Consider the following 144,179-nt stretch of genomic DNA (forward strand, 5'->3'; position numbering starts at 1 on the left):
ATCTTATTTTGTGATTCCTATTTGCTTTCTCTGCTTCTCTCCTACCTGTTTAATGCCTTGCAGTCATGGTTACGAGCATGGCGTCTAGAGAGAGCCTATCTGGGCTTGGTTCCCTCACCTGCTAACCGTGCGGTCTTTACCAGGAGACCTAATCTCTTTGAGACTCACATTCCTCATATACAAAGAGGGATACTGTCCACCTCAGAGTTTGTGAGCATTAAGTGATAAAACAGGTAAAGAACTTAGAACAGTGACTGGCCTATTCTGCATGATTCACTTTGACTTCTGTATTTTTAGTCTCTTTTTAAACAATTATTTTAGAGATTACTCTTGAAGTTTAATGAACCATACTAGATATTAAAGGTTAAAATGTTGTTTAACCCACCCATTGAATTTTATATGCCAAATGTTATGTATTTTATTTCCGTAAGTTCTGTTTAGTTCTTTAAAAAATTGATGTTTTATTTTTCATGATGTCCTGATTTTTTTCATTATGTTTTCTGTAATTTATTTTTTTAATGATTCAGTCATACTTATTTTATGCTCTCTTAGATTGTTTCATAATTTTAGGCTCTGGAATATTAATCATCCTGGGTTTTAGGGTTAACTATTTCTTCCCCGTGGCCAATCATTTCTTTCTGCTTTTAGTTGTCTGTGTGTAAGCTTCTCTTCAGCAAGTACAATTTTTTCCTTATATCCTGGATTTAAAGTCTCCCTAGAAAACAGTTTTGTGTTGCTTATCCTAAGGCCCCAAGTGATTTGATCAACCTGGAATTGTTACATTTTTTGTTTGGAAATTCCTGAATCATAAGTGGAGCATCAATTTGGATTCCGCATTCATATGAAGCAGGGGCTTGGAGTTTAGATTTTTTAAGAGAGACTTTGTTCTTTCCTGAAGAACCAGCTTCTTCACCCCTTTCCTGTACGTGCATGTGGAGAACTTCGAGTCTTCCTTTCAGTCAAGAGGCAATTCTTCCAATAGACTTTATGTGTGGGGTTTCTGTAAAGGAAGACTCTTCTATGTCTGGTATGAAGCTTTTTTTTCTAAATGGACCTTACAGCCCTATTCATGTGCAGAGTAAAACCCCTTCCCTCCAGGGTGCTGTGGCGTCAGCTCACAGGATTACCATTCTGGTTCTAAGTTTCTTCTTTATATGGTCGCCTGGGAACGTCTCTCTCCATAGTTAGCTCTATGTTATTTTTGTTGTTGTATTTTATCCAGCATTACTAAAAGTTTTACTTAAAATGGATCCTATTCACCTGTTTCCAGAACTGAAAGCTTCACTTCTAGAGTATCTTGTTTGATGTTTCTTAAAAATATATCCCAGTGTGTTTCTCTGGTGAGAATTTTTATCCTATTATCTTTGGTCCCAGCATTGCCTTTATTTTCTTGAATACATTAAAGTAATTAGTTTATTGTCTTTGTTGTTAACTCTAACACCCACATCACCTGTGGGTTTGCATCTATTGTCTAATGTTTGGGAGAATGTCATATCCTTAGAGATAGCAATGGTATGTTTGGCTGCCTGAGCAGCAGTATCTTAATTCACTCCTGCAATATTTCCAGTGGCTCCCTCTTTCCTCCTCCAGCCCTCCACCGGAGGAACTGCAGTTATGCCCTTTGAAAGCCAGTCGTTTCTCAGGAAGTTTTGTGTGAAATATAATCATGTCCTTCTTATGGGGACATTCAGTCCAGGGATCTGACAGCAGGGGAAAATGTTTAGTCTGCTTTTTGTAGAGCCTAAACTGTTCCATACTTATTAGGAGCAAATACAGTGAGGAAATTGTTTTGGCGCCTAACAAATTAGCAGCATGACCGTGTGGTTAGGGAAATCAGCTTTCCCGTCACACTCAGGCGTTGTGTTGATGTGACACTCACATTGGCTAATGTTTTCTCCTGTGAGCAACGTCAGGTTCAAGACACTGTGAATAGCTTTTTGTTTTTCTTCCTTAGTCTTTCCACATTCATTACGTCTGGTGAGATTATATGAATCCTGTTTATCTGCAGCCCAGCACTAATTTTTTTAAAAGGATCACGTGTTTGAAAGGCTAATGGACAATTTGTTAGAAGTTAGAAATACTCTTAGATTTTTCTCCTGAAGTCGAATCTTGGTTAGTGGTGAATGAAAATTCTTGTGAAAACTTTAAATTCAGTGATATAAAAATTTAAACATAATTAAATATTAGTCGATTTCATTAAATACTATAGCAGTTATTTACCTTTAAGCCTGTTTCTGTGGCAATTTTGCAGTGACTCCCTCTTTTTTTTTTTTTTTGATTCCCTCTTTATTAGAGTCCTAGAGAGGCCCCTGTCATCATTGTCAATGTCATCATGGAATGTGGAATGGATTCCTCTAGAAGATTCTAGAAAAATAAAGAGATGGCTAGGGGATGTGTGTATGTGAGTGTGTGCATATACACTGAGAACAATGATCAGACATTAGATGCAGAATAAATGTTCCATTTAGAGAAGAATGTGGCCATGAAATCCTGATGTGGTGAACAAAGAAAGTGGTGGGAATGGGATGGTCAATGGAAAGGAGGAGGAAGTGAGCAAAGTCGGGGGCATAGATCCTCGGTTAGAAGATCAGCACGTTGGTGTGAATGAGGGGAGTGTGGTGGGCAGAATAATGTCCCTTCCTCCCCCTCAGGGTAGCCTTCTGTGAAATGCTACTGTACATGGCAAAAGGGACGGCAGATATTTTAGGACAAAAAAATCTGAGGATTTCTATCTTCTAAATTGTCCATTAGCCTTTTAAACACATGATTCATTATTAAAGATTAGTGCTGGGTTACAAATAACAGGATTCATACAGTCTCACCAGACGTAATGAGTGTGGAGAGGCTAAGGAAGAAAAACAAAAATTATTCATAAGTGTCTTGAACCTTAAATTGCTCATGAGAGGAAATGTTACCCAAGGTGAGTGTCACAGCTACATAATGCCTGAGTGGGATGGGAAAAGAGGGTCCTGAGATGAGGCAATGGGGCAAGTGGCCTGGATTGTCCAGGTGGGCCCAGTCTAATCACAGGGGTCCTTAAAAGCAGAGAACACGTCCCAGCTGAGTTTAGAGTCAGAGGGAGGTGTAGCCATTCAGAAAGGTTGCTGGCCAAGAAGATGGAGGAAGTTGTGGGGCAGAAGCTAAGGAAGGTGGGTGGCCTCTGGGAACTGGAAAAAAACAAGGAAACATTCTCTTCTAGAGACTCCAGAAAGAATACACTCTGCTGGTACCTTGAATTTAGCCCCATGAGAACTGCGTTGGATCTCTGACCTCCAGAGCCATCAGGTGATAAACCCGTGCTGGTTTAAGCCATTAAATTTATGGAAATTTGTTACAGTAGTCATAGAAAACTAACATAGGGAGGGGTTGTGTACGGGATTAAAGGTCTGGGATGGGGTGTGGAGAGGGTTCTGACACTTACACCTAAGGAACAACCGGATGAAGTGGGAAGGTGGTATCCTCAAGCCGAGTTTTGGGAAGAACTACCTGGCAGGGCTGTTGAGCAGACTATTCGGAGTGAGGAGAACATTGGAGTAGAGGAATCAACTAAACCTCTACCAGAAACATGAGGAGTGAAATGTAACAGGGCTTCAGTGGTAGTGGATGTAGGAATGGAAATAGGCAGATAGAGATAAGCATTATTTTGAAGAAATTAGCTACAGGCTTGACGACTCCACGTTGGGGAGAGTTAGTCGCTGTGTGGACTGAATGTTTGCGTCCCTTTGAAATTCACGTTGAAACCCTCTCTCCCAGTGTGATGGTATTAGGAGGCGGGGCCTTTGGGAGGTGATTAGGATAAAATGAGGTCATGAGAGTAGAGCCCTCATGAATGGGATTAGTGCCCTTATAAGGGGCCCAAGAGAGCTTGCTTCTCTCTGCTCTCTGCCCCATGAAGATAGAGGGAAGACAGCCATCTTCAACCAGGAAGCGAATCCTCTCCCAGATACCTTGATCTTGAATGTCTCAGCCTCCAAAACTTGAGGAATATGCTGGTTGTCTAAGCCACCCAACCCATGGTAGTTTGTTATAGCATCCCAGACTGACGAAGACAGTGGAGAACGCTTCAGTTTGGAATTGATTGACAGGAGAATGTTGAAACCCAGGGAAGCGAGCAGCTGGATTCAGGGAGAAAAGTAAGGAGCTGGTTTCAAACACGTTGACTTTTTATGAGAACAGTGGTAATTCTGGCAGGAATTGGTTAATAGGTCTGGCACTCAGGAGTGAGGAAAGGTAGAGATGCAGATCCAGCATGATCCTGTTCTCCTGCTGGTGTGGTAGCTGTGCCGTGAGTGTGAGCAAAGATGTGATCTCCAGGGACTGGAGGGAGGACAGGGCTGTATGTAGGTGGTGGTCAAAGGACAACAGAAGGTGATGCATTTCTTAAGCCCCTGCCACGTGTGAGGAATGAGGCTGCCGTGAAGGCTCTGGCCTCAAGCTGGGTGGGTGAACACTTGCCTGCTCTCATTAGGGCTCTTTGCACGTGGCCATGATAGTGAGCAAGACCTGGGCTTGCAACTATCTTTGATTACTGACACTGCCTGCCTGGAGCTGGTGGGAGAAAAAAGGTGCTTCGTTCCACTCAAGATTCTCCAATGAGGCTCAGTTTAACACTTTTATAAACATTCTTTCTCTCATGACTTCACTTTTCCTACTTCACACATCCTTCCCCCAAATCCCTTGCAGACCTTTCTCCAAGGACTTACACAGACTATTTGCAATTCTATTATCCGCCCTTTGCATCGGGACTTTCTCACTGTAATAGCAATACCCTGAGGTGGGTGGGGACCATTGGCAGGTGACCAGGAGGCATTCAAATGCAGGGCAGGTTTACAGAGACTGGCCCCACTGGGTCACTCCTGCTGTGTTCTTGCCTCTTCACTTCTGTGCTCCAAGGATGCACATCCGGTACAATTACCCCCTCCCTCCCCCTTTTTTTTGGCCTGGTTCTCCAGTCTAGTCTCATTGCTGAATTTACTAACAACTCGTTTTATTCTACGAATGAAATTTGATGCCTCTTCCTCTCCTCCTGTAGATTTCCCCTCTGATTAATACTTCCTTTCAAACTTAAATTTCTTGCAACAATCCTATAAAGTAGGTATCAGTGGGAAAGAATGTTTCCTCCTATTTGCTCTATTTAGGTGGTTGTGATTGAAGCTGTTGGCAAACCTGGAGAGAAAAATGGACCTACTGTGGTTTGGAGGGGAGGAAATACGTTAATTAGGGCTGGGACCTAATCCTTTACCAAGCTGGGCAGGTGCTGAGAAGGAATACATGTGCTTTTCATTAAAGACTCATAGAAACCAAAAGGGAAGGCTATAATTAATGGGTTCAAATGTTTAAAATAGAATTATCAGTAACCTGGATTAGAACTCTCAAACTTCATTCTTCCCACCATTCATCACTAAGAAGCTCTTCAAAACAGGGTGGCCATTGAACAGCTGCATAACTGCAGTGTCTAAGATAACCTGTTACACAATGTGCCTGTAGAGTTTAGACCTACCTAATTAGAGCTCTGAGTAGCTGTGGGCGGGAAAGAGGAATGTTTCCGTCTTTTTTGGCATTCAGTCACAAGTTTAGGATTCTTGCAGTATGGAATGGGACCCTAATACTAAAGCCTGGATTTCTGTGGGCTGATGGGTAGACAGATACTAGTTATAGAACACGGTGGGCTCACACGTGACAGATCCGATCAGAAACCTCTCTGCACAAAAGCAGTGGTGTGAGCAGCAACCATGGATCTTAATATGGTTCCTAAAGGGAAGTCCTGTGGATGCAGGTGTCTTAATGCCACAGTGAGGGGGATGGCACCGGTAGAAGTTCTGGTTTTAGAAGAAGAAATTTCTGGAGTTGAAATCTTCATCGAAGATTTCCTTTTCAAGACAGCCTAAACGTGTCTACCTTCTGTGTTCTCATCGCAGACCCATAGTGCAGTAACTAAGGAAGAGGGCTTGGTCCCCAAGGGTTTTAGTTGTAGCTGATAGTTCTGATAGTACTTATGGATCTTTAATCTGTAGATAAAATTGAGTCTGCCATGTACACAGCTTATGTACAGAATATGGACTCCTCATTAAAATAGGATGTGCTTTCTCTGTAAGTGATGCTCTATTGGATGTCTGTACTACCTGTGTTTCAGAATCAGTCATGTTTGTGCTTGGAACAAATGGCCCAGAGAGAGTCAAAAGGGCGAAGGGTGGGAGGGTATAGCTATAAATCAACAGGCTTGCAGATAAAAAATATACAAAGCACACTCATAATAACCAAAAGTTTATAACTTATAAAATTCTTTCACATAAAAAATGGCAAACTATAATTAATGCTTTCTACCCTCTTAGGAAAAGGACATTAAAAAAATGAACATTAAGACATTAATTGCATTCCTGTATTTAATCTCCACATTTCACATTTGCTACCTGTAATTTCACCAGTATCCATTTCATCTATCCTCTATAAAGTATTTCACTCTGTAAAGATTATTCTAGAATTGCACTTGCTGGCATGTGGTTATCGAGCACTTGGAATGTGGCTGGTCCAAACTGAGATGTGCTGTAGAACTTACTAGATTTTGGAGACTTAGTATGAAAAAAAATATAAAAACCCAATTTTTATATTATTTTAGATATATTACATAAATTACCAAAATTAATTTCATTTGTTTATCTTTTTAAAAATGGCTATAAGAAAATTTACAATTCCCTGTGGCTCACACTGTACTTCTATAGGACAGCACCAGGCTAGAACATTTAAAAACAAAGTAGCTAGAACTTGAACTTATCAGTATCTCATATGCCCACTCTCTGCTTTTGGAAATGGAATTGTAAAATAAAGTAGCTATCTGGCTTTTATGTATGCTTTTAATTTTTTTTCCTAATGAGCATACATTACTTTTTAAATGGAGGAAGTAAAAATGTCACATTTTGTTTATATTCTTAGTTACAAAAAAAAGGGGCTGGAATTTAAGACATGTAGCATAAAAGATTAAAACAATGAATAAATCAAATTCTCCTGTTACTTGGGAAATATACTTTGCACCTTACATCAGGTGCAAAATGAGGCACCTAGAGTAGGATTGGAATCTGGGAGAACAAGAGTTTGCTGTCTACTTGTACAGAAGTTACAATTCTCCTCACAGTAAAATCACGGAAGCGCCACCACTCAGGTGACTGTGACTTTCCAAGCCACGGTGCTCACTTTCCTCCTGTGTTTCATGAGAAAGGGGAGCTGTTTTTCAGGCACTGAGAATTAAGAATACACACTTAGTCAATGATGGCAAAGTATGTGCAATTTCGGCTTTCCATATCTAGTATGTAAATGAGAACTTTTACAATAAATCTTACTAGTTCTAATCTTCTGATATAAAAGGACTTGTCCACAAATTATTTAAAATGTGACCAGTTCATGATTTTTCAGTAACATAGACCATTTGTGCTGCTCTTTTTTTCTAATTGGTTAAGGGTAATTTATTTTGAAATGTTGCTTTTGTGTTGTTTGCATTCTGGCAAGATACTGGAACACTTTTTTTTTCAAAGCCTCCTTCTGGCAGGGACCCCATCCACTGTACATCTTCAGGCCTTTCTGTGAGGTCCCGTGAAACGCGAGTGTCTAGCAATGCTCTCGTGCGTTCACTTCATCTGCTAAAGCAACCGGCACAACCACGCCCTGCCGCTGCAGCTCTCGGAGAACATCTAGTATTGAGTCTAATTCTGTGCGGAACTTGTCCAGCTCACGATTCTTCAGCTGTGCAAGTCTTTTCCATTTCTCGATTTCTTTGTTTTGCTCGGTTTCTACTACTTGGTGTGTCTGCTGTATTATCTGCAAATTAAAAAAAAGCCATGTTATTGTTAAGTTCGTAGTGGGGGTGAAGACCATCTAACAACCTCGAAGAGCTCAAGTGGGGCAGTGGTAAACTGGTGACCTAAATATCGCGGAGGGAGGGGAGCTTTACCTAACAGCCTCCACAGCGTCAATAAATAGGCTTGCAAGTGAAGAGAGTAAGTGGGAAATTTAACTTCCTAATTCCGATAGGGAGTTAAAAAGAGAAAAAGACTTTAACGTCCTTAAGTAGGGGAAAAGGGTACCATTTAAAGCATCACATTTCTAATACCTTGGAATGAATCCAAACATCCCCAAAATGAGCTTGAGATACAATCAAGACAGTTTTAATGCAACCCCTGTCATTAATGAACCACACACTGTAGCAGTAGGAATTAAGAGAAAAGCACACACATCTATCCTGTGCCAGGCTTGGTTTTAAGCATTTTACATATGTTAACTCACTTAATCCTATCAACACACTAGGAGATAGAGTCTACATATTGCCCCCTCCCCATTTAACAGGTAGGGAAACAGAGGCACAGATGTGTAAAAAAGATTCACCTGCTGGGCAGAGTGAGAATTTACACCCAGGCAGGCTGGCCCCAGAGCCCCTGCTCTTAACTACCAAATCAGATCGCCTTGCTTATGTGAATCCGTTTTTCAAGATTGTTTTTGATGCTACCATAAATGGGATTGTTCTTCAGATAATTTGTTGTTAGTATATAGAAACATTACTGATCTTTGTACACTGATTTTGATATCCTGCAACTTTGATGAATTTGTTGGCTAACCAGCAGTTTTTTGGTGGAGTTTTTAGGGTTTTCTGTATATAAAATCATGTCATTCACAAATGGAAACAATTTTACTCCCTTCTAATTCTGATGCCTTTGTTTCTTTTTCTTGTCTGACTGCTCTGGCTAAGACTTCCTGTACTATGTTGAATAGGAGTGATAAGAGTGAGCACCTTTATCTCGTTCCTGATCTTAGTGGAAAAGCTTCCAACCTCACTGTTGAATGTGATGTTAGCTGTAGTCTTCTTATTTATGACCTTTATTATGTTGACGTACATTCTTTTTATACCTAATTTGTTGAGTTTTTTTCTTTATCATGAAAGGGTCAATTCATGAATTCTGTCAATTCTGAATTTTGTCAAATGCTCTTTCTACATCTATTGAGAGGATCATGATTTTTATTTTTCATTCAATTTATTGATCTGCATATGCTGAACCATCTTTACATCCCAGGGATGAGCCCCACTTGATAATGGTGTGTGGTCAATGGTGTATAATGTGCTGTTGAATTCGGTTTGCTAATAATTTGTAATTTTTTTTGGAGAATTTTTGCATCTGTATTCATCAGGGAAATCAGTCTGTAGTTTTCTCTTCTTGTTGTGTCCTTAACTGGCTTTGTTATCTGGATAATGCCGGTCTTGTAAAATGAATTTGAGAGTGTTCCCTCCTCTTCTACTTTTTGGAAATGTTTGAGAAGGACTGGCATAAATTCTTTAAAAATCTGGAATTCACCGGTGAAGACATCTGTTCTGCAATTTTCTTTCTTGGGAGATTTTTGATTACTAATTAAATCTCCTTTCTAGCATAGCCTTTTCAAGATTTTCTATTTCTTAATGACCCAGTCTTGGTAGGCTGTGTGTTTCTAGCATTTCCTCTAAGTTGTTCATAGTAGTCTCCTCTGACCGTTGTCCTGTGGTATCAGCTGTAATGTCTCTGCTTTCATTCATAATTTTGAGTCCTCTCACTTTTTTTCTTGGTTAGTCTAGCTAAAGCTTTGTGAATTTTGCTTATCCTTTTTAAAGAATCAACCCTTTGTTTTGTTAATCTTTTCTATTTCCCTGTTCTCTATTTCATTTATTTCTGCTCTAATCTTTATTTCCTTCCTTCTGTTAACTTTGGGCTTAGTTTGTTCTTTTTTTTAGTTCCTTGAGGTATAAAGCTAGGTTTTTTTTTTATTTGATATCTTTCTTTTTCTTGATATATGCATTTATCACTATAACCTTCCCTCTTAGAAATGTTTTTGCTGCATTCCATTAGTTTTAGTATGTTGTGTTTCAAGTTTCATTTATGTCAAGATATTTCTTAATTTTCCTTTCAATTTCTTCTTTGGTCCATTGGTTATTTAGGAGTATGCAGTTTAATTTCCATGCGTTTGTCAAATTTCCAGTTTTCCTCCTGTTGATTTCTAGTTTCATATCATTGTGGTCAGAAAAGATACTCGCTATGATTTCAGTCTTCTTAAGTTTGCTAAGACTTGTTTGGAGGCATTAACACAGGCTCTACCTTAGAAAATGTTCCTTGTATGCTTGATAAAAATGCATATTTTGCTGTTGTTAGGGGGAAGGTATTGTATGTATCTCTTAGATCCATTTTTCTCTAGTATCATTTGAATTCTGCTGCTTCCTATTGATTCTCTGGATGAAATGTTCACTGTTGAGAGCGGGGTATTAAAGTCCCCAATTATTACTGTATTACTATTTATTTCTCCTTTTAGTTCTGTTAGCATTTGTTTTATATATTTAGGTGCTCTGATGTTGGTTGCATAAATATTTATGTGTTATATCTTACTGAAGGATAGAGTCCTTTATCACTATATAATTACCTTGTCTTTTTTGACGATTTTTTGCTTAAAATCTGTTTTGTCTGATGTACCTGTAGTTACTCCTGCTTTCTTTTGGTTACCATTTGCTTGAAGTATCTTTTTCCATCCCATTCACTCTCAGTCTATGTGTGTTTTTAAAGCTAAAGTGAGCCTCTTTTTGGTAGCTTATTGTTTGGATCCTGTTTTTTATCTCTTCAGCAATTCATTATTTTGAATGGAGAATTTAAACTTTATATTTAAGGTAATTATTGATAGATAAGAACTTAATATTGCCATTTTGTTATTTTCTGTTTTGTAGATCCTTGCTTCTTACATTTCTAGGGTTCTTTTGATGACTTTTTTATAGTGGTTACCATGAGGCTTACATAAAATGTGATACATTTATAACATCCTATTTTAAGATGATAAAAACTTCAATAGCATACCTAAACTTGACACTTTTGCTTCTTTCCACCTCAATTTTAGGTTACTGATATTACAATTTATGTATTTTTAATATTATGTGTCCAATAACAAATATAATTATGATTTTTAATGTTTGCTTTTTAAATTTTAAACTAAGTTTTAAGTGAATTATGCACCACCATTACAAGATTATAGAATCTGACTTTGATCATATATTTACTAATACCAATGAGTTTTACACCTACATTCATATTTTTTATGATGTTTATTAGCATCCTTTTATTTCCACTTGATGAATTCCCTTTAGTATTTCTTGTAAGGCAGGGCGAGTGGTGATGCATTCCCTTGGCTTCCCCGCTCCCCTCATCCCCAATTTTTTTTGACCCTTTATTTTTTTCCTGAAGGACAGCTTTGCCAGGTTTTGTATTCTTGGCTGACAGTCTTTCAATATTTTGAATTTATCAATCCATTGCCTCCTGGCCTATAAATTCTCCGTAGAGAAATATGCACATGGTCTTATGGGGGGTTCCCTTGTATGTAACATGCTGTTTTCCTCTTGCTGTTTTAAAAATTCTTTGTCTTTGACTTGTTTCTTGATATAGGCATTTATTGCAATGAACTTCCCTCTCTGAACTGCTTTACTGCATCCCACAAGTTTTGGTATATATTGTGTTTCCATTTTCCATTGTCTCAAGATATTTTTAAATTTATTTTTTGATTTGTTCTTTAACCCACTGGTTGCTTGGGAGCACGTGGTTTTACTCCACATGTTTGCGAATTTTCTAGTTCTTTTCTTGTAAATGATTTCCATTTTCATTCCATTGTGGTCAGGAAAGATGCCTGATATGATTTCAATCTTCCTAAATTTATTAAGACTTGTTCTGTGATCTCTTAGATGATCTATACTAGAGAATTGTCCATATGTGTCTGAGAAGAAAGCGTATGTTGTTTTTGGATGGAATACCCTCTATATGTTAAGTGCATCTGGTCTAAGACTGTTTAAGGTCATTATTTCCTTACAGATTTTCTGTCTGCATGATATATCCATTGATGAAAGTAGGGTATTAAAGTCTCCTACCATTATTGTATTGCTATATCTTTCTCCTTTTAGGCTTGTTAATACTTACTTTCTATATTAGGTGCTCTTATGTTGGGTGCTCATATTTGCTGATATTGTATATTCTTGTAGGATTGACCCTTTACATGATGTAATAACCCTCTTTGTCTTATTAAAGTCAATTTTGTTTAATTTAAGTGTAGCTACCCACGCTTTCTTTTGGTTTCTGTTTGCATGAAATTTTTCCACCCCTTCACTTTCAGTCTGTGTCCCTACGTCTGAAGTGAGTCTCAAGTAGGCAGCATATAGATGGGTCTTGTTTTTTAACCATTCAAATAATCTGTCTTTTCAAGGGAAAAGTTAGCCCATTTACGTTTAAAGTAATTACTGATGGATATGTACTTATTGTCATTTTGTTAATTATTTCCTGGGTGTTTTGTAGTTCTTTTGTTCCTTTCTTGTGCTTTTCCTTTGTCACCTGATGATTTTCTTAGTGGTATGCTTAGATTCCATTTTTCTTTTGAAAATATTTGCTTTGTGGTTACTGTGTCATACATAAGACAACTTATATTTTTAACAGTTTATTTTAAGGTGATAATTTAAGTTTGAACACATCCTACAGCTCTACATTTTTACTCCTTCTTGTCATGTTTTATGTTTTTGATGTTACAATTTATATCTTTTTATGTGGTGTATCCCTGAAATTAGTGTAGTTGTATTTTGACTACCATCTGCATTCTAACCTTCATTTTTATAAGTGATTAACTCACCACCCTTCTAACACTAGATGGTTCTGAATATTACCATACATTTACCTTTACCAGTGAGATTTATGCTTTCACACATTGTCTTGTTACTAATTAGTGCCCTTTGTTTTAGCTTAAAGATGCCCTTTTAACATCCTTTAAGGCTGGCCTAGTAGTGCTCAACTCCTTTAGCTTTTTATTGTCTAGAAAACCCTTTATCTTTCCTTTAAGTCTGCATGACAGCTTTGATGGGTAGAGTATTCTTGGTTGGAAGATTTTTCCCTTTAGCACTTTGACTATCAGGCCACTCCCTTGTGGCCTGCAAAGTTTCTGCTGAAAAATCGGCAGATAGTCTTATGGGGGTTCCTTTTATGGAATAAGTTGCTTTTCACTTGCTGCTTTTAAGATTTTCCACTTGTCTTTAGTTTTTCATAATTTAATTATAATGTGTCTTGATATAGATCTCTTTGGGTTCATCTTATTTAGGACTTTTGGGGCATCCTAGATCTGGATTCTGTTTCCTTCCACAAGTTATTAAGTTTTCAGCCATTACTCTGTCAAATAGTTTTCTGCCCCTTTCTCTCTTCTCTTTCTGGGAACCCTATAATGTGAATGTTGGTCTATCTGATGGTGTTCCATAAGTCCCTTAACCTATATTCAATTATTTTTTCATTCATTTTTTCCCTTTGCTGCTCTGTGTTTTTAAGAAAAGTCCACAAAAGTCTCAGAGTGAATGAGAAATCAGTTAATCTCTTTGTCCTCCATGTCACATTTTGTAGTTTCTATGATGATAAAGAACTAGAATCTTGATGTGATTAAACAGTGCTAGGGTTTCTTTGTGGAATTTGGGTCAACCATAATGCAGGTATGTGATATTTGTCGTTTTCAAAGAGTATATAAATTTATACTGTTTTAGACTGAATGCACACACAGAGAAAAGGTAATCTGTAAGCCAGAAAGAGCTCTCACTAGAAACCGGATCAGCTGTAACCTTGATCTTAGACTTTCAGCCTCCAGATCTGTGAAAAAACTAATTTGTTTTTAAGCCACTCAGTTTATATTTTTCTGTGGCAGCCCAAGCAGACCAATACACTGTTCAAGCAAATCTCAGGACAAAGGCTAGTAACTAAAAACACACCATGCCCTTATGCCATTTTAATTTCTATTAATTTATCTACTTGCAATTATGCGTAGTAATCCTAATGTTACTAGTGTTAGGCATATAATATTTTAAATTATCATTTTTAAAAATATAAACCTGTTTTTACAAATATTTATTGAAATTACTTAAATATGGAACATGGTTTCTAAGAGCCCTGTTCCCAGGGTAGAATGCCTAACTTTTAGGCATCCATCAGAAATTAAAAACATGATACAAAAGTTGTTTCTCATTTGTCTAGATTTAAGGCAAATCAATCTTCAGGTATTTGAGAAAGTCTTAATTTCTCTTAAAAGCTATACATTTATTTTTAATACAATCAATATACAATGGAAACACTTTAAGAAGTGATTGCTAAGGATGACCACACCATTGCAAACTGGAGGTACTTGACCGTGAAGAACTATACAAATATAAATGTGATTTACTACTTCACCTGCTGAAGCTCCTGCTCTCTCTGCTCATGTCTCATTTCCATCTGTTTAATTTTCTTTTCTAAGACCATGAAATGTTTCATCTCTGGTGTATGGTTTTCTTTGGCTTCTCGCAATTCTTCTAAGAGTTTTGTTATCTAAAATTGAGATATGAAATAAGTGGAAAATTATGATAATAAGGAAATAACTCATTTTCAACAGGCAGTCATAAGAAGTAAGAACATTCACTGCATCTTCTTTGTATAAAATTTCTCTAGATAAGAGGCTTCTTGTTAACAATAAAGGTATCTGGGGTTGTTAAAATAGTTAATACTTTTCATTCCCTGGGTCCAGAAAGTAAAGGCTCATCCTAGCTCTGAACTGACCTCACATTCCAAAAGGTTCCAGATAACTGGACCACTTTCTCCCTCCCACGTAGCTAGGCTGGTTGTGATGCTCAAACAGAAGTTGGATACTTTCTTTGATGTATTCAGCCTTGCTACAAGGCATGTGTTAATAGGATGATTATTTTAAGGATTATATAATATATTTAAAGCACCTAACACAGAAAAAGAGTTCAATAAATATGGATCTTCTTTGTCAGCTCACTATAATTCTATTTGTAATTCTCTTCTGAGTTTTATAATTTTATAATTATAATAATTCTTTCCACTAGTAAATGTATTCATGTAAAATAGAGATAAGGAAGTGCTGAACTCTTTCTGTGCTGGCTGCTGTCTTAGGTCCTGAGGATGCAGAGATGTAAGAAAGACATAGGTACTCCCTGTGCTCACGGAGGTGATGGTCTAGTGCAGTACCTCCTTTTTCATACCATGGCACAAAGAAAAAATGGTACTATTTTTATGGCACCAGAGAGTGAAATGGAGGGAATGTGAGGACTCTATACTGGGCTTGATAAAACAATTAACTGCATTTTCTCTACACCATATAATTATGATAACTTGCTAATTGTTAACATCAAAAGGGAAAATAATAAGCAAATGAAAATGGGTAAAATTAACAAATTCAATCATGTTTTACATGGAAATACCCAGTATCTAATAACACTGGTAACACTAAAAAAAAAGAAAAAAGAACTGATATATTCTTCTTAATTTATCTGGAAATTAAATCAGAGGCAAGCCGAAATATTTTAAAAGTGGGATATCCTTGATATCATCAGTGACCAAAGAAATAAGCAGGCTTTAATTGGGATGATTTGCAGAAAGATCAGGGAGAGAGGCCTTATATACCATGCTGTGGTGATGGATGCTGGGCATAAAAATCTTGTATGTCTAAACAATGATCAGTACAAAATTGTAAATAACAAACAAAAAAACCCCCAAAACAAAAAACAATGATTATTGACCTAAGAAAGCTCAGAGGCACTGTCAGACATGGAATGGTCAAATATCACTTCAACTTCTATAAACTTTTAATGATGGAGAATGACTCTGAGCTTCTCAGTAGACCACCTTTCCAGCTGTCACTATCTTGTGACCACGGGTAACCCATTCTGGGTACACCAGCTGGGAAGTTCTGGTCTAGTGGAAGAAGCAGTTGGGTGAATGAGAATTCTATCATGACGTGCTATGACGGAGTGATGCCCAAGAAGTAGTGAGGTGCTAAGTGAGGACACCTTACTCGAAGCAGAGATGGGCTGCAGGATTCTTAACCTGGGGCAGCTGTGTCTGAACTGACTCTTAAAGGACAGACAAGCAGTAGTGAGCACTGTCATGTGCTAGGTGCTATGCTGAGTACTTTCTGGATGTTGTTTCAGTTAATCTTATTTATCAAAATATACATTTGTTTATTGGCTGATTCCCCAAATAAAATGTAAGCTCCATGAGAGCAGGGATTTTGTCTGCTTTGTTCTCCTCAGTATTCCTAGCACCTAGAGCTGTGCACAGCAGAGAGCAGGCGTTCAATAATTATCCATGAATAAATCAATGGATTTGCCTTTCAAAGCTTAAAAATTCAGTTGTAAACTACATAAATTCAGAAATCTGGTTCTAGACAGAGTAAACTTCCCTTCAATTGTACATACGTAAAAGCATCTTTAAGAGTATAGTTACGGTTGAGCGTTTATTTTTTAAAAATCCTTCTATTTTAGTGAATTTATCCATTGGAAGCAACTGGATAGGTAAGCAAAGATGCATGAAAAAATGCTTCCTGCTACTTGGAATACTATTGAGAAAACTGGTGACAACCTGAATGTCCAGCAACAGGGGACTGGTATAACAATTCTGAGCCTGGGACCTGGGGCCAGAGGCCCTGGGTTCTAATGCTGGCACTGCCGCTTGGTAACCTCAGGCAAGTTATTTCATTTTTCTTAGCATCAATTTCTCATCTATAAAATGAGAATAATAGTACCTGCTCTTTTGGGTCATTGTGAGAACCACATAGAGCCATTTAACACAGTGCCTAGCATACCATAAACACTTAATAAATAGTAACTATCATTCTTACTATTTTGACTCCTCTATTAGAAAATGTAGGTTCAAGTAAACATTTAGAGTCATGAGGTGATCCTAGGTCACACTTGATACTCTGGATAAAGGCCAGGAAACAGACTCACTTAGGCAGGGGACTGAACCAGAAATCCTGCCCAACTGTCCTGAGTAAGCGGCGTTCCTCTCCCCCCAGCCTCAGAGCCTGGGCAGTGGCCTTGCCCCAAAACACAACCTAACAGCAGGCCCCACCTATGCAGCAGACACATCCAGAAACGCAAACTGAGCTGACTGGCGAAGAGCTGCCTCTGCCAAAGCAAACCTGCAAAGTCTGGAAGAGGACACCATTTACTCAGATGCAAGGGATCAAGGGTCAGACACACACACACACACACACACAAATCAGCCAAAGGAACACCGCCAAAGGAACCTAAAAAGCTCCAACAACAGACTTGAACTATGTTGAAACATTTGAAATCCCTCCGTTTTCTTAGAGGTCTATAAAATTAAAAACAAGCAGTCAAAACCACAGAACAGAATTTATCACTGTTTAAACATGTACAGTGTGCTTTTCACCAGCGGCCACAATGGAATAAGAGACAGGGCTCTACCTTCTTTCCTTAAACAACTGAAAAACCAGACAACACATGAGATGACTGTCCCTGGACACTGGCTAACAGCACTGCAGGGCCGGGGTTCACGGGAGAGGGAAGCAAACAAGACGGGCTGCCGCGTTGTTTGCTGCCCGGACGCAGTTTCGAAGCTGGAGGAAGCAGTCTGAAGGACTCCTGGGCTCACACAGGCTTGGGGTGGCTCGTATTCCCACGGGCTTGAGAGGGAATGCCTCACAGCATGGGGCACCAGAGAGGGCCCTCGGGGGTGAGCAGTAGTGGGAATAAATCCGCCCTGTTAAACCAGCTGTTATAAACACGCTCCACAGCGAAAGGCAGGCCGTCACTAGTTTTATTCAAGGACAGACTGCTTTACTTAGTTTTCCCGTAAACAGCTTTAAAAATCCTGCGTCACAGCTTTTCTATTTTCAAAATACTTAGCTATTCTCAAACTCAGAACACTGTAACCTGACCAAAATTGACCCTGTTCTTTATCTTGCAAACATGAACATGAACACATACTTCCTTTTACTGCTTTCTTAAAAACTTTACTCCAGGTCTGTGAGGGTCTGTAAATTCACTGCTTACACAACAAAGTTTACGTACCTCTTAGACACTGAAAAGAATACACAATGCTGGATGACAGCCTTTCAACTACTAGAACAAGATTTTTAAAACAGAGTTGCATAATTGTGGAGTATTTTTACATTAATCTTTTCATGATGCAATTTAGCTGGATGGTTTTGCTTATACCATGTGATTTAATAAATCTTTGAATAATAAAAAAATAATGTATATGTTCCAAAGAATAGAATGCATAGCTTATCTGGTTTTTCATACTTTCTAGAATCAAAAGGATCTTAGAGTAATAAAAATGGTGAGTTTTCAGAAAGACCTATTTCTTGTAGTGATATTGTTCTTGGTGAACCAGCCTCACTGTCATAATTTCTTTACCTATTTCTTAACCAAATTAGTCTTAGTACTTAATGCAGAAATGGCCTTAACCATCCAATTTTACCCCTTAAAAATTCAAACAAAAGAACCAAACCAACCCCACGCCATTTCCCCACTGCCAAGAAAATCCCAGTAACAAATACAAACATACAAATAACTTAATATGTGAGTGTCGTCTGGGGTAAGGAGATTTTTATTAATATTTTATTGACATGATAGGTATCTTTGGGTTATGTCTATGTGTACCTTTAAGTTAAAAAATTTATACAGAAATACAAATATGTCTGAAATGAGTAAGAAAAGCTTATGTTAACCCAATATTTTGGTTATTTCTTACCTCCTTCTGTAGGATTTCTTCTCGAACTTGAGAAACTACAAGAGATTCTTGTTTTCCCTGTAGCTCATTAACTTGATTTTGGAAATGTTTTATAAGTACCTAGGAAATTATGTTAGAAGTACTGTGTTAAAACAGCTTTTTAAGAAAATGAACTAATGAATTTTGTTTGTACTAAAAAATAAAAAGGATCCTATTTTAAAATTGCCAAAATCTAACACAAATAAATTGCCACTGAAATTAAGTTCATGGAATGAATTAAACTCAAATAAATTCATTATTCTGTTTCAACATTTTATACATAATACTATGCATTATAAATTAATCACTATGTAACTACTTGGCTTCTTTATCTCTAGTACTTTTCTTCTGAAGGCCTGAAAAATAGCATTTAAAATAAACCTCTCTAAAGTCTAAACATTGTGAAGAAAGTGGCCAATATTATCACTGTACTTTGTAATTAAGATAGTAGCTTTTATCAAAGAGTTATTGACTAAAAAAAGATAAAACCTAGTATCTGTGAAATGTCTCATATTTTTAGACAAAGAAACTGAGGTACATAAATACTTCCATCAAAAAAACTGTAAAAACTTAGGAAAACCTCATCTCTTATCTCTAATGATTTACTTCACTGTTTTTACAATCAGACTATGCTGATGTCATTTAACTCCCAATTTACAATATCACACTTAGACGTCTGGGAAAATAACATATTTATGGCACTGTGGCAAAATGTCACTACTTTTCCCATCCCTCAGACCTCTCCTTATGATATAATCACTCGACACAGTGCTTACACAGCCCACTGACACCCAGCTCCTTCGGGTAAAAAAGCTACAGAAGCAATCTGCAAGGCTGTATAATGGTTACTTTTGAAAAGCACTTTAAATCTTTTTCATTGGAGCATTAAAACGAAGTTCTTTGTTTCTAAGCAATCTGAAATTAAATTACAGACCTCACTGTATCTCATCCTTAGAGACCCCACACACCTCAACATGCATCTCCTTATAATAAGGACATTTTCTCACAAAACCAAAATAACATTTTTATACCTAAGAAAATTTACAATAATTATAATCTCTCTCATATCCTGTCCATATTCAAACTTCCCCAATTTATGGATTTGTTTTCAATTAAGATACTATTCAACAATTACAGGTGGGAGAAGTGGTGATGAGATAATTCTTGAAATTTTTTCTCCCTCAGCTTAGTTTTTAGAATGAAAACCTACAGAAAAGATGAAGAACACGATGAACATTCATATAATCTTCAACCTGAATTACCAGCTGCTAACATCTCTGCTTTCTTCTTTTTTTCTTGGATATACTATTTCAAAGTAAGTTGCAAGTAATGCTGTTTTTTCAACCTGCAAACACCACAGAAGATAGGCCACGCAGTAGATATTCATAAATATTCCAAGTAGACATACATGCTATCCAAGAAGACACACTTGAGGACATGCAGATGAGCTGTCACCACACCCTGTCATAGTTCTCAGAAGTCTGTGCTTCATAATGGCTACAGCTGTGTACCTGCCTCATTATTTTATCCCCAGTGCCTGACTGTCTGTAGACCACAAATCATTTAACGACTGAAAGGTAAGGGGGAAAGAAGAATGACTAGAATAACTACTTGTCAGCTGGGACTTAGGGTGGAGGGAGCTGGTTCAACATTCAGGTTTAAGGTCCCAGGACTAAGGTCCCAGTCCCACTGGATGTGCCCCTCGGCCATCTGTTACAACCTATTTAGGGGAAGAGCTATTTGAGAAATGGTGGGGCCACAATTGCAAAAACGCTTATTCAGAGGTATAACTGCAAAGTAGAATAGTTAGACACATATATGGTAGTGGCATCATCTCCTATTAAAAGAAATCAAGGCAACAATAATTTCCCGCTTCTATCACCAACCTGAAGTTAAAATATTTACAAAACAAATCTTCTGTCAACAGTCCTGAAAACACAATCATATTCCAGTCAAAGAAAGTTCATTAAAGTCTTTTACCTCTTGAGTTGCTATTTTACGATTTAGTTCAGCTACTTTGGAAGAAGAATTTTCTACTGCATTTTGGCAAAGGAGTTTCTCTACTTCCCTCTGATGAGATGCTTTGAGAGATGTGATGTGCGCTGCAGTATCTTCCTTGAACCTTTAGAGCAAATGAAAGAAAACCACACATAAAAGTGGCTCTTCAACCTCCAATTCAGAGTTCGCACAAAAATAGCATAAGAAGCCTGGAAATTAGAGAAGCAAAGGGAGAGAAGTCACCAATATCTACTGCACTGTGCTTAGTGCATTACTGCCATGAGTTCTTACAACCACTCCCTGGGCTCACTCTTATTTATTCCATTTTGTAAGGGCAAACATTGAGTTTAGGAATTGAGTGGTAAGTCTAGGGTCTCAGATCAGTAAGCTACAGAGCTGGTACTCAAAGCAGGTATTTTTCTCAAAGCAGATATTTAGTAAATTTGATAGTTATTAATATGGCAATTCCCAAACTACAAACAAATATATCAGTTGCTTATTTGACAATATGAATAATTCTTCACTGAAACAGTGTGATTAGGGTCCTAGGAAAAGCATAAAAATCTAAAGCATCCATGAGATAACTGAACCATGTAAAAAGCAGCCTAAATCTGGGACTAGGAAAAGTTACTTTTCACTTCTCAGGTCCAGAGCTGTCTGAAAATCGATTAAGGATACTAAAAAATTATAAATTCTGTATAGGAAAATTTATAGGAAAAACCTACATTTTAAATTATTTCTAGGAAAGAACATTTTCAAATAGGAAGATATTTCCAAATAGCTTCATGACTACTATCACAATCAGGACTAAAGAAACAAGGTTTCAAACTGGAAGCAATATGGCTGCCATGACGACTCAATCAAGAGTGGCTGCCAATCAACCAATAAGCATTTGCTAGGTGCTTCCTACAGCTCATGCTCTGGTAGGAGCCCTGCTTTCTGCCAGGTTCTGCCTCTTCCTTCAGGTACTTGTTACGTATTCTGATGTTTCCAACTCTAGGTTCCTTATGTCGGTCACATGTATTGAAATCCTAATGTTTGAAGGGCATACGGTTATATATATTGTCAATATATGTTGTAGGATTCCATAATACGTTACTTGATAAACATTAAACTACATGTGTTTTTGTACAGCCCAAAGCTTATTTTAAACCTCATAATCACACCTATTATTTTCTATAGATTGCAAAAGAGGTATAATCTGACATCAGTTCTCAAGGAGCTATTAAGTGGTGTATGACTCGTGCTTTCTTATGTAAGTTACCCAGGAGCTGGAGGGAGGAGCAGGAAGTTTCTAGGAAGCCTGAGGTAAGATTTTTCCTAGAAAATGAAACACAAACAGGCAAAAAGCAATGAAGACATTTGGCAAGTAATCTACTCTAATATAGCAGGATTAGAATGGTGATGGGACTTGAGGCGACAGAGAGAAATTCAGTCCTGATACTTCAAGAAGTTGGGAGTCACTGGAGGGCTGAGTGACTCAAACACAGGAACATTTAAAGAATATTCACGGTTTTTAAGCAAGATGGCTGGGGAGATGAGGGTGAGGAAACTGCCTAGTAAACCAGGAAAACCACACTACAGGAGGAAGAAAGCAAAATAAATACTTACAAGGAAGCACCCCAGAGACTGTGAACCCAAGGAATGAAGGAGGTAAAAGCTGGGCCTGGCAATCGAAAATACATGGTCATAGACAGATGGGGAAATTGGGAGGGGGAGCTAGTTTACAGGTAAGAGAGACAGTTTGAGATACTACTGATTCCAAGAGAAACAATCCAAAAATTCTTAGACTTAAACATCTGAACTCAGGGAAGAGAACAAGCCTTGAAGAGTAAATCTAGGAGTCGTGGTTCACAGAAGTTGTAAGAATGGATGAGTGCGGCCATGGAGAAGGACAGAAAGCCAAGATCTGGACTTTGGCAGAAAGTCAGATTTTGGAGGAGGGAGGATGGAAGAGTCAGGAGTCAGTTAAAAGGAGCAGAAAAGATGCTTTGGTCAGAGCTGCCAAGTCATGGAGGTTAAGGGAGGAAACCACTGCGGGAAAGGGAGTGTGGTCAACAAGGTCCCGGAAAATGAGGATGGAGACCACTCCACTGGCCGAGAAAGACCAGCTGCTGAGAGGCCAGGTTCAAAAGAGTGAGGCGGAGAGCCGTGTTTAGAGGAAGTGAGGTGGGACCAAAAGGAGGCTACTTGTGGGAAAATGGAAAGAAAAGGCAGAAAGAGGCCTAGAACTTGGTTTGATCGGGTGAAAGACATCTGAGTAAATCAACCATACTTCAGTAAAAAAAACAATAAATGATGTTAAAAAAAGTTAATCTGAGCATGTGAAAGGGCTCAGAGCAGAGACAGGAGGGAGTACTTGCAGATTCTGAGAAGGAAAGTTAAACAAAGTTCAACAAAGGCATGAATAGATGTGATCATGATTAATTTGCAAAGAGTTATTCCGGAAAAGAGGACATTTCCTCTTATAACGTCAACTAGTTTTAGTACGCTGTCCTCTGACAGCCATCTGCCTGCGGCAATAATAAAGGATGATACTCAATTTGCAGGAAGGCCCAACGGGCCAGCTTACTGACACCATTGGGACGCATGCAGAAAGATAAGACTGGTCTGTGCAAGGATCGGGTTGACATGGAGATTCAAGTTCATCAGAACCTGGGCTTCCAACAGGGAGAGGATCCAACTGAACCAGATCGCTGCTTAGCAATGTAATAGTTTCCTCGACTCTAGTTATGAATTTAGTTCAGGATCAAACTAATACCTAGGAGAAATGTATCTTACAACCTTTACATTTTTATCTTTTTATGTCCCCCTACGTTGACACGTTCATTCTTACCTTTTCATGGAGTTTTCATATTGGCTCACTGCTACGTCAGATTTCATCTTCAGCTCATTCCTCTCCTCAATTAATCTCTCCAGTTCATTTTTCAATCTGCAGTTTTCTTGTAAAACCTCTGAAACACGGGAATCAGTGAAAGTCTGTGGTTGGTAAAGCTTGTCCTCTAGGGCCCCAGGGAGGGAGGCAGCGTTTCCTTTACCTGGGTGCAGAGCATCTCTCTTCACCCTTTTTGCAGTTATCTCCTCTCTACCCTTAGAGTTCTGATTACAGAGCATGGTTCTTCTCTCTCTCTGAAGCCTCTCCACCGTTTTCGAAAGGTCCTGTATCTCTCTCCCCTTGGCCGCCAGCTCCTCATTGAGTCTGGCCAGTTTAGCTTTAGAATGAGCCTGCTCCACCTGGAATTCTATAGACTGGAAATCTTTACCATCCTTAGCATTTTTCTTGCGTTCTAATTCAGCATTCTGATGTTTAAGAGCATCGATTTCGGCTTCAAGGTTTCTCACGGTGATCTGATGGGCTTCCTTAATGTCGTCGAGTTCCTTCTCTAGTGCTTGAACCCTGGAGGAGTTGTCATGTTGGTTCTGGGCTGCCTCCTTCAATTTGCAGGCAAGTAGCTGCTCCTGCTCCTCCAGTCTCTGTTCATACTGAATCTGAAGAAAAGACTGCACGTAATGCCAGACCACTGCTAAATGCCTCATTAGTTACCCACGCCCCGCGTCCTCCCAGGGCCTGCCTCTTCCTTCCCTCAGGCACTCACCACGTATTTTGACCTCCCCAATTCCATGTTCCTCGAGTCGGTCAAATATGCTTAAGTCCTAATCTTGAAGGGCATACATACTGTTATATATTCTCAGTGTATGTTATATAATTTCATAATTATCTGGTGCTTTGTAAACATTAGATGACACATTTTTGTATACTGAAACTTATTTCAAACCTCACAAGCAAACCTATTATCGTGTACCTTTCTCTATGCAAACTGACAAACCATACTCCTCGAGGATAAATAAGGAAAGCAACTGGGATTACTGATGTCTGTAAGAAACAGTACATTTCCAACTTTCTAACATCAATTTAGGAATCTCATACGGAGTAAGTCAGCTCAGAATTTGCATACTGGAGCTTTAGTATTTATAAGTGAAATAACCTAACAGTGTACTCCATGAGGGAAGTGTGACAGAGTTCTGTTTGTCCATTCAGTGAGTATGTACTGAGCTGTAACTGCATGCCAGGCACTGTGTCGGACTCTGGAGACACACTCAGCTCTGCCTGCACACACTTCACGGCCTGGGGAGAGCACGTCATGGCAACCATTTCAATGCCCTCTGACAACGGTGATGACAGGCCAGGAACATGGCGCAGAGGGGACAAGGCACCTGAGTGTGTCTGGAGGCCCGAGGGAATGTGGGAAGACAGGGTGAAGAGAGCACACTCAAGTTCAGCCTTGAGGGGTGAGTGTGAATCTGGGGTGAGTGAAAGCAGGGACATTTTGGAAGCAGGAAGAGCACATGCAAAGGCATCTGAATGCTCAGTGTGTCCTGGGAACCAGACGTGAAAGGAGGAAGTGGCAAAAGTGAGCAGGGGCAGGAGGGGGAGTAGGGTAGGACTGGGAAAAGGGAAAAGGTAGGTAGGTGTAGATAGATAAAAAGGGGGGTTTGGAATTCATTCCTTTATTGGTCAGTGAAATAGTACTAGTAATTGTAATTATTATAATTGTTTACTGAGTGTTTGCTACACTTCAGGCATGGTACCAGGGCTCTGCATGTACTCAGCCTCAATCCTATGAGTTAGAGATGATTCTGCTCAGTGATGGAATCAAACAGTGAGTGAAAGCAGAACAGTCCCAGCCATCAAGAAGTGCAGAAGCTGGGTGGGGAGAGATCAATGAAAACGGCCGGACATGTGGAGACTGCAGTGGAGGAGAGGCGCATGGGGCCATCTGCTTACCGGGGAGGCCAGGGGTTTTCTGGGGAAGCAACACCTGGGTTGAGAGCCAAAGCTAGGAAGGCCCTCACTGTGGAAGAGGGGGGCAGGGGACATTGGGCAGAGGCTGCAGAGCACACTCATTTTTGTGGCCATAGGAAACATGGCAAATAGGAGAGACAGGTCAGTGGACTGGACAGAGGAAGCCTGGTGTGAGGAAACACTGGAGAGAAAGGAGGGGCCTGGCTGTTCATGGGTTTATGGGCTATTTCTTTATCCTAAGTTATTTGAGGGGTATAAACAAAGATGTGTGTGTGTGTAAGACAGATAGAGATGAAAATTCTGACTTCAGTGTCAAAAGCTGATGAGTGGACGGGATGAAGTGGATAGGTCAGGAGGTTATGACAGTAATTCAGGCCATGTGGTATTAATGATGGCAGTAGAGTGACACGGTGATTAAGAGGAACAGAGGAATTGAAAGAAATTTAGGAGTAAAAGTGGCGTAACTGGCAATCAATCAGCTACTATCTCTCTCACATATGAGGAGACTGTGGCTCAGAGAGGTTAATTCGTGGAAAGTCATGGAGCTATAAATGGTGAAACTAGGCCTGGACTGAAGTGTCTGTAATACAGGGTAAAATATCTATTTCTCATGGGTGATTGGAAGGAGTACACAGGATGAACAAGAATTTCTGAGAAAGCGTCTAGCATGAATTACTGCAGAAACTGTGCACTCAATACATTTTTTTAAGTAAATTAAATATAATGCCCTGTTTCATATTTGGTCACACCAGCATCTGTATTTTCTGATTCACTCCTGATCAAGGATCAGAAAACTCATACAGGAAGACAGTTTCAGCAGACACTGCCCTGCTCCCTGCTCTGCCCTAGAAACACAGTCTTCTGTCTCGTCTCGTTCCCTCTTGTCTGGGTGAACTGCAGAAAAGTATTTTCAACCATAGTACTTAAAAAATTATATTTAATGCACATTAGCGGTGTTTTACTCTGCCCTTTCATGACTTAATTTCCACTAAGTCTAATATCATTGAGAGGGGCTTATGTAAAGATTATCCTATGCCTGATTATTATGTGTTTAAAACAGAAGTCACCGAAGGAAGACAGAAAGACAGGAGGGCTCTAGGCTTCTTTTTCATCTATTGACACTTGTGGTAAAGGTTTTGCGGGAAAAGCTATTTAGAGCTATTTGTTAAAATGAGATCTAAGAAGCCCCCAACCCCCACGGTGCACCTCTGAGCCCCACCTCCAAGGCTACCAGGCGCTCACCTTCATTTTCTGAAACTGCTGTTCCATGGTACGAAGACTTTTCTTTGCTTCTTCATCTCTGCCCTCCAGATCAGCTTCTAGCTTTTTTACCCTTTTTTCCATAAATTCCACTGTGTTTCTATCCACTGTATCACCAGCGGCTGATGCAGCCAGTATTAAAGCAGGTAAGGAATTGGGATATCTTCTCTTTAGAATTCCTTCCATTTCTTTAACCTATTAAAATATTTTTGTATACAGGTAAGGTCACTAATATTTTAAAATTAAGCAGTTTAATATATAAACTTAGATTATGCTGTAGTCAGGTCTAGATTTCAAAGAGATGTTTACATCACATCTCAAGACTGAATCAAATGCACAGTAGCCCAAATTAATTTCAGGTTTCATATCCTAGATTATCTGATCAAACAACACTATAGCATGAAATCTAATTTAATACTGGTTAATTTATAGAAATCTTCTTATATTTATGTGAAATAGATCTTATTATACTAGTATTAACCAGTTTTTTTGAGGACAAAGCTCTTTCCCCTCTCTTTCTTCCACAGACCCCTCTCAGATAATAGTGTTTATCTATTGACTGAAAAATTACTTATATGCACATGGATGTGCACAATTTTTGTAATAAACGTGTAGCTTCCTAAGCACCTGCTCCTACCTGCAACAATCCTCCCATCCCAACCCTCCTCCAAATAAAGTTTAATCTACTTTAAAATGCCTTCTTTCAATTAGGAAGCAAAGAGGATTAAATGACATTAAATGAAGTCTTCATAAAAACTGCTTTTCATTTAGTCTATTAAACAATAACATATTACATGATCTTTCTGTAATTCCATTCCACATGATTCTCTTAAAATCATCTAGTGGAGAAATAGTCCCTTTGGGGTTTTCTCTCTTGCAATTCTGGATGGCTTCTTCTACGTGGGCTAATTTGAGCCTTAAGCACTGAAAAAGAAGCCAGGCAATCCTGGACTATAGTTATTTTGGAATATTTCTAGCTCTTCAAACCACCTTTGTTCTGTTCCTTTCCTGGCCACTGAACCAAACTACCAAATCACACCTTTTAATATAACAGGTCCTGTAATAACAAAGCTAATTTTTTGCTTAGTTTTCCTTCTTCTCATAAAACTGGGATAATATTCAGCCCACTGATGACCTCACAGTTCTAGGTGTGTGACGGAATAATAGCGGTGTGTTTCAGCGTCACGACGTGACTACAGCATTGTGTTCCTTTATGAAGGGCTGGAAATTCTAATTTTGTTTCAGTATTTAGTTATGAATACAAACACTACATTATACAAGGTTTCAACAACATAAGGAAAAAGTTAATTAATAGTCCAGCCTACAAAACAACTATTTTAATGAAAAAAAACTTTATCTTAATTTATAAGCATCACCATATGGTTTTTTAAAAGGTCCTCCAGCCACACTGGCAATGAAATGAGTATTTCTAAGCCTAAACGGTGAGCAATAGCTCAAAGTTATGGCCGGCTCTCTGGGAGGCTGGCTGTTCTGTTTCCAGAGTGTCCTGCAAGATTTCCCCAGTGCTACTAACAAGTTCCCAACCTGAGGATCTCCTTTCCTGTCCTGCTCTCTCACCTACCCTTTGTCAGGAGAAGGAATCCTAGCTCTACACCAGAGTTTTCAAGTTCTCTTTCCTTTTTCCTGGATGTCAAATAAGCTGGGATGCAAAATAACCTTTCTTCAGTAGGTCTACCATCTAATGAGACACATTACTCTAAAAATTCCTCATGCATCAAGCCATAGATTATATAAAATGATGTTGTTTACTGCTTTTATTAATGTTCCTTTAAATAATGTGTATCAGGCATATTTAAAGTAGGTATCATTCTATATTAAAATGAATAAATAAAAACAAGAATTTCCAGGTTGACTATATCCTGTAGGAACTCCTGAAACAAAAGAGAAAACAAAAATGCACTGTATATGAAATACCTTAATGAAAATTTATTCTGAACACATACTTGTCGTTCTAGATCCTGAATTTTTTTGGCATCAGCTGCTTTTTCTTTTAAACGAATCTTCTGCTGAATGGATGGATTTCCAGATTCGGCTTTCAGTTTCTCAACCTATTAATAAGTAAAGACCTTGTTAAGAAGCTTACTTATGTTATTTTCTTATTGAAGTATAGTTGATTTATAATGTGTTAGTTTTAGGTGCACAGCAAAGTGACTCAATTATACATGTACATATATATGTGCTTACATATATATACATTCTTTTTCAGATGCTTTTCCATTATAGGTTATTACAAGATATTGAATATAAGTCCCTGTGCTATATAATAGGTCCTTGTTGTTTATCTATTTTATACATAGTAGTTGTATATGTTAATCCCAAACTCTTAATTTATCCCTCCAAGAAGCTTATTTTGATTTGCTGACACTAACTACTATACATAGCATAGGCAATCAGTAAGTCTTTACTATACAGTACAGGGAACTGTATTCAGTATCTTGTAGTCACCTATAATGAAAAAGAATATGAAAAGGAATATATGTATGTATCAGTATGACTGAACTATTATGCTGTATACCAGAAATTGACACAACACTGTAAACTGACTATATTTCAATTAAAAAAAAAGAATTAAAACATAGCAGAGGAACAACAGGAGGGACACAAAATGGCAGTTTATTCATTCACTTATTTACTGCTTCCCAGAGAGGGCGCTGTGCTGCAGATACAGAGGAAAACAAGCCAGATCCCTGCTTTCATGGTGTTTATGCTCTAATGGAAGGAGACAGTTGAGAAGCTAAAAAAGTAAATAATATCAGAGAGTGACAAGTACCATGAAGAAAATAGGTGAAGGAATGAGAAGAGTCAGAGAGGGCGAGAGTGGTTGCTACATGAGATAAAGAGATCAGGAAAGACCTTTCTTAGAAGTAGAAATCTGAGCTGAGACTTGAACAAGGAGGGAGACATGGGCCAAGGCAACAAGTGGGGTGAGCTTGCCTGTTCAAGAACCAGAGGGCGGTCTGGCGTGGCTGGAGGAGTGACTAGGGGAGTGCGGTACAGGCAGGATTCAGACCACGTGGGGACCTGACAGGCTGTGATATAAGGAGCCTGGACTTACAGTCATCCCTCGATAACCATGGGGCAGGACTCCCCTCAGATGCCAACGTCCATGGATGTCAAGCCTCTTGTATAAAACGGCATAATACTTGCACGGAACTTATTCACATCCTCCCATATACTTTAAATCATCACTCGATTACTCATGATATCTAATGCAATGTGAATGCTATGTAAATATTTGCCAGCGTGTGGCAAATTCAAGTTTTGCCTTTTGGAACTTTGTTTTTTTCCAAGTATTTTCAATCCACAGTTGGTTGAATCTGCTGGATAGGGAACCCCTGGATATGGAGAGCTGACTGTATTCTCAGTTTAAAATAGACTACACAAATAAAAGCAAACTAAAACCAAATCAGCTGTTTTAATTAACAGAATTTAGAGTACTGATTCAATGACACAAGGCTAAGAACTGACTGTTAAACATAACAGAGTTCATCTACAGAAACACATTCTGAAGTGATTTATTACCTCAAGTTTGAGCTTCTCAATTTCTTCATTTGCTTCTTTAAGTCGAACAGCATCTTTGTCCAGAAGTTCCTGATTTTCAGCATACCACTGTAATCTTTTCTGCAGGCGACTGATTTCTTGTTTATGTGTTTCTTCTAAAATTTTTATTTCATATAACTTTTCACCTATAAGATACAGTAACTCAATAACCCGACCGTAATTTTTCAAAATATGGAAATAACTAAAAGATTTTACAAGAAAACCAATGCCTAACTAATGAAAGCATTATGAAAAAATAAGAGGCAAAAAAACAACTGAGGTATATACAAGGTTGTGTCTAGTCTAGTGTGTTAGTGAAAGGAGACTGTGTTCATAGTCCCAGTCCTCAAAGTTCGTATGATTTTATTTAACACAACAAATACATGATGGGAAGGATTATTATTATTCTATTTTGCAGACAAGGAAAGCAAATTTCTTACAAACAGGTAAGTGGATTTTACTGTACATCTTACACTGAAGATCATAAAATCACAGAGGAAAGATCCTTACTTCGGCAAACAAGGGCTCCTCTGATGGACCTTTCCAGCCCTGTGTTCTGCCCATCCACGCTCCACAATAGGTGCGATCAGTAACATGCCCATGAAACACACCTGAGCGGCCTCCCCCCACTCCTTTACCCCTGAGCCCCTCCACCTGTCAGGACCCAGCTCAAATGCCCCTCCTCCCTGAAACTCTTACTAGCACCCTCCTGTTTATTTCTAATTTTTTTAATATTAAACTTTTCCGCATACTTATCTTACTTCTCCTTTGTCTTTCCCGGTGGGGAAGGCCATGTCCACCCTCGGGTTACGAGGATAAAGGCAGCTGCTGCAGCGCCGTGAGTTACCTGTGACGTAAGCAATCTGCTCTTTGGCTTGGTCCCTCTCTTTCTTCATTTTCTCCACGTCTACTTCGAGAGCTTGCTTGTCTTGCTTCAGTCTTTTGAGGTCTTCCAATAAACTGGTTTTTTCTTTCTTGACATTCATAGAAATACAGAAACAAATGACTTCTAACCATAACAGATTGTGGTATAGGCTCTCTTTCATTCAATTCATCATAAATACTGCTGCTCATTATTTTTCCTAAATTTAAGCTCTGATTTTATCACTGCCCCCTCCGAATGATTACGAGCTTCCCAGAGCCTACCAGAATCAGTTCTAGTCACGTAACTCAACACAGCTTCAAAGCCCTTCCAATCTACCATTCTGACTTCTGGATTACTACGGCCTCCTAACCAGTCTGCCTCTTCCACTCCCGGCACTACAGTCTGTCCTCCGCACAGGAAGCAGACCAATTGTTCTGAAGAGTCAGTATCATTCCTCCATTTGAAACTCTCTGGTGGCTCCCTCTCTCTTAGGGTAAACCCAAAGTCCTTCCCATGACCTTCGGTGTTGCATAACCCAGTCTTGCCCGCTCCTCTGATGCATCTCCCACAATTCTTCCCCCTCCTGCTCCACTCCAGCCGCAGAGACTTCTTGGCTGTTCTTTGAACACACCTGGCACATTCCTACCGCAGGGTGTTCGCACTTACTGTTTCCTCTGCCTATAGCTCTGCCCCCACAGAGCCAGGTGTCTCACTCCACTCTTTCTCAGGATTTCTGCTCAGGTGAGGCCCCAGGAAGGCCTTCCCTGATCCCTCTTCCTAGAACAGCAGCCCCCATCCTGGCCCCAGTGTGTTGCTTTATTTTCTTCTCAAAATACTCATCAGCACCTGACACAGAACATGTTTACTTGAAAGCAGAACTTGATTTTGCTCATCCTTCTATCACAAATGCAAAAAAAAAAAAAAAAAAAAAAAAGCCTGGCACATTAGAAAAAAATAAAGTGGAAATCTCAATGTGCCCAACATTCCACACAACCCTCAATAGCCTCCTTCCTCTGTTTGACACAGTCACTTCTCATCCTTCCAAGCTTAGTTCAAATGCAGCCTTTCCTGATAACCCCCCCTCCCCCGGCACTGCCACAAACTTCCCATGTACCTCTAGCACAGCATTCAGTGTTTTGTTTCATATGACGCTGACTTGTGCACAGGCCTTTTCTCTTTAATAAGCTGAAAGCTCTTTGGGGACCGAGACTGATGTCACTACCTGTTTACTGTGTGGCACTAAGCAGAGGGCAGGTATTCAATAAACTCAACTCGTAACGGCAGAAGAAACTCTTGGATTCATGGCAGTACACTTGGTATAGTTGTTTCAAAATAAAAATTGTTAGAAGTTCCGCATCACACTGCCTTATGATCTAAAATCCAATCTTACAAAGAAAATAAATCCTTCCATAAAGCCCTGGATAATCACAGTTTCCGGCTGCATCATTTCACTGTTGAATCTTCTGTGTGACCTTCTGTGGATGCCTTTTCAGGAGAGCACTGAGGTTCTTCAAGGTTTTACTGTGGAGACACACTCAGGGCTGCGCCTGCCTCTCTGATCTCATCGTCCACCACTCTGGTCCTGACTCATCCACTTCTGCCTCCGAGGCCTCTGCTTCTGGGAGGTACCAAGCCCACTCCTGACTTTCCCCTTGGCTAGAAGGCTCGACAGCTGCATGGTTAGCCGCTGCTTCTCTTCAGCTCCTGACGCAGACACGACTTGCTCAAAGAGCGCCTCCTCGACCACACCCAGTGCTCCTTACACTGCCCTGCCTACTGTTCGTCTGTATTCTCATTATCCTCAAAGAACTTACCTCTGTGAGTAACTCTTGTTTGCTTATTCCTTGTGTTCCCTGGGAGACTGTATGTTCCCAGCGAGCAAGGCCCATGCCTGTCTTGTTACCTGCCGTTCTTCCAACACCAGGATGAGTTCCTGGCTGCCCGACTGAGCCGCGGGCAGCCCGTCCTCCTCCCCATCCCGGGGAGCTAGAAGGAAAGGGCTTAGGCCTTGGCTTTCAGTACGTGTCCACCCGAACTCACATCTTAAGACTGCACTAACTGGTATTCATTTTTAAGGTACAAATTAGACTGTACACGAGTAGGTTTGATATGAATATTACATATTTAGCCAAGTATGAATTTTTGCTCTTAAACTATTTAAACTCAGAATGTCAAAGTGAATGGAAATAAAGGTATATTTGCATTCCATCTTTCAGTATTTGCACAAATCTTCCAAGAATTTCTACTCATTTTTATCTTAAACTTTTCTCCCCTGACTTCTTTTAAGGCTCTCCTTGCCCTTGGTGTTTTCACCAAGATAGGCCCACGTGTAGATTCATACTTACATATACTAAGCAGAACTCACTGTGCTTCCTAAATTCGAGAACTCATCCCTTTTATAATTTCTAGAACATTCTTAGTCATCACCTAAAAATATTTAAATATATGCTATAAGCATCACATTTCTATTTTCCATTTCTCTATTTTTCTGTTTCACTTTAAACTCCTTAGATCTATCTTCTAGTTTACCAATTTCTTATTTGTTTATGATCATCTATTTAACTTTTCTACTTATTTTTTACTTTCCAGGAATATATTTTATTTCCAGAACTGTTTATTTTTTTCTGAATTTTCCTGGTCTATTTTGTTCTTTCCTCACATGTTCCTTATTTATTTTCTATATTTAATCATTTTAAGTCTATTTATTTTATAGTCTATTCAGTAATTCCATTGGGGTTCTAACCCTGCTGTTTATTAAATCACCCCATGCCTGCTCATGGGGGCTTGTTTCTCTGGGTTTTGTAATTAGATTCTGCATTGTGAACGTACGGTCAGCAGGAGTAGGGACACTGTGTGAGCTGGGTTGAAGGCAGACACCTCTAAGAATTGGTTTGCACTTATTTCTTCTGGACACACTAGAGATAACTGACTTAGGACCACAGTTTATGCTATTTTTTTTTTTTTCAGTTTGAGCATAACCAACCCTAACCGGTAGTCATTTCAAATATTAAAACACAAATGAAGGCCGAAGGGATGACATTTAAACTGAACAACCAGTAAAGTACTGAGCAAAGGAGACTTTTGCCTCTTCTCTTTCTAGAGATCAAGTTAAGACAAAAAAGCTTCCTTGACGTCTCAGCCCCTTTTGAAGATGGGTGGATTCTTTCCTAGTCCACTGTTTTACTGAAGGATGTGGCCCTCTGAAGTCCCGGGGCCCCGTGTGCACTTTGCTGTTAGAGCCCAGACCCGCGGTTACTGCACTGGCAGCCTGGGAGCAGATGCTTACCGTTAGGTTGTATGCCTGTCCACTTCTGACCCCCCGAGATTCTCTTTACTTTCTGGAGAGAAGTATGCGTGTGAGTTATGAATTTACATGATGTTTATTATATTTTATCCGGCGTTTTCCAGTGATTTCAGTGGCAGTGTTAGTTTCCTACTTGTCAGAAAAATGTGTTCAAAACAGCACTTTTAAAAGGTCACTAACAACAGCCTTTAAATGAAACTAATCCTATGCTTAAAGCCTTACCGTGTTTTCCCAAGCCTTCATGAACCACAGCAATATTAATTTCTCTTTTAACTCGCTCAGTTTTGAGGCCCACTGATAGGTGAGGGTGCCCAATCATCCATTCTACCTATCTGCCTGGCTATCTAATCATTCAATACATACATGCAGCTGAAGAAACTTCTCTAATGGATTCATATTTGAAGCTGCATTTTATATACTACAAAAATCTGTTAAACGTCAATTATTAAATTATGGCATGTTTAAATTTCTGTGTAACCTAAACTTTATATAATGAATTTCTATTTAAAAAGTGCTATGTAACTGGAATTTTTCTAATTTACATAATCAATCAAATAGATTGAAAAGGCTTTTTAGTTTAGTGCTATGGTTCTTTATGGGAGGGAGTGGAGGCTTAACTGCCTTCCCACAGGGGATGTCTGGAAACGCGGCAGTGGTTCTAAGTGCTACAATGACTGCTGGGTGCTGTGACCATAGTTCCTGGGGACAGGGATGATAAAAATCATGCAATTCATAGAACTGTTCTGCTTAATATAGAATTAACCTGCCCTAAATTTCAGAGCTTCTCTCATTGATAAATACTACTTTAGAAAGTTCTCGGCTATATTCTCTACAACACAAATTAATAAAAATAAAGAAAAAAGTTACACATTTTACCTTTGTGTTAGGCACATCATATACAAGTATTTGCAGCTATAGTCTCTGCCCCCTAGAAGTGCACAGTCCACTTAGGAAGACAGGGAAAAAGCCAATCAACTTTTTAAGCTGAATAGTCATCTTCAGATTATTCTCCCATTTTAGCTGTACATTTCCAATGATGAATTTGAAGTCAGGCATACACCCCCAGATAAGGTTATGTCTCTAATATGCCAGGCATGTGATAAATGCCTGATAAGAGGCTGGATTACAAAGAGGAAGCCATCTAAATCTGGTATTACACTGCTGCCTCTATATTAAGGTCACATGTATGCCAAATGCTCATCTTAGATATTTCTTAATTTTTAAAAGGCATGGAATTTATAAATGGATTTTATTTATTCATAATTACAAAAACATATTTTTTTACACATATGGGGATTTTTATAATAATCTTCACTATCATTAATAGTTAAAATTCTTATGCAACTTACCTGTGCCACCCGTAGTTCTGCTAACAGATCTGTAAAATTCTGGTTTTGGGTGGGTTCTGCACCTTCTACTGCTTGAGAGAGGAAATGGCTTTTGTGCATCTGTTCTCTGATTTATTTTGGAAAAAAAAAATATTTTTTACAAGGTACTCCTTTCAATATAAAATATTCAATTCTTAAAAATTAAAAACTAATGCACAGTGGAACTCTGTGAGTCACTGAAGATAAAAAGTTTATTTACTCTAAAGAATAAAATACTAAAATACTAAAAGAGGAGTATACTTTAAGGGAAATGTTTATGTGTAATCTAAAAGAATGGAAACCCTGAGAGTATTGGTTTATTAGCCTTGGCCCAGGGAGAGGAGCTTTTTTCCCCCCTAATTTACACAGAAGTGCCCTTGCTTGCCAACTTGTGTACTTTCTAGCTTTGTCTGTATATGTGTGCTTTTTTCTATTTTACATGAAAGATCAGTGTGAGCTAACAGCAGCCCTGCCTCTTACGCCCTAAGTTATCTTACAAAAAAATGGAAGAAATATGTGAATAAATGTAACAGACATGACATTCACAGCCAAAGAAGTTTCTTCTGACAGCCGTCCTATTTGAATATTAGGTGAAATGATTAGTTACTTCCTAAAAGACAGGACCCTAACTTGCCCATGTTTGTTGGCTCAGCTCCTTCACTTAACGTATTAAAGATGGATGTAATAACATCCAAAAGACCTTATAGTGTGAAGTATGATTCCTAAGTAGGTGCTGGTGCTCTGCCAGTCTGTCACGGTGAGTGCTGGTTCTCACAACTCACAGGCTCTCCTTCTCTGGAGAAACGCACTTGCCAAACAGCAGCCCCGGCCCCCGCCCAGAGGATACCCGCCACCCACTTCTCGGGGCACACTTCAGCTGGGGACTGACTGGCTGTGGGGCACAAAGGCTTTCCCCCATCTGCCTCAACTGGGGACCAACTCTGGGGTGCAGTCTGTTCTTCTGAGCTTCCTGGTGAGAGAAGAATGAAGCCAGCCTCTGGCTGAGACCATGGTCCTACTCGCCTTCCCCACCCCTACATCTTGCTTCTCCTGCCCCTTCTTCTAAGAGTTATCCTCCAGGAAATCACCTCCACAAGGACCCCCAGATCAGGCTCTACTTATTTGGAACCTGACCTAAGACAGTAAATAATACTGTATATATATATTACTATTATTACTAAAAGCATCATTACTGAGATGCATTACATAAGTATCTCAGGGTTAATGACTGATCACGAGGACTGTTCAATTTCCTAAAACTGAGGTCAAATTCAAATATGAATATGCTGAAAATACTGAAGTGTGTACTAGTCATCTAATGCCAAAAGAAAATCCATTGAAAATTAAAAATATGAAAGCTGTAGAACTGTAAACCAGTGTATAATTTTTAAAATTTCTAGGTATAACTAAATGTATTATTAATATAACAATAAAGTGCTTAGAAAGAATTGATTTGATTTTAATAATTTAAAAAGGACTTACTTTAAGGAAGCTAATTCGCTGAATAAGCTCTGGTTTTCCTTGAACATTCGCTCCTCATTTTTCTTGTTTTGTTCTTGAAGATCTTTCACTTGATTATACAATTTTTCATTTTCCTTTTTATAAATAAAAAATTACATTTTAGTTAAAAGTCAGTAGTACTTATATAATATTAGTGTATGTGCTCATAAAAGATACATCCTTTAAACATTTTAAAAGTCTTTTATTAAATTTCTTCAATTTTTGAGTAAGCCTTCAAATCTTTTTCAAAAATCTTTTGATTATCTTGGAAGAAAATTTGTTAGCTAAAAACAATTCTTTCCAAAATGCTCAAAATGCTTAGTTGAAAAAAAAAGTTGCAAAAATTCCCAAAGCCAAAGAGCCTGTCAGTATAATGTACTCCATTTCACAGGCGTAAGTGGGCGAATGACTGCAGGAGTAACCACATCCCGACTTTGCGTATAAGGGATGGAAAGGCCAGCGGGACTGTACATTCTTTTTTTTTCTGTTTTTGGCCCATCTTTCTGTGGTGAGGTAACTGGAGGGAGCCACAGTGGGTAACCATGCTTGTTTCTGGAACTGTGAGCAGGGAGTTGGAGACTAGGTGTTTCTGGAAGATCAGGGATCAGTCCCACTCTGTGCTTGTTACATGCTCTGGTTTATTGACCTCTTTAAAATTAAGAATCTGATGAAAACCAAAGAACTTTCTGGATCTAATATAAATTCTGAACTGTCTCACTGTGTCTGGCCTAATGCTTGGCAGATAGTCTGTGCTTAATTATCTGCAGAATTCATGAAACCCAGAAAAATATGTACATATGTTGATATACAAATTTTGTGGGATTTTTTGTGTGTGTGGGGGGGGTTGGCATACTTGTGGGTCTGTGAAACCCTCCTTAAAATGCATGCTCTACACGGCAAGCTCTGAATGGCAAGCAGAGGGTCTGAAAGGTTCTCACTAACTCTAGGGCAGAGTGTCCTGCAAAATCAGTACTATTTCCTTTATAGTGAACGCTGTCATCTCTGATGCGGTAATGCCTTTCTCTCTTTACTGTTGTCAAAAGAGAGAAAGGTAATGAGACAGAAGGGGAAGGGGAGAGAAGTTAAAGAAAAAAAGGGGAGTGAGATGAAGATGAAGTCTGATGTTGGCAGATCACCAAACCTGTCCTGCCTGTCAGATCAGTGTCACCAAGATGCCATCACACAGAACAGATGTCTGACTATAGGACACAGACATTTTCTTCCACTTAAGTCAAATATTTTTCAATCTCAGGGCACTGGCAATTGATTTCAGAATTCGTATTTCTGAATATAATATCAAAACTAGCCAATATTATCTACTGAAAAACATAGAAAATGAAAGAAAAATAGGACAGTTTCTAAGGAAATATGGCTATTAAAATTAGTAACAGGCAACATTCATTAACTGGTTACTGTGTGGAAGGCACTAAGGTTGGTCTGCGCTGTCTTGTTTTAATTGCACAACCATCTTCCGAGACAGGTACTGTCATTCTCATTCCCATTTCACAGATGGGGAAACTGGCTTAGAGAGGCTAAATATGATTTGCCTAAGGCTGCACAGCAGGTAGTGAAGCAAAGCCTAAAACCAGATTTTTTGAATCCAGAACCCATGCTCTTAACCACTTTAATTTTGCTCATGAAAAATGTGCAGACCAGCCAAATCATTACTTCCTCACAATGGCAGAATTCCCATTACCTGTTAAATGGACACAAATATTTCTAAATGCCTTATGTTTATAACCAAAGGATCTCATAACAAACTCATTATGTGTTGAAGAACTGTTACCTGTTGATATCCCTGAAGAAGTGTCTCTTGTTCTTCTATTTCTTTTTGGATTTGCTTCAATTTTTCTTCGGTGACAGGATCAGATGTTTCCCCCAAATGCAACCACCTTTGTTTTTTGTTTGATTCTTCAAAGCTATTTAACTTTGAGAAAATGCAGAAATTGTTTTATTTGGGAAAGGAAATGATGAAGTAAGGAAGAACAAAAGAAAACTCAAGGTGCACAGACCTAAAATTGTCTTATAACCACACTGGAATTAAGGTAACACCAGGCACAGTTAAATCATTACAGGATGTTCTGTGCTGATGGTTCTGATGATGGAATTAACTCAGAAATGCTACCCAGTGTCATTCTCTGAAATTAGACCTTCCATAGCAATTTTTCTGAAACTTTGTCTTCCTTGAAGGTCACTGTGAACCAAGGGATTTGTTTTCAAATCGGACTGTTAACAAGAGAACAATCAAAATGAGCCAATTTAAATTCTGATACCCGCCCAGGGGAAGGAGGCACTCTCTGGAAACATGTTGATGTTTGGTTCAGCAAATACAACAAGTCAAAGAGCCGCAGGGACAGAGGATGACAATGCATTTCACGGGAAGTACAAGTTCTTTTTTCATAAATAAAAGGAAAAATAGGACAAGGTGTCTAGTACCTTGGCTTGAAGAATATAATTGTCTTGATTCAGTTTGAAGAGTTCCTTTTCCTGCTGTCTCTTTAGTTCTTCCATCTGATTTTCCAGCTCTCGCTCTTTTTCTGCGAATGTGACTTTGATTTGCTCAATGAGGGCTTGTGCCCCTCTCCATCTTCCCTCTGCTTCCTGAACTCTTTCAAACATAGTCAGTTCTGCTTCCTTGTTCCCACCACCGTATCCTGAAGAATCCTTTTAAGGAAAAGCACTGTTTCATTACGTAGAGTTAACATTAGATTTGCACACAGGTAGTTAGGAAAAAAACCCCACCAAGGATGAAAATGACATGGTTAACAATGTTCTACACAAGAAAATCAATACATGTTCAGTAAGAGTGAGTGATTAGAGTATTACTCAATGCAGAAGAAATTTCATATATTTCATTATTTATACTCTAGTTTCAATATATAATTATAGATCATGAAAACATTCTGAATATTATTTTGAAATTCAATACCTACCTTTGGAAACTGAACACAGGAATCCGTTTCTGCGGGGCCCTCAGACTTCTCAGGGGTAGCCACGCCACGTTCCCTGGGGGAAGATGGGTTACCCACAGCTGCAGGCTTGATGAGTCTTGTTCCAGATAAGATTTCTAAATATTGTAAACAATGGATAAAAGCACCACAAATACAAACTAAGTTGAATGTGTATTCAGCAATTACGTAACCAGAAGTACTAATACACGGGGACACTAAGACAAGCGAGGATCTCAAAACAGGCTGATACACAACAAACAAACACCCTCACACAGCTGTCCCCCCACGCTCAGAACCGCTGCCCGGAATCGGCATTCTACTCCACCTGACACAGAGACCGACTGACCCACGGTCCACGTCAAATGACACGTGGAGCTAAATAAATGTGAGGAGAATGTGGACTGGGGTAATTTCAGCTTTTATCCCTTTTAAATAAATTACTCTTTTAAATGTTCATAGCAATAACAACTAGAAATATCTAAAAGATGAATTAAAGAGAAGCTGATAACTTTATGAAGCATTTTAGTTCAGATTAAGTGTGCTTTCAAAGCACAGTTTTCTATATAATGCATGTCAAGATATAGTGTCAATGGAATCATATAAATTGCATGGAAACTTTATAACAACTAGTTTAAGTTTGATTACAAAATAAATGGTATTACTGCTCTAATACTGTGATATTATACATTACGTTAGAAACAATGTTATTCACATATATATTTTGGTCAACTTTTTAGCTTTTAAGGTACCTCATAAATCCCCAAACAGCATAAATAGTTCTGAGGCCAATAAATTATTCAGTTAATAATACAAAAAAAAAAAAAAAAGCTTATGGGAAATACCTAAAAGAGATCTCAAGGCCCATATTCAAACACTACAGGTTCTGAACTGAACCCCCAGTGAACATTTATCTGATCACCTTAGAGGGAAATGAAGAATTAAAAATTAATATTTTTCATATAATTTCTTTAAGATGTTAGCTTTTTAAACGCAAAGTTTACTTTTTTGTTAAAAGTGAAATACATGGTTCTTGAAGATTTGCAAAATACAGAAAAGTCAGAAGAAGAAACAAGTGCCCCCAGTAGTACTTCACCCAACAGTTCCTTCTAATCTTTCCCAGGTTTTCCTTATAGAGTAGTAACCATATTCAATTGGACAGTTTGATGTAGAAGGTTTTCTAGAGAAATCTCTTATAGCATTCATAAAGGACCTGTTTGAGTCATTGTAAAAGCAGGAATTAATCCTTCCAAGTCACTGGAGGTCCATTAATGTGGCCAGTGAAGGGGTCAGACCTGCCAGCACTGTGATTCTCCCTAGCACAGGGCAGCCAAGAATGTGGCAGGTGGTTCTTGCTCCAGCTGCAGTCAGCCAGTGCTTTTACCCCAGAATTTTCCCACCCTGAGTTCTTAATTTTGACTTCTCTAAGTTGTTATTTTCAGTAACAGTACATGGACAGTATCTTTCCCCTTTATACAGGAAAGAAAAGTTGCTTGGATATAAAATTCAAACATGAGAACACTGAGACTTCTGAACCCTTCTTAAAAAAAAACAATGGATTCAAAAAATTCAGTCAAACAATAAGGCAATCAAAATAATTCCAGAATGGAGAAGTGATGGCTAAGGGATTGGGGAAAAGCATTCGGACTCTGTAATAACCAGAACCAAGATCCACATTCAAAAGCTGAAGGGAATTACAGCTGCTGGAGAGAATATAATAAATATGTTGATTATAAATAATATAATTATATATAAATATAACATGTATAACAGGATATGTAACCCATATCCTATACTATAATATACACTATATTTATTAGAAATAAAGCCAACAAAAATGGGTAGGAGGCATGCGATGGGGGATGTAAGAGTTTTACTACATATTTAATAGAAGGGAAAATTGATAACATATAAAAATTGGAAAATGCAGTTAAAAATAACATGGTTTTGGCAATCTTTCAGGGGTTTTTATAATCTATTTTGTTGAAGGGATCTTTTGGGATGTAACATTCCTCAGGATGAAGTTTCTTTTTCTTCTTAGAGATTTAAGTAGAACAAAATCTAGTATTTTATTTAAAGGAACTGATAAAGTGTGATCTGTTCTTATAAAATGTTTTGTCCATTTTTATTTGTCCACGTATCTGCCTTTCTCCTTCCTTCCAGCTCTCATCCCTGCTTCCTCCCATCTGCATGCGGACCCACACAGGAGAGGCACGGAATGAGGCTCACCAGTATGACACCAGCTGTTTCTGGCTCAATTATTGCTTCCTTTTTACTTTTCTGTATTTTTGAATTTAAATAATGAGCAACTATTCCTTTTGTGACAATAAACTTCCTAATCTAAAAATAAAAACACAAGAGTCGATAGCCAAAGAAAATTAATTTTAGAATAAAAAGGAAAATCACCACATGGCAGACACTGCTAGCTGCCAATCTCCTCTTCCTCCCCACTAAAAGACACCTAATTTTGCCCCGGGCAGCAGTGTGCCAGTTAAAACCACCCATTTCCCTGGACTCCATGCAATTGAGATGGGGGTGGGGGGCAGGGGTACAGGATCAAAGTTCTGACCAATAAGGTGAAAGCAAAAGATTCCAACACAGGGCTTCCAGGAAAGCGACTACCTTTTCTGATTAAGCTGCTGAATTAACTGGCATGCACCTTTGACGTTCCACCTCTCCTCCTCCTGAAAGGCTGGAGGTTGTGTAGCTGTCTGGTGACAAGGAAGACTAAAGTCACAGACTAGGGATTTTGCAGGAGGAAATAAGGAGGTTTGTTTCCTTGCACAGGCGCACCAGCTCAGAACTGACTGGCTCTGCCTTCCTGGTTACGGGAAAAAGAGAAGCCTTTGAAATGCATCAGCCGCAGTCATGGGGGGGGGGGTGCTGCTTCCTCGGAACCAGTTTTGATGCCAAGCACGTTCTCTAGACTTTCTGTACTCTCACCTCCGACTCAGAGGCTGCTTCTCTGACACCCAACCTACGACAGGTAACAACCACCCCCAAGAAATTCCAGTTCTTTGGAATAAAACTAAAATCACTCTGGGCAATTTTCCAACAAAAAGACAGAGATTTAAAAAAAAAAATCCTACTTAACAGAAAGTCTAATGAGAAAAAAGTAGCTCAGTACAAAAACAGACAATCATAGTTTGTCACTGTACTTTAATATGAATTTTAAAAATTCATGTTAATTTTGGCAATCACAAACACTATTAAATTTTGAAATTAGGGAAAACACTCATAAAAATATCGTTGCTTTCATCCATCAACTTCTATGCCATCCCCCTTGTTTCTACCCACTGTGACCTGACTTCTGGCTTCACTCTTAGCAATTTCCAACTACTCACCAGAGATCGTTTCAACTCCCTCCCTGTATGCATCTCTCTGCCCCAGCTGCTCTCCCCCACTGGCTTTCTAGGTCTTTTTCTGTTACCAGTAATGCAATCACTCCTGAATCTCAGTCTCTCTCAGTTCACTGCACTCATTTGGTAAAACCACTTCTCTCGGTAAATCCAACTACACAGCTACCTAACACCTGCAAACATGTGGGAGAAAGTGGCTGTGCACACAGATTAACACACACACCTCCTGCCTGCCTGGTCTCAACTCACATTCATGGTCACAACTTCGAGCAGACTCTTCTTGCTGCTGGGAGTCCAGCCCCCCAGGAGAGCTCTTTAATGTCCGCTCTCCTCCAGCACCCCGGCCCCATTCTCACTGCCACCTCATCACAGCACATTTTACTTCTCAGAGGAAGTGGAGGCAATCAGAGGAACTCACCCCCATCTCTCACCACTTCTACCCCTACCAGTATCCAGACCCACCTCTTCCCTCCTCTCTGCTTTTCCACAGATGAACTGACCACGTTCCCATCTGAAGCCAACTCTCCCAATGTGCACTGGACCCCGTTACAGCCCCTCTACTCGAGGACACTGCTCTACAACTCTCCCCTCTCATCACGCATTGCTTCCTGTCTACTGCATCTTTCCAAAAAGCATAAACATACTGTTATTCACTCATACCGTGATTTCTCTCATTAAAATCAAGACAAAGCAAAAGACTTCCCCTGACTCCACCCTCCTGCCAGCTACTGCCCCATTTTTCCCCCCACCTTTTACACCCTTTCCTCCAGGGGTGTCTGTATCTTAAAGTAGCCAATTCCACTTCTCCTGTTCCCACTCAATTTGCCTTTCACAGTCACCTCCCCACGGAAATTGCTTGTCCAATGCCGATGGCCTTCTTGCTAAACCCAAAGGTCAGCTGTCAGTCCTCATTTTCTCTCTCTCAGCAGCAACAAATAGAGCAGATCAACTCTCTTTTATATGCGCTCTCCCCTTGGCTTCAGGAGTGCACATACTCAGGTTTCCTCCAGCCTTGCTCTGTCCTTGCACGTTACTCCTCTTCCTCCTGACCTCTTTAGGTCAGCACACCCAGGGCTCAGGCCTTGGTTTGCTTTTTCTCTCTGTATATGCTCCCTTGATAATCTTTGTTAGTCTCAGAGAATATTGCATGTAATGAAGTAAGTCAGACGGAGAACGACAAATACTATATATCACTTATCTGTGCTATCTCAAAAATAATACAAATGAATATATATGAAAGCAGAAAGACTCACAGACACAGAAAACAGACCTGTGGTTACCAAGGGGAGGCGGGGGGAAGGACAAATTAAGGGTATGGGATTAATGGATACAAACTACTGTACATAAAATAGACAAGCAACAAGGATTCACTGTACAGCACAGGGAATTCTACCCAATATCTTGCAATAACCTATAACAGAATATAATCTGCAAAAAACCAATTCACTTTTCTGTACTCCTGAAACTAATACAATACTGCAAATCAATTATACTTCAATTAAAAAGAACCCATGGCTTCAAAAATATTCATTTTTAACAACATTTGATACCTACAGTCCACATCTCTCTCTTAACTCTAGACTCTTCTTTCCAACTGCCTCCTTGCCAACTCCATTTGCATGCAGAACAGGCATCTCAAAAACATCATCTCAGCAACTCAACTCCTGGTCTTCTCTCCACCCCCAAAACCACTCTACCTCACCTTCTATCCCAGCTGGAGAGGAACCGCATTCTTTCATTTGCTCAAGCCAAAAACCCTGCCATCATCTGTGACTCCTCCCTCACAACCCCAAACCAATCTTTTAGACTTCTGGCTCCATCTTCTGAATACATCCCCATCCAACTGCTTCTCATTACCACCACTGCCACCACCCTGGGTCGAGCCCCATCACTCCCAGCCCGGATTCTTAAAACCCCCTTTTAACTGGTCTCTGTGCTTCTTCCTGTGCCCTTATGGTGTGGGTCTGTATTTGTATGCATACGGTCAATGACATCAGCCAGAGGAATCTGTCTGAAGGGAAGTCAGATGAAGCCACTCCCATGCTCACAACTTGCCAGGTGCTCGCCTCTCCACACTGAGAGTGAGAGCCCAAGGCTTCTAATGCCCCAGAAAGCCTGCCGTGCCTGTCCCTGTGATGCCCCGATCTCACCTCCTCCTCCTGCCCTCTCTGCTCACTCTGCCCCAGCCACATCGGCTTCTAGGCTGATCCCTGAAATGACAGGCATTCCTCCCTCTTTGGACTTTTGCACTGACTGTTTCATTTTTGGGAAATACGCTTCCCCTGCACAACCACACAGCCAATTCTGATTCTTCCTACAAGTCTTTGTTCAAGGGGCTCTCTCTCACTGAGGACTACTCTATCTTATGTCAAATGGTGACCTGCTGGACTCCACCACTGACACTCTTGCTCTGCTTTCTATTTCTCCTTAGTATATAGCATCATTTACTGATTTATTATGCTTGTTGTCAAATGTCTGTCTCTCATCAGATGACAGCTCCACAAGATGGGGGAGGGGAGGTGTCGCTGCCTTTTTTGTTTACCAATATATCTAGAAGGCCTCCAACACTGCCTAGATCAAGGTCAGTACTCAAAAATATTTGTTAAATGAATGAATTTGGATAAAGCAAACTTCAAAAATGTTGGGGTTTAGTTTATCTAAAATAAATATAATATTAAAAACAAAATTTCATTTTCTTGCCCTCAAAAGTACAGACAGAAAGAATACTCCTAAAACATTAATGAAAAACTTTCACATGCCTCTTGATGATTCTTAAATTTGGGAAACGTTCTGAGTGTTTTTTCTTAACATTAAGCACTAGATCCAATGGATGGTTAGTTATTAATAACAATGAACAGATGACAACAGCACAAGTAGATGTTCCACAAAAAAGTGAGAGGAAATAAGTGAACGAGACACTTCTTAGGGGAAGGGATCAGAGGTCCCTACGTTAAGAACAAGAGGAAAGGATGCTGCTATTAAGCTAACAGAATCTAAGTCCTGTCTGTTCGGAATAACCAGCCCCTCCTGCTGTTCTCTTAAACTCTGATAGAGGTGAGCCCTTCCCATCTGACATGGATAGGCTGCTGCAGGGAACACACAACCACACAGAGAGAAGAGGAGAGTCTCTAATGCTGAAAGAATTTTAATAGAGTCCTGCTCCTGGAATTGACTGCTGTAGGGAAAGGAAAGGGAGACACTTTAAGCTAGAAATGAATTTTCCAATGAGGTTAGTTCTCCTCTATCACAGCAGACAGCAGTGATGGAACTGGTCACCTATTCGATTTAATCACAAAGGAAAGGACAAAACACTTCTGGTTCTACTGGTCTCCTTGCCCCACTGGAGTCTAAAGGCAACAGAAATGTTGGTCTGACTTGAACACTTGTATTTCTCTTAAGAGTGGCATGGGCTTTTACACGGGAAACCACCATTTCCTACCGCCCCAATAATGACTCCACCAGGAAATAACTAAGAGAGGCCCCGTGATGTATAAGTGCACGCATGTGATTTGTAAAACCACCGGACTAGACCGACTCATATCCAGGTATTTCCCTCTGTATCAGCCTTCATTTGTATGTTGCCCTTTGCATTCTAAACTTATAGCTCTTTTCTGGCAAATATTTCAGATATCACAAAGCCAACCAGCTGAGGAAGGGTTTGACTCTCTCCTATCTTATATTCACATCCCATACTTTCTGGGTCTCATTCAGGAAAACCTAGAACTAATGATGAAAAACCTCCTGAGCTGAATCCATCTTTCAGAAATGGAATGTAGTACCTTAAGATTAATTTTTTTCTATGAATAAGGAAAGTTCACAGAAGGAGAGAGGGAAACAGGGAAAGCAGAGAATAAGGAAGATGGAATAATACATCATATGTACAGAATTTTATTATGAAGTGTGTATAATTACCTTTTTTCCTAGCTTGATTTGAGGCAGGGATAGATCTCAAGTTTTTGCTTTTCATAATGTCCTTTGAAGTTTTCTTTTCAAGATTAGAAAATGTCTTGAATGGTGAACTGGGTTTGCCGTAGCCTGAGCTCCTCACTGATGCATATAATCCACTCTGGGGTTTTCTTTTAAATAAAGGAGGGGCACTCCTGGCCTTCTTGTGTTGTAGCTGTGTACCAATCCCAGCCCCTTCTTCTCCGGAACTCAGCTGAGACCTAAGAGTCTGTGTACAAGTATATACTCTTAATACTTAAACAAACTTCAACTACAGTTGTAAGATTTAACAGACTGCAAAACCATAGCGATTATTGAAGAACACAGTTCATAGAAGGCAAGCCATGACATTAAATTAAAGGTCTCCAAGCCTAATTTATCAGAATTTTAGTATTCTGAAGCACATCTTCAAAGTCAGAAGTAAAACAAAGCAAAATAATAAAACAAAATAGGCTTGCCAGAAAGCAAGACATATAATTGCGAGAATGGACGTGGGAAGAACATAGTTTGAAATGACTTAAAATCTTATCTTTTTCTCCAGATTTCTTAAGGTAAAAACTGATCAGAACCCTGCCTTATTCCACAAGGAACTGGAGATAGTTTATGGTAAACATTTAAATCAAAACTGTAAAATAAAAATGGAATACTGGGGCTATGGAACCCATAAACCAGAACAAATCAAGAACACAGAAAAAAGGAACAGTAATGTTAAGTTTCTCAACAGCTGCTGACAGCATTTATATGAAATGCCAACTCACTTCCTTTTGCAGAACACAGATTACTGGTAAGACTGAATAAAAAACACTAGAATGATGAATAAACTTAATTTTCTTATGCTACTCATATTCTGGACTACATTTATTTAAAAAATTAAAAATGCAAGAATGGCTTCTAAAAAAAACTAATGCTACAATGGCATTTTGAAATCTGGGGACTAAGGGTGTTGTAACAGACACTGCTCAGATACCCAGGATCCCTGTGGAGTTAGTCTATAATCAATCCAGCTGGCTTAAGAAGTACATACCTATCAGCAGTATGTATATAACTTCATTTATCAATATGTCAAATGAATTTAAATTATAAAATTTACCTTATTTATTATAAAACTTACCTTATTTATTCTGTCATCCTGAGGTAATCTGTCACCAACAGATATTTTTTTCTTCAAAATATCAAGGTACATTTTATCTATTTGTTCTTCCACAGTATTTACTCTTGGACAATTATTTTCTGTACCTTCATTTGTTATCTTTTGTAAAACTATATTCTCTTCATTTTTGTGCAAAAATTGGTTCACATTTTGTGGTTCCTGAGACATAACATTTGGATTCATCTTCAGGGGTAAAGGGCTAGCCAATTCAGTTTCTTTATTCTCATCCAATTTCTTAAAGCTATAAAATAAAATAGGACACAGAGAATGAACACTATATAACTCCTCAAATATCAGTTTTATTAATATATATGTATACATGTGAGATATATGTAAAAACACATTTATATTATTAATATATATATATACACTATTAAATATATTGAATATCTGTAACTATTAAAATTAGGTCATTAATGTTGAATATATTACTTACCATCCTGGTTAACAGAATACACTCACATAGTGTCACATAACTGTTTTAAATTTCAGATAATAATTTTAATGCAGTATAATATAAGGGATTTCATGCTGACCCGATGACCTACTTCAAAGGAAAGCCAAACCAAGTAAGACTGAGATTGCTTTTGTTTAAGAAAAACAAAAAATGAATTTCTAAATGGATTTTTTGTAATATATCTTTTATCCATATTATAAAGTCAACATATATTTGAGGTAGGAAAAACATTTCATACATTTCCAGTAGAAACTAAACAAGCAACGATAATTTATATCAATGAAACATAAAATACAAGTATTAAAATGCATAAATTCCATCATGTACAGGCAAATCTTAGAACAAAATCAGTAGGATTTTTAGATGAAATTATTTCTGTAGTTTAAAACACTTAAATGCACTGTAACACTTTAGATCATTAAATTTTAAAAGATGAGAAATATCCCTTAAGGAAATGTTATAACTATGGGTGAATATCAGCATATTATGGGAGCTCCAAAAATATGGATATTGTCATTTTCAAATTACTTAACCACAGTCAATTAGGTCATTTAATTTTATGACTTATAAAATAAGATTAAAGGAAAGTTTAAGAGGCTACCATTTTCATGTAAGATAGACTGGTTTCTCAATAATTGCTAGAAATAACTGTTAGAAGTAGCTGGAATCATCAGAAAATACAATAGCTCTTTCTTTATAGCAGCAGAACCTGGCTAGCTGCTCATTAACACTGTTTCCCATGCTTGCTGTGCACCAGCTAAACCACATTCCTCACCACCTTGAATCTAGACGGACCGTCACTAGTTCCTGCCTTTAGAATGTGAGTGCTACAGCAAACAGAACCTAAAATATGCGTCATGGGCTTAGTGGTTGGGTTCTGGGTGGCAAGGAAACTGATATTAGAGGCTGGAGAGGTGGCAAACTCACGTTCTATGTAAAGTGACAAAACATCTGCTAAACTGTCACCTACAGTAGTTTATAAGGCAGACCACTGGCTCCCAAGTCTGGGGTCCTCAGCAGAGCCTGTAAACGGCAGGAGAGGACAGGAAGTCTGTAAATGCTAGCTACTACTGGCTACTTTCGACAAGACACTATGGGAAAAAGATGAGAGCAAGCCAGAACAGGCTGGTTTTTAAAGAAGGAAACAAAGGGAACAGAGTCTAGAAACTCAGGACCTCTCAGGTTCACTCTGTGTCTGGACTTAAACAGTAAGATTCAGCATTGAGAAATTGAGAAAAAGCAAGATTTCATGAGAATTCTTGGTTGAAAAGAGTGACTCAGTTCCTTGGAAAATATCACATTAGAAGTGTCATCTTCAAACTTAAGATTATTGTTCCTCATAATAACCAGAAAGTTGCAATTAAACTGAGAAACCAACAAAAACTAATGTTCTTTAAATGTAATTTCTGGCACACAGAACTGACTGGAACTGACTGGAAATAGATCAAAGCCTAATAAACTTTTTGAAGGAACTGTAAAGACAAAGATGACAAAGAAACCACAACTCTACTTTAAGGGAAAAAAAAAAAGGCTAGAGACTTGCTGGCAGACTTAAAACCTGCAGGCAGAAAGTGCATGGAGAAAAGAGTGCATCCTTGAAGATGGGCATGCCCTCCCCCTGCAGCGCCCACTTCAGCTGAAGCCAGTGGTAAAGAAACAGAAGACTACTGGAACCAGGAGCTCCAAGGAACAATGTATTTATAAAGCAGTTCCTCCTTAAGAGCAGAATAATGGCCTAAATAAGCCCAACTGCCCAATCTGAAGGTAGGGGGTCTTTGTAAGGCCTTTCAGTGGATCTCCAAGCTGCACTACTGATTGCTGTAGCTTCCTCACTCTTTCCCTTTCTGGATAGGAGTGTCCTCACAGTTTCACACCATATATTAGGTGGGGTGAGGAAGTAACTTGTCTTTTAATTCATTGATTAGTAGACAATGAGGAGCTACATTCAAACCTGGCAAAGAGAACTGTGCTTCACCTGGAAAGCCTGGCCTTCCAGATGGATCCAGTTCTGAATGGGACTCTGGGCTGTTTGCTTTGGGGAGGGGCTGAGTAGGTCTTTGTCTGAGGAAGAGTGGAATGGATATTTGGTTGTTAGAAGGGGAGATTCTGGTAGAGACTGGCTAGATGTCTACCAGAAGCATTTACTTTTCCTTCTGGGCACACGAGCAAACCATACTTCCTAGCCCTCTTGGACCTTGTCAGCTAGATGTGATGGTTCTTAACAACAAAATGTGGGCCAAAGTGAGGTAACACTCCTGTGTTTAGGCAGTTAAAAGGAAGTATGCTAACCCTCCTTTTCTTTTCCTTATCGACTGATGAGGCCAGGAGGACCTTAAAACCATGTGTTGATGACAGAAAGACGCCTAGGTCCCTAATGACTATGTGGAGCAGAGTCCCACCCCAACTTCACTGAGACACGTGGAAGTATGATGTGAGCAAGAAATAAACTGTTGATGATGTTAAATTACTAAAATTTCAAGGATTATGTGTTACAGCAGCTAGGATTACTTATCTTATAGTTTAAGAGTTTTGGGATATGTGTACTCAAGTTTCTACTACTGACATTCCTGTAACTATTGTTATGCCTTTAATGTAAGTATACTTGTTTTCAGCTTTTAAACAAAAATGTAAACATCTCTATTTAGAATTGACATTACTAAAATGGTGTCAGCTATGCCAACAAAGACATGAGACGTGTAAAAAAAAATCCCTTTGGTGACACAAGCATACCCCCTAACAGCAATGATATCAGACAGCCTTGTAAAAACACTAACTAGCACTGCAGGTCAGTGGACAATACTAGGCTTAGCGTTCATGTAGATGGGGTTTAGGGTAAGTTACAGTGCATCATTTTCTCTCAACTAGCACAGATAATACAAACAAAGCCAAGAAATCACTGCAAATGGATTTCATGATGAGGATGGGGTTCAAAAACTTGTCCGTTGAAAACACAAATGAACAAATGAATACAAGACTGGATGACAGGCTTTTCACAGAAATATTTTATGGAGATCAAAGACCTGACAATCCAAGTGCATTGCTGGGTTATGGCCATGTGGTCTTGAACAATTTATTTAACCTCTTTAAGCCTGAGTTTCTTACCTATGAAATGCAGGTGATAATGGAATATACCTCATGGGGCTGCTGTAAGATTAAATGAAATTTAGTACGTAAAGAACCCTGTACAATATCAAGACCACAGTAAGCATGTGGTAAAAATGCTAGCTATCATCATCTATTTCTTGTGAGAGCCCCACTAAGTTGGTTGACCTCAGTTTCATCACTTGAATGATGGGGATAAAGATGCCTGACCTACTTATTGTGCACATCTCATGAGATAATGGATGTGACACTTGTCTTACGACAAGGTTACTGTGACATGCTACTCTGTGCTGGTGAATGACAGCAAGGTCCCACAAGCTTCCATTAAAAGGTACTGGAGCTGGAACGTTTTCACAAAGCCCGTTACTCTTGTGATCAAAGAACTCACTCTGGGAGATCACAGATGGTCTGTGACTAATTGCAAAACTAACTGGTTTAAAAAAGAAGCAAATGGATGACTTGTATACAGAATAAAATTCATGTTCCCTCTCACTATTAGAATTGACTGTCCCTGAGCTATTTAAAGCTGAAGGGATTTTATTTTCCAGTGAAAAGCTTTAAGATTACCTGCCTAATGGTATTAACATTTTGGTAGCATCCATTTTTTAAAAAAAAATTTAGCACTAGAAGAATTTTGATAAACAAGTTGATAGAAACTAATATTAAAAGAAGAGAGGAGTATCTCACAGGTAGACTCATACTAGCTACCATTAATCATTCACTAGGGAGGGCTACATAGAACAAATGATGCCACAAGCTTCCAGTGACAAAACAATAAAGAAATAAACACCCTGCACAATCCATTCCAAAAAAGTCATACCTGACAGGTTGTAAATCAAAATCACCGACCTCAAAGGCATCTATTCTGATAGGTTTCATCAGCTCCTCTACAGTGGGCAGGTCTAAGAGGGGACAAAAGTTAAAACATCAACCAAAAAAGTTATGTAAATTGCTTAATTTAATGTCTAATACCAACAAGATTACATTTTCTCTGGTTGACATAGTTAACAAAATGGCACATATAATAATCCCAGTTTCCCAGTATACACCTGTTTGTACAAGAAAATCTTCTTTGATGTTTATATTAGAAATATATACATCTATATATTTTCTCTCCCTCCCCTCATTTATGTACACACATCAAATACATGTGTATGGGTGTACACGACACACACACACACACACACTAAGTAATGTATTTAATCAATCCCCAAATACCATTCCCCATTTAAAAAATAACTTTAGCATATGTTCATGGAAATGTGTAAAAAATGTGAAAATACTTAAGTGATTTCTTAATTTGGGAAGACATATTACAGGAGGAACTGAAATTTTATCCTATGTTCAGCTCTAATTTTATAGTTAAACTGATGATTCCCAGATTCCATTTAAACAAATCCTTTAAATTCACAGACTGAGAAACAATCACTATAGCGAACTGTATTTAAATTACACCATAATGGAAACTGTTCAGAGAGGGTCTCAAACAAAGAAGCTTTTACCAGATTCCGTAGTAGAGATGTTTTTAGAGGACCCTTCATTTTCTTGAAGATGATCTTTCACTGAGCTCTTGGTATTTCCCCCTGCGTCACTCTCAGTTCTTTGTTCATCTGCATCTTCCAAAGAATGGGCTACGTGACAATAAGCCTGACGTAGAGCTTCAATGTCACTGCTGCTCTGTCCGTAAGAAACACCTGTTGAAATAAATGTAATCTCTAGTATGACCACATGAACACATGAAAACAACATTAATGTCATCCCTTAATCTACCAGGAATGGTGAACAAGGCTGTGGGACAACATGACGTGATAAAGACAGAGTGAAATAGAAACCTTGGTAGTATGTGGCACAGCCCACCAGAATGAAACCACGGCGGGCTCAGTAACCCCTGTCAGCAGGCGGAGGTGTGTCTGACATGGTCGTTGTAGAATCTCACTCCGCTAGTTACTGTCTCTTCCTACCATCCGTAATCTGTCTCTGCACTGGATAAAACTACTCCGAAATTTCTCAAACTGACACAACTTTTCAAGGATTCTGTCTCTCCTCTGCCTCTCTTTTTGGCTCTCTGTCTCCGATGCCACCACGCATCTCATCGTCTTCTGCATGTCTTCCACTGAAATTCAATCCTCTAACTTTGCAATCCAGTATGTGTTCCAATATTCTGTTAATGCTGCTATAACAAAAAAGTAATCTCCTAGTGGCCAAATTCAGCCTTTAAATTTCTTCCACCGTTTTAATTTTCTTCACCCTGTGAGACATCAGACACCCCCTTTCCCTGGGAATTGTTTCTTCCCTACAGCACCTTCTTCTCCCGATCACCCTGACGGATACTTCTCCATCTTTTATGGTACACTGTTCATCTCAGGACTCTATCTTTAGCCCTCTTTTTAAAACCTCTCTTTTTTGGGGGGAGGGCTGGTTAATTTCATCAAGACCCTTAGCTTAATTATTACCTGTATGCATGTGACTTGCAAATCTATGTCTTTTGTCCTTATCTCTTTCCTGAATATTAAACTTCCAAACAGACATTCAGACTGTTCCATCAGTAAATCACATCTAACACAACCTCAAGTGAATTAATTATATTCCTCAACAAAACCTGTTCTACTCCCAGGATCTGCTGTTTTGGCCGTGGCATGACTATTCACCCAGTCATCCAAGATAGAAAATTTGATGTCACCGTTCACTCTTCTTTCCCTATTAAACTCCTCCTCTTCCCACCAACTGAGAAATAAACTCTGGAAAAAGAATTCTAAGGATCTAATGACAATAATGATCCACGATTTTGATGAGTGTTTTCTTAACTCATTTTGTACCTTTCATTACTAACAGTGGAATTTTCAAAGTTAGAGAAAAGAATAAAAGAGGAAGGGTGGGAAAAAAAGAGAAATAGGGTGAGCAGTCTCCTTTTCTCTCGATACCCATGACTAATTAATTAATGCCTAAAAATAAAATACTATATACAGCCTCCTATTCCTCTGTATAATCTGTAAGTTGCATAGTATGAAATTGTGAGGGACTATTTTCAACTTTAAACATAAGAGGCGGCCAAGTACCACATACGACTGTGTAAGAATGCCTGACGATGGGCCATCTGTCTATCTAATGCTTCAGGTCACCACTGCTATCTGAAGCATGCCCAAAAAAGGAACAGATTTGTTTAAATAAACTAAAAACAAAAAAGTAGGAGACACCATTAGAGGAGAATCACTAACAGTTAAGTGGCAGGGATACTCAGTAGAACTTGAGGAAAAGACTGTGCCTGCTAAGGTAAGCCTAATTCTCCCCCTAAACCATCATCGATCAGATCCAGAGTAGCCTGACTGAAGGAGAGAACTGATTTTTATGAAGAAAGGAAAAAAGGCACAGGTATTTTTTCTCCTCTATAGAAATACCAGAGGGTTTAAGTATCTGCTTAGATAAAAGAAATGACCCCAATGGTAAGCAGTACAGTAGTACTGAGCACTCAGCCTAATTTGGCAAGCGTGAGGTGTCAGAAAGAAGAGGTTCTGGCTTAAAGCAACAGCAGAGCAAATATGCAGAAAAGCAAATGACCTAAAAGTTAGAAATAAGAAATGGAAGATAGAGAGGTACCAGGGGCTGCTCAGACAACAGAGCAAGGGAAGGGTACTTTTCTCCTAATTTGAGTCATTAACCCAACTGATATTAAAAATAATTCCAGGGTCATGTATGCTAACTTTTTTTCATGCATTTTACGGAGAGAAAAGTAAAGGACTGACTTCTCTGTCTTTTACGTTAAAAAGAGAAGACATCGTGTAATTATTTTGTATATTATTACAAGTCAAATCCTACTGTACAGAGGCAAGGATCCCGATGTGGAGAATACTGTCACAACCTGTGACTGCGCCGGTCTCATGGCCACAGCACAATTAGTGCCTGCCCGTGAGACACATGAAAACAAGCAAAAGGCTACATCTGGCTCTCATTTTATAGTTACCAACTTTTTAAAGACAATAAAGCACAAAGAATTTCATGAATAAAATTAAAAATGAGAAAATCTTTGACAACATACCACCTAAACCAAGCCTGCTTAATCCTGGAAGACACATGGTAAAAAAAAAAACAAAACAAAACCACCCACTGATCTTTTCAGTTTTTAAACTAAGTTCAGATGCTGACTTGAAGATTTTTCAAGTGTATTTTTGAAATACGAGGTAAATTTAATACCTCACAGCCAATAGGTATTTATACTGTGTGCCTTCAGGTTCTTTCATATAATCTGTACTATTAATAGAGGGTTGATGCAAATAATAACCATACAGTTGGTACTGCTTGTGGAATCTCAGCAATATACGAGGCTCTATAACATTATCTCATTGATCATCACATGGTCTCATTTTAGAGAAGAGGAAACGGGCTTAGAGGCATTAATTGTCCAAGGTCACCCAGCTGCTAACTGGCAAGGCCGGCATTTAGATCCAAGGCCACAAGGCAATAAGATCATACTCTACACTCTTCTAGTAACTGACTCATCAAATTATTTCAGAACTGAGAACATTAAAGAAATAAGGCCAAAAAAATTAGCATTATATAAATGCCCAGACCATCTTAACAGACTTTATCTTTCAGTAATACAGTTTTTTGACTTTTTCTTTTAATTGAAGTATAGTCAATTTACAATGTTGTGTCAGTTTTTCTGGTCTACAGCATGTTTCAGTATACATATACACATATGTTCATTTTCATATTCTCTTTCATGATAGGTTACTACAAGATACTGAATATAGTTCCCCATGCTATACAGTAAAAATTTATTTATCCATTTTATACATAGTAGTTAGTATCTGTAAATCTTGAACCAATTTCAGTAATACTGTTTTTATTTCTGAGTTTTTCTTATAATCTATAGCAGTGGTTTTCATATTGAGTTTTATAAAATAGTTTTCAGAGAAAGTCATGGGTTCCACAGATATCTGATTGAAATTTCATTTTAAAACATAAAAACTATAATAGAAATTAATTTGTACACTCAAATGTGCCTTTTATGTAACTATAATATTTCTGAAGACCACCAGCATGATAACTTTCACCTCCAGCTTTGTTTTCACACACATCATAGAATAAAGTTCCTCTGGCCACCCTGTACATAAATGAACCTCCTATAATGCATCACTGATTTGAAAAGCTGTAGCTCTACATTGGTCTTTTAAAAGAATTCATATCTGCTTACTGAGAACAGTGCAAGTGGACTATCACAGCACATATGTGACATATACTTAAACAGCAGGAAGACTGAGCACATGCTTTCATCGTGGTGGAATATTCAATTGGGTAATAAGTAAACGAGTGACGTGTCTTGATGCAAAGTTTCTGTTGTAACTTTAAAATTTTTATATTCGCATTTTAAAATGGAAGTGGATCAAACAAGATAGTGGTAATTCTTGGAATGGCAGTGACTAGAAACAAGAGGTATGAGTGGACTTTGTGGTTTTGATCATGTTTTGTTTTTTTGATCTGGTTGCTAGTTACATGGCTGTGTTCAGTAATTGAAAATTCATCATCTGCACAACGATGATACATGAATTCTTCTACAAGTATATGACAGCTCAATAAAAAAGTAAAAAGAAATAAAAAATAAAGCAAAAATAAAATGCAAGCAAACATTCAGAGTTGGCTAGTAATTTATTATTTCTATTGCTCTTTTTTTAATGTCACAAATGTAAACATTTGAAAAATGTCTGGGTTAGTTTAGTTGACCAAACTAGTGAACTGAGATTTGCAAAGCAAGTTGAAAAGTTCCCATCTGCACCTATTTATGTGATTAACCAAGAATATTTTCGCATTATACAACAAAAACAAAATATACAAATATATTGGAAGCCTGATGATATAAGAATATAACAAATATCTATAACTTCTAATTTTAAAAATTTCAATAGGCTATTACTGTTATCACTAACTTTTTAAGTAAATGTCACAAATGTAAACATTTATATTTATACTGATAAAATACCATTTTTATCTATATAGAGCGTACTACCTAAGATTCCATTTGGAGATAAAGATTCCACTGCTTTAAAGAAGTTTGAAAAGGCATTGTCTTAAAGACCTTTACAACCTTTAGCGGAATCTAGATGGTCCTAGACATTGCAGAATTTTGGGATGTAAGCTAGCTTTTTTCCTGTACAGAGGTAACTATGGAAAAGCCCAAAACTGAAGTCTCAATTGTCTTACACATGGCAAATGTAACTGAATATTCTGGGGGGCACAGAAAATTAGTTAATATTCATCTACAGTGCTATACTTTGTACCAACAGCATTCACTCATTTTTTTAAAAAAGTATTTATTTTAAAACACACTTTACTCAGCCTACTAGCATTGAGGCAGAAAATGTGAAATGTAAGATTTTATTGTTGATATAGTTATTATATCTATTTTTAAATATTACATATATTTCCCTAGAAATGAAGTCAATTAGTCATAGACTCTGACATATTTAGAGAATAACTAGTTTTTCACTTTTACCTGTTCCTGTCATTTCATTATCAGTCACATCTGGCAAGGCCTTTGGCTTAGTTGTTGCTTTATCCTGCTCATCAAGGTTGACCTCTGCAACAGAGTCTAATGAGTCAAGCAGCACTACTGGAATAACACAGAAGAAAAAATATTAGGAATATAGACAAGTTTGTATGGCTCCATTCTATTAGTAAAATACTCAAACCATATGCAATCTGTTATAAAAATAAAAACAAATATTTACATATAAAGAATATATAACCATATATCTAAAACAAGCATGATTTTCTTTTTACATACAAAAGAGTAGGCTTAACATCTACATAAATCTATGCTTACATACAGGTCTAATGTACATTTATGCGAAAGGCAAAAGGCCTGAGAGAATTAGCAAAGAAGAAACATTCTTTCCCTGACCCCTAACTTTATTGAGGTATGACTGCCAATTAAAAACTATGTATTTAAGATGCATAACTTAATTTGATAAATGTATGCACTGTGAAACAGTCATCACAACGAAGCTAATTTAACATACCCATTACCTTATATAATTACCCTTTTTTGTATATGTGATGAGAACACTTATGACCTCCCCTCTTAGCAAGTTTCAAGCCTACAACATTAACTACAGTCACATCGTTGTACACCGGATCTCCATAACTTATTTATCTCCCGTAACTGAAACTTTGTACCTCTTAACCAACATCTTCTCATATCCCCTAATATCAGCCCCTGGTAACTATCATTCTACTCTGTTTCTAGAAGTTTGACATTTTTAGATTCCATAGATAGGTGAGATCATGTAGCATTTGTCCTTTGTCTGCCTTATCTCACTTAATATTATGTCCTCCACATTCATCCATGTTGTCACAAATGGAAGCATTTCCCTCTTTTTTTAAAAGCTAAATATTACACTGTACATATGTATACATGCATAATATTAAATATACTACATTTTATTTATCCATTCATCCACTGGTGGACATTTAGGTTATATCTGTATCTCGGCTATTGTGCAACGCTGCAATAAATATGGAGTACAAGATATCTCTTCAAGATATATATCCAGAAGTGGGATTCTGAATAAGGTAGCTCCATTTTAAAATTTTTTTCAGGAGCCTCCACACTGTTTCCCATAGGGGCTGCACCAATTTACATCCCTACCAACAGTGTACAAGAGTTCCCTCTTCTGCACGTTCTCACCAAAACTTCTTTCCTCCCTCATAAGCCATTCTAACAGGTGCGCGGCTCATTGTGGTTTTGATTTGCATTTCACTGATGACTACTGAGGTTGTCTCTTTACATACCAGTTTGCCTACTTGTATGTCTTCTTTTAAGAAACGTGTATTCAGGTCCTTTGCCCACTTTTGCTTTTTTGTTTGTTTGTTTTGGCTACTGAGCTGAAAGAGTTCCCTGTATATTTTGGATATTAACCCTTTACCAGATAAATGGTTTACAAATATTCTCTTCCATTTTATAGGCTGCCTTTTCACTCTGCTGTTTTCTTTGTTATGCAGTAAATTTTTTTTAGTTCCATGCAGTCCCATTTGTCTGTTTTTCCTTCTGTTGCCTGTGCTTTTGAGGTCATATCCAAAAAATTAATGCCCAGTGCAATGTCAAGAAGCTTATTTCCTTTGTTTTCTTCTAGTGGTTTTGCAGTTTCCAGTCTTATATTTAAGTCTTCGATCCATTATGAGTAGATTTTTGTATGTGGTGTGAGGTAAGGGTCCAATTTCATTCTCTGTATGTGGATGCCTAGTTTTATGAACACAAAGTGTTGAAGAGACCATCTTCCCTCACTGTAAATTCTTGGCACCCCTGTTAAAGATCAGATGACCATCGATACACGGCTTTATTTCCGGGCTATTCTGTTTCAATGGTTTTGTATGTCTGTTTTTATGCTAGTACCATACTGCTTTGGTTACTATAGCTTTGTAATATATTCTGAAATCAGGGAATGTGAAGCCTCCATGCTTTGTTCGTTCTTAAGCTTGCTTTGGCTATCTGGGGTCTTCTGAAGTTTCATATAAATTTTAGGACTGTTTTTTCTATTTCTGTGCAAAATGTCACTGGAATTTGAGAGGGACTATATTGAATCTGTAGATCACTTTGGAAAGCATGGACATTTTAACAGTATTATTTCTTCTAATCCACGAGGACAGATTATCGTTCCATTAATTTGCATGTTCTTCAATTTCTTTCATCAATGTTTTATACTTTTATGTAAATTTATCTCCTTCATGAAATGTACTCCTAAGTATTTTATTCTTTTTGATGCTACTGCAAGTGGAATTGCTTTCTTGAGGTGTATTTGTCTTGTCTGGTTTTTGTATCAGGGTGATGCTGGCCTTATAGAACGAATTTGGAAGAATTCCCTCTTCTATTTTTCGAGAGTTTAACAAGGACTGATATCAACTCATCTTTGAAAGTTTGGTAGAATTTACCCATAAAGGCATCTGGTCCTGGGCTTTTAAAAAAAGAAATATTCTCAAATACAACAGGAAGGATTTAAGGTAGGTGTAAAGAACATATTATTGAGAAAACTTACAAACTTGTGTCATTAAAGATATTTAAAAACAAAGATAGTAATTTATTCAGAATTACTTATATGTAATTCTAAACAGATCAGTTTTTGTCAACTAAAATCCATGAACATAATATTTACCATTGGCCAGCATGCCAGTTTTCTCTTCTTCCTAAGTTAAAAAAAGAAAATGATTTATGATTTGAAATCAAAGTTATATAAAATAATCACAATGCAAACAGTAACAAAATTTGAGAGCCAGTGCTTTACTCCATTATGAAAAGATCAAGAAATGTGCTTTCTAGGTTTCTCTCATCGCTCTCATTCACTAACAATACTGTAAGACTAGAGAATGTAGCTGTGAGAGAACTTCTAAAAGCCTCTCCAGAATCTAGGCAATTACCAGGAAATAATTCAAGTCTTTAGGAGCCTTGATTAAAGTATCTAGATCCCATCTGTTCATCTGCCTCACTCAGAAATTCTCCCATTTTTTGAACTCCAAGATAAGATGTCTAATTACGTAAGATTCCTGCTATTATAACATCACCGATCACTTTATCCTATTGTTCAAAATTAATGATCAAATAGAACATGTACTCATTGTTTCACCTACATTTTGACACAAAAATCTTCAAAAAGGCAGGTCATCAAACAGCAATAGCTGAAATTTGTCAAAATTAGAGGTTCCTTTAGAGCAAGTTTTCTCATTGGTGTCACCTATATCCTCCACTTGGATAGGCCGTGTGTAGGAGCAACCCATAACAGCACAGCTCTAATTCCTTCCTATTTTGACCTTTACCCAGATGGCTCTCTACTAGGCTTCCACATTTAGGTTGACACATTTTTACACAGGCTAGATTTTCTTAATATACGAAACTACTGTGTGCCTTCTGCGTAACCTTTCATTTTTCTAATAGAAATGATCATAATACAAAACACTGTAATTGCCATATTCCTAGTATGAATCCCATTAAATTTCCAAGAATAATCATCAGATCACATTAATCTTCATGTACTTCCAAGGTCATCTTCTTTTCTCCCCCAAACTGAGTGACATAAAGACACCCAAGGACAAAGGTTTAGGCAAATTAAAAAAACAAGAGCATGTCTTAATACCCAGAAAGTGATCCTCGCTTTTATTTAGAGGGTCTATGGTTTCATACATGTTCAAAACATCCAGTCCTAACACACAGTCAAGACCAACACAACAGATAGTAAGGATCTGTCCTACTGGCTACTTTTAGACAGCTTCAAGGGTAAGTTCTGTCTGGCAGGGAATATGGAGCAGCACCCTTAGCCAATCTTGGTGGCCAGTTCTTGGCAGGAACTGAGAAATGAGAGAACTAGGGTACAGTGACAATGAGTGTGAACAGAATAACTGAGGTCACAATCTTAGCTAAGTAAATTTTAGGGAGTAATGTCACTATTAGCACAAATACCGAGGAGGGTATGTACTGCATTTCATGAGACTAAGACCTACCAAGGAAAAGTATAATTTAATATACCTGCTCAAAAATTAGATTTGAGATCTTCATAAAGTTTTCAATTTCTAAAGCTTAAGGAAACTTGCCAAAAGAAATTCTTTAGAAAATCACCAACTGCCATGTTATTTCATTCAGACTTACATTGACATCCTGAGTTAAGAACACATCTAATTGAGAGTTAGGAGACCTGTAACTTTACAGCAATGAGCAAGACTATAAAGAACTCTGCTGTACAGCTCTTCATACAGCAACAGTCAGCTAAGGTGATGAAAGCAGCTTCTAGACTGTCAAACGTGTAATTGACACATACCTGTTTGGGCACATTTATTTTTTCTGATTTGGAATTTTCTTTGGAATTTGTCTCTTCTTTAGGAGCCAACGGTGCATCAAGATCCTCCTCATCTTCAAAATCATCACTGTAATATTCTGAAGAAAATGGTTTTAAAAAAATTCAAGGATCATACTGGCACGTCAAATTTCAAGAAAAGATTGTTGATTTCCAAAAGAAATCTGCATAAGAATAATTTATTTAAACATAAAGATACTTCTAAGAACATACTTTGGGGGCAAAGATTTAATGAGAATGCAGTCCATAAGATTTAGGTTTATTTTGTGTATTGCACTTTCAAATAGTTATGAGTTTTATATCTTTAATATTTTGCATTATTAACCAACTAAAAACTTCTAGAGCTGTTCAAAGGATTTCATATCTTTAGAAGAAACTTTAATTACTTGATTTTTAAAGATAAAAATCTCATACTGCTTACAAAAGGCACCACTAGTGTGAAATGGAGACACTCAACAAAAGGTTAGATCTTGCTTACGTTTTTAAGTTGATTTCTTATTTGTTTGTTTGTTTGGTCTTTACAGGTATCTCTCCTGTAACCCTTCAGCAGTACTCATGGAAAGTTGTCTCTGACCCCTCCCTCAGGTAAATACTAGCCTTATATGACTTCTACTGTTTCCCATTCCTGGGCACTTCTCAGCTCAAGTCCCAACTTATATCTCAACGGCTTTGCAGCAGAAGGAAAAAGTGTCCACGTCAACACGACGCCATCAGACTACTTGTGGTGAAAGTGGGCAGGGACCACCCGGCCAGGACCTCCTCGTCCATTTTTAATTTGTTGTTTGTAGCCCTTCAGTCAAAGGACTGACTGAGACTGAAGTGGGCTGTGGGCTGTAGACAAGAATGGCCTTTTCAGTATGAAACTTATCATTCTAGAAATAAACATAATCTTATTTGTATCTCAGAAAGTAGATCACATTCAGAGACAGGATGGCCTGATGGGAGAAAGACTGCAGGAGGTACTAGAGAGTCTGCTTCTGGAATGACTGTCCTTCAGTCTCCTCTTAGAATAGAGGGACAACTTGAGTGTAGTTAACAAAGAAAGTATGAAAATGAGTAAGTTAGAGATGCTTCCCGTGAGACCTACTTACATAAATATCTCCATTTTAGTTCACAGGGATACAAGAGTGGAGCAGCATGGGCACTGTAACTTAGGTGGATAAGCTATGGGAGTTGGTTAAGTATGTCAATATCTATATTCTGAGGCTGAGAGGCTCACCTTCGTTCCTCTTCCAGGGGTTTTCTAAGTATCAGTAGATATAATTAAATTCACAAAACAGTTACTGAGAAATTACTCTGTATTAGACAAATTCTAGGTGCTAGGACCAATGTCAAATGATTAAGATTCTAATAGTCTAGGCAGGAATCATTGAATTTTAGTACCTCGGAGATTAGTTTTGTTTAACTAAAGACGATAAACAAGGAGAGAGGAGATATGGGAGGGTATGACAATAAACTCAGACAACTACTTAGGATTTGGAAACTATCTGAAATCAGTGTAAGGAGATGTAGTGTTTGTGTCACTACAAAGAAGCAGTATAAGATACAGTTCTGGTGGGACAGCAAAATGCTTAAGAGCCTAACCAGGAGCCAGAAGACTTGGATTCAATTCCTGGTTCTATCACTTTCAGCTAGAGAACAATCAGCAGGTCACAAACCCTCTTTGCTGCATTCTTCCCATCTCTAAAGTGGGGATGATAATAGTATTTATTTCAAAGTGTTGCTGATTATATTTAGTAGTAATAATTATCTTTGTTAGTATTATTATTGCTTGTGTTGCACTTATTCTGAATTGAAAGTTAATAAAGCCAAATATTACTTCTGATTAAGAAAAGGAAAGTGTTAATCTAATATGCACTTTTCAAAACTATATTTTGCTAGGTGCACTTAGTAACTGAATCGTTTATCGGCAAACACTGTCCAATATATAAACGACCAACTCCCTCTGCAGGAATTTGTCTTGAATAAACTAGGTTTGAAGCAAGAAAGAAATATCACTGGTTTACACAGAGAAATGAGACAGACGAGAAATAAAAAGAAGGAAAACAGCATATCAGAGATTACCGAAAGAAACACACAGGCAAATTACGTTTATATAAAAATGAAAGAATAAAACCCAATTAAGAAGGTGATTCTCACAAGAGAAATTATCAGAGATAATAATACCCAGCCCTTCCACACTGAAAACTGGTAAGAAAGTTAATTTTTATTGTTCTGATTTTTTTGGCAGGAAGCTGTTACCCATTCAAGGTACTATTTCTACTATTATATTCCACACTCTTGCAACTTTGAAAATATTACTTGCATAAACAGAAAATAAGTAAATAACACTCAATGTAAAAGACCCAAAAGATACATTTGGGAAACATATTTCATTCTCTGTTGGAAAATCTGGCTGAAAATTTTAATTTAACTATGATGTAATTAGTGGACTTTCTCCTCTGCCATCTTGAATTTCAAGGACTTTGTAAATAATGAGTCAAAATATGTAAAACAACTGTTTTCAGACACTGAACAGCCAGCAATGCAAAAATATGATTCCTAAGAAAAAATAAACCAGTGAGAGGAGTACTTGAAGGTGCATGTACTGAGTATCTGAGTACTGAGCAGGGAGGGGGAGATCAGGACAGTATCACCGTGTTAAGGAGACAAAGATAAAAGAGTACAGAAAAGATGAGCTGATGAGAAGCCACAGGTCAGCGACAAAGAGAGGAGGCACCCATGCAGAAACAGAGCACTAGATACCTGCATGGGGCCCCTTCGAGTCTTTTCCTGAATACCAAGTCATTTACGTGCAGGCTGAGCAAAGAACAGCTGAAAAGCTGCAGGCTAGGCAATTCCCAGAGCTCACACAGGGTAAGGGACTTTGAAGCTCTAACCAGCTTGAGTGGAAAAATGTCCTTGTTGTTCAGGAGAGGTATTCGGTAGAAACCTCTAAAAAGCTGTGCCTTGGAAGCAGTGTCAAGTTCTACTAGAATAAAAACTACTCTAGACGTCCCCTAACAAAGCATAAGGAGAGCCTTGAAAGGATCAAGCTACCAGCCAGCACAAAGCTTAACACTCTTTAAAAGAAGGTAACAAAATCCAGACACTCAACAATGTAAAAATCTACAATATATCCAACAGGAATTAAAAAATCACTAGAATTACAAGGATGAAAAAGTGACCACAATTAAAAGAAGCAGTCAATAGAAAGAGACCCAGAAATGAACAAATACTGGGATCAGCAGAATGTGCTCAATGTTGAAGACTTAAAAAAAAAAAAAAAAAGGACATGAGGAAACATACTACAGAGATGGAAAAAACATCCAAAAGAAACTTTCAGAAAGAAAAAAGAATCATTTAAGGAATTAACAGAAAATTAAAGAAAAAAATCAGTGAACTTGACAGACATAGCAACAAAAACTGAAGCAGAGAGGAAAAATGCTTTAAAAAATGAAACAGTCTTAGTGACCTGAGGGAAAAAATGTAATTTTCTAACATACTTGTCGTTAGAAACAGAAAGCAAATGATACTTGAAGAATTAATGGCAGAAACATTTTTTTCATTTTGATGGAAACTATAAATTCACAGATCAATTGATGCTCAAGCAGCTCCAAACAGGATAAATGCAAAAGCACACCAAGTTACATCATAGTCAAACTGGCACAAAACTGGCATAAAGAGAAAATTTTGAAAACAGAGGGGAAAAAACACTATGTACAAAATCACAATACCAGGAATTACCACTGACTTCTCATGAGAAATAATGTCAAGAGGACAAGAGAATGAAATGATTACAGTGCTCAAAGAAAAAAAAAGTCCACAATTTTAAATCAAGCCAAAAAAAAAAAACAAAAAAAAAAACAAAAAACCAGAGGCAAAATATGTTTTCAGACAAATGAACACTGAGAGAATTTATTCCTAGATCTCACTATAAGAAATGTTATAGGTTCTTCATGCTGAAGAAAAATACTAGATAGAAACTTAAAATAATACTAGACAGCAACCATTTTAAAAATGCTAAGAGAATAGATCTTTGAAGTTCTCATCACAAGAAAAAATAATTTTCTTGTAATTAGGTAAGGTGACGGATGTTAACTAGACTTATTGTGGTGATCATTTCACAGTGTATACAGATATTAAATTACTATGTTGTACACCTGAAACTAATGTTATATAGACCAACTATACCTTATTTTAAAAAGTGAAAGAAGAAACAAATTCAAATCTATGCAAAGGAATATAAGTCATTGAAAATGCTAAGTATGTGGATAAATATAAATTTTTATATAATTTTTTAATCTTCCTTAAAATTAAAAAAAATGGTAACAGACTATTGAAAGCAATAATAATAATAATAATAATAGTAATAATAATGAATCATGGTTTCTAAGATAAACAGAAAAAAATATGCCAAAAATGGCAAAAAGGTTGGGGGGAGTTTATCATTGTTACGACTCATATAAAGTGGTACAGTGTTATTTGAAAGTAGACTCTGATAAGATAAAGATGCATATTGTGAATCATACGACAACGAAGAGAAAACACAGCAGAGAAGTTCAACTAACAAGCCAAAATAAGGGTTAAGGTGGAATACTATAAATACTCAATCCAAAAAAATGCAGGACAAAAAAGCAGTAACAAAAAAAGATGGAAGGATAAAGAAATAAATGGCAAAAATAAATAAACACATTCATACTAGTGAATATATTTTTGCAAAAGGTAAAATATTTCAATTAAAAGTCAGAGATTGTCAGATTGGACATAAAAGCAAAACTCAGCTATATGCTATCTATAAGAAAACCATTTCAAATATAAAAACAGACACCTTAAAAGTTGGAGACGGAAAAAGTTATACCTCCCCAACCATGCTTTGGAGGTATTTGTCCTGGCTTCACGAATTCCCCTGGTCCAACCAAGCATAAAAATCCTTCTTCTGTCTTCCCAATGGGTCCACTACCCACTCCCAATGAATGAGGCAGCAGTGCACCTGTAATTTCTTAGTAGTTCAGATTGTAACATAAGCAACTCTACCTACCCGTTCAAGCTCTTTTCAAAATAATACAATTTTCCTTTTTTTTTCTCTTAATGTCTTTATTGAAAGCTATATTAGCTTTTCAAATATTGTAAATTTTAAAGCCAATGAAATTACCTGCCAGTTCTTCATGTTTTGATTCATTCTCGTGTTTATCTTCAGTAAGTTCCACATTAGCTTGATTACTAAAAAAAATTTACTTAATTGAGTATTACATGTTAACAGTACATTTCCATGCAATCTTTTGTGTAAATTTAAAATATACCTCTAACAATACAAATGTCTTCTCAAGAACTCCTGTTCTATCAAAAGCTAAATATTTGGAAGCTATGAGGAAAATGTTTTGAAAATAAAGGAGATTCAAAGTTTAAGACTAACTGTAGCTAGCTGCCAAAGTAATACAAAGGAAAAAATGCTGTAGTTCTTAACCCTATACACAAATACACACAATTTTATACATAAATGCATATACATTTCATGTCTCAGGGCCCAGATAGCCTTTCCACACTAAAGATTAGGAACTGACCACAGGCTGTGGGAACCAGTGAAGTCTACTAGAAGTCAGGAAAAAAAGCCAGAGCCAGCATTTACATGCTGAGAAGTCATTTAATCCCGAAATGGAAGCTGAATAAGAGCCTTAAACCAATAATATTCAGCAAGATGACAAAGGAGCTTGAGCAAGTTTTAATTCTATTGGATATGTTAGTTCATATACTGCTTTCTTTCAAACCAAGGAATCAGTTCTACCTCTTCAGTCCCCTAGCTGGGTCTTAAGTGAGATCATTAGCAGATCCTAGAAACTATAAACTCTAATAGCAAACACTATTGCACATTCAGTACTGCACTGCTCTGACAGCAATACCATACTGTTCTTGAGTACAGAGATATCTATCAGTAGTTAAGAATAATGAACTCACCTACGAAAACAGAAACAAACTTGCAGACACAGTAAACAATCTTATGGTTATTGGGGAAAGGGGGTGGGAAAGGATAAATTTGGGAGTTTAAGATTCACAAATGTTAGCCATTATACAAAAATAGATAAAAAACAGATTTCTTCTGTATAGCACAAAGAACTATATTCAGTATCTTGTAATAACCTTTAATGAAAAAGAATACGAAAACGAATATATGTATGTATATGCATGACTGGGACATCGTGCTATACACCAGAAACTGATACACTGTAACTGACTATACTTCAATTAAAAAAATAAATAAAAATCAATCAATCAATCAAATTTTAAAAAGAATATTGTTAAATAAGAAAATATTAAGAAATATTACAAAGGGGCAAAAACTTGAGGCCAGCAAACCTACATATGCTTATAATCTGTGCTATCCCCTGTTAGAACAGGCAATCACCATGGGCCCTGAGTGTCTCTGCATATCTTTGCTGGGTATGCCAGGAACACAAAGCCTGGACTCCTCTTTTCTAGGTTATTTCTCAGGGTTGTTTGCAGCGGGGAACCTGGAGACATGAGGCAAGGCAGTGTTTCTGCCCTCAAAGCAGGCTTGTTTCCACTTCCTGTCATAGCAGTAGATGCCCCAAGCTCAGAGACCCTCTCCCGTAAAGCAGGCCACTGCATGGAGGGACAGCCGTCACGGACCACAAGAACCTTGAAGGGCATGGGAAACCCAGGCAAATAAATGTGACATTCAGGTACTTCTTTTGTGATAAGAAATAAAGTCCTTTTGCTTCTGATCCAGGAATCTTGCATCTGTTGTCAGTATCCATAAAACTGGCTTAATAATCAACAACTTGTTGGCTTGCAAGTAGACTGAAAATCTCAGATCCCAAGCAGCTCATGACAATGACTGCTTTGTCCACTGTATAAAAAAACTAAGCATCCTGAGGAGAACAGGCACTCTAGTAACCAGAGGCTATGATTCTCCTGAGCCTTCATTTAATTGTAGTTTGGTATTCTTAAAGTCTTAAATTATAACCTGACTTCCCTTTATACTTTTAAAAATTAAATGAAAAACTGAAACTGAGGAAATTAAAGAGATCAGGTTTCACAAAAGTCTTGAGAATGCCAAAGGTCTACTGCACTTACACAGCACCAGCTCGGTCAACGAGTAGGATTTCCAAGATAAATGAGGTTTCTTAATTATCATTAGGGTCAACCACACACAAAGGTAGGACACAAACCAAATCAGTCTTTGCTCCTTGGTTCCTCCTTCCCTTTCTGTTCCTATCTCCCCTGAGTTTGTAAGAGCTACCTGGATTCTCTTATTTACCTTATCTTGGAAAATCACTTAATAAACTACTTAGTTACGTCTCTTTGGTAATGTGCTATTAGACTTGATAGTATCTTAGGCATGAAATTTCAGATATTTGGAGGTTCTCAAATACAAATCAACATATTCCATACACATTTATGTATATGTATATATGAATATGTATACATACACACATGAAATTCCAACCAAACTAATGAACAGAGAAGAGAATTAAAAATAAGATTCAACTTTCGCCTGTTATAATACTTGCACATTTAAGTCCATGCATATACCAGCCTTCCAAAAATATAGAGAGACGCAAAAATCATTTAATGATTAGTTTATATTATATTTACATTACCCAGGTAAAGCTTTAAAATGTATGGAGTCATTGGAATCCAATTCCTTATTTAATCTTGAATAATCAATGGAGGAGGTTAAGCCTTTCTCAAGCCTGGCAAAAAATTGCTCTTTTTCCTCTTGTTCTTCTAATGTGTCCAATCCCAATCCGAGAACACTGTGATTGAGCTCAGAAACTACTATGTCTAAATGGAAAGCACAAATATATTTTATTAACATACAGAATTTTGATAAAATTAATTTTAATGATGCATTTATTGATAATATATAATAAAACTTCAAAAAATTTGAAACATATTTTACTTTACTCTTACCCACTAAATATAGCTTTACATTCTTAATGATATGTAAAGATGTAAGGCTTCTCCAGAGGTTTAATTCTAAACCCTCTAGGAAGATATTACAACTGTCTACATGCTTCAGTAAAGGAGGCTCCACAACGGTTATAAATTAATTTTTCTAAAAATTCTGACAATAAGCATAGTAACCTGTCAACTCACAGCCCTCACATGTCTTACCATTGGCTTCCAAGCTGTCAATACTTAAGATAGAGGTTCCACTGCTCTTAAGAAATTGAATCCTTTCAGCAGACTCCTCTTCTACTTCCATAGCAGGCTGAGAAGTCTTCTTCGTTTTCAAATAGCTTACATTTGTTCCACGCAGTCCTAGGGACGGGATTTAATATAGTTGGATATCTATATTAAGAAGACTATTTTGATCATTACGCCAACATGGTAGTACTGTTACACTAGTTTTTTCCAGTTATACTAGTTATACTCGTAGACAGTATCTACTAAATAAATATCGTCTATTAAGTAAAAATCCATCAGACCGAAGATTCACAAAAAAGTTACAATTCTATTTGATTGCACTGCATTGTATTAAATAGAATAATTCAAAAATTTGCATAATGAGACAAGATTTTTAAAAATTATTTTGAAGCAGAAGCACTTAATACAGTACGCCAGGCCACTTTAAAGTGTATCTCCTGCCTTATGTGAAGGAGAAGGGGGGACAACTGCAGGCAATGAGGAGGCCCAAGGGTCAATACTGGGGGGAACAGGCCACGTCTGAGGATGCAGAAAGGCCACTGAGGCTGGATCCGCAGAGTCAGGGTGGTCTGGGAGGAAATAACCCCCAGGCGGGGGTCAATGGTTAGACCACACTCATCCTCAGAGGCCAGAGGTAGAGTTTTGCTCTTTATCCAAAAGCACCAGAAAACAATGAAGTTCTACAGTATCAAAATTTCTTTACCTTAGTAGTATGTATTTCTTGTAAAAAAACTGATATATGGAAAAAACAAGTAACTATATTGTATGATAAGAATACTAAGATTAGAAAAATCACTTTTGCTTAGAAGGAAGCTTTATTAAGTCACAAATTCTAACTTCAATTTCCTAATTAGTGTACAAGTGGAACGAGTTCAGAATCAAACTATTTTATGGCTTTGTGTGAATAATAGTTTTAATGGATCAAATAATAACTTCCACAGAGCTGGAAAAAATCAAGAGATGTATCTGTAGGCACTTTAAATGAAAACACACATGCCAAGGTCAGAGTGTGTTGGGGCATGTGTCCAGGGTCTCACCCCAGCTCTGTGGCCGGACTCAGGGATGTGACCCACACTAGCCAACCTCACAAGCGACTAATACATCCGAAACCAAGACCTGATTTAGCTATGATTTAGTTATTTCTAATGAAGAGTACAGCCAGTAGAAGAATTAGATAGTTTCACCACCTAGGCAGAACATTTTGTCCTTAAGGTAATCGAAAGGGAAAGCACAAAAGGTCAAAGTAGCTCAATGTTGATGTTTAATGGCGTTTACCTAAGATTGGGAATGTATTCCCCACAAAAGGGGTGTTCAACTCTTCGTTAGCAACTTCTGCACTCTTGACGGCAGGAACCATATTTTGTCTTTGTATACTAGTGCCTAGTACTCAGAACATAACATGAACTCAAAACATGTTTGAGTGTGATTGAACCAGGGACCAGGTTATGCCCTTGGGCAGAGAAACCTTCTCCCTTGTGTTTAAATGGACACTGTCAGAGTTTCCTTCTTCAGGATCCTTTGCATCCTTTATAATCAAATCCACTCTGATTGATACATTCTTCAAAAAATATTTTCAGTATCTTTAGTCAGGTTATAGAATAGGTCTAGAACCTATTCTTTCCCTTTCGGGTAAGTTTGTGTCTTCTATATCTCATTCATTACTTTCTAGAAAAGAGACTTTAATGTTAATTAAGTCTCAAATCTTTGTCAATAATTTCAATAGTACTTAATCATATGATGCCCTTCTCAAGCACCAATAAAAGGAAAGATTCTCAAAAAGAATCTTTTACATGTAAATTTTAACATTATGCATGGTCTGGGGATTTAAGAAAAAAACACACTAGATTTTTCAAAAAGGTAATTCCTTTAAAATAGTATTAAGAAAAAACCAGAGGAGTGACTATCAGACTCTCCGTAACATTCATTGATAAACATATTTATATTGACTGTTGAGGGTCGGGGATATAAGGAAAAAGAAGTGCTTCCCACCCTCACAAAGTTCCCACCCTCAGGAGTAGCCCTACAGACCAAAACACAATGTGTAAGTACTGTCGTGATGTTCTGACATCAAAATCAGGGAGAAAATAAGGAACTATGCTGACAAGAGAGCTAGCAGTTAGGCAAGGACTGTAAGTGACACCAGGCTTTACTGGACAAGGATGACGACAGGAAGGGCTCCATGGCAAGAAAGCCCGAGCTATTGCACAGAGGCATGGTACCAGTGGTGTCTCCTGGGGAAGAGTAATCACTGATTTTTCTAGCACATTTTCTAGCTAGGGATGTAGAGCCTTGACCGTCACATTAAAGGATTTGGGCTCAATTTTTAGAGGAAAATACAAAAGCTGTAGGTAAATTTTTTTCCCCTAGAGGAGAGATATAGAAATGCTATCAGTTCATAAAATGGTGCTTAATGATCCACAAATAGTGTGAACATACATACTTATTAGAGATAGCCTGGGGGTCCTTACAGACAATGGCAACATCACATATAGTAGGTATACTGAAGAAAATATTCAAGAGAGAAGTTTCCATTTGTAAAGATGTGACTAGGAAGAGTTCTACGAAAGGTATACACATGTGCCAGGCAGGATCAATAATGAGTTCCTCACCATTAGGGCAATAAATTATTTTTTCTACTGTTATTAACAGACAGTAATACCAAAATCCATAGATTTGTTAAAACCTTCCCACTGCAATGACATTAATACATTGTCATATATATGTATAACTGAATCACTATGCTGTACACCAAAAATTAACACATCGACTATACTTCAATAAAAAACTAAATAAAATAAAAGGAAAACAAACAAAATAGATAATGTAGAACTTCAAATCTGGAGACAACTGAAGATTTAGTCCAACTTTGACATATAATCTCTTGATTCTCAAACTAATATTTTCTTTCTCCCTAGTTGATGGTATGCTGTTTGAAATCTAATGTACAAAAAAATTCTGAACAATCTTTCTGTTGCATGATTTTATATTTTTAAAGGTACATTTGATTTGCTAAAAAAATACAGTCAGAATATCTTATTAAATCACCCTAAACCAATTTACTACTAAACACAATAATATATAAATATACCTGCATTATTCACCATCTTAATATGAGTACATATAAATTATCTCAACGTAAAATAACCTGATAATACAGAAACACAGGTTCTCAATTATACACTAAATATATAATAAAATGAAATATGAAAATCAATTCAAATCTCAAAAATCCACACTATTAGGATTATTATCTTTATATATTTAGAGCACAATAAGAAAATCCAGAATTTAAAGTCTTGACTGCCCCCTTGTGGTCAAATAACTTAAAATTAAAAACCAATATTTACCACCATCTTCAAATTCATCCTCAGTTATCCACCACGGCACTGCGTCTTTCTTCTTCACTTCTCTAGGTTGTCTAGGTGTTTTGTTTGAATTTTCAAAAGAATCATCTGAAAGCTGAATCAGATATAAGCCACTGAATTTTAAATTCAAGAATCCCAAAGTTCCCACTAAAAACGTTTCTTGTTAGTTCTCTCACAGTTCAGCTGTCACATAAACAATCCTCTCAGTAATAGTGTATATATTCATATCTCTAAACATATGTGGCCAAAATAACTTACACACCAAGAATACACCTCGGAATACTGATTTCATACCCAGCATTAAACAAGCCGATTAACCAGGGGAAAAAACATCAAAAAAAACCACAAAGAAATAAAGAAAACTTGATCAAGAATCTTAATCAGGAAAGGTAAAAAAAAAAAAAAAGAATAAAATCCTCTTGTATAAAGGATAAAAATCCTCTCTAGGGTTTAGGAATAAACAATGATTGAGAAAAACTACCTAGCATCACTCTAGAAGAACAAAAAATTCTAAGACCAGAAGAACTGAGTGTCAGGTGTTTACCAGAGAAATTAGCATACATCACAATGATTAATGAACTTTCATTTGTCCTTTTCTACTCTTCAGGTCCAAATTTTAGTACAATCCTGTATCCCCTACTCTAAACCCCAATCTACTTCCCTTACTCTCAGTCAATAACTTGGTCTCTCTCTTCACAGAGAAAATAAAGACCTCTGGTCAAAACCTTACTCCACCACTAAACTCACCTTTTAGGACATTTCTTTCCTCTCTCAGAAGAGAAATTCGCTCCTCCACTCCAAGGAGACCCCGCAGAGGGGTCACTTCCCACCTCGCCAGGCTCTCCCTTCCCTGGTTATCCCACCGCATCTCTGTATGGCCACTCCCTCCTCCATCTTCCCACCCTCCTCCCTCACAGTATAAACCTGCACCCCAGGGCTCACACAGCACACGGCACGACTGTGCAATAAAAGAATGAACACCCAAGTCTACTCTACCAAAAAGAAGGGGAAAAAAAGGCAAGCAAAACAAAAACAAACAGACTTATTTCTACCTCCCTTTCACTTCTTTTTTAAGTATATACCAACTTCACAAGTTCACTGCTCAGCCCTCTGAAGTCTGGTTCCCATCCAGAACAGCTCTCCTCCAGGAACCAAAGGCCTCCTGAACGCCACAAGTAAAGGACCACTGTCAGTCATCATCCCTGATCACGCCACAGAACTGGATCCGTGACCAGCTCTCACTTACCCAAACTCTCCCCCTCGACTTCGCAGCACCACTGCCCAGGTGACACTGCAGCCTGTGACCTTTTCTAACCAACTCTAATAGCTCTCAGCCCTTTTCCCTTCTTTTAAACACAAGACTTCCCAGGACTTGCTCTTGGTCCTTTTCATCCTCATTCTACACACTCTTCCTGGAGAAGAAACCAACATTTATTAATAACTTGCCTGGTCCATGTCAGAAGCTATACCCAGGTTATCTCAGTCTCCAAACAATCCAGTAGAGATTTACTAATGGAGAAATAAACTCAGAGAAGTTAAGAAACTTGCCCAAGTTACTACTGGTATTAAGTGATACAGAGCTGGGATTCAAACTCGGGTTTCTCTGACTAAATCCACTTTGGAATACACTATACAGTCCCCCAACCAGGACAGTCTTACCTCGGTGACTTTTTAAACTTCCGAAATGACTACACACACATTTCCACCTGCCAAGCAAATAATTCTACCTCACATCCGAAAGAATAAAATATCTAAGAATAAACTTATCCAAAGAGGAGAAGACCCACAGTCTGAAAACTATAAAACATTGATGAAGGAAACTGAAGATGATACAACGAAATGGAAAGATGTCCCGTGTTCATGGACTGGAAACATTAATATTGTTAAAATGCCCATACTACCCAAAAGCAATCTACAGATTTAATGTACCTCATGGCATTTTTCACAGAACTAGATAAAATAACCCTAAAATTTATATAACACCACAAAAGACCTCAAATAGCCAAAGCGATCTTGAGAAAAAAGAAGCTGGAGATGTTGAGCTCCCTGACTTCAGATTCTACTAAAAATCTAAAGTAATCACAACAGTGTAATACTGGCACAAAAGCAGACACTTAACTCAAGGGAAAATAGAGAACCCAGAAATAAACCCATGCACTTATGGTCAACTAATCTACAACACAAAAGGGAAGAATACACAATGGAGGAAAGACAGCATCTTCAATAAGTAATGCTGGGAAAACTGGACAGCTGCTATATGTAAAAGAATGAAATTAGAACATTTTTCTCACACCATATACAAAAATAAACTCAAAATGGATAAATACCTAAATGTTAAGACCTGAAATCATAAAAACTCCTAGCAGAAAACAGGCAGAACATTCTGACATAAACTGTAGCAATATTTTTTTGGATCTGTCTCCTAAGGCAAAGGAAACAAAAGGAAAGTAAACTAATGGGACCTCATCAAACTTAAAAGCTTTTACACAACAAAGGAAACCATCCCTGTGCTATACAGTATAATCTTGTTTAGCACGGGGAAATATATACAAGATCTTGTGGTAGCTCACAGCAAAAAAAAACTGTGACAATGAATATATGTATGTTCATGTATAACTGAAAAATTGTGCTCTACACTGGAATTTGACACAACATTGTAAAATTTCTATAACTCAATAAAAAAAGTTAAAAAAAAAAAGACACATGCACCCCAATGTTCACAGCAGCACTATTTACAATAGCCAAGACATGGAAATAACACAAATGCCCACTGACAGATGACTGGATAAAGAAGTTGTGGTATATTTATATAATGAAATACTACTCAGCCATACAAAGAATAGAATAATGCTATTTGCAGCAATATGGATGGACCTGGAGATCATCGTTCTAAGGGAAGTACGCCAGAAAGAGAAAGAAAAATACTGTATGATGTCACTCATATGTGGAATCTAAAAAAAAGACAAGTGAATTTATTTACAAACCAGAAACAGACTCATAAACGTAGAAAACGAACTTATGGTTAGCAGGAGGAGAAGGGGGTGGGAAGGGATAAATTGCGAGTTCAAGATTTGTAGGTACTCAGTACTACACATATAAGATAGATAAGCAGCAAGTTTCCATTGTATGGCACAGGGAACTATATTTAATATCTTGTACTAGCCTATAATGAAAAAGAATACAAAAACAAAAAAGTGATTATGTTTAATACACTTAAAATATACGGGGGAAAAAAAAAGAAACTATTGACAAAAATGAAAAGACAACCTACAGAATGGGAGAAAGCATTTGCAAGTCATATGACAGAGGTTAACAACTAAAACATATAAACAGCTCATATAACTCAATATAAAAAGAACCATTCTGATTAAAAAGTGGGCAGAAGACCTGAACAGACATTTTTCCAAAAAAGATACACAGATGGCCAAAAGGCACATAAAAAGATGCTCAACATCACTAATTATCAGAGAAATGCAAATCAAAACCCTAAAAAGGTATCACCTCACACCTGTCAAAATGGTTAAAAATAACAAATGCTGGTGAGGATGCAGAGAAAAGGGAACTCTTGTGCACTGTTGGTGGGAATGTAAATTGGTGCAGCTACTATGGAAAACAGTATGGAGGTTCCTCAAAAAACTAAAAATAGAACTATTATATGATCCAGCAACTCCACTCCTGGGTATATATCCTAAGAAAACAAAAAACATTAACTCTAAAGATAACAGGAGCATTATGTACAATAGCCAAGATATGGAAGCAACAGAATGAATAAAGATGTGGTGTATATATACATATGATGGAGTATTATTCAACCATAAAAAGAATGAAATTTTGCTGTTTGAAACAACATGGATGGACCTGGAAGGTATATGCTGAGTGAAATAAGTCAGACAGAGAAACACAAATACTGTAAGTAATCACTTACACGTGGAATCTAAAAAAATTAAATGAATGAATATAACAAAACAGAAACAGACTCACAGATAGAGAGAACAAACCAGTGGTTACCGGCAAGAGAAGGAAGCAGGGAGAGGCAAAACAGGAAAAAGTGTAGCAGGTTAAAAGGTACAAACTACTATGTATAAAATAAATGTTGTAAGAATTTATTGTATGCCACAGGAAGATAGCCAGTATTTTACAATAACTTACAAAAATATAAAAGCACTATGCTGTACTCCTGAAACAAATACTGTACATCCACTATACTTCAATAAAAAAAAAATACAGCCATCATGTCATAGATCATTCATTCTTATGGGAGGCAGGACATAGAGCTAAACAAGTAAAAGAGTGAATGGTTCTAAGTGCCACATAGAGAAATTAAAGTACATAGTGTACTAAGAAGGGACTTGGTTACTTTTTTTACTTGATCAACAGAAAATAACTTCTCTTAGGTAGACATTTTTAAGAAGAGATATTCACCAGCCAGGTGAAGATTAGGGAAACAGACAGCACCACTGACAGAGGGAACAGCTAGTACAAAGCTCCTAATATGAAATGAGCTTGGTGTGTCTGGGGAGAAAAAAGGCCACTGTAGCATGAATGGACAAGGGAGAAGAGTGGTATAAAGTCAGGAAGGTGGACATGAGCAAAACCCAGGGCTTTACAAACCACAAGAAGAAGTTTGGATTTTGTTCTATATGTGATGAGAGGCCAACAGAGTGTTCTACACTGAGGAGTAACAGAGTCTGATTTATGTCACAGACCACGCTGGCTGCACTGTGGTGAAGGAACGCTGGGACAATATTTGGGAACTGTTTCAGTGGCCTAGGTGAGATGATGGTGTCCTGGATGAGGACGGTGGCAGTGAAAAGGAGAGAACTAGATGGATGATAGATATGTTCCGGAGACAGAGGTGACAGAGCTTGGTGATTGACTGTATCTTAGAGGTGACAGAGAGAACTGAAGGAGTTCCTCATGAGACAAATTGACAATATAGCTTTTTAAAAAACTGACGTATAGTCAGTTTACAATGTTGTGTCAATTTCTGGTGTACAGCATAACGTTCCAGTCATACACATACATACATAAATTTGGTGGGAAGGGATAAATTGGGAGTTCAAGATTTGCAGATACTAACCACTATGTATAAAATGGATAAACAACAAGTTTCTTCTGTACAGCACAGGGAATTATATTCAATATTTTGTAGTAACCTATAATGCAAAAGAATATGAATACAATATAGCTTTTAAAAACAGAAACTTACCTCTTTCATGAACTGTTCAAACTCTTCATCCAGCTCTTCTTTGGAATAATGCGCCATTATCAATAATTTTCATTACCCAAAGTAAACATTCCAAGGTATTTACGCTGGAAACACTAAATGACAAGAGAAAAGAAACAGCCTTTAAGGAAATTCATCACATCATAAAAACTACGAGGCATAAACTTTAGACATTTCTCCTTTGATTTAGCTCATATGCACAATTATTGACCAGTGTTTTGGACAAGAAGTTTCTAATACATTAATAAAACCAATTTGGAAACGCAGCTTTCACAGTTTGCCTTGTACTTAGGGTTTAGAATTACACCTTTATCCTTAACATCCAATTGTTAAAGTGGCCGCCACAATATTTCCTAAATCAAGCATATCTGTGGTGTGTGTGCGTGTGGTATTTTAACATCCCTTACACAAACAAGGAATCTTTTAAAAATTATAAACTAGCAAATCCAAAAGACCATTCCCCTTTTGCAAAGGATAGTACTTGTGCAGCCTTGTCATTCATCTAGTTATTTATCAATCTACACTAACAGTTTTCCCAATAGACTGGTTCCTGATTTGGAGACGTTTCCAGGCACAAACAAATTTCTGTATTAATTTTAGTAAATTAAAAGACTCTGAATCTACCTAAAAGACAGTTAATGGGATATACACACAACAGAACGAATTATGCTTCTTTGGGGGCGAGGGAAGGCCAACAAAAACTATGCAGTGGTGACTTGCAACAAAAACCTCTCCTGTCTCCCTAAGGAATCAAACTTCGGCTCTGCCCCGGCTTCCGGACTTTAATTCCCTGAGGCAGCTCAAACCCTCGCTCGCTTCCGCAGAGGCGGGAGGTGTGGAGACCTGCACAGTAACACCTCCTCCCCCTCACCTGCGTTTCTGTTCAGTCCTGGGTGAGGGCGGTAAAGGTCTTGACCGCAAATTCTGGGTCAAAGGCTGATCCCAAGCAAAGGGTCCCCAGCCCCAGGAAGCGCGGGTTCTGGAGTCTGCGGGAGGACAAAAGCGCATCCGCAGCGGAGCGGGGCGGCGACGGGGAGTGACCCGAAACTAAAGCCGCGAGGAGTGGGTCTGAGGACAGTCGCGGCCCTGCAGTCCGGAGCGGGAAGCGAGCATCCACACCTCGCCTACCTTTGCCTCTGAATCCCGCGCTTTCCCGGAAGGTCTAAGGAGGGCCTGGGGGTTGCCGGGGTAACGGGCTTCAGCCGCCGCGCTCCGGAGTCACATGACCCAAGCTGGTCACGTGGCTCGCGGCCGCCGAGGGGCGGCGGTTAGTGTCTCTTCGCCTCTCCGGGCGCAGTTGGAGTGGTCGCCGCCTCCCAGGATAACCTGGCGGGCAGGAGCGGTCACTGTTGCACCTGTGGAGGCTATGCCGCCTCCTTCTCTGCGATCCTGGGAGTAGCGAATGGACGGCAGGGTCGCGACAGCCGGAAGAGGCGTGATGGGTTCGGTGCGCCGGCCCGTGGCTTCCTGGGAAATGTAGTTTAGCTACGCTAGTCTTTGTATTTCCGCGCTTCTCATCCCTGCTTATCTTTTTCCCAACCTTCCCCTCTGTGTGTCGTTTCAGCCTTCTGCTTTCTAAGGGGAAGCCTGGAAAAAAATAACTTATTGAGTGATTTCCAGTTTGTACTTTACATCTGAAAGAAACTCAAACCTGTGAGAAAAGAACTCTGTTACCAGCATATGGGACTCTGTTTCACCCTTAGCCGACAAGAAATGGAAAATACACAGACACACCCCAAGCCCTACTATCTCAGAGCATCTCTCTGGTTTCCCGCTACCTGTCCTTTCCCTCCATTCTACAGTGGCATCTTACAATTATTTTCTTGGATTTTTATTTTATTTTTGCCATTGCTTCCTCCAAAAAAATAAGAACACAATGCACTTTGGAGTTTCAGAGGACAGCATTTAGGATACTGAAAGGAAAATCAGTAGCAGTTGAATGTATCGCTACCAGCAGACATAGTTAAGGACCTTATCACGTCCATCCTCAACTTTTCATTCAGCAAGTAGCTATTGCAGTACAAATGTGTACATGCCAGGAACTGTGCCGTATGATAAAGATGTGAAAAATAATGGAGCTTTTTTAAACCTACTATTTACTGAACACTTAAGTTGCGAGGAGCTGTACACACATTACTTCACTTAACCCTTACAATCTACAAGAGAGTTCAATGAAATTTATAAACTTTTTCCAATATGTGCTAAATGGGCTAGGACAGTCATAATCCCTGCCCCAGTAAAGTGTTTGGTCTTAGTGGAGCAGATAGATAAGTGATCTGACAATTGCAATTCTGTATGACAACAGCTACTGTAGGAGAGGTACCATGTGGCTGAAAGACGTTGGAGGCCACCTCAACCCCTGGGAGGATGGAGAAAGCTTCCTAGAGGAAACAAAGGCTAAATTTGACCTAAAGCACCTAAAGGATGAGGCAGCAAAGGTTGATGAAGAGAAACCGGCCACTTTCAGTGAGAAAAACCCAAAGTTGCACAATGTCTCTGTTATCCCCCCATATTACAGACAGATAAAGTGAAGCACAGAAATTAAGTAACTTGCTCAAAGTCATGGTGGCTGAACCAGAATTCAAAGCTTGTTTTCACTTCCTTGCTTATCCAACTTCCATTCTCTCATCCTCCCAGTGGTCTTTTGTCAATACTCTGAACTCTTGAACAACAGGGGTTGAACTGTGAAGGTCTATATATACACAGATTTTTCCCCAGTAAATACATGGTGAGCAGATTCCTAACATCAGCTGTCACAATGGAAAGTCCAGTCTCTTCACCCAATATCTAGCTTTATTTAATTTGAGCAGACCCAGATACCATTGGCTAAAATGGAGGGTGAGTGCCCGTGAGAAAGGACTCTTTAATGACATAAGAATAATTATAAACATTCTACCTACCCTTCTACAAAGGGCCTTATGAGAAAACTGTACCAAACACTTATTGGACTTAAATGATGCCCAGATAAATAAAAAGGTCTTCAGGAGGCCCAGGCAGTTGTGCAAGTTTCCTGGAATCTCAGGCCATGTGAACCAGCAGATCTGATGGTAGCTAGAAATAGCTGTGCTGATTAAAGAGAAAAATATCTGGCCTGGTTCACATGTGGGTTAGGGTGGCATACTGATGGCAGCCATAAGTGAACAGTTGTCACACTACAGCTGCACTCAGAGCTCGCCCTAAAGGAACGCATCCCTAAAGGGACATCCTCCCAGTGGGAAGAGCTCCAAACAGAACAATTCATACATTACATTATATGGAGGCAGAAGTGGCCTGAGCTATGGAGATAGATAGATAGATAGATAGATAGATAGATAGATAGATAGATATATCCATCCTGAACTTTTCATTCAGCAAGTATTTATTGCAATAGAAATGTGTATGTGCCAGAAACTTTGCCCTATGATAAAGATGTGAAAAATAACAGAGATTTTTTTTAAGCTACTATTTATTGAGCACTTAAGTTGATAGGAACTGTACATGCATTACTTCACTTAACCCTGACAATCTACAAGAGAATTCAACACACACACACACACACACACACACACACACATACATACATATACACCACTGGGAAATAACAAATGACTTGGCTTTTTGTCAGGTGCCTTGATAAAGCAAGATTTAAAAAAAAACAGAGACAAGGAAATCTGGGGAAAGAGGCAAGTGGATGGATCTCTGGGGGCAGATATATAGCATGCAGACCATTGTCTCGTGTTAGTGCCCACCAAAGAGCACTCTCTGAATAGAAGGTACCTGACAACCATGTGGACAGCTTAGTTTGTTCTGCGAATGTGAATTATACTCTATCCATAACCTTTAGAGACCTCACTGTTTGGACAATTGACCCATGAACAGATATGACACCATGCAGATCTAGACCCTGCTCCTTTCTGAGTGCCCAGCTTGTCAACAGTAGAGCCTGGTCCTGAGTCTGTGATATATTATCCCTCAAGGAGACCAGCCAGCCATTTGCTGTCAGATTAACTTTATTGGATCCCTTCCACTCTAGAGATGGCAACAGTTCATCCCTGCTAGAATTTAAACCTACAATGGTAATGCATTTTAATTCTCTGCCAGCAAAGCCTCCACCAGCACCATGAATTTGGGGCTTACAAAATGCCTTATTCACTGGCATGGCATGGCATGGCATGACTAAGGGGTGCAGAGGCTCTAATGCATCAGCAACCACTTTGTGCATCACTTAACATCCTCTCGGCCCTGCAGTGACCTACTGAGGTCACTGCTTCTACTACCAGTTCTCACAGACTTTGACCAACTTCCCTGGAAGTCTTCTGACAAGAAGTGCAGGATGCAGAATGCCCATTGAGCTGCCATACTCATGCAGCCTACAAGTGGTTATGTGGTGGTCAAAGTCCAGGGGCCACTAAATCCATGGGCGATGGAAGCCCATGGAAAAATCCTTCTCCTTTTTTACTTCCTGGCTTTCACTGAGGCCTCTCGGAAGGCCTGTGGAATCCAGCACAGGTCGGCCATGGTCATTGTGATAACATATCCATACTTCAGCTTTTCCTTCTTCCCTGTTTTCACCACTTGTTCATTATTCCTACTCTATGGGTCACATTCCCAGATAAATTCCCTGTGAGGAGGCCTTTTTGGGAGGAATTCATGTCAAGACAGTAGTCTTATTAACTAAGTTGAAGTAATGAATTCAAATAATTCAGATCTTAATATACAATTTTGCTGCCTTATTCATATGTACAGGATTTAGGAAAAATGATGGTTTTGTAAATTAAAATAATTGTTTCAACTTAGCCAAACTTTATTCAATTTCCATTTGAAAGCTAGTAGTTGCAGGAGTAAGTTGTTATATCAATAAAATGTTCATTTTACTGTATGTAATGTGCACACATACACTTTGAGATTTATACACTGTGAATAAGAGGGAATTCTTATGCTTCGAAGTAGTATGAAATTGTCCAGCACTCTTTCTACATTGTTGATGTAGATTGTAATGATACATTCTATCATTACATTCTGAAGGTGAATAAATATGAAAAGAAGGGACAGGATCTTCAGTAACAAGGTAAATGGAATTTGTGGCATTATTTCTGTTGATATTTGTAATGTCAATTTACATTTCCACCATCAGAGGTCATGAAAGAAAAATGGTGAAAAGAAAATTTGAGCTTTGTTGAAAAAGCTGAAGTTTGAAATCTGAACTGTAACATTCTTGAGAGGCTTTTTACAAAGGAAAAGCCACAATCTACTTAATGTCACTTGTTAAGGAAGAAAAATAATTTTTAATAATAAAATTAACTGATAGATTACAAAAACATGAGGTTCTTATTTGACTTTGGTGCTTTCAAATTTTAGTTTAAGAATAAAATTGTAAATATGAAATGTTGATAACTACTTGTCTTGGGATATACAATATTTAATTTCAGCTGGATTGAATAATTGACAAAAATTATCCCACTTATTAAAAAAGAAAGGAAATAAATACAATTAATACTTAGAAATATTTAGGAATACACTTCTTTGTGAAAATAATATCCACTTCATAAAGCATAATAAAGTGTGTCTCAAAGTTTTCATTTGAGAAACTGACAATGCAAAGTGTATCAAATATCTTATTGATAATAAATTTTAATTTAAGTGTCTACTATTGATATATATTTTGTTATTGGTAGCATGTGTTGATTTAAAACCTTTCTTGCTCTAAGTAAATGATTAGAAATACAAAAAGAACAATAAGTTAAGATAATCATTTGGGTTATAAAAAACACAGAAGTTGTCAGTTGTCATGGCCCTTTTTTGGGGGTAACAATAATATTAAAAACCTTATAAAATGATTGTTAGTATTTTTGCATTAGCATAGTTTTACATGTTTTCAAAAATTCTGTAACATATGAAATAAATGAGTCACAAAAAGACAAATACTGTGTGGATTTACTTGTATGAGGTATCTGGAGTAGACAGAGTCATAGAGACAGAAAGGAAAATGGTGGGTCTGTGCATTATTTACTGGGTATGGGATTTCAGTTTTGCAAGATTTGAAAAGAGTTCTGAAGATTCTACAACAATGTACTTGTTCTTAACATTGCTAATCTGTACACCTAAAATGGTTAAGATAGTGAATTTTATGTTATGAGTATTTTACCACTATTTTTTTAAATGGGAGATAAAAAATACTGTGCATATAAATTGACATCAGACAATCAAAATCCTGGTAGGGGGAAATTGTATTTGACTTACACAAGAAATTTAGATTAAAATGTGACACCATCTACCCAAGATTCCTCATTGATCCAACAAGTGTAACAAAAGAATCCACACCATATTGTCATGAGGAATAAATGAATTAAAACATTTAAAACTGCTCATCGGTGACTGTACATCACAATGCTCAATACACATTAGCGATATGTTTTTTGTGAAGCACGTCATATGCTATATGTGGTAAACAACGGTTTAATACCTATTATTATCAGCTTTTTTTTTTTTGAGTAAAGGTAGATTTGTTTAGAGATACATCAAAAGGCAAGAGAAAGGCCACGGGGTGTGGTGGTTGGGTGCTTATATTAGCATAAAAGTAGGTACACACTCCATAGACAGAGTGCGGGCAGTCTCCGAAGGTGGAGAGAGAGGGGACTGCGGCCAGGAGGCGCTGTGTTGCCAGTTTTTATGGGCTCAGTGGCTTCATATGCTAAAAAGTGGAAGGACCAGTCTAACTAGCCTGGGGAAGGGGCCGGGATTCCCAGGAAGTTGTCCATTTCCCACTCTTTGTTTGACCTTTTGTGGCTAGCCTTGGGGCTGCCTTGGTGCCTGTGAGCATGTTATTTACAATGCTATTGTATTACAATGGTTGTATAATGTCAATGTCTACTAGAAGTCAGGTCTCCCACCATCTTGAGCCTCAAGGCCTACTAGGGGTTGAATCTTTAGCCATTCTGGTGTTAATTGCTGTGTTATTCTTTGAATGGCTGTGCCCTGCCCTCTTCCTATCTCATTCCCCACTCAGAGATTTTACTCCCATAATCTTATGGGGTTGCAGAGGGGCGATAGTCTGTCTTCTGAAACTACTTCTGGCCTGAGAAGGGACGTTGACCCTGCCTATCAGGGAGTAAAAATCTCTGAATGTCTAATCTAGGGGCCCCAGGGACAGGCTTGCCGTTTGTTTTTGCATCAGAGGACGGCATGGGCTGGAAACCTCACATTGCCATCCTCTGATGTGGAACTGTTGTAACCCACTGTTTCCACTGACTTTTGATGAATCTTTTTAAAGATGAAGTACCTTTGTAATAGCAGTTTTAACAGTCCATAATGACAAAAGACTTAAAAGGCATGGTTAAACATCTGTAATCAATAAACAGAATTGTTTGTCATTACTAGAATTACGACTGATTATATTTAACTTAACATACCAAATAATCCTAGTTAACATAATATCTAAGATGCCTCAGGTTTCCTTTAAAGCATCTCAAAGTTAGCTGGAGCTACAAAGAACTTTTAGAACTTGTTAAATACTTAAAATCCTGATTATACATGAAATTTTTTAGTATTTCTTTTTTATGAAACTCTTTTACTGAAAACATCTTACTTTCCCACTATATATTAAAACACTATTTTAGGAGCTTTAATTACATATATTATAATTTTAACTCTTGAAAACCTTAAATCTCTGGCAAAAACCGAGAAGCAAGCAACTGTTAACAGGTTGTCATAGCACTGTGTCCTGACTGTAAACTTATGTTTTAGTTTTTTGCTCCTAAGGCAGAGGTAGATAAACTTAGACCTGCCCAGCAATTAATGTTTTAATATTTTATAAATGACACAGATAATCAGCGAACTTTTTAACTTAGTTTCAAGTTTTAAGTACCAACATTTGGAGAGAGAATTTTAGATAGATATTTCCAAAATAAAACTCCTATAAAGTTTACCCCAAATCTCTTACTTTGTTTACTTTTTTGAAAGTTGTTTTACATTGAGTTTTTTTATTGCTGGTAAATTTATAACAGACATGATAAAGTCTTACTTGCCCTCTAGTAAGCCTAGGCACAACGGAAGTGTTGTACTTGACATTGATGTCTCCAAAGACATGTGTATATTAATTAAACCAACAGACCTAAGCTAGCTTCAATACCAATACCAGTACTGAATATTTTTTAGATAACGTGACCCTGAAATTTATTTTAGCCAATTTCTCTATGTTTGAGTATTTATATAAGTACTTAATTTCCTTTAAGCTAATCAAAGAGATCTTTTACCATTTAATTTTGCCAATACGATACACCTATTACATACAAACCAGACACCTTATAGCTTTTATTTTAAAATTTTAGTCATGAATCAGATACAACAAAGTAAAACCCATTGGCTACCAGAGGTTGGATTTAAACTGGGTTTTTGGCAAGTAGAACAAATCAAAGTTGCCCATCTAAATGGCTAAGCCTTTTTACTAATATTCATGAAAAGGAGAGAAAAATTTTACTTGTCCTTAGCAAATTAAGTTCCCAATTATTCATTCCCCCTTTTTTGAGATTTGCATTTTAAAAAGATGGTGAATCAGAGTTCCTGGAGAAGACACAGCAGAATATTTGTATCTCAAAGTCATAGGAAGGCAAGTTTCTCCTAGAAAGACTATGTTTCTTTAAGGCCAGAAAAAAAATCTTTTTTCAATACTTGTCTCTTAAGATAAATACATAGGGGAGGTTTGGGGAGTAGCAGAAGGATTGATGGGCTTTGTATCATTTTTGGAGTCACACCTCTGGTTCTGTAAAGACTAGATTTATAAGACAGAGACAATTTTGTTTTTCCTCATTTAGCTTAGGGGATTGGGAGGACAAGAATCCAGGGAAATCAGTCAGCACAGAGTAGGCGACTCCCTTATCTAATAAGAAGACAACTTTTTTACCTGCCACATCAAGGGTTACCCAAGGCTCCTCTGGTGAAATGACCAGGTGTCATTTGGGAGCCAGGGAGGGTCCCAGGCCCTGCCAGTCTTCAGTTATCTCAGCCATCATTGGTTTGAGAGCCCCAAGCCCCCTTCGGGACTGGGGGTGGCCCCACTTCCAGTGGCCTTTTTGTTTGTATATTGGGCAGGGTCCCAATGGACTTTCCCCATACATGGGGTATTTGTTTTTCCAGAGGCCCTCCTGGCTGCACTTAAAACAGGTCCCTTTTTGGTGAGACAGTGGCTCTGATCCAGGCATCCTGGATCCTGTCCTCACCATGGGTCTTTGTGGAGGGTAACCCTGAGGTGATGCAGGGATGAAGGCTGCTGCTAAGAACTGTGCCTTTCACTGTTGTCCCTGAATCCTTTTTGCCTCTTTAACCCTGTCTCTATTGTTAAGTACTTTAAACGTCAGATCCATGAGCTGATTCATGGTGATCTGGGGTCCCCAGCTGCCCAGAAGGGGCCTTAGGGTAGATAATTGGGAAGACTATCCCCCCTTAGAGTCAGGGGAGGTAAAAGCTCCTGGCTGTGGAACTTGGAGAAGTGGACCCATAAAGGGTCATCTAAAACACTGAGCTTCTGTTGGGGAGCCGCTTTGAAGGGGCATGAGCCAGGCATATCCGACAGGTGTTCCTTAGACCTGGGTCTTGGGGTAGGGGCAGAAACACTTGGACATACAGGACTTTCCCCCATTTACCTCCCCTTTTACAAAACAGGTCTAGCTGTAAGATGGCATTGTAATTTAATGACTTTTTTTTGGCCAGACCTCTTGGTCCCCTAGTTTGTATAGGGGCCATGCAGTATTACAGAGGAATATTAAGTTAACTTATTTACAAAACAGAAACAGACTTGCAGACATAGAAAACAAACTTATGGTTACCAGAGGGGAAAAGGGGGTGGGAAGGGATAAACTGGGAGTTATAGTTTTGCAGGTACTAACTACTGTATATAAACTAGACATACAGTTTTTCCTGTATAGCACAGAGAACTATATTCACTATCTGGTAGTAACTTACAATGAAAAAGAATATGAAAAGGAATATATGTATGTCTATGTATGACTGAAGCATTATACTGTACACCAGAAATTGACACCACATTGTAAACTGACTATACTTCAATTAAAAAAAAAGATTAAAAAAAAAGGAAAATTAACTCCTTTTTCCTCAAACTATCCTGTTTAAACATTTCCCAATTAATTAATGTGTATCCTAACAGGGAGTCCTTTGGAATACTTGTAGTTGTCCCCATCTTGGTTGGGATGTCCTTCCTGTGAGCCTGAGGTGGCCCCTTTGGACCAGTCAAGGAGTGAGGGCCAGTGGGAGAAGAGGTGACTAGAGTCCTAGGGCCTAAATCCCTTAGGGGGAAGGAGGAGACCTCGGTCCTGAGTTAACTAAGGCGATTATCTTCTTTGAAAGAAGGAGAAACAAAATAGCTTCAAAAGGTGGACATCTAGGACAAAACAGGAGTGCTATAGCCACAATACTTCCTAGACTAGAGATACTTCAGCCCACTAAGGGAGTGTCCACCTGCGACTCCCACTCAGTGGTGTAACGAAACTGCGACCTCAGGAGGGGTGCAAAGACCATGATGCGTGAAGGGAGTGCCCACCCGTGACTCCCACTCAGGTGTGCTTAGACCTTTGACCCCACCAAGGGGTGCTAGAATCCACGATTTGCAAGGGGAATGCCTGCCTGTGACTCCTGCCTGCGGATGCAATGAGACCATATCCCCCAAGGGTGCTTGGGGAGGGCCAAGACACAAACTTCTAAAGGGGAACACCTGGAGTCCTCTAATTTGGGCCCCCTTTTGCAGTTCTGGTGTCCTGGAACTGGACCAAGACTGTGTAGAGAAGAGGAATTGAGCTCAAGGAACCATGGGGGGAAGCTCATCCAGTCAGGTTGTCAGTTACTTGCCATGTGGTCTTAGTTTGGATGTCCGAGTGGTCGCCTTGGTGGATCTTCTCGAGTCTGAAGAGATAGAGCAATAGAGGAGAGAATGAGAAAAGATCAAAGGGAGAAAAACCTTGGGTTTGGTGGGCTGGTGGCTCCTTCACGGCTAGAGAGCTGGTCTCTGCCAGATCCTGCAGGCTGAGTCAGCCGCCACCTAAGGGCTACTTGAATCTGCATGGCGCTGGAGAAACCCCCCTGCCACCTTCCGAAGAGAGGGGAACCGTAGCCCAATTGGCGGATCAAGATTATGCCCTTTGAGCCCTTTTCTTTATGTAAATGCCTCACTTTGGGCACCAAAGAGATGATGCAGGAAAAATGGATGTGGGGCATGAGGAGGGCCCTGTCCCAGGCTTCGGTTGAACCCCTGGGACACGCCCCGCCAAGTGTGGGTCCTTGGCTTCGTGCAGGAAAGAATTCAAGAGCGAGCCACAGTTGAGTAAAAGTAGATTTATTTAGAGATACATCAAAAGGCAAGAGAAAGGTCATGAGGTGTGGGAGCTGTGTGCTCATATTAGAGTAAAAATAGGTACACACTCCATAGACAGAGTGCGGGCCGTCTCTGAAGAGGGAGAGAGAGGGAGTAGCCTATCAACACTACTAATTGTTCTGTTTTTCCATCTAGTGTATAAAAAGACACTTTTCGTATGTATCTTGGAAGCCCAGGGACGTCACAACCATCAAAAAGCCTTAAAAGTAATAAAAACAGAAGTCTTTATCTCACAGAAGAATTCATTTTTGTGGACTATTTGTTTAAACAGCCAAAACTTAGTCTTCACTAATGTCCATGCAGTTGTTCCTCCCCTCACTTCTGTCCTCTTTTTTGAGGTAGTTCTATCTTACTGGGTTCAATTGAGTTCCAGGAGCCTCCATTCTCTTTATAAGTGCAGCCTGCTTCTGTCTGAAATTGTTCTTGTTTTTGCATACAATGACCGTGGGTGTGTGGTGGTCAAGGAGGCCGATTAGCATCTGGAGCCTCAGAAATCTACACCCTAGATTTTGTTATTTTAATTCATGCTCCTTTCTTGATAAGAATCACTATTCTAAAGTCATTCCTTGGATTTTTCAAAAATTTTACTTTTAGATTTTTTGTTGCTCTCACTTGTTTATTTCTTTAGTAAATTTAAGGTCCATCAATTTTAACATAAAAACAGATTCTGCTACTTCTGTGAATACTGATGTGTTCTGTTAGTTGAGAAATATTTTATCTTGGTTTGTTTTAGGTTATAAAATCAATTTCAAGAGGAAAAATATAAATTAATATTTGATATGAAATGGGAGAAAACTTTATTTTCTTGAAGTCCTTCTTTGAAGACTCCTTTATCCAGAAAGTCAAAGCACACATGGCATTTTCTAGTCTCCACATAAATCTCACTGATGGGAAACAAGATTTCTTTGAAAGAAGAAGACAGTATAAAGAGACTGTTTCTACAATTCCACCAAAACTTTCACCAATGCTTCCAAAAACTTCCAAAAGGAATTTCAGCTCCCTCCCCTCCCTTGTTTGCCCTCTGCAGGATGTTTTAATGAGCAGTGAGCTGGTTCTCATGGTGAAAGACAAAGGAAGAAAAATCCTGAATAGCCTGCCATCTGCATTGTTCTACATTCGATAATTAAGGATATTAAGAGTAGCGTTAGTTCTGTAACACCACTGCCTTATGGAAGGAATCCATTTACATTTGGGAAAACTACAAAAGGGACAAAAGAACATCCAATTCAACTTTATTTCATGCTCATATCCCCAAGCCTTCAGTATACCTTCCGATACTTCAAGTTGGAAACACGAGTTCTTCTATTACCAGTAGGAAAGTTATTTAGCTTTTAAAATATTTTTTTTATTTACTTATTTACTTACTTGTTGAATGCCTGCTCTTTCTCCTTTCCCTTACTAGATTATAAACTCTTTGAGGGTGGGTGCTGTGTTATATTAGTTTCTGTATCAGACCGATGTTTTGCACAAGTAGGTGTTGCAGAGCTGGTTGTTGAAACTATTGGCTTTGCTGTTTCTTGGTTCCATTTTATTATCTCATGATTTAAGTTATAAGTTAAAACATTTCTAAAATGATTGTTCTATGTATAGGGGTAATGCTGCCCCGCCCCACTACTGAACCACCCCCGTGTATTGGATAGAGAGATTGTTTTATGGCCTGATCCTAGGCAGCCACATTATTTCTAAGTAGGAAGAATCAAAATTACAATCTAAATGTGGTGATGGGGGGAAGAACGTAGCTCAGTGGTAGAGTGCATGCTTAGCATGCATGAGGTCCTGGGCTCAATCCCTAGTATTTCCATAAATAAATAAATAGATAAATAGATAAACAAACAAACAAACAAACAAACAAACAAATAAATATCTAATTGCCTCCTCCCACCAAAAAAAAAAAAATTAAATAAATATGGTGATGATCCATTATTACTTTCTCTAATTTCAGGGATAGCCATGAAAACCACACTTGATCTTAGCCAAAAGGCCAAGAAGGGATCGATAGCCATGAAAACCAAATGTCTAGGGGGAGCACAGTGAGACACGTGGGAACTGTAGCATCATTTCCATCAGCTCAGCAGCTGCTCAGAGTCAACCCACATGTCTCCACCCTCCCGGGTCTAGTAAATGGATGAATGAGTTGCTTCTCTTTATGGATAAATATCGCACCAAAGGGAAATTGTTCTCATTTTATGTCTTAATTCTCAAAGGTTCAGAATAAATTAATAATATTGACTAATTGCTTACTATTTCATAATAGGGTTCCTTCTCTAGAATCAGAAAGACCATTGGTGATGGCCTTTGTGATAAGGTACCTGTCCCAATATCTTTGAGAAGTCTGAAGAAGATTTGCAATTTTCACCACATTTTTTTCATAAATTAAATTAACAAGGTAAAGTAACTGTCTTCAGGAGTTTAATTTCCTACCTCTTATAAAAAATAAACACATTTAGGCTGTTCACCCACTCTGAAAAGCTATTTTTTAAACATAAGTAAACATTCAGGATTAATGCTCCCCTCCCCGTGTCCCCACTGGGAAGAAAGGAGATAATGATTTATTTTGCTTAAAAAAAGAGAATAAAACCCATGAGATTATGACCGCCATATTTCAAGGTTGTTTCCGATTTCTTGATACTATTATAAAAGAGATATATTTGAGTTAATTTTAATTGAAATTGAGTCTTTTATCTAAAAATATGTAACATGGAGACTGCAAGAAATAAAGAAGTAAAGTCATATATTAACAAAAATGTACATTTTGTGTAAATCTAAGAAGAAACCTTAGGCTTAGTAAGGGGACTCTCACGAGAGTCCCAGCTATGATTTTAACCCGGAGGTAGACCCTATATAGAGCTTGGAAACATCACCGTCACAAATATACTTTGAACCCAGACATCCAGGAATATGGCAGACAAATGACCGGAGATGTCCACCATCCTGGAGGCTGAAATTGGACAGACAGAGAACCCCCAGTCCTGTGCAGCGAGCTGCAGGCAGGTTAACTATGTGAGTGGGGAGGCAGGGCTGGCAGGGCTGGCAGGAAATGGAAAGAAAACCAATTGGGGCAGCCTACTGCGAAGGTAGCATCTGACGTTAAAAGAAAATTATATATTTTTGGCTCAGATCAACAGTCTTTTAAAGTCTGGATAATACAACCAGCATATACTGCTAAACTGAATTTGTTTTACATTTTCAGTTCTGGCAACTCTTCAAGAACAAAAGGCTATTTTCTTTTTGGTTTCTTTTTATATTTTGAAAAGCTCTCTAGTCTTTAAAGATTGAAATCTCAGGATATGATAGAATTTCAAACATCAAGTTTAGAATTTGTAATTTGAATTTTGTTAAATACATACATATGCATATAATCTCAGAGAAAAAAATGCATAGGCCATACATGAAACTTATCTGGGCTCGGAGGGCATATTTGATTAATTTTACTTATACTTTATTATATTTTTCTAATTATCTTAAAAAATTTTTTTTCTGGAGGTATTTACTTATATTTTTAATGTATGTTCTGGGGATTGAACCCAGGACCTTGTGCATGCTAAGCGTGCTCTCTATCACTGAGCTATACCCTCCCCCACAATCTGCTTTTTGAAGTGCAGTCTTTTTGAAAAAAAGGGCAAACACCAAGTTACATATGAAACTTACAAATATGCACTACCCTTGTTTTCATTTAAAAAATTTTTTGGTTGAGATTTTTTGGGAAGAAATCAATTATCAGAGGTGAAGTTAAAGTTCTTTGTTTAATTTCTATTTAAAAATACATTTCTAATCAAAAAAAGTAATAAAGCCTTTAATTTTCTGAGAAATTGTAAACATGGCTGTATCAGTCATGTTTATGTCTCTTCCATGGGCAGTTCCTAATGTGAGAGTTTTAGGTTTTAAAAAATCCGTGGAAGACTGAAGAATCAGTAAACTTTTAAGAATGTTTATAGTTTAAATGAAAATAAAATAAGTTATTGTACGTTTGTAAGGAAGATTTTATGTTGCAGAAGGGGTCCAAAGTAATAAAGCTCTAATAGCAAAATAAATAAATAAATATTAAGCTAGGAACGGTGGCTACGCAGGTTGAGATTTGTCATAAAACGTCCTCCTTCCATTGTTATGTATCTAGGTCACAGTGAATCTAAACATTTCTTCCTGAGGCTGGAGACTCACATATTATTTGATTTCATGGAGTACGGGATCAAAGGCAGGGGCCCAGGGTGAAGAAGAGAACGCAGTTTAGAGGTAGGAGTAGGGAAGAGACAAAAAGAATACATTAATAGTTTCATTAAAAAAATTTTTTTTTAGAGGGGAAGTAATTAAGTTTATGTATTTATTTCTTTTGCTGGAGGTATCAGAGATTGAACTCAGGACCTTATGCATGCTAGGCATGCTCTCTACCACTGAGCTATACCCTCCCCCTGTTGATAGTTTCGTAAGACTACTGCTCACATCTGCACTGGCCCAACATATTATGACATAACCCAAGCAAGACTATGTGGCTAGAAGGATTCTCAAAAACCCAGAGTAAGAACGTCTATCAAAATTAATTTCTGAGGACTGTAGGAATGCCAAGGCTTCCCAGGCACACTGATGAAGTCCATAAGTTGTGAAATGAAAAAATAAGTTTGCGTATGTGAAGAATCAATATATCACAGACTCTCACAACAAGGGAATAATTACACTTCCCCATGAATTATATATATTTATTTGTCACACAATTTTCCCATTTAAACTATAGTGTCATTTCTTCTCCAGTTAGCTATTTCAGTTTGATTTCCTTTTCACAAGCTTGGTGCTTGTTGGTGGGATACACACCAAGTTTTTTGACCACTATCTCTCAAATGCTCAAGGAACAATAGTTCTCTGTGCCTCCAAGAGGCATCCCACAGTGGTGTTTGTTGAAGAATCATATTGCTTTTAGGCCAGCATCTAAGGGGATATCAGATAGAATATCTCATCCCTGAAACCAATGAACATTATTCACTGATGCTTTCTGTTATCTCTTGGATAATATTAATAGTATAAAGAATACATTATCTTCTACTTATGTTATTGATCAAAAAATTTAATACTTAGTGTGAAATTTATTGTTTTCAGAAATTTAAGAGCTATAACATATGCTGAAATTTATCAAGTTTTATAGTTATACTGACATATTGTGCAACGTTAAAGAGTTCAAGGAATGAACTAATTTATTTCACTATGTTAGATTTCATTTTCTTGAATTTTATATGAATGGAATCATACAATGCCTACTTTTTTTGTCTGACTTCTTTCACTCAGTACAATTATTTTGAGATTCATCTATGTTGTTGCATATACCAATAAATAACTCCTTTTTATTGTTGAAAAAAAAGAGTTTAGGGAATCTTATTTGCAATTGGAAATCTAGGCAGAGACAATAGGTTCTTTATTGTCTTCATAACACAGGGAAGACAATATCAACTTCAGTGAGTACGAGCATTACCCAATGGGATTTGATTACTTTTGAAATTGCTTTAACCTTCACCTATAAAATAATGGACAACTTTTCACAGTTGCTATACTGCCCCACTTAAAATTAATTTAGGTAATAAACCAGTGGTACATAAACTTTGGTACAGATATAACCTTAGTATTATGCCAAAGACCACACCGTAATGAATGTTAGAACTCAGAAAGGAATTGAGGGCTACTGATTATGAGGCTGATGGCCAATGTTCACACCAGGAGTGCCTTCCAGCTTGCAGTTGTCTTGTAAAGTTCTGGGAATTGTCAGTTCCTGGACCAGAGGAAGATGATGACTCTACTACCGGCAGGAGAGGCCAGCATCTTCTATGGATCACTCATAGACCCCGACACGGTCTCTCTAGGGGAGCCACAAAAATTATTCAACAGACTTCACTGAGAATATATTTTGTCCCTGGCATGATGCCTGGCTCCAAAGGCAGAGATAAAGACATAGTCCCTGTTAAGAAGAACTCACGTTGAGAGGGAAGATTGAATCGTGACCTGACATAATAATTACAACATCCTGTGAGAAGTGATCCAATAAAATGTGGTGACCACAAACAAAAGAAGTGCCAGCTCTGTCTTCAGAGAGAGGGTGACATCGGATGAGTATTCAGTGGGTTCTTCTTTATCAGGAAACAGGGAATCATCTTTCCAAATATTGAGAACAGCATTTTTAAAGAGGCAAAAGGAACCTGTCTCCTTTGGAGAATGTTGCATAGCCCTAGTGGCTGAAGCATAGATTGAATTTCTGTTCGTTTTTTGTTGTTTAGCATCTGATTCTACTTTTTATGACCCGTTTCTTCCTATGAAGATGAAAAGCCTGCCTCTTGTTTTCGCAGACCTTGCCCTCTTTCTTGGCAAGGAATGGATGTTTAGTTTAGGCTCTGCCCATCGGATGGAGCAAGGAAGCAGAAAAACACGTTGAGTGGAAAATCCTTCTGGTGTTAACAGCATCATTGCAGTGGCTGTGGGTCCAATGCCATGCCCAGTGTCCAGAGAGAGGGAGCTGGCAAATCAGAGTGCAGGACCACTGTTCTGTGGTGGCAGTAGTGGTGGGTCTCAGCTCGCTGGGTTCTGTAGTCTGCTTTTGGCTGTGGTTTTTCTGCTTAGCCTCCCTTTCTTTCTGCCTTCCCTGAGTCTGATTCTTCAAACTTTCCAAAACTTCTGTGAGCTACTCAATATAGCTTGCCATAAATTCATTTCCTCTTTTATCAGCCATAATTCTTACAACTCAATGACCCTGTTGAGGTTAATAGTGTCCATGTTTCAGTTGGGAAGATTGGGAGAGAATGTGAAGGGTCTCATATGCCATGCGAAATATTTTCTTTCATGTTGAAGACTGTAAAAGAGGGGAATGTTATAATCGTACTTGCATTTTAAAAAGATAGCCCTGTTGTCTGTGCTGAGTTTGGTAGGGAGAATGGGGACAAAGGGTTCAAGTAGAAGACTATTATGATGGTCAGGCGAGCATAATAAGAGTTTTAAAAGAAAGAGGTAGGGAGGAAGAGAGGGAGAGAGGATTTGAGAGATTTTTCGGAAGCTACATGTATTGGATTGCTGACTCACAGAGTGGGGTGGAAGGGGAAGTTGATGATGACTTTGAGGGTTCTAGCTTGGATGAATGGGTGGGTCATAGGTGCTGGGGTCATTGACTACGGAAGCTGAAGAGGTCTGATGTGTTGAATTATTGCATTTAAGGTGCACTTGGAGATATCCAGCAGGCACGTGCATAATACAAAACTGAATCTGAGCCGAGCAGTGAGGGATGGAAAGACACAGACGGACTTTCGGGTGTTCAGAGCAGATGAAGCACCTTGGACAGTTACAGGTGAGTGAACAGCTGGCTAAAGACAATGGCCTCAGGAACGTCAACAGCAGCCACTCCACAAGCTGCTGTAAAACTTCTTGCATCCATTACCTGTCATTTTGTGGTATGAATTGTGTAAGCACAATCAGACTCAATGTTAATTGGAAAAAAAGAAAGGTACTAGGGTTTAGATTTGTAATTTACATTTTTAAAGCAGCAGAATCTTTTTTTCAAGTGACATAGTGCCTGGAACCCCAATTTATAAAACATTTGAAAATAGAGAGGCTCTGGTTGAAATAGGCAGGGAGGCCAGGAGTCCCACGTGCTGGGTTTCCTCAATTCCCAAGACCACGCCCTTGAAGCACCTCCTCAGATCCCAAGGCTCCAGGGCTAACAGACGTCTGCACATACACATATGTGGGTCTGCAACCCTAGATCCACAGCCTTCTCCAAAGTGTCCCGGATGCCTTCCCTACCTTAACAGGGGGCTTGCCTTGTTTCTCGTCTGCCTCTCTGGCTCTTGTTGCCTCCAGTGACTGCTTGCAGTTCCATGTTGAGGGGAGCTGCACGATGCCCCGAAGTGTCCACACCAAAGGCACTGTTGCAGGGCACTCTCCAAGCTCCCGAGCCTGGGTGCCAGAACAGTACGGGGCATCCAAGACAGGTGGGCCTAAGGGCCTTCTCTCCCACACTCTGACATACCTTTCTGCACAGCCCGAAGTTCATCTGAACTTCTCCATCTGCCTATGACTGTTGTCTTTTAAATAAACCCAGTCTAATGATCCAGATGGAAAGAGATACCATACCGTGCCTCCCAGCTATAACTTCTTTTACTATCTTTCACCCTGATAAAGAGACAAAAAGCATATAAATGAAGTCAAACAGACATGTTTGTGAAGGTGTGCTCGTGGGCATATGCAAATGTACGAATGCTTGTGGTGGGGGTTGTATCTAAGCCATCAGCCAAAATGCCCTGCTGCATATGGAACACCACTTACAAACCACTGGGCTGGTTTGAAAGGAACAATGACTCTGTGACCAGACCAAGGACAACATCTGATTTATGCTACTTGGTGCTGTGTGGCTTGGGTTTTAAGTTACTTCATCTCCGTGAGCATTCGTTTCATTATTTATAAGATGGGAATCACAATAATGCTTATTTCTCAGGGCTTTAAGATATAAGATCGTGTTGGTAATAAACTTGGCTCTGGCAAGCCCTTGGCAAATAATTAAGAGAAATGGGTCTGATCTATTTGCCTAGATATTTAACATGGGTGTCTTTATCATCTGCCCTTTGAAGTGGATTCCACTTTGTTCTCTGACTTTTTCATTCAAAACCGACTTGTCCTGTGTGTGTGTGTGTGTGTGTGTGTGTGCGCGCCCATGTGTATCACAGAAGAGGTATGTACTTACACACAGATGAGAGAGATATTGAGTATGTGAAGTCATTTAATACGTATGAGGGACTATGTCTTCTCTTTATTATGGAGATGAAGTATTTTTTTAAACCTCTGTGTGTGCAAGATCCCATTTCAAAATGATCTGAACTGCATAGGTATTGTCAAGGTATTTCTAACTGATGATCTGTGAGCAAGGGTGAACCTATGAAAATATGGTGCCAAAGTGTTTGTGTCTTTTGCTTCCAAACACCTAGCAGGGTTGGAACAATCTGTTGTGATTTAAAAGCATTGTCCAGCAAAATAAGCTTGGAAGATGAAAATAAGCACAAGGGCTATTGGTCAAGGCAAAGTAATGCAGAGGTTGGACATTTTCATTTTCGTAAGATAGTGTTTTGTCATTACTTGCGGTGTTTTTGTATCATATTCTTCTCTTTGTCACTTTATATCAGACACAAAGTTCCTCAAATTGATTTCCTGTTCTTTGCTCACCCATTTATCCTTTGTGCTTCTAAAATAAAACTTTGCATGGAATAACTGTTTAGTGACCGAAGACTTCAGTTTTGCAGATAATGCCTTTAACTTTCTATTTCTTGGTTTGCAAAGTTTTAGATTGGAAAAATATTTTACAGTGAGAGGGAAAGGAAAATGTTATCAGCCATGCTAACAAAAAGTTTTGTGTTTCTCGTATTTGCCATTTTAAATCTATCACCTAAAATGAGACCATCTCTCCTCTGTTCACACTTTCATTCCTTCATTCATTTATTCAACAAATATTTCAGGAGCACCAGTGACTGATAAGCTCTGGAGAAGAGCTGTGAATTAGGGTAGAGATGTTCTTGCCCTGGACAGAGCTTAAAAATAGTCAGAAATAGACTTTTTTTTTTTTTTTTTTTTTGTGGAAACCACATAAAGAACCAAGAATCTCCACCAACCATTTTTGTGATTGAGTGTGGAAAACTCAAAAGACATTGGCAATGATCCCTTCCCTGTTCCCATAGGCTGATGGACACATCGCTCTCCCAGCCCCTCTCAAGTCAGTGCTATTATTCTGACTCATCAATTAGGACTTAACTCAATTATATGAAACAATTTGTCTGGCAAATCTGATGATTGAACTCCTTTATATTTGTATGTTCTATGTAGGCACGTGTTATACTTCAGATGAATTACTTATGAAAATTTCCATGTTGCATGAAAATGCTTTCCAATAACAACGTCACTTTTTAGTGCTATCTTGGAGAGCCTTTAACTTTTTTTATTGCTTAGTTTTGTAAGGCGGGATTATCGCTGTGAACACGACAAAGAAAGCAGTTTGAACAAAGCTCTTAATTCACCGCTGTTTGTTTGCTTTTAATTCAGTATGAAACTGTTAACCTTTACAAAAAGACAACGAAGAATATGGCTAAATATTTATTTTCATAATCTCTAGTTTCACATATTTGTAAGTTCAGACCTGAAACCCTATATCTCCTCTGATGCCCTAGCGGAGTTAATGGTACAAACTCCTTTTTTGAACTTTTTCCCCTGACTTAGTCTCTTCATTTTTTATGGCTCTAAAAAATAACACACAAAAAGGCAAAGCCAGATATATTTTATCTTTCCTGTATGACAGATGTGCCCTCTCCCAGGTTTCGTGGGCATAATCTGTCTTTTGAAAACATAGAGATGGATGTTTCCACCAGCAAAGCCTCATGAAAAGAGAACTGCTCGTCTTGATTAGCAAATCCTTCATCATGAGTCTTAGGGCCACACACCAGTCGGGTTTCTGGATAAGATTCGAAATCGGGCGGGAAAAGAATCAGCAGGAGACTACAATGCAGAGAGCATCTGTAAGTGGACAAATGCTGAGAGTGGCCATTCACATGGAACACCTTCCATTGGCGCTATTTGAAATTTACCCTACTAGTTTTTGTTTGTTTGTTTGTTTGTTTGTTTTTTGGTGTTTTTGTTTTGTTTTGTTTTTTTACTGTTAGATACAGAAAGGTAAAAGCCAAGCATGACTTAAGGGCAGTTTCATTTTACACAGAAGCATAGGTGTTCATGTGAATATTGTTAACGGACAAATAAGAAAAATGTAAGTCTATTAAATATGAGCATAACACCAACCAGAGGCTCTAGCTACCAAACCAGTATCAGAGGCCAAGTTTGCTTTAATCGTCATGGAAGGTCCTGGTTCAGTCTGATCCTATCTCCTTATAATTCTGGCAGATAGAGCAGCTTTGCCTTTCAGATTTTCACCCAGTTATTTTTAGTTCTTCTGAAGCCTGGGAAATAAGAAATATAACCTCCTTGAAAAATCCGAACGAGCCAACCATAGCAGGGCCTCTGAATCTGATTAGATAAAACAACAAAGAGGCTCTGTCAGGGCAGAGGCAGGAAGAACCAAGGTGGGTGGCAATCTCTGCTTAACTCAGGGGAAATGTAGCCTCAAAGAATTCAAAAGTGGGTGAAAAAAAATAACATAAGCAATAGACAACTTTCCCACATCTCAGGTCACTCTCTAAATACAGCTAGAAAAATGTTCCGCACACTAAGCTTTTTTTTTTTTTAATTTTTGAAGTATAATAAACAGTATGTGAATGTCTGTTTATCTTCAGCCTCACACTGCGAGAGAGATTCTCTCTCTTGTCATGTTTGTGCTCAATATTGTAACCAGTATTCAGCCTTCTTATTAGCTGGGGAGGTATATTGGGACAAAATGTAAGTCATGAAGGTGGATAGCTGTTTGAAATTTCCTAATGTGACCTTGGAGTAATTGAATGCAGTCTTCTGCCTCAGCTGTGGAAATGGAAGAGAATCACAGGAGTCAGGGTAGATGGAAATTCTCCCCCTAAGTGGAGTTGAGAAATAAAGTCTGTCTGGGTTTTGTCACTGGATTCCTGGGTCTGCTGACTGGCGAATTGGAGGTGGACTCTCACCAGGAGATGGGGGTGGTCCATGTGCTGACAGTTGTCAGCAGTAGCTTTGACAAAGCTCCTGAACAAGCGGCAGTATGTGTCCCCATCCCCAGCATCACTTTCAGTTGTCAAAGAAAACAAACGAAAGGGGGTCTGGTAGTGAAATACAAGAGTGGACATCTGGCATCTTCTGGGCTCGGGAAGTCACCAAAGTGCCCTGAATTTCAGACTCACTGTTCAGGATTGTCTTACATTTAGTCACATTTAGTTCATAACTTGAAAATCACTCCGTATTCTTACCCATTTCCTCCCTTATTGTTGATGCCCACGGTTAAAACTGTGGAGATGCTAAAGACAGTCAAATTAAAATAAGGCATTTAATGGGGCTTTTCACTTTGAGTAGTCAACTCTGTCCCACTTCCTTCCTTTTTTCTCTTTGAATTCCTCAACTTCTCTCTTCGTGGACCAACACCCTGATTCTTCTTTAATATGTTATGAGCCACTGAGAGGCACTGTGGTGGAGGTGGGGGAGGGTTTTAGGGGAAGAGCAGGGGCACGCTTGGGCCAGGGAACCCTGGCGTCTGTGCAGAGGGCTGGGAGGCGTTCAGCTCATACAAGAGGATGAGGCAACAGGCTGGTGGGCTCAGCTGAGACCCCAGCAGGGACCGTGACTCCACAGCTCCCACCCATTAGCCAGGCCCCTTCGAGCCGCTTCCTGTGGATGTGCAGGCCTTCCTTGTACCGTCCCAGGTTCCGTGACAGTTGTAGACACTCTGGGGCATGCATAAGTAAATGAACAATTATTTCACCCCTGCTCCTTTAAACCTGAGAGCACCATGGATGGGCCCAAAATGTGGAGGTACAGGTGCATGTAGCTTCCTGGCTACTGCGGCGTCCAGCGCCCGGGCTGAGATCAACCAGGTCTGAGCCTGTCTGGCACTTCTGTCTCTTTCCTGTGCCTCCTTGTGTGATGCCACATGGCAGTGGGACCTGGAACTTCCTTCTCAGTACCACTGTGGCTCTGTTGGTCCAGGGATCCTTGGAGCCAGACTTCTGATGGCCACATCTGGGCAGGCACCTATGCCTTTCTGCTGTTTGCACTGCAGATACTCCTAGACAAAGGCATGGCAGAGACATCTGGTGTTAAAATATTACACAACACTTTATGTCCATTAGGCCAGATTGTGTGGTCACCTTTCCAGAAGTGTCCTGGCTGTGGTGGACGAATCTTATTTGAAATGTCACATGTTGCTTGTCAGCTAGACCATTTGCACTAAAATGTCCTGAATTCCTCATCCAAAATATACATTCAAAATAGAAGTCATGTATCCAGCAAGGCTCTCATTTAGACTTGATGGAGAAATAAAAAGCATCACAGATAAACAAAAGCTAAAAGTATTCAGCACCTCCAAACCAGCTTTACAAGAAATATTAAAGGAACTTCTCTAGTTATCAAAGCACAAGAAAAGAGAACAAAAAGAAGAGAAAAAAACAAAGTAGAAGTCATGGACCCCATGATCTAATGATACACTTTAAATGAACATTGTGATTCAAACTGCATGAAAATGCTAAAATTGATTATGCCATTGTCCATCAGACAAAGGTGTGGTAGATAAGTCATAATTTTCTTGTCACTGCTTTCCCCCTCTTCAAAATAAAGTACCTAACTATCAAGGAGAATTTTTCAGTTTACAAAGTGTTCTCACACATGTTATCTTTTTAATCCTCGAAGAAGTTTGGGCTAGATGCTAAATGGTTTATAAGTTCCTCCCAGCTTTAAACTTTGATTCGTCTGTGGCTCTGCATCTATGAAAGGATACAGACTGGAAGGTGGTTTCTTACAACAACGACAATAAAACAAACCGACCCCATGCATCCGAGTGTTCTTCATAAAGTCCTTGTTCCTATCTTTAGACAGCACTTTTTAAAGTCACCATATGGTGCTCAGGCTTTTTGTTTAAAGGGTCAGAGGCTCCTCATCTGGGGAACCCAGAGTGGAGGAGGCAGCCTGTCAGTGCGGGGGAGCCGGAGCAGCTGAGCATGTGAGGTGGGCAGCCACCCACACAGCACCAAATTTGCCACCAAGGAATTGGCTGTGTGAGCTCTGAATGACAGCACAAAGAATGTGACACCTGTCCACTCGCTTATTCCCTTTCTCTCAGCATCCTTTTCACTGATCACCTCTGAACGGCGTCAGCACGAGAAATAAACACTGGCAGAGACAAGCCTCTGACCGAGCACGTGAAGACTCTCTCCAAAGTGTGTCTTGGAAATAATACCCAGGTTAAACCTGTTCTCTGAGTTTTGAAAGTGGTCGTTTCCTTAATGCGATGAGAAATGGAAACATTTTCAAAGAAATCGGAATTCAGTGATGTGTTTGTCAGGATCAATATAGTCTTGACCAGCACTTTAGGGACTATTTCTGTTGCAAGACATTCTCTTGAGCATCCTGTTCTTATGGGAGAAATCATTTAACCAGGATGCAGAATGTTCCCATTTTTGAGGTGGTATAAGGCATGCACCTTGGGGTTTAGTCACCAAGGAAAGACTTCTCTCATGTAAAAACACTGACTGTACTTCTAGTAGAATGCACGCAGAATTTAAAAACCAACTTTCCTGGAAAATTCACAGAGGAAGGTTGAGGTCTTTTAAAGTTCAGGTCTATTTCTTAACGATCGCGTGTGTTACTAATTCTATACTCTGGCACTCTGTGAGGCGTCCTCTTAAGGACTGGAGCAGAGGCACGATGGCTGACGCCTCTTCGGGCTTGGATTACATGTGTGGGCTTGTGTTTTGGATGGGGCTTTCTGGAATAGCAACACTCCATCAAAAACACAGTGGCACACCTGTACTCCAAATGGTCGAATAAGGCAAAACACATGACATCAAAACGCTGGGAATCATATTAAACAGGGGGAAAAAAGTAAAGAACGCAGACTGTAGCAAAGATAATGACAGCACGAAGGCACTGATGGCTGTGAGGAGGAGAGGGTTTTAACCACGCTGCTCATGAAATGATTTATCTCTCTTTTAACCTCTGCTCACAAGCCGTGTTTGTTCTGCCTGATGTCGACATGAACAGCACACTCAGAGAGTGTGAAAAGTTGCTCATTTGGATGTTCCATCCTAAAAAAATAAATGAGCATCACCAGTTGCACAGCGAGAGATGACCACTCCTTCTATTAACAAAGGCTCTGAAAATACCGTGAGGTCACGAAGTGGTATCTTCTGGAATTTTCAATGGTGGCTTATGGCATAGAACAGATTTCACTACTTTTAAGAGAAGATGTAATAAATTATGTTTAATATGAAAAGGATCCCCTTTTATGTCATCTTTCATATAACGCTGTCACAAATTACGTTGCCATTCTAATGAATTCTTACTCAGACCTCTTAGAGGAAGGCGTGAATAGTGTCACTCTGGTTGAACTTTAAATTTTACATAGTTTTTTTATGGATATAATTTAAAGAAAATGTAATAAAAATTTTCTGTTTGCATAATCACCTCTACTTAATTGGTCTTGCAGGTAAAGAAGTGCAAGCAGGCAGGTGTCAAAGTGAACTTCTTATAGATAATAGCTTATTTCTACCCATCAAAAGATTGATTTTTAATAACTGAGTTCGAACTTTTGTTCATTAAAACTTGTGTTATAGACCTTCTTCTTGTGGTTATCTACACAGATTTACACTGTTTTTCTTCATTGCGTAGATAATAAGAGCATATTGCACATTGGGTAATATTCCTATATTACAGTTTTTTTTCAAAGAATGCTTCTATATTGAGATTGCAATGGATTTCGATTTTAATCAGCAGCCTTCGCCTCATGCTCCATGCATTACACCTGTGAGATAGCTGCTTCTCACTCCCGGTGCTGCTCCTTGCTGTGGTCTGACATGTGGGGATGGGCATTAACTTCAGAGTTTGAATATCTGGCTTTCTAGTAACCACATGCACGTTGACTGGTTCGGTGCAGAAGACCAAGGTCTGACCTTAAATCTTTGACTTTTTCCTCTGGAAATATCACAAGAGAAATAATTATTAAAAACAGTAACTACTTTTTGTATTGGACACTCGGGAAATACACTCGCAGCATCTAACTTGGAAATTGGTGCCACCAAGGTCTTTATTGAGAAATATGTGGCTGACAATTGAGAAGCCGGGAAATATCGTGTGGATTAAAGGAAATAAATTAAGAGCTGAGTTATATAAATCTTGAGGGCTCGTTGCACCTGGAATCATTTTCGTGGCAGTGCACACAGTTGGGCTTTCTCCTCTTTAAAGCATCCTGGCTGCAGAATGAAAATTGCTGTTTTGTGTAAAATACTGTACAAATCTTTCATTTGGCCACTATGAAAAGATTGTTTTTGAAAACATATTTTTTTTTTCTTGTTGAGATTTTCAAGAAGAACCAAAGTATTGTGGGTAGACATTACTAAATTCTTCTGTAACACACCTTTGATCCTGGACCCACATTCTCTCCTTGTTCATTTTTGTCTAGCGTTCGCTGAACCCAGCCTATGCTTTGTATTCTTAGAAGATCTGGGGAATTGACACAGACTGAGTTTGGTACAGACAATCTGGATATGGTATACAAAGTTTTAGGGTATTTTATAAGAGATAGTTTTCAGGACATTAAATGTACTGAATTTGTAGCACCACAGTAATAAACATTACAGTTACCGTTCATACTATGTTTAGGGAGAAATAAAAAGATAATAATATTGGCATTTTTGAGCTCCTACTGGACCATAGCATTCTGCTAGGTGTTCTATGGGTGTCATTCAATAATATGATCCTTTATTGAGTATCTTGAACATTGAACATGTGTCAAACTCTGGCTTTTTAAGTATGTTAAGCCCTTTAAGTATGTTAAGTCACTGAATCTTTACCAGGAACACTATTAGGTGAGTGTTTTGTTATATCCACTTTGCAGATGAGGAAACTGAAACTGACAACATAGAACTGTTAAGCTCTTAACCATTTGGCTAGCTTGCTTCTCTAGAATACTCTATTTTCTTACTTAATATTTGTAATACTCTACAAGATAGGAGTCATTAACCCTTTTATATATGAAGATACAAAGCCCAGAGATTCAATCACTTGCCCCAAATTATACAGCTAGAATATGGGAGAGCCAGAATTCAACCCAGGACTGAATGATGCCCAAGCTTTTGTTTCCCCATCACAGAAGGTAACCTTTTTCTAGGAGGCTAAGGCGTGTTCTGCACATGTAGCTGGGAGGGCTCTCGGGCCGTGACCACAAGGCCGTGAGGTGAGGGCACTGCAGACTGCCCAGAGCTGTCACCCATACACATGGTTCCAATTGGCCCCCATGCCCATGCTGCAGGATCAGTGCTCAGAGTGAATTGGGAATTTCGGAGTGGTTTGCTTCCCAGAGTGGACATGTGTCTTCAGACAGGCTCTCTGTGGCAATCCCGCTGGGACTTCTACATAGCACACATACTTGTAATGCCTTCCCCTGCCTCAGGCTACAAGGGTGCTTTGTAGTTAGAATCTAGTTCATTTTAGTATCCCATCTGGTCTTTGGTGGAGTACACTGGAGAAAGTGAACTATAGATTAACCTCCAAGCCAGAAAATATTTTTGTGGTTCCCATTTCCATAGGGTCACAAGGGTGTATGAGAATAGAATGCTTGGCAGGAAATAAAAATCCATACTCTCAGAGTCTTTTCTCTAGTTCTAACTGTATCTCTTCAGACCTAGCTGCTTATAAGATAAGAGGCTACAAGGAGGGGCCAGTGCAGAAAGCATCACAGTGTTCCTATGGCAATGGGTTAAAGACAGAAGGCAGCCTAGTTCAGACTCATCGTGTGCAAGTCATACAGAAATAAAATGTCAGCAATTGCCCATGTAGGTGTATATTTCTATATTATGGGGCTTCCTATCAATTTTGGGGATTCAAAGGCTCAAATCAAATAAAATACACAAAAGAGCTCCTCCTCATATTTTCTGGTGGATACAAATGCATCCATTCTCAGTATGGCTCCTGCTAGTTCACATTATTCTCCAGATTCATGGGGAGTTGTAAGCCTTGTGCTCCCGACTGGCTTTCTTAGGAGGAATTAGCTCAGGTACTGAGTGCCTAGACTTTCCTCTTTTACGAGGGACAGATGAATGAAGTTTCACCCACAAATTGAATCCAGTAAATGCAGATAAGTTACGTGAATCTTGCTCCAGTGTAGTAGAGACCATGAGATTGCTGTGGCTGGATTTTGCAATCTCTTAGAGCAGAAGTTTTTAATCTGGGCCTTTAGGACAGGTAAACTTCAATAGGGCCACAAGCCCCTGAAACTAAATGCAAAATTTTGTGCCTGTTAATTGTGAGAGAAAGGGACCATAGCATTCATCAGAGCCCATAAAGAACCCATGACCCACCAAAGGGGTGGCTGAGAGATACATGGAAATTCCAGCAGCATCGCCTTCTGTCTCCGGGTCAGAAACAAAGATGATGAAAACAACACAACAATAAAAAATACAGGTACACATGTTTCTTTTTGTTTTAGTGTTTCCTCGTGGATACAGTTATTCTTTTTGAATGCAGACCGTGTTGTTATCAGTATGGAGACGCCCACTTCTTGATGTGCAAGGGTTGACGTAAAATTCTGCAAATAATATGTAAAGTAAGTATGTCGTATGTATAGAATCCTTCAGCTGTTTCTTAACTGGAAATGAAACATATTCAATGACATTTCTAGAAAAACTATTTTGAATGATTCACACATCATTCATCAAGAGCTACTGGAAGTCATAAAAGGAAATCAAATTCTGTGAGTGATTTTTCCTATGGGAATAAGAAAATGCTGTTTGCACTCTTCAGGATACAGATAAAAAAGTACCAACACAGAATTAAAGATGAATTTGTAAGAAATTCCCTCTTCCCCTGAAATTGCCAAACAAACCCTCAAAAAAAAAAACTCAGATTATCTACAACTTACATGCATTAAAGATGAACGTCCACTCAGAGGGAGCAACCCTGGAGCCTGAGTGCTCTTTGCACTCGATGGCAACCAGCTGGCATTTCCTTTTTGTGCCCTCTCCCCGCCCTCCCTCCCTGCTGCTTGAGACCGCTTGCACCTAGATGCTCCACCCAGCAAGATTATCATGTAGAACTGAAGCAGAGAGAAAGGACTCCTCAGACAAGCAAAAACAAAGAGTTCATCATTGCTAACCCTACCCAACAGAAATGCTAAAGGGTCTTCTTTGAGTGCAAAAGAAGTTATCCTTATTTATTAGTGAGAAACCTGGGGATCTAACTGCAAAAAAAAAAAAAAAAAAAAAAAAAGAACAAAAGAAAAAATAATATATTTTTTCTTTAACCCCCTGTGTTGTAGTTTGGAGCAGGAGGCAGTGAAAAAGAGAACACACATTGTCTGGGGCATGTCCAGTGGCAACACAGGAGGTCCCTGGTTGGATTTCTACAGCCCAGGGGCTGGTTCTCAACATTAGGCTAAAGCTAAAACATTCAATGTTAAAATTAAGTGTAGGTAACTTTATCCCAGGGAACTCAGTAACCACATTCACAAAAGATTGATATATGAAAACAGAAATTCTAATTTATTGATTTCTGATGAGAAACAGAGCTCTTCAGTGGATCAGCCACTTCTGATCACTGATCATTACATTCTTTCCCAAGAAATAAATCTTTATGGAAAGCAAAGTTATAATTAGAAAGTTGCTTGGGGAGCATGAAAACAAAGGAGTGTTAATTGAATGATTTCAATAACTGTGTCATCAACCCACAGTAACTAATAATAATAATAATAATAGCCACTAGCTATTATTTTGAGCTTTTGCTACATAGGAGGCATTGTGCTAATTTACATAGATTTACATTTGAACATGATAAAACGATTTTACAGATGAGGACATGAAGATCAGAGAGGTTAGGGGCTTTATGTGAGATCACACAGCTGAGAAGTGATTAAAGCCAGGATTTAGCCAGAGGTCATTTTGAACCTAAGACTCTTTTCGACTTTCAAGGGTGATGTTGCCTCCTTCACTGGAGGATGGACTTGGAGGTTAGAGCTCCTCTCCCTAGAGCAATGCTGTAGTCATTCTGTCCAAACTGATCTTTCTGATTCTTTTCTCCATGCTTACATTGGTGATCAGTGCCTTCTTCTGACTGAAGTTGCCTTTTTTTGGGGCCCTATCAACACCCATAATGAGGTACAGTAAAGTCTGCATCTGAGAGCCATTCTATCTCTTCTGGGTTCCTCTTTGGGACTTTAACTCGTAGAAGTTGTTTCTTCCTTATTCCCAGGTTCTTTGGTTACACTTCCTCTTGTGCGTCTCAATTCTGAGTCTCCTTCAGAAGTCCTCAACCCTGGCCGTGCGTCTTGGAAGCTTAAAAACATTCTTTCAGGAGGCCTAACAGACTAATTAAATGAGAACACAAGAGTAGGATTGTCCATTCTATTAAACAAACAAGCCAACAAACAAATATGTTCCTGGGTGTTTAAAAAAAAATCAGCTTACTTACCTTCTCTGGACTTTTCAGTTAATTTTCTTGGTGGTAACAGTATGTTCAGAATATACAGTTAAATTACCTTTATTTGTGAGATCAAATTTCCTCCTTAATCTTTATATGTTAATAAAATATTTAATACAGATTATTCCTGTGCCTTTGGGTGGCCAAGATACAGAACTATTGGGTCTTTGAATGTGCAGGCCCATTTTTCTGAAACACCAATTTGACTCAAATATTTAGGCAAAAAATATTATTTTTATTAGGATAAATTCAGTGAAATCATGAATTTCCATTCAAAATTTCCCTGTATTTTAAAAGAGTAACTCCTAAGACTTCAGTGAAGTTTCTGGCACGTGGTGGCTTCAGTGATGGGACTGATTCTGATTCTCTCTTCTTGGCCAAAGGGAACGTTCCACAGAAAAGTAACAGTAGGGGAAGATTTGGGAGATAGAACAAAAATTAATATTATTCTGTGTAGACAGTATAGTAATGAGGCGAAGACAAGAATTTTAGGCTTTAAGGGAAGGATGGAAAGTGACAAATGTGCTAATGAAAATTGGGGGCTCTCTGTCAGTATTCACTTGGCAAGTTAATCACGTGCCTGAGATGTACCTCTGCCCTGGAGCTGCAAGGATCTCCGAAGCTAGCAGGAGGCACGATCACGCAGATGTGATTACAGTGCACGGCTGGTCACTGCTGGGAGAGAAGGATGCACAATGTGTAACTGAAGCAGAGTGCCAACTCTGAGCATTTTAAAAATTAAGAGTGGGGACTAAAAATTGGCCGTCATGATACCATATATTTGTATAGTGCTTTACAGTTTCAAAGCACTTTGGCGTGAATTACTTGTTTGCTCTTCCTCAAGCACTCTGAGATAAAACCAGTTATCTCTAATAAATGAGGAGAAGTAAGAGACTTGCCCAGTGTCACATTCCTACGTCCATGCCCCGGGCTTCTGTTTCCCATGATTCCATCTTCCGCTTATGCTGATTCAACAGGAAGCGCCTGGCGCTAATTAGAAAATGGGAGAAACTTAGTGCTGTTTTAGTTTCCTTGTTGAACAAGATAAAATATGAAGCCCCTTTGGATAGGAACACAATCTCTTACTTCTTAACATTTTCCATAAGACGTGCATGATGCTTTTGACAAAACTGCTGCTTGACTAATAAATGGAGTGACTTTGCCAGGACTAAAGGCTCATGAAAAAAACCTCTGCCCGTCAGTGCCCAGTCTGTCTCAGGAACAGAATTTGTCTTTCCTTTGAAATACTTAAGGAATCCTTTTCATGGTTAAAGGTTAAAGCTTGTCTCATTGGTTTCCTTGAAAAATATGTTTTCCAACTTGTGCTCTGTGTGTTATTATAACAAATAAAAACATTAGAAACAGTTCTGGGTATGCTTTTCCCTTCAGATAAGTGCTGTGCTGCGAGGGACATATGACATCATGCTTGGCTCCAGTGTGTGGAAATGAGACAGTATAAAAGATGACAAGTTCTGGTAGCCACGTCATAACAGGGGATGAAATTTAAAACAAGACTGACAAAGTTTGAGGAAACTGACTATTTTTTAAATTATACATTTATCACGACAGTTTGGGGGGTTAATCTCTGGAACCAGCACAAGGATGGATGAGGTAATCATTGCACATGTTGTGGATAAGATAACCAAATGGGGGAAAAGCCCATTTCCAGGCTAATGTGCAACTCAGATTATGTGCCTGATGGCTGGAAACTGTTGTGTGGTTAGGATAGTACAGGGTTCAAAAAAAAAAAAAAAATCATGCCAAGGGAGTGCTGAGCGGTCACATTGGGTCTGAAGCTTTCTGAATTGGGGGATGCAAAGAGGAGGTGGGAAAAGGAACAGGCTGCAGCCCACCAGGAGGAAGCAAGAAAATGGGAGGTAAACTACAAAAACGCCCTGGCAGAAATGACATTGTAAGGGCTGGTAATTAAAACTTCACTAAAAAGTGAAATCTGATGATAAAATTAGCTTAATTCTGTTCACGTGTACATTAGGGTATGAGAGGAGGCTGTCACACTGCTTCCTATTCCTGGGTACCCAGATGTTATGATCATCAGAGAAACGTTCAGAGCTCTCGTTTGGGCCCGCTTTGTTTTACTCTGTAGCTTTGAGGAAGGGAAAAGAGAGCGCTGTGAGGGACGTGTTGACTGAAATGTACCATTAATTTCATGTCTCTTTTGTAAAAAGCACTTTTAAAGTGTGCCAAGATATTTTAAGTGTTTCAACAACATGCTTTTGAGACAATAGAGAAACGAGGGTACATTTTCATGGCATCACTAAAAATATCACAGTAATTTACAGGGTTGGACTGAGCGCTCGGTTGGGTCACAGTGGGGCTCTTTCAGTGCGGACAGAGATGACAACAACCTCCATTTTGTTCCTGAGCCACTGAGATCAGAATAATCATGATCTTGGCCCCTGTGATCTGAAGTCTTGGTTGCCGGGGGGCTTGAGTTTTATGGGGTGGGGGCATTTTTGGAACTTTCTCCTTTTCCCCTACCCAACAGATCTCAGATTTATAAGCTTTGAGGTCTTAGAAGGAAAAGGGGAAAAAAAGGCCTGTTTGTTTCTTTCTTAACTGGTGTAGATTTCCAGATGGTATTAGAAGCTATTATTGGCTGAGAAGAAACACTTGTTTGTTTCTCAGTCATGTACTTGGGTCTGTAAATTTGGCAAATGACTCACTTTGAATATTTAAGCAAATAAACAAAGCATTTGCAGTATTTGCTGACACTCACTATCCTTTCCTTCTCAAACTTTGCCAGATGCGAACACCAAGGGCCAATTTCTCTAGTTTCTGTTCTGTTTAGAATCTCCTTTAGAGAATTCCACTGGTGAGAATCCCGTCCCTGAGTCTCTGCTTTGATGTAGCTGTGGGCACCTGATTCCGTGGTTGTTTACTGATGAGTTAACGTTGCATGTAGCAACAAGATACGGCTTGCTGATCCCACCCTCTCAATGTCATGCCGATGGGACATTTTCATATCAATGTCACATTATTTCAGTTTCTACTGCTCCACGCACAGCAGCTGGCACCTTGGTATGCAAAGATGTTTAAGAATAAGTTTTGAACCTGAAAGTATCCATAAAATTATAGAGATGTTGGTGAGTACACATATCATTTTCCAAATCTGTTGTTATCAGAGAAATAGTGAAGTGGGTAATGAGGGCTTGATGGAAAGAGAAAAACCTGGGCTCTGAAGTCTGGATGCACATGAGTTCAAGTTCTGGCTCTGTCACTTCCTTACCAAGAGCACACTATTTTACCTCTCAGAGCCATGGTTTCCTTATCTGAGAAGTGGGGAAACCGACATTGTGAGGTCATAGGGATGCTGTGAACGCTCAACAGGGTAGTCCGTGAAAACTGCCCCGTACTGTGCTTGATGCATAAAAGATGCTCCACAAACACTGGTTCCTCCCTCCAAATGAGGAATCAAGGAGCCATAGCTGAGGGCATTAGGGAATGCTCTGCCAGTAAGTGGGCTTTGAGAGGGGTATTGAAGGATCATAGAATTTCATGCTAGTGATTTGAAGAGCACTGTTCAGGAGGACGGAATAGCATAAGGAAGGAAGCACGTATGAGGCATAACATGCAGTTCAACTTGATTAACTAGTAAGGGAGCTCTGTGTAGGGATGGGCTAAGAGATAGCCATGGAGGGCCTCCAAATGCACTGTGAGGAATTATTATAAAATTCCAAGAGCAAAAAGGATCACTGAGATAAATAGGGGGCACTGTGTAATTGGACTCACCTCAAAGAAACACATTTCTGGCAGCAGTATATTCATTAGATTAGAGTGGAGAGAGGCAGTGCCGGTGATGGGTTAGGACAGCTGAGAGTAGTTCAGAAAAGAAGTAATAAAGGTTTAAACTGGTGTGGCAGGGGAGAGAGCCTGCAGGTGGAAGATGAGCAAAAAGGGAACAGGACTTGCTCCTTAACTCCTGTCTGGACAACACTGTCTCTGCTCCCTACGTGCCTCTGTGTTTCTATCACACTAGACAGAATTTTATTTGTTTATAGGTTCGCCTCCCCTACAGATCAAGGATTTCGCTGAGAACTCTTATTTTTTATTTTTTAAAATTAATTTTTAACACCTTTAGTGTGGTATGATTCCTGTACAGTAAGCTACACATATTTCAGTTGCACAATTTGATGAATTTTGATAGATGTTTACACCCATGAAACCAGCACCACAATCAAGACCGCTAACATTTCCATCCCTCCCCAGGAGATGCGAATTTCAAATTCTCAATTTGTCCCTTCCCACCCCCTTTACCCACTGGTAACCATGCTGAGAACTCTTTTAGTTTAGAACGAGTTAGTTTAGAAGTGCTTTACTCATCTTGGTACTTCTAGACTTTATCATAGAGTCTGAGAAGATGGTTAGCTTTTCAAACAAGTTTGTTCAGTGCAAGAATAAATGGGGAAAATGAGTAAGATGGACAAAAAAATGGAATGGCAAGAGGAAAATAAAAAGAAGGTCAAAGAGAAATGCAAAATGAGGGGAAGGAAGTAAAGAGAAAGATGAGAGGGAGGTTTGGGAACAGCTTGAGTTCATTCACAAATGGGGATGTGGAATTTTAGCCATTAAAAAATTAGATTAACACTTTGCTTCTTTTTTTCCTTTACCCCGAAGCCTTCACCCCATGCACCGCTTTTAATAAATAATACTTGATGAAGATGGTGATGATGTGTCCTCTTCATGTTAATCCAGGCAGTTCTCAGTTTATGAATGGGTTGGGTTCCAAATGTCTGTTGTAAGTCAGCTGTTTGGCTATCGAAAGTATTTTTCCTTTGAGACAATGTAACAGTCGGTGGTTAAATTCTCCAACTACTTCACAAAAAGCTATTTAATCCACAAAGTGTTGGAATTATAGTGCTAATGTACTGCAGAGTAGTAATTCCTTATAGGCATATTATATACTTCTGGATGGTTTGCAAAGTGCTTTTGCATACGTTAAAAAAAATGGACTGTCTCCGTCTAATATTTTTTTCCATGGAAAAATGTGTTCCAAGTTTTAAATGAGGAGGCTAGTAACACATCCCCCACCCACTCTGGTCTCCGTGAAACGACTTGGCTTCCATGGAGAGGCTCCCACACTGCCCTTCCCAGAGGCGCTGTCTCCAAGGGAGCCCCAAGACAGGGAAGCAGGCTGAGTGTGTGCCTATCTGGGAGGGCTCGTGGGGAGCGGAGGCATCACTGGCCTCTAGACAGAAGAGCCAGTCTGTATCTAGATTCTGCTGCTGCCATCTGGTAACCTTGTGTGATTGTTTAGTTTCCCTTGGACGTAAAGCGGGGATAATGATGCCTCCCTCACAGGGTTTTGTGATGTTTAAGATGAGATAATGTAGGACGGAGCACACAGCACAGTACCTGGTACATAATGGATGCTCATGAATGTTCTCTTTCATCTCTTCCCCTCCTGCCCACCACCACTACACTCTGAAGCGACATAAGTAAAGAGGGGCTCTGGTGGCGATCTGCTCCGCTGGTGGGCAAAGTGATAGGAACCAGGGAGAGGCTCTGGCGGGTGTTGCCCTGGTGGGTCCCCAGTTCCCAGAGGGGGAGCAGTGAGGGCTTCAGGGTGCCGAGTCTCCCAGACACCAGCAGCAGCTGTGGTGCCCATTTCTGCATCGTGTGTGGACTTCCATCAGAAGGGGAACCAGGGCCGGGTTGTGTATTATCACTGAACAGCTATACCTCCAAATCTCAGTCGCTTAATACAGCAGAAGTTCAGTGCTTACTCATGCTTACGTGAAGCCCTGCAGACAGTTTTTCTCCACGCAGTTTCAGTGATGCAGGTTCTTCCTATCTGGTGGTTCTGTCTGTCTTGACCACTTGGCATCAAGCTGGTGGAAAAGGAAAGAGAAAGCATCATCAGACAGTGTGCACTGGAGGTGTTTGTGGGCCGGGCTTGGGAGGGGCTCACACCACTTCCACGGCTCGTGTCAGGTGACCACATCGGACGGCAAAGGATTGGAACATGTAGTCTTGCTGCTTACCCAGGAAGACAAATATCTTCAGTGGCCAGGTAACAGTGCCTGTTACAGATGAGAGCGAGGTGTTAAGTATCTGCTTGTTGGTACAAGTTATTTGCAAATGAGTAATTATTAAATAGAAAAATCCACCTGATTGCAAGTTCAAGATAAGTAAATCAAGTTGAATGAATAGCAGAGAATCCACACTAAGATAGTGGCTTAGGGTGGTGGGTATAGCTTAGTGGTAGAGCGTATGCTTGTTGTGCACAGGTTTTGGGTTCAATCCCCAGTGCTTCCCTTAAGGGAAATAATAATAATAATAATAATAATAATAATAATAATAATAATAATAATAATAATAATAATAATAATAATAATAATAATAATAATAATAATAATGATAGTGGCCTGAGTCCTTTGGGGGTAAACCTTGACACATAGGCTAGTTTTCCTTTTCTGGCAGAAATGAAGGAGATGAAACAGAGCAATACTAACCAGTGTTCGAAGTAGATTCAAACAGAGAGATACTGATCCTTTAAAGTTCCTCCACCAAGAAAGTGTTGAAAACAGACTTAATAATATAAATAAACTTCTGCTATTTTAATCCACTGGTGCTGTCTGAAAACACACAGCCACCTTTCATGTTGTTTTTTTCTTTCTTTGAATTATTTAACACACTGACTCAAGGTCTGCACATCCAGGTCACACCCAGAGCTGTGGTGGATCAGGACAAGCTATCTACCTCCTAACCTTCTCTGGCTGCTCTTGTAAAAAGGTCCTGAAAAGAGCACAGGACTTTGGAGTTTAATCACCCAACACGTCAAATGTCTTCCCAGCCTCTGCTCTGTTTCAAGTATTAGGGATAAAAAGATCCCAAAGACAGAGGATGGCCCTGCAAGAAGCTTACAGTCTGCTGATGGAGGCAGAATGTAAGCAGGTGACGGCCTGCACAGGGAGGTCAGTGCAGCGCCAGCAGCACGTTCATGGGATGGGAGGAGGGCTTCGCAGTGTAAGAAGTGCTGAGAGTGGGAGGAGGGGAAGGGAGGGATGGGCGAAGAACAGAGATAAGGGTAGGCAGGAGCCAGAACACGAAGGATCTTGTCAGTCATGTATTCCTGTAGTTGACTAGGAGCTAATTTTCACTTTGGAGTACAAGCCAGTGAGCTCAGACAAACATTGTCTATTGGTGCAAGAATCATGCCAATTTATTTGCAAAAATGGCTTCCCAAAACATCTCTGTGTGGTCTTCCTCTATAAAACTGTATTAGCATAATGTGTGTGTGTCTTCTAGAGATTACAAACATTTTTCAGATTATTGGCAGATCACAGGCAGTAAGTGAGACACCTCGTGTCCCCCGGGCCTGGGCTTGTAAAACGGTTATTTTTTCCTAGAAGAAAGTTGCTCAGAACCAACTCAAAATACCATCTAAATGCATTTCACTGGACGCTGGGGGAGCATTTCGTGTTGCATGGATTTAAATACTGGTTTAGCAGCCAATAACTAATTTTAGCAGTCACTTACTTATTCCAAAAGAGCGGGAATGGGATCATAGAGGGAAGGAAAATAACTATCTGTCCAGTATCACCTAGGACATCGCAGTTATGCAACAAACATGGGATCCCTTGGAGTTTTCATCAATTCAGGAAGCATCTAATCATTAGAACGAGTCTCACTCTGGGCTTCTCCTTGGAACCACGTGGAGATCTTTAAAACATTCTGATGCTCAAGTCATACTCCAGACAAATCCAATCAGGCTCTCAGGAAGTGGGACCCATGCACCAGCATTTTAAAAAAAAGTCCTCTTATTTTATTAAACATAAGGCTGAATTCACCCTTTTATTTATATCTAATTTTAATTTTTTTTTTGCCTTTAGGTTTTTTTTTTAAATTTTTAATTTTAATTAAAAAATTTATTAGTTCCCCAAGTGATTTTAATTCACAGCCCAGTTTGAGAAGCATTGGTCTATTAGACAGGATTACCTGTTATATGGAAACTGCAAGTTCCAATTAAACAATTCAGTTCATTTCGATCACGTGCCAGACTTGGTCCTGGAGGCTGAGACATAGGCCCTGCCTTCAAGCGTATCACAGCAGCAGGAGAAGCCTGGAGGTGGGGGATGGCGAGGAGCTACAGGCTGGGTGTGGAACGCACTGTTCAAATGTGTACCGGCAAAAGGAAGAGGGGGGATCATCCTAGTAAATATTTGGTAACTGTCCTGTTTTGTAGCTGGAGAAACTGGAGCAGAAATCTAGAAGGACTCACTAGAGGAAACATTGGATCTTACATGAGGATGAGGAGCCAGGAAATTGTGGATGGTACACTGTTACTTTTGCCTATGGACTCCAGCCTCCACTAAGGATTTTAGAGCAAAACAAAGTCCAAAACAAATCAAGGAGGCTTTAGAAAAATTGCTTAAAAACAACAATGTATTTCTAGATAAAATTTGCATAATATAATTTGTTTAAAATGTACTATAAAAAGAAGACTAACTTGAAAAAACAATGTTTTCTCTTAAATATTTAGAACTAAAGGGCTCTGCCAGGCAGTAGGACAATGGCAGCATTCTCAAAGGGTTATAATCTGTAATATTACAAAGATATTGAGACATTTTTGACCCAAACCTGATAAACCACACTGACTCTTATTTCTTTGTTTTGCTTTTTGTTTCGTGGGGTGGACCATGCTATGCTTTTTCCAGAGGAGGATCTGTACTTCTCTTCCTTTTCACTTTTTTAGATGAGTAAGTGTCACAAAGAGTAGGAGTGCTGAGTCCCAGTTCTGCTCAGGACTCTGGGACTGTATCTCCTTGTCTGCAAAACGGTGACAGTAAATGTTTGGCTGAAAAGCTAGAGTATTAAGTTTAAGAAATGGGAAAGAACCATATGCAGGTTTCTATATTTATAAAAGCTGATACATGTATGAGTAGTGGGGACAGGTGTCACTCTTTATTCTCTAAAGTACATTTAGAATATCTACTTGATATTGTCACATGTTTCCCTAATCAACTATGCCCAGGTACCTTTCTCTACTATTTGGAGGAAGCCATGCAATGTCCAATAAAACTGAACTGACAGATTCATATAGAGTTCCCACATTGTCGATTGGGGTAGGGGTGGGGGCAGAAATGCCTAGGTATTAGTGAACGAAAGCTCAATCAAGAAAGAATGTAAGAGTAGTTTTGCAAAAATTTTACACATCCCACAACAATTTAAAACAGAAGATAATTTATATTATATCTTACAACTGGCTTCTCAAATATTGTCACGAGAAGCACAAAATCAAAGTTCACTTTTATAATCCCATGTTTTCACTAACAAAGTCCACGTATCTTGATGGTGTATCGATAGCTAGTTAGCATGCTGGAAGGCAGGGATTTCTAGGTTCCAGGAAGCAGAGGTAAATGTACTTTGTGTATGAATTCTCTGCGACTTGACTCATACAATAACAGACCTTTCAACTTGATGCTGGTGTTTTAAATTAAAACATCAAGTCAGTTTAGACATCTGGCCTTACTTGGTGGTTTTCTAACTTGCCAATGTTGTATCTTAAATGTACTTCTATTAATCATAGTTCAAAATAGCTACATCATTAAATAATAATTTTTTGAAAATATATGTTCTTAGAAATACACTCGCTTCAGGTTTTGTTGTCAAATCCTGGGCTGAGGAGGGGCTGGGGAGGGAAAGGATGCCAAACCTGCGTTTGGGCCCCTGGCGAACTCCCAGAGTTGTTTCACGTGTTTCCATTCCCCTGCCAAAGGGAAGATGGGGACGCCGGCATTGTCCACACTGCCGCCCTCTCCTGCCAGCTGCAAACCGCATCGCAGTTCCTGTGAAGTCCATTTCCACAGATCAGGTTTCTGCCAGGGAAGACTTTAACAATCTCCTACTCTGCTTTCAACCAACAACAATTAGTATTAGCAAATGGTTTAGGCCACTGCCTGGGATTACATATGATTTCTATTCAAAAAAAAAAAAAAAAAAAAAAAGACACACTTTTACTTAAACCAGACCCACATGCTGAACACTTGAGCTCTCTTTTTAGATATAATAAAGTTGAGACAGTTTCTCTCTTTCATTTAAATAAAAAAAATCACTCACATTTGAAATCAAGTTGGCTGTCTTCCCTCGCTGGGTTAGCCATCTGGTAAGGGGGACTTTTGGAGGACTTATGTTCAGGCCAGGAGTTTAGGGGAAAAAATCATTATCCTTTTGTCCTTTTGTGCCTCACTCTTTTAATGTGGTCAAACTTTTTTTTTTTAATGTTTTCACAGCAGGTTTTCCCCCCTCTCTTTCAGATAACACACATGGAAAATCAGTTAAATTCTTAATACATTTTACAGTCGAAATTTGCTTTTTTTTGAGTTGTGGATCAGAAAAGCACATACCTGACCGAGATCACTACAGCTCACTGTAAAACAGTAGAGAGTCAAAGATTTTGCTCGCTTGATCTGCTACATAACTGTGGTTCTTTTTAACACTGCTGTGTTCTTTTTCAGGATAAGGTAAGGTCAGTTTCCTTTCCACGTGTTTCAAAAGCTTATGATTGCCCCCAAAGAGAGGATCTACAACTTTTGTGTGTCCAGGGATTTTACTGTCCTATTCAGGTAAGGTTTTCGATAAAATAGGTCTCACTGGCTGCTATCTATCTAGTCACTTTCTGGCTGCTTTCTTCATGGGCAGAGGCTGATTAGATCAAGCAGGTAAGAATCCTGTTCAGAACAACCACTTGATAGTAGCAATTCTTCTCATCACATACCCTTCAACTTCAGAAAACCATAAATAATTTAAAGTTACAAATTTCCTGGAATTGAAGGTAGCTGAGTAGATCATTCTTATTTTGCAGATGAGGCAACTAAATTTCAGAGAAATAGGTGGGTTTTTTAATTTTAATTTTAATTTTTACAAGCCTGCTCAGCTCAGACACAATGGAGAGGGAACTAGAACCTAAATAGTCATTCTGCCTTTTATAACTTTATTCATTTTCCCATGTTCGATGCATTGCATCTTTGACCGTAAATTTTTTTTACGGTCGTGACAGTTTTCAAGAAACCATGCATCTTCGTAAAATACTCATTTTGAAATAGGCTAGTCTCAGTTAGGAACCTGTTGTTTGTTTAGGCAAAGCTCGCCTTTTGTAAGCCATTAAATAAGTAAATTTGTATGTAAAACATATAGTAATATGAATGTATGGTACTCTAGACTCATGGGGAGTAGAGTCTTTTCTATGAAATGGCTTTATGATGTGTCATTTTGGCTAGGTTGAATTAAGTTTCCCAGAATCCTCTTTCTAATGACGTGGGCCATAGGGGAGAGTCTTGGGAGATTTGGAAGTGAAGGGCAGCAGCAGCTATTTTGTAGCACAGACAGACACACACACACACACACACACACACACACAAACACACACACACAGGCCTGGTGATCTGCTGACTCACCCTGACAAGAAGCAGCCACTGGGGCTGCAACTGCCCTCCTTCCCCTGGGTCTTCCTGAGCGTCTCTGACTCTTGGGCCTGGTGTGTCTGGGACTAAGGGCCCTGGTTTCTGCAAATGTTAGTGTTCTATTGTTGCTGGAACAAATTGCCCCAAACACAGTAGTTTAAAACAGTGTCTTCTTTTCCAGTTCTGTAGGTTAGATGTCTGACATGCATTTCATCGGAATAGAATTGAGGTCTTTTATTCAATCCCATCCTTGTTCTGATGGGGAAAAGAGCTTTGCATTAGTGAGTTTGGTGACAGCAGCATTATTTCTGTGAAAATGGGAAAAATGTGAATAGTGGGGAAATTTTTATTATAAACACTTTTTCATGATTTTCTTCTTTAAAATCCAGGCAGCAATATGAAAAATATAAGAAAACTATTCCTTAGGTTAAACACTTTGAATATAAAGATATTTATATTAGTCAGAGGCAAATAATATATCTTCTTAAGTAATATATATATAATATATAAAACCATGAGAAATGAATTTTAACAGCTTGAAGGTTTGGGTGAAATTACCAACTTTTTTTTTTGTTGTTATTAAGCAATGAAATTCTTCATGAAAGACGTGAGACTTAAGGTTCTTTTTTTAATGAATTAAGAAAAAAATGGATTTGGCAGAAGGCTCTTTTTTCTAATGTATTGCACATCCACTCAGAAACATCTACATTTATCCCTGTCCCTATTTTCCATCCTCCCATCTGAATCTAAACGGAATGTAGTTATAGTTATATAAGTGCAATCAAATCATTCAAGCAACGTCAAAAATATAGACATGTGGGTATCGTCACAGAATCCCACCTATTACTGGTACAGGCAAGTCTTCCTCATGTGAATCTCACAGGGAAACATTGATCATTACACTGAATTGCCTGGAAATTTGACAGTCTGGAAAAATTTTGAAATTTTTTGAATGCCCACCCTTTACACATTGGAAAAAGCACGTCCAATTTATCTGCTTGTCTAACTTCATTCAGAAGTTCTGCATTTGTTGCTCAGCTGGTGTGCTGATGCGGTTCCCAGAAGAACATTGCTCCCTCCAAGAGCACTCATTTCACCACCCACATCCTGGCGGGTGGCCCCTGGCACACTGGCTCCCCTTTGTGAACCAGGAGTGGAGTGTAAACCCAATCTGCTCCACACACAATGGCACATTCTTGGAGAGTGGCTGTCTAGACCATTTCCTTCACACAGTGGCTCGAGGGCCTTTTTATGGAGCAATTACTGGAATGCTACATTTTGGGTAGTGGCTTCTTCAACAGATTCCTTACTCAGTTTCCGACAGTGGCATTTTAAGTGGCCTTCTCCCACAGATCAGTGTGGTTGTTAAGGTGCCTATTCACGTTAGCTTTAAAGTGAACTTTCTGGCAGCTGAAGCCTTTTACCTCTTACCTGTTCTCTCTCTAGAAGTGAAGAGGATTTAGTCTCTACTCCTTGCTTTGGGTTGGGGAGGAGGTTGGTTTTCTGGACTGGGATAAAAGTTTTTTGGGGAAAAGTAGAGAATTCAAAACTGGCCTCAGACACCTACAAAATCCAGCTAGCATCTGCAAGTTTTGAACTAGTTTGAGGAAATATAAGTATTTAAAAGGACAATTTATACGTTTGAATTCCTGAATCTATGTCCATGGTTCCATACTTATCAGCCAAGTAGATTCATTTCCATGTGCTTTATTTTCCTATCTCAAAAAAAAAAAAAAAAAAAAAAAGGTAACCAGTCGGTAACAATAGCAAAATGTGTGTTAAGAGTAAGGATAGAAAGAACAGAACTGAGCAGGGGGCAAATAAACAATGCATATGTTAAATATTGTGTAAGTTGTAAGATAATACATATTTTTGGGGGGCTAGAAACTATAGCTCACTTATGTTTGGTTTAGGAAAGCCTACATCCTCCAAGTATAAAAAATGTCATTCTATATTTTCTTCTATTGCTTTTATGATTTTTTTTTTTTTACTTTGATTGTAAGCCCAGTTGTAACATATTCCAGTGCATGTTTTAAGATAGGAATTGTGTCTGATGATCTTAACATCAGTTATTGAATCCTCTTCCAATTAATTTAAAAGATAGTTACATCAAATTCTAAATTCCCTTAAACTCTGGGTCTGTTCCTGGTGCACTGACTTCGCTAGAACCACAATGTTTTAGTTACTGTTGCTTTCTATTGTGTTCTGATACTTGGCATATCAAATAAAAACTCTCTTGCCTATTCTTTTAGAGATGAGATTTAGACTCACCTTGTCATACTTATTAAAGAATTTCATTTAGGTTCTGATTAAGAATATGTTGAATCTATAGATGTATCTGGGGCAGTTGGCAATTTCATACTATTTTTTTCCTTAAATCAAAGCTATTTAGCTTTGTCTTATTTTATTTCACTTTTTAAATTTTGGGGGTAATTTGGTTTATTTACTTATTTATTTTAATGGAAGTTCTGGGGATTGAACCCAGGACCTCATGCATGCTAAGCAGGCACTTTACCACTGGGCTATATCCTCCCCCAGCAATTTCATATTATTGAATGTCCTCATGCAAGAACATGGTCTATTTAGGTGCCCTCTTGTGTCCTGCAATTCTTCTTCAGCTGGAACATAACCTGACTACATTTAGAGAAGAAATAAAACAAAAACAAAGCACCTCCATGATACTTGAATTTAGCCAAACCAAGAGTTCCTTTTGTGATTGTTGTTCTAGAAGAGGTCAAATTATTAAATGTGTTAGTTTTTAAAATTAAAAATACATGTACTAGCTTTGGCCACTTGCACATATAATCTCAGTCCTCTTGTATCTCAAAATATCACTCAATAAATACTTGTTATTGGATGGGAAATGGGGAATATTATTTCCAGGCCTGTCAGCTTCCACCTCCCGATTTACAGCACCTCGGTCTGTGGTCAGTAGGGGGTGCTCCTGCAGCAACAGGCCCTCTCCCAGTGCCACTGAATCCTAACAAATCTCAAACCTTAGGAAGTATTGGTTTATAAATTATCAACTGCAGTTCTCACACTTTCTAACAGACTCACATCTGTGGGTATTTTATGTAGAAGACAAGTAATGGGAGAAGGTGAGATCTTCAAAGTGTCTTGTAATCGAAGAAGGTCTGTATTATATAAGCACAGAAGGCCGAAAGGGATTATAACAACTTGTGTTTGGGCTAATGAGTGGAGCCTCTGCTTTTAGGGGCTGTTCTTTTGAGCTCTGGTGCCAGCAGACTGCTTTGTGAGCTGTCAGTTTCCTGATCTTAGTCCTTTAAGGGCAACATTTTTTAAGTGGTGCTTTAAATAGGGTAGACTAGCTCGGGAGAGCCATGAGTTGGAGGCTATGGAAAGGAAATGGATCTGGTTGCAGACAATCCTATGGGAGAAATTTTGATTCTATCTACTGGCTTTGGAGCAGTTGCCCTCATTGGTGGTGGTGGGATGTTCAAAGAAGTGTGTCACTCTCCACCTCCCTGGCCAGGTGGAGCTCAGTGCTTCTTCCTGATGCTCCCAAGCCATCCAGTGTTTATTTCAACTTTGCAAATACCACATTTTGTGATATTCATCTGTGTGTGTGTTATACCCCCAGTACGTTAAGCTACACGAAGACAGGATCGTGTTGTAGTTGTCTAGCGTGGGTGTGGTACATTGTGGGCAGTTAACAATTATTTGTTCAGTGGATATCAGAAGGAAAGGAAGGCAGAAGGAAGGAAAGGAGGAAAGAAAAAGATGTCACAGGGTGGTAGACTGATATTACAGGGTAAGTGGATTTTTAAACTGATTTAGAATCTGGAAATAACAACAGTTAACAAAACTCACACAGAATATTACTGGGTATAACCGGATACAATGATAACAGTAAAAAGCAATTTGTTTTTAATGAGGTTAGTAACAATATTTGTAATAGCAAATATGGAATAGGACCATAACCACCTCACTGTGTGTTGAAGACCATTTGATATTTATGTAGATTCCAAAGCTTAATAGCATAATGTAAAAGGCTCCTTAAAAGCAGTGAGGTTCTGGAATGTAGTATTCCACGTACAATTTTATTAAAATTTGTCCTACTGAAATTCAGATATTGCAACATCAACTCATAATTCTTGTTGTGGCTCTTATTTGAGTGGAATTTTCCTTACCACTCCCTCCACCCTCTCCCTTTCTTAATAAAGCATCAGAAATTTATTAATTGAGGAGGTTAGCTCAGGTGTTCACATTCGTTAATCTTTTCTAGTAATACTATGAGCTTTCCTTATCTTCACACAACTGCAAACAGGAGTATTTTAGGAGTCAGTTCTTCTGGATAGTTCATTATCCAATAATCTCATCTATATGAACTGTTCTTAGAACACCTCCGGTTAATCTGGATGATATAAATGCTGTTTTGAGCAGAACAACTTATAAAGATGCTCCTATTAAAGAGTTTCATGTGTATTAATTTGATAGAAGTAATTATGTTATTTTTTCTATACAGTATTGACTTCCTCTATTTACCTAACGAGGCAGTTAAAATTATGAAAATTACTGGAGTCAAAGATTCATCTTGACTCTAAAGCAGTGTGTACAAGGCAGCCAAAACAGAACAGTATTTTATTTTTAATGTTTTAAGAATTTTTTTAAATTAAAAAAACGAAAAACTAATCAACATGATCATGGATTCTTTGAAACACCTTTGGGTCCATCTCACTTTGTTTATTTAGTGTCAATTAAGAGAATCCCCAAGAAATGGAAGGAGGGCTGCTGACGAAGCGGGCTTTGGGAGATGAAGCTATGTTCCTATGGATTATAAATCTGAGGATTGGTTTCTCTTTTTTTCCTTTTTTTTTTTAAACTGCCAGGCCCAACCACTCACTATATATGGGATTCTATGCTTTGTGAAAATTGCCAAGTGTTGTTTGATATATTGTGTTTCATCAATTTGATATATTATTTACATTAATTTGGTATAACATTTTCAAACTCAAACACAAATTGTCTGATTTCTTTATGTCGTGAGTGATGCAATGAACAGAAAGTAGAGGGACAAAATGTTTTCCATTTAGAAAAATTCAATTAGACAAGTATTCGCTGAACATCTACTTTGGATGGGTTCCAGTTCCAGCTGTGCTACGTAAGAGTTGGAAGACCTCAGGCAGGGGACTTCACCTTTCTAAGCCTCAGTTTCCTTATCTGGAATGTTCTTTAAAACAATTAAAATCACTATTTTTTTGAGGTTTTAGGAGGATACATGAGATAAGTCATGTATAGCAATTGGCATAGTGCCTACCACATGGGTGAACTCTCAGTAAATCATACTTGTTGTATTCTCACCGTTGGGCCAGGCCTGTGTGGATAAACATAAAGATGTTTAAGACACTGACTATGTTTAAAGAGGTTACACTATTAATAATACTTGCTCCGCTTATATTAAGAATGTTGGGCTCTGCACAGCAGTTGGAACACTATACATGATTCATTTGAAAAATATTCCTGCCTACAAAATGCACTGCTCATATAGATATAAAATTATATTTGATATGAAATATGCTTATACTTTATTACTTTTTATTATAAAATAAAACACAGGTACAGAAAAATGCATACACAAAAATGTACAGTTTAGGAAATTATTGTAAGGCAAACAGTTTTGAAACACCACTCATTTTAAGAACTAAGAATATTGCCAGCTGTGATGGCTAATTTTATGTGTTAACTGGGCAGGTTGCAGAATGCTCAGATTAAACACTGCTTTCTGGGCATTGTGTCTGCCAAGATGTTTGCAGATGAGATTACATTTGAATCTGTGCACTCAGTAAGGTAGATTGCCCTCTTCAGTGTGGATGGGAATCATCCAATCATTGAGGGTCTGAATAGAACAAAAAGTAAAGAAGAAGTGTTTGACTGTTTGCTCCTGCCTCACCGTGGAGCTGGGACATCTCCCAACGCTAGGACTGGGATTTACGCCCCTGGGTCTCCTGGGTCTCTGGTTTAAGACCGCAGGTCAGATCGTGTGACTTCTCACCCTCCAAAATTACATGAACCTACACACTTTTGTCTCTCCATATATCCTGCTGGTTCTTTTCCTCTAGACTCTTTCCTGACCAATATAGCACCCTTTTCAGATATACCTTTGTGAACATGTCCCAATCACAGTACCTTCATCCCCCCAAAAGTAACCACAATCCACTTGTGTATAGAAAGCACTTCCCTGCATTTCTTTCATCATCCAAGTGAGCATCTTTAGTTCAGCCTTTACTAAACTTGATACAACTTTTATACCTCTTTTAATTTATAGGTTCCTCAGCCATTCTTTTCTTTGTCTTGCAACATAGAATTGGAATGTCCCTGCATTGCTCATTTCCTTTATCCGGTGTTACACATGGACAGTCTCAGAGTAACAGAGCTTCTACTGAGATTACCATCATGATTACTGAAGGCAATTAGGTTTGTTTCCATCTACTCTCACTATTTCCATCTACTCTCACTATTTCCTCCCTTTTTAATGGTTGTATTGTATCTATATCATCAGATCATATATTCTTTACCATCTAGAACACCTTTTCTCATTAAATTTTAGTTCTATAAGTAACAAGATATTTACTCCTCAACTCCAGCCTTTATGTCCATGTTTTTCTAGTAATTTTAGCTGTCTGAAGATCATTCTCTAATAAGTTCCAAAGGAAACACCTACGTGAATGATATTCCCTGAGTTCCTACATGTTGGCGGCAGTCTGTCAATGGCCTTTATACATTTTGCATTCTTTCCCTTGAGTGTCTTCAACGTGTTACTTCATTTATCTATTTTTTTCTGTTACTGTGTGCTGCTGTTAAAAAGTCTATAATCACCTCTTTTTTCCCCTTATAATTCATGTGCTATTTTAGCATAGATGTGAAAAGGATTCTTTTTCTATTTTCAAAAGTTCATTGGTTTCTAAATTACATGTAGATAATGGTTGTTCTCAGTCAATATTCTCAGGTGCATGTGCTCTAATATGTTGTTTCAATATTTTTTTTAAATTTCATCAATGTTTTCTTCAATCATAGTGCTTATTTTGTTCATTTTCTTGTCTTTTTTCTTTTTCAGGAACTTTTTGACTATCAATATTTGTCATTTTTTCCTTTTCTCTTTTCCTTTTTAATCTCTTTCTTCATTTATTTTTTAAATATTGAGGTAAAATACACAGAATGTAAAATACACTATTTAACCATTTTTAAATGTACAACCCAGTGGCATTAAGCACATTCATAATATGCAGCCATCATCACATCACTGTCCCTCTCCAGAACTTTTTCATCTTCCCAAACTGAGACTCTCTGACCATTCAACAGTAGCTCTCCAGTCCCTCTTCCCTCTTTATATACTTTTAAAAATATTTTATTTTGGGGAGGAGAGATAATTAGTGTTGGTTGTTTATTTATAATTATTTTTTTAATGGAGGTGCTGAGGATTGAAACCAGGACCTCATGCATGCTAAGAACGTGCTCTACCACTGAGCTATCCCCTCCATTTATTTTTGATTTTCAAGTGTTTCATCCTTTTCACCTAGTTCTTTTAAGGCTTTTTGGGGGCTGTATTTGTTTACTTTTGTAATCCTTCTGTTTCATGAGTCTTCATTTCTAAAAATGATACTTTTCTTTGATTTTCAACTTTTCTTTAAATCTGTCACCTCATTTTGGAACTTTTGTAATTCTGACTTAGGTTAGTCTTTCATGTCTTGTACCATCATTTTCTTAATGTCTTTTAGTTCATTTTGAAATGCTGCATTACAATTTTAATCTGTGTTTTCGAGCGTGGTTCTGGAGTGCTGTAATTGTCTATGAGGCTACGATTCTCCTCCTTCTCCTTTTTCTTGTAGTAACTTACCATGGGGTTTGACCATCATAGTTTTCTGTTGCTTATTTTTATGTGAATTTCATTTTCCAGAACTCCAGAAGGAGGCTTGGCTCTGATAGATTTTCTAACTTTACAGAACTCCCTCATCTGTAGTTTTCACATGATATTAAAAACTATGGTGGCTTGATTTTTGAGCTTTCTTGGCTCCTTTCCTCTCCCACACTTTATCTGAAATTTTTTCCCCTTTGTCTCCATTGTCCCATTCTGCTTGATTCTTGTTCCACATCCAGAAGTTTCTGCTCACTGTGAAGCCCTGTCCTGAAAATGATCTGCTTGGTCACACTGGAGAGTTCATGAGTCTAGCAGTGGATTGCACTCAATACCAATGGAGTGGGTAAAGTCACACCTGATTTCAGCTTCTCTTCTTAACTTGGCCTGATACACTTTCCAGGAGCTACTGTTGCTTATTTTCTCAGGGTTGTCAGATGCTTTGTTGCATCCCTCTGGTTTCTCTCACAAAGATGGTGATAACTAATAGGGTTTTATGCCTATTATTGGTTTGTCTCCACCTGCATATATCTTGGGGTTTGTGGAGATATCTTGCTTAGTTTTTTTGGGAAATGTTGTTCATAAGACTTTTGATTTATCATATAATTGCTTTCTCTGTATTTATCTGGAGGTTAGGAAAAGTCCACAAACGTTGTTACCAACACTGGCACTGACTTCTCAGTATCCTCACATGTTTCACTATAGTCTGTTATTACCATATCATCATCTGAGATTAAATTAAAAATTTAAAAAAAGAGAAGTACATCCCAATTAATAAAAATAGAGTTCTGAAGGCAGAACCTTAAGCAGTCTTGCCATGCAGGTAATTGATCTAATAGTGATCCCAGAGAGTAAGGGTGCAAGACAAGGTCAGTAAAGAGGAAGAGGGAAAACCAACAGCAGGGTATGTTATGAAGATGCCTGCTCTACAATTACTTGAGGCTGGGATCTTTCACAGAGCTTCATGAAATGCATCTCAGAATTCAGAAATACCTGGACAATATAAGAACAGAGTGTTTCTATATCTGTCCCATCCCCTACTGAGCAGAGCTGGCCCACAGTGTAAGTCCCCACACTTCTGCAGTTGGGTACAGGCACATGCAGAGTGGGTTCCATTGGGCATCATAAGCCAGGCTCAGAGGAATGTCAGGTAGGAAGAAATAGGCCCTGTTGACAATGCAAGGTGCTGTTTGATTACAGCATCTCATAAAGCTGGTCAAAGCCTGTGTAGAACCAGCTGGTGTAGCACTTGGTAGACTAAATGGTGGGAACATGAATATATTGAAAATGTCTCAGGAGGTGTTCCTAAAGGTTGGGTGAAAGCTTTAGTAAGGCATCTAAAAACAATGTTTTCTAAATTAATAGTCTAAGCAAATTTCAGAGGAAATGTTTAAAGCTCCTGGGAGTAGATTTCAGGTAATGAAACAAATTTTAAATAAACCTTAACGCAATCAGCCTTGCTAATCTAACCATACTTTGAAGTATTCTGATACTTTTGTTAAATTAAGTCTCTAGAGCTATTTTTGAGGTGATCACATGGAAACTTAGTTTAAGTGACTATCTCTTATGGTGAGCCACAGGAGATATAGCAATGTATAATCAAACAAGATAAGTGAAACAATATGCATGTATGTATGTATACGTGTGTGTATCTGTGTGTGTATATGTTCATATATGTATATTCTATTCAAATATGTTATTTTATTCAGACTTTAGAAAGGGGCAGGGGTACCAGGATTGTGGTTGGAGATGCTTTCCTGAGCTCTCACAGACAATCAGCTCAGGATAATCACTTCTTCACTACTCAGCACACTCCAACCAGGCTTCTGCCCTAATTCCATGAAACTACTTTTCCCTAGGTCACTATTCATCCTCATGTTCCAGGATATGGTTAGTAAAAACTAATGGAAGTGATTTAAAATTTAACCTCTTGGAAGTCAACCAATATTTATATGTCTATGTATATGACAGACAAAAAATATGGTATGAATACAACTATAGAACAGACAGAACCGTAACCCTAGGTAAATCAGAGCATATTTTGTTTGATTTTATCTGACAGCACCTAGGTACATTTTGTTTTTTAGGACACTCATTAATATTCTGATACTGTTCAATGTTACTACAAACGATTATTTTTTTATTTGTCAGTGTCCTGTTTAATTTATTCTTTATCACTAACCAAGTCATTTTATAATAGGTATATAATGGGCCTAATTTTATTCAATCTATGTAACCACACCTGATTTAAAAAGAAGATATTTTGTATCCAAATAACTTTCTGTGCTAGGAAAAAATGTCCACTATTAGACATTTCAAAAAATGTTCCCAATAATATACTTGACATATTTTACTTCACAAGCTCAGCTTACAAAATAAAATCACATTTATTTTTAGGTTAAATTATAATGGCTGTTAAGCTCCCATGTACCCAGACTAGCAGGAAATCCAATTTTTAACCTGTGCTTTTCCACCCCAGACAGTCCCTAGGAACCCTTGATTGCTTATACTGGTCCCTAAGGCACTCTTTTACCCTGGAGGCTTCCTATAGAAAGAGTAGGCACAGCCTTCAAAGCCAGTGCCTCAAATCTCTCATCTCAAGGCAGCCCTGCTATGGGCTTAGTTTGCCCTTAGTATTGTTTTTGAGTCTCCTACAGTGGAGAGCTGATGTGGATGGTGAAACCAATGTAGCTAAGAAGCCATCTACAAGGCCATGCTTGCTAGAGCTATTCAGCCTGTGGTGGTCCTTTGGGATTCATGCAAGAAGGATGCTCCTTGTGCCTGCTTAAGCTTAGGTATTGGTGTCCCATGCCAAAAGGGCTCTCAGTGTCACAGTTTCCAGGTAACATATATGCAGCACTAGTCCCCCAACTGTATATCCTCATTGTGCCCAGAAACTGTCCTTTCCAGAACTTTTGTTCCTGGGTTTATGTTCAGATCACCAGTACTGGCTCCTCTTGCCCATGTTGTGGCAGAGATAGCGGATACACTGCATCCTAGATCATGGAATGTGATGCCTATAGGAAGTTAAAAGACCATTAGTCCTAACCCTGTCCTTTTACTGATGATGAAACCAAAGCCCTGAGTGAAAAAGTATCCAGAGTAAAATATCTATAGTGTTTGCATATAGAGATGTGGGAATAGATAGCTTTACTCTTTCTTCTATGACACACCTTGTCTCTGGCACTTGAAGAAGAAGTAGGGCTTCAAATATCTTCATACAGATATTTCTCACTCATGCAGTGTCCAGTGCAGGTATTTCCAGACAAGTCTCAAGCTGGAGAGTTACATGATGCCGCCATCTTCGTACATGAAATCCAAGGCTGCAGCAGAACGGGGGTGAGAGAGGGGGAAAGGCAGGCTGTGGATGTGAATATCTTGCCTTCTGATCACATCCCATTGGCTAGAACTAATCACAGGATCACTTGCCTGAGTAATGAATAACTGAATGAAATTGAGTTTCTGAAAAAGGGTGAGATCAATTAATAGGGTCTTCTTGTCACCATGGCTAATGTCTTTTTCAAAGTAGTTACACTCAGCTGAACATGAGCAGAGAATGGATTTTAGCTACTGCTGCATGGCAAGCTGATATGGAGATAATTAGAGAGAGAAAAAGAAATTGAATGATCCTTGAATGATCATGGAATAATTTTGCCTTGCTATCAGCAAGGTCCGTGTTCTACCTACAGATTGATTTTCAATAGGATATTTAGGCTTAGTTTTTCTAGTAAAGTTAATGGGTTTTGTTTCATTTAGATGTGATGTCTTGCCTAGATTACCTCACCTATGTTTAAGAGATGCCTACTGAGATTTAAGACCATGACACATAACCAAACTAACTGGTCCAGGGAAGAATCAACACACAGCCTTGATTTAATTAATGCTATTCCAAAGTGGATGTTCAGCCAGAGATTTTGCTTCAGGGAAACAGCAAACAAACCTATTTTGAGTCAAAGAATGGTATACACAATTATGAGGCAACAAAATGATAAATGGTTGCTGCATAAATGAATGCACTAGAATTTACCTACATGTCAAAAGAGCATAAATGATGCATCATTCTTTTCTAAATTTTAAACACACCAAGCAGCACTTCATTTAGACACATCTTTTACCTGCTCTGGGGATTAAAATGAGAGGTTTGAATGAGATGATCTCTGAGGTCACATTCAGCTCTGTAATTTGTCAGCCTTTAAGTCTTAATTTAAAATAAATTATAACTATGGTTAAACTGTGCCATCTTACTGCTTTTTGATTCCTCAGTGGCCATTGTCTCCTGGATCTTCAGCATCTGTTTGGTGAGTAAGTGAACCTAGAGTCCTTTTCGTTCGCTTCCACGAGAGAAAGGTTAATTAGAAGTTTTCTCAATAGACATTCTTAAACCTACAGATTTCATTGTGATGAGTACAGGTATGCTTTTTAAATATCTCAGTGTGATCAGAGAATCATTATACTTGCATATCTGAGTCACAAGTAGTCAGAGACCACAGTTGTTCTTACAGTTATTGATTTTAAAGGTCCATCCAGTTCACGAGACATGAAATAGGTCACGCAGTGAGCGGCTGTGGCCATTTCCTTTGTATAACTTTTATTAGTTGTACCAATACTTCGTTAATTTGATTTTCATTCATTTGATGTTTTTGATGGTTTGATGGCTTTGGCCAGGCTGAATTGTTTTTACTTCTTTCTTAAGTGATTAATGTCATAATCCAGATTTCTGGGAAATGTTTATACTATTACAGAATAGTTTATATTATTAAGTATTCACTTTGCATTATACATTATAAATTATTCCAGAAATTCTCATTTACATATGAATAATAACAAACATAGACAAACCAATCACTGAAGTATAGGTAACTGTGTTGGATTATTCTGAGTCACTTCAAAAATTTTAAATTAATTCACATGCATATTCTTGAAAATAATCCACAATATAGTCTTTTCTCTAATTTTGATTGATCCTCCTGTCTAAAGAGGAAATTTTGGACATTTTGACATATTTTACCATGGCAAAAATTGTAGATATCTGAGATAGGTTATCTTTTTTGGTCATAAGGAATCAAAATGAAAATAAAGTACAATAGTCCTCATAAAATTTTACTTTCAGAGTGGTTGTTTCTATTTTATAAGCTGAAACCCTTTCCATGGCTGACCAAGGTCTTCCCAGTCTCTAGTGAGCCAAGATAAACTGCCTGTAGAGAATCGGATTATGAATTCACCAAAAAGAAGATTCTTAGGCAAACTGAACAGTGGGTAGGGAATTGGTGGAGATTATAATAGTTCCTCTGTGATTCCTTCCATGATAGTTTCTACAAAACTAGTGAAATGCAAACTAGTATCTCTATTCATCAAGCTTTTATTAGTTCTAAAAATTAGACCATGTACATGCATATCAGGTCAACATTTTGGTTGAAAATAGTTCTTTCAGTGGCAAACTTCCTACTCAAAGAGAATCTGACAGTCCCTAAAGGAAGCAGCCACCCACATTGCTCTTAAATGGGGAAACATACTTCGAAGGCTAGTATCTTTTTAGTTAAGTCATTAAGAAAAAAAAATTAAAGTAATCCATTTCAAAATAGAGAAGTATGTTTTACGTTACTTTTGCCACACCCCAATCTCAACTTAAGGTATATTCAGAAATATTAGCTTCTTTTCTATTTTATCCTAATAACTAACTTTCAAGGAGACAGTAACTGACACATTAAATCTTATGATATTGGATCTAGGTTACTACAGGATAAATTCAAATGTAGCAGGAAAAAATAACAGATCATCATAACTGCCTGTGTTATTAAACATTGCTTCTTTAGATGTGAGCAGGTCATTAATATTAACATTCGTTTTTTATTCCTATCTGCTTTTGTAGGGTATCAGTTAGTTTTTTAGGCTGCTTTTCTTTGCTCCTCTATGAAAGCATGTAAAGAGTTTCAGTGTAGAGAATTATTTCAGAAGAGATCTAAAAACTGAAACTTAAATTTTCTTAAATGAGAGCTACAGAACATCTCATAGACTTAATACATGAGGGGCAAGAGCATCCAGGTCAGGCAATTACACATTTTCCAATCCTGATAACATACAAACAGAGTGAACATCATCAAGACTCAAAGTGAACATCATCTTAGAAAAACTAATTTTCATGCAGAAAAAATTTTTAGAATATTATTTGATCCTGAATAATGCTTTCCAATGTCCAAGTTACCTCTTACTCCTGGTTACGTTGCAAACAAAAATTTTAAGACATTTGTCTACATCTTAGTTTTAGTATACACAGCACATATGATGGCATTCACATGCGGTATTTCTAGATCTTCAATAAAACATTAAAATGAAAATCAAATGTAAATGATAACCTATTTGTGTCTTCTAATTTATAAATTGCTTACACACTGCTCCTGAGGTGCAGTGTACTTCCTCGTAAATTATGGGGAAGATACCCTTTGAGAAGACGGAGCAAAAGACGGCAAGCTATGGACCCGTTTGGAGTTCAGGGGTCCGGAGGAGCAGGGGATGTTAGCTGTGGATGGGGAAAGTCTCATTCTGTTGTGGGTCTGCAGAATGTCTTGAAGTGTTTTTCAATGTTTTGGGTTTGGCAAACCCAAAGTGTGTTTTGCTAAGCACTTTTCTCTTCATTTTAAGCCCATGTGTATTATAAAGGAAATTTAATCCGTATGTTTTTGATTCCTTTACACTTAACTCATCAAAATGTTGTTTTGTAAGGGCTATTTGATGTCCAAGAGGCTTTGAGTCTTTTTATAACTTTTAAAAGTTTTTCTCCCTCCTTAGAAACAGGAAGTTGTTTTTTTTCCTGAGAGTAAACAAACTTAAAAACCTAGAGGCTAGAGTTAGTTAAAAGACTTCAAACCGAGGCTAAACGTTAAAATCAATAATAAAACAAAAGACATATCAGACTTACTATGCTCTTAGTTTGTTCCAAGCATTTTTGGCATTTCAATTTATTTAATTTTTGCACTACCGTGGAAGGAGGGTGCTGTTACTATTTCTGTTTTAAGAGAGAAGTTATGTTGCCTGCCAAAGGTTGCACAGCTCATGAGGGTGGAGCTGGCTTTGAAACCAGGCAGGGTGGGTCCCTGTGTCTAAACTTTTAACCAATATACTGTATTGCCTATTTCCATAGTGTTATCCTGTAATCTAAGAACTTTGGACACTCCTTCAAATTAGTTCTATACCAATACTGAACTACATACTGAGAAGGTCATGTCCTTGCCCTGAAGAGAGTTTACTTTGTAATGGGCACAAATAGACAAAAACCAAAACAAATGACCAAAACAAAAATCAAATATGCTGAATGAAATACTGCATGTTTCTTCAATGTTCTTTATTCATTCAACAGACATTTATAAAGTATCTCCTGATGTCAGGCTCCCTTCTGGTCACTAGCGAGAGCAGTCCTGGAGCTCGGATCCTCATGGATACTGGATATTGTATTCCTCCTTCCAGACTACTGGTGGAGATGGAGAAAATGTTTGGGCTGCTTCTGATATTTCCATCAGTGATAGAAGGTTAGGAGCAGCCAGAATGACTTGCAGCCCACCACTCTTCCCAGCCCCCGCCAGCAGCCTGTGTTCTTGGGAGACCGTGTTTCCATGGAAACTGGGGAGCTTTTCTGGTGTCCAGCTCTGCTCTTCAGATGTCACTGGATATTTTCTTCCAGGCACAGCTCTTCCCTTCCTCAATGATGTCAGGAAGCTAGTATTCTTGTTTATGTAAAATAAAGTTTTTATCCTTAAATGTCTTAGCCAAATTGAATAATAAAATACCCCAAAAAACCTTTGAAGAAGGGTTTTTCACATCTGTTAGTACAGTTTGGTATGTCTTATTGCATCTTATTTATGAACAAAAGATTACAGCAAAAACTTAAGGAAGTTCAAGGGTTAACTCATTAGGATAATGTTTATTTGAAAGCTTTATGAGTGTTTTTCATCATAAAAGTGATACAAGCATAGGAAAAATAATTTGGAAATCAGAATCAAGTTAAAAAATGAAAGTCTACTCACAAACACAAATTGACCTGACATTTCATTGGTTATAGATGTGTAGTTTATTATTTTAAAATTACCATAATTTTCTTGCTTTTAGTTACATGCTTACTTTTTCAAAAAAAAAAAAGAAGAAGAAGAAGAAGTTGTATATTTATACAATGCCAGTAGGCTGAGTCTACCTCAGAGGGCAGCCTTGCGGGTGGCCACAGAGGCTGAGGACTTGTCAGCAGGCAGCCTGCTTGTCTCCATCCTGAGCTTACCCTTTGGCAGGGGGTGGTGGTGGCAGATGGCAGATGGCTGCAGCATTCTTTGTTACTGAGATGGCAGACAATAGTTTTCATTCATATTCAGGTACCCTAACTGCCCCACCTCCATTGCTATTTGGATCTCCTTCGGTCTTAAATTCAGCTGGCATGCCTGTACATATGCGGTCATTGACACTGCCTAATTCTATTTAGTTTGTGTTTATCCCAAGAGGTAACTCATTCCTGAACAATTCTGATACAATTGGTTGGGGAAAGGGCCACCGTGGGTGGGGCTGGTGTGGTCACTTATCGCTGCCTTGCCATTTTTGAACCCTCATTCTGGCTCAGTGGGATCAACTCCATACAACGTGGCATGAATTTTGATTGATGAGGTTAAATAGCATTGAATAGGTCTGCCTACTGTGTAGGCTGATACTGGTTTTGAACCAAGTCTATGAGAATGACAGATTCTGTTTAAAAATAAAAAAAATTCCACTCTCAAAATAAAAAACTGATGTACTGGATACTTGTCAAGCTACACCAGCATTTTCACAAAGTAATCAGCCTTATGATGATACTGTGACAGGCATAATTAGCATCTCTTTAGGTCAGACACTCTGATGGCTACCTTCTCACTCTCGCTGACTGGATTTGTAGTGGAAGTATGCAATGCACTCTGAATCTGCAAGTGAAATCTAGAGGTACTGGTTGGATAAAATCTTTGGTAAATCTTTGAAGTTGACAAGAAGTTTTACATTCCAAGAGAGTGAGTTCAGGATTATGTATCTGGTTTGAAGTTCTGGGGAGTAGCTGGGGACTCAAACACAGCACATACTTAGGGGTTTGGCTGTGGAGAGGGCGATGGATGTCAAGGTAGGTCCTCTATGCTTTCTGATGGAGAAGCAGCACTTGACAGTATTAGACGTTTAATTTAGAAGCCTAAAGAAACCTAGAGTTCACAAAGACATAAAGTATTCAAGGTTTTTTTTTTTTCTTCTGTAAGCTTGGAAGATTATTCTTTCAAATTGCTGGATAAAGGCAAAATCTTAGAAGTAACTGACAAAACCCCAAAACCCAGAATCACTCCCAGTGAAACAAACACAGGGTTTAGGATTTGTGACTGTATCTCTTGTTTAGCCTTTCTTTGACCTTGTCATGTTTCCATCCATCTCTCTCAAGCCTTCTCTGTGGATCTCAGAAGAGCCCTCTTGCTCTGTGGTGAGTCCTGCATTATCACGGTCCAAGTCTTCAGGCTCAGTCCTGGCTCTCGGGTACCACACTGTGATTGGTGTGACCCGCTTTTGGCATCATGTCGCTGAATCAAGCAGTGAGGGGAAGTCTCTGCCCCTTCCTCTTGCTCCCGTCTCCTGCCACACACTCCAAAACATGCTGAAATGCTAAAAGAATGCGAAAGAACAAACAAGAACTTAAAATGAAAGGAGGCACTTGGTAGACTTTGTTTTTCTTTCATAACACAGTGTGTGAAAGCGGATGTGATTTCTAAGTAACCCGGGGCACCATTTGGCACAGTGTGGTGGAAAAAGATCCGGTGATTTGTCAGTCGTCCTGACGAGCCAAGAGAACTGCCTCTTGCCACTGATGCCGTGCGGTAGGAACATGTGGATGAAGGGTCTGGTACTCTGCTGTTGCTGTTGGAGTACGATCTACACCAGCTGGCCCCGAGGAGTCACTTCATGTTGAAGTCGTGGTACAGAACTTCAACAGCATCATTCCTAAACTGGAGGCCCTGTCCCTAATGTAAAACCTCCCTGTGCTCATAGACGAAGTAGCAGTCTTCATTCAGGTTTGCCGGTTTTTAAAAACCTCAATATTTAACTCATTCTTTGATAGTAATATGAGTTATACTAAAAAGGACCAGCATCAGGAGGAATGGAAATGTTACTGGCCAGGGTTCTTGGTCTCCTTAATCAATAGAAACTGATATGAGGCCAAACAAGAAATTCAGGCAAGGCGTTACTGGGACTCGTGCAGCAGCAGGAGGGAGTGAGAACAAGTCCCAGTTTCCCTTGCTCACTCCCTGAGCTGTGGGGTGGGGCGTGGGGGGGCTGGTCCCTTAAATGGAGTGCAGACAGGGGCAGGTCCAGGGAGGGGTGGTTCACTGGTCTGCTCATCTCCTCGGTGGCATTTTGTGGAGGGGTCATGCCCAGTACCCCACCTTTGCTCCAGACACCTCAGAAATGACAGTTGGGTTTTTGGTCTTTTTGTGTCTTGTTGTCCATAACTTGCCCCAGCTAGGCATGCATGCAATTATTTTTAGTCCCTTATAGTTTCTTTGCCTTCTGTTGCTTGAGGAGACATTTGTCCAAGTGCAGGCATTGCAGCACAAGGTCCCTGGTCGCAGGTGCCATCCTGTCTCAGAAACAGGCCAGAGGTGAAAAACCAGCGTGTGAGCATTTGTACAGTTCTTCCAATGGTGGCAAAGGAGAGAGGGAGGCACTGTAGATCACTAGGGAACTCCTCACTTTTCTTTGTGGGTTTTTCCATATAATTAGCATAAACTGCTATAGGATGTAAACAGTTTTGGCTTGCTGCAAGCTTCCGTAATTTTAGCAACCAGGAAACATCAGCCTTCCCTTAGTTTCCTTTTCTTCCTCTTTTCACCAGGAATCTGTAAAACAAGGATTTTTTTCCCCCTCTATTAATCAAACATTCATCTCAAGCCACAACGTTTCTCCCTTCAAGATCAGGGCCCTCTTCCAGGGTGGGTGGATACCTTCCCAATAGGCTGTAGCTCCTTCCTGTTTTCTGTTTCTGTATGAATAGTAGATTCTTCTAATTTTTTACAACAAGGAGAGTCCTAGATGCCCATTAAGAAGTTTTCAGAAGGTAATCTGGGGGGGGGGGGGGCAACTGTGACTGGTAATGGCACAGAACCAGCCTGCATTCTGCCTCTTCCCCTCAACGTCCATGGCAGACATTACTAATCCATCGTGGTACACCTTCCCATTAGATTTTGGGTGTCCTTAAGAATCTTTCTCAGAGGCACGCTCCAGACAGCTACTACCCAGCAGAGCTGGTACATGAAAGGACCCTTCTTTGCCAGCCTTTAGCCCCAGTGTTCCTGGTCAGCCTCAGCAGAGTCGTCTACTCTATTATTCTGGGTGGAAGGAGGTGAACACAGATTTCCCCTGCTGGAAGGTACTTAAAAATATATATATTTCCTGAGCCCTCTGAATAAGAGCAACACTTGGCTTTAGGGATTCTGGAAGAATAACATCTGGGGAAGTCATTTCCAGCCACAGGGAATTTTGATTCCAAGTAGCCGGGGGAAGCAACCAGTGCAAGAATCTAATAGATGCTGCTGTCACAGAGGACTATGCCTTCTTATTCAACTAAGCATCACTTCTCTCCAGTCTTGGAAGGACTCTAGGTATAACTCTGTCCTGGGATGCCCCTGCCGCAACAGCCCGGGTTCTTAGAAGAGGATAGTAGGCTGAGAAGCAGCAAAACAGATGATAGCTGCCTTTCATAATGAAAGAGGGAGCACGAGCAAGCCAGATAGCAGGGAAAACCTCATTAACAAACCTCATTCGCTTCATTAATAAAGTATCTTTCATCATTTGGACCAGGCAGGGACTACAGTTAATTTCTGCCCTATCTATGAAGAATTGTAGGTAAATTAGGAGGATAAATAAGATTATGCTGTGCAAGATGGTTTTACACATTTAGAGAAACCCATATTATTGAATATACTTGAGAACATAAAAATTGCATTTTATTTCAAATGTTCCTTAATTCAGACTTTTCCATAATTAAGGCCAGTCTTCACCCAGGTGGTCTGAATTGCCTTTTCCTAGAATAACTTTAAAGGGCCCACTCCAGGCTTAGCAAAAAATACTGCTTGCTTGCTGTAGGTAATGTCTGTACCCCAGAGTTTCTCTGTATTGACCAACCTCATGATTCCTGATTCCTTTTCTAAATCAGCTGGTATCTAGTTCTCTTCTATCCACCTCGTCATCTCCTACCCTCATCAGAATCTCTGCCTCTCTCTTCCATGTAGTCTCTTTCACAAATGCAGCACTGACTTCCTTCATTTTCCTGACTCTCGACTCCATTTTCCAGGTTACCTAGCATGGTGCTTCTCTTCGTGCATCAAGGAATAACTGTGCCCTTAACAGAAATAGTCCAAAACCCCTCATCCTCATGCCTTTACCTCAGTGTTGGTCCCCAACAAGTGTGGCCCAGTCTTATTAATGAGCCTGGACCCAGTTAGTAAATGGTGTCCATGCTGAGCACAAATGGATCCCAAGAAGTTATTTAAGATTCGCTAAGTATACAGATGGGACCTCCTCCCTGTAATCTTAAACTAATGTGTCTTCAGGGAACTCTTATCTGAACTTCCAGTCTAGATTATGTTCCTATTTGCAGTCAATCATATTACCTTCCCCCCATGGGCTTGATCACTATGATAATCCTCTGGTTGTTGGTGTGACTATTTATTTACCTGATGGCTTTACCACTGCTACTTATTTACCAACTTCAGAGGGCAGAGAACTTGATATTTTGTTGTTGTTGTTCTGGGCTGAAATCCATTGCTTATCACTTTATCTGATATACAGTAGGTGATGAAGAAATTTCAAAGCTGCAATAGAAGATCCCATTTTCTATAGCAAACAGACAGGAAAATAAAAACCCATAGGAATAAATATAACAATAAATATGCAAAACACATATGAAGAAAACTTAAAAATATTTCTAAAGGGTACAAGAGAAGACATAAATAAATGCAGAGGCATACAATGTTCTTAGATAGAAAATCTCAATAACCACAAACAGGTCAACACACACTGATTTAATTTAAGTATTTAACATGTTCCCAAAACTATGCAAAAATTTTTAAATTGAAAGGTGGTTATAATGTTTACATGAAAGCAAAACAAGCAAAAGAAGAGCCAAGAGAATTTTTAAAGAGAACAGAAACAAGGGGGAACTATACTTCTCAGGTAATATACTACTAAAACTTTGATAACCAAAATATGGTACTGGCACAGGAACAGGCAGACAGACCAATGAAATAGATGAAGAATTCTAAGTTTCATCTTAAATTAATGACAAAAGATGAATTTTTCATTAAATGATGTTGGGAAGACCTCCAAGATACTTATGTTAAAAAAGGCAAGGCATGAAATTGGGTGCTCAGTGCAAAAAAGATTTTATGTATGTATGTGTATGTGTGTGCACGTGTGTATACACAGACTTATATATACACACATGCATACAATTTACATCTGCAGGCATACCTCTTTTATTGCATTTCACTTTATTGCACTTTGCATGCACTACAATTTTTACAAGTGGAAGGTTTATGGCAACTCTTCATTGAGCGAGCCTATCAGCACCATTTTTCCAACAGCAGTTGCTTACTTTGTGTCTCTGTATCATGTTTGGGTA

The 144,179-nt window shown here is 38.7% G+C and overlaps 1 protein-coding gene and 1 long non-coding RNA gene across 5 annotated transcripts; both read right to left on the reverse strand.

Annotated features, from left to right (window-relative positions):
* Window positions 1-6,369: 6,369 nt before the first annotated feature.
* Window positions 6,370-81,182, reverse strand: CEP162 (centrosomal protein 162). 4 transcript variants are annotated; one of them, XM_032484541.1, is made up of 28 exons: window positions 80,642-81,182; window positions 79,753-79,865; window positions 74,526-74,637; window positions 71,146-71,292; window positions 70,629-70,812; window positions 68,162-68,229; window positions 62,992-63,107; window positions 61,339-61,369; window positions 58,683-58,799; window positions 53,698-53,889; window positions 53,016-53,097; window positions 48,598-48,877; window positions 47,454-47,715; window positions 40,168-40,301; window positions 39,671-39,898; window positions 39,021-39,161; window positions 37,217-37,329; window positions 35,717-35,822; window positions 31,046-31,172; window positions 30,181-30,344; window positions 28,602-28,706; window positions 26,620-26,832; window positions 23,612-24,062; window positions 23,410-23,527; window positions 20,556-20,697; window positions 18,558-18,656; window positions 14,229-14,363; window positions 6,370-7,809 (listed from the first exon to the last, which is right to left on the reverse strand). In XM_032484541.1, the coding sequence occupies exons 2-28, from the start codon at window positions 79,807-79,809 to the stop codon at window positions 7,600-7,602; spliced, it is 4,134 nt and encodes a 1,377-aa protein (XP_032340432.1). In that variant the 5' UTR covers window positions 79,810-79,865; window positions 80,642-81,182; the 3' UTR covers window positions 6,370-7,599. The 4 variants fall into 4 exon arrangements, with proteins under 4 accessions (XP_032340432.1, XP_032340430.1, XP_006175554.1 ...); XM_032484539.1 differs by having other exon boundaries at window positions 23,410-24,062; window positions 80,642-80,756; window positions 80,899-81,181; XM_006175492.3 differs by having other exon boundaries at window positions 23,410-24,062; window positions 80,899-81,181.
* Window positions 81,183-86,204: 5,022 nt separating this feature from the next.
* On the reverse strand, window positions 86,205-91,941 carry LOC116665289. The gene is made up of 3 exons (XR_004321825.1): window positions 91,238-91,941; window positions 86,640-86,642; window positions 86,205-86,225 (listed from the first exon to the last, which is right to left on the reverse strand). It is a non-coding gene; the product is annotated as an uncharacterized LOC116665289 (long non-coding RNA).
* Window positions 91,942-144,179: the final 52,238 nt, after the last annotated feature.

The sequence above is a fragment of the Camelus ferus genome, chromosome 8 (assembly GCF_009834535.1).
Source record: "Camelus ferus isolate YT-003-E chromosome 8, BCGSAC_Cfer_1.0, whole genome shotgun sequence".
Taxonomy (NCBI): Eukaryota; Metazoa; Chordata; class Mammalia; order Artiodactyla; family Camelidae; genus Camelus; species Camelus ferus.

Excerpts from the sequence above, each read along its gene's own strand:
- CEP162 (XM_006175492.3), bottom strand. The coding sequence starts at position 79,809 with ATGGCGCATTATTCCAAAGAAGAGCTGGATGAAGAGTTTGAACAGTTC. Across the intron at positions 53,098-53,697 it reads CATCTCTACTACGGAATCTG|ACCTGCCCACTGTAGAGGAG; the intron begins GTAAAAGCTTCT and ends GTCCCCTCTTAG. Across the intron at positions 28,707-30,180 it reads TTGAGAAGCTCAAACTTGAG|GTTGAGAAACTGAAAGCCGA; the intron begins GTAATAAATCAC and ends ACTTATTAATAG.